A 144,179-nucleotide genomic window follows, 5' to 3' on the forward strand; every position below is an offset into this window, starting at 1 on the left:
TTAGCGGGTGAAGCTGCCGCCACTACAACATGAAAGGACCTTCATAGGGCGGCATGTGGGGTGCTACATGATAGTGGACTAAGCGAAATAGCAAAAGCAATTTCGATTGACGCCAACGTACAGTAACAGTACGAGGCAAACCTGGCCATAATTTGTAGGTGTGTGGCTGTGACAGAATTGCGGGCGGCGTAATACGAATGAACGAGACAAAAGTGCCGTAGTTATGAACCCACAATGGCGGGGCCGCAAAATACAAACTGTTCGGAGGCGCTGCTCGCGAAGACTGGGAAACCTATTCTATCGCAGGCCTTCACATTGACTTGAGGGACGCTGCAAAGACTTCATGCCCACTCCTGCATAAACAAGTCCAAGCATACATTCCACCGCCAGCGTGATGACATCGACACATAAAGATGAAACTAAACATTTTGGGAAATCTAATAAACCTGTGGAACGTGGTACCGCGACCATTCACAGGTCAATGTTTCAAGGTTTCTCTGGGCATTTTATATAGAAATGCCAGGCGTCAACGAAACTAGATCGTCAGTCAATGCCCAATCTGTACTACGCTATTATAAGACCGCGACCCGTCGACTGACGTAGTCATTACAAAGAAACAAGAATAAAAATAAAAAAACACGTGAAGTCTTGAAGAAAGTGACCACTTAAAAGGAGGAAAAAGCATGACTTCAGATACCGGGTGCACCTGAACGGCAGATTGACTACTTATTATCGCCCTAGGACTCGGACATTCAAAATGACAATATTCTCTAATAATGGTTCGTAGTAACTTTATTGATTTAGGTATTTATGATTACGAAAATTATTGTCGGCGGGAGAATGTCGGAACTTTCGAAGAAGACGAGGAGCAACCGTGCACCGATCTCAGCGGTAGCATATATGGAGGAACACTTGGAAAGAGATGACGACTATGTAAGGAGAGAAAATGGCGGCTCAGAATACGGATGTGTACATATTGTAACTACAAGGTGGTGCGACGATAAATGGAACAGTTTAAAAAAATTTCCTGAGCGAACCGCCGCGCTGTTTGCGCTAAAACTTCACACAAAGGTCGTATTTTGTGGTCCATTTGGTTTGACACCAGGAACAAAGCCGGTACTCACCTGTTTATTCTGGAAATAAAAAAAACGATTTTCGCATATGAAAAAATGGTGGCTGGTTGGGCGAGCCAGCGGAAGCTGATCTTGGAAGTACGACGCCAACTGGGGTATGCCGAGCGAACCGCAGGTTTCGGATTCATGGTAGGAAGGAGCGAAATTGTGTAGCGGATCATCCAAAAATCTCTTTCGTTCCTTGTTGACGAGGACCACAAATATTTGGAAAGCAGTTTATACTAATCATAAAAGAATATTCCCAAGGTTCATAGTTGCAATAAATGTTGGATGTGTTTGCTCACCTGCGGTTACCGTTTATGTTCATCGGCTACCTCTTTTGGCCCCTTCATACCGTGACTCCCAAACGCGCGTTTCCCTCTTCATACCCCAAGTGGCGCCGTCGTTACAAGATCGTCTATTGCATGCTCGCACGTCTGCATCGGCCACCATTTTCGCATAGGCGAAAATCATTTTTATTTATTTCCAAAGTAAACACGTAAGTATCGTAAAGGCCGCTTATATGAAACAGTGCAAGAATTTTAAAATAGTTCGATATAACAAATAATTCGATACAGAAAGAGAAGTAAAACAGTCTTAGAAGAGAGCAATCTTGCGCACCGTCATTCGATTTGAGCCGCGAGTTGCACTTTGAATATTCACCAAATGAAACTGCAATTCACACTGAAATTGAATTTCTGTTGATTTTAGCCTGATGGTAGTGTGCGCACAGATGGACACGGACGTACATTGGGAGGCCCCAAGGTACCCTGCATAGTTACAGGCGAGGGAGTAAGCCGTTTGACTCTCTGGTACTAAGTTTCGGTCGTTGCTCAATGAGTAAGACGACTGACACTAACTCTGTATGGTCTACCGGACACATTCTCTAATCCTGCCGGTGCATTTGCAATTTTTCGCGATTGTAAATGCTATGCGCACGGACGCGGACGGACATTGTGCGGTTCTAAGGTACAGCGCCCCTAAAAAAACTTACGCGAGAGCAATCCTGCCGGCGGAGTCACGAGCTAACCCTGAGCTCTTACCACTCTCCAGTTCACTATTGATGGACACTTTCTCGGAAAGAAAACAATCATTTATTTGAGCGGAAGAACTACGTGAGTGTAGCCTGCTTTTTGGAGCGCGACGCGTTGCTGCTGACTGCCTGCTCCACGGTATCTAAACAGTCGACAAGCGCAACACCGCTGCCCTCAATGACACTGCAGTATCGCCGTAGCACGGCCACGGCAGCAACGGCTTCGCTCGGGCTCACAAGCGGTACGAAGTCTTCGGCATCTTCGACAGAGTGGCGACAAACATGGAAAGAAGAGAATAACGGCGAACCCAGCTAACCGAGGAAGTGCGGGCAGCGAGTGGAGCGGACTTGAAGATTAGTGACATCGCAGCACGCAGCGCCCAATGTTGTGCTTTAGGCGCCAACGGCATGCATTCGCGAAGCTGGTCGACTCTGCCACGGCCGGTTTGGCCGCTGTCGAGTTTGCGCCACCGCTGTGCGCTGATGATTTATTGCGGGAAAGCCTGTCGCATGCCTAAGGAAAGCGAAAAATACGGTGCGGTAGAGTTCGTTATACCCGTTGTGAGCCAAATTGCGTTCGATGTAAAAAGTTTAAAATGCATGTAATTTTTATCAGAATTTTACAAGGGGTGGATATAGGCAATATTTCGATATATCGGTGTTCGATGTACGAGTTTGAAACCGGTAACACCCGTTACCGCCTTTGACACCAGGAAAAACGATAATGCAGTAAAATTTTGTAGTTGCTGGTGCCAAAAAAACACTCCAGAAAATGAGATCTTCGTGCAAAGTTTGAACGCCGCCAAAGCAGCGGTTCATTCAGGAAAAAACATCAAATTGTTCCATTTAACGTTGCACCAACCGCTATATTTGCATTTTATCGACGCAGGCCTCCCTTCTGGCCTTCTACGACTTTCTTTCATACCCTCCAGTATAAACATACGTTTTCAAGGCGGCCAGGCATTTGACATGGTGAATGGAAGAAAAGACAATTCGTAAGGTAGCGCGCCCATAATATCCCAAAGCATAATCTTTGTCTTTGTTTTCGCCTGTTGGTCGTCTTGTAGCGACGATCGAATTTCTATAAACACTGGTCACTCTTGATGGCAAGAATCTTCATTGTGTTTTTTTAAATGGTAGGTAATGAAAAACATTTATACACCTGCATACAAAATACTCGCACAGCCGCGCATCTAATAAATGAAACTTACCGTATGTCCGCAGGTGTTCTTATTGTTTTATTAACATACAGAAAGTGCTTCTCTCTCCTCTACACGGTGTGAAGTATCCCAATCGATGGAGAAGTATAGACCCAAGAATGATAACCAATTTCTAAATTCAGTTTTATGAAGAAATATTTCCAGCTACAAGGCACGTATCGTGCAAAGAGGAACCTTGCTGGAACATCTTCTGAGAAGACGACATGCAAGCTCGCACGACTACATTGTCAGGAAAAATTGTTCAGCTATCTGACAGTAGAAGACTTTGTGTGCTCGATGCGGATTAATGTGGATGCAATTTGGATCCCTTTCTGCGAAATAGCTTGGTGCAAGGTAATGCAGCTCGTGATTGTTGTGAAGCCGGAGAAGGGTATATGAGGGCTATTCAATTTTTATCAAGTTTGCGATTACAAGAGCAGAGTGTATTTCTGCATTCAGTAATTCTGCATTCTGCTTCTGAATGCATATGTACAGATTGTAGCGATGCAATAGTAGGAAAAGTGTCTCGCCGTAACAGCAAACATTGCCACATCTTTGGATAGAATGCGTCCACAAAGCCTTTGATACCGTCTCATATATTTAACCAAGATTTAAAGCCGTTGCTTGAGTGTAGGCGCGTTATGAATAGTTCATCTGCGTTAGAAAAGATTTTCTTCCACTTGCAAAGGATACCCCCAAAAAATGGCTTAGAGGAAACAAAAAAAGCCTTAATGTTGTTTTTATTACGCAGACCGAATAAAAATCAATTAGATATGTGCATCTGCGGACTAGGCTGAACATACAGATCTGTAGGCAACATTTCTGGCGGAGCTTGGCGACGAAATAGAAGAAATTCTAAGGTATCGTAAATATGTGGCTCTAATTTTTATACTATACAAACATCGAATCTCGAAACCTTAGTGGAGACTTGGAATATCTCACAATGAAAACAAGATGCATTCCAGCACAATACAAAGAAATTAACACGCACGCAATTCTTTATGACTGACTTTATACGCACGACGTCGTGTAGTCTGGCGGAAGCCATTATACGCACGACGCGACTATGGCGCCAACGCGGCAGTTGCTGAAAACTGAAAGCGCCATCACACGGGTTGGCGGGTTCCCCAAGCCCCTTGGCGGCTTCGACGCAGGCGGCAATCCATTCGAAGTTGGGGCAAGATTTAGTTGCTTTAGCGATTTCGATCCCGGCTTTGATAATTGCAGGTCTGGAACAACGCCTTTTTCGTAGTGAAAGCTACAAAAACAGTGGACGTCGTCCATTCGCGGCTAAGTGTACGACTTGAACGACTGCAAAAGAAACTGAAGTACACAAACACGACAACAGACTCGGACATCACGATAACAGAATCGGACAATAGACTCGGAAATCGCCGTGAGTGTTAATTAAAGCGCCCTATTATTTTCGGAACGATCGGTGCAGTTTGTTGTTGAGTGTCGCGGTTGCTCGCATGGCTGTTATGTTACACGCTGATACTTTTATGCATGCCGTTTTGTTTTATTGTCGGAATAAACTGCTTCTTTCTGTTTCTTGCGTGCCGGCGTCATATCGTCGAGGGGGGTCAGGCTCGGGAACCCTTCGCACATGAAGGAAGTTCCTTCACGACGTATACATAAACCAAGCAGTTCTTGGCGTTCAGTCTTTTAGTGTACGTAAATGGCTAATGACCAAAGCAAACATGAAAGCTGTTAGCTTTGCTCGACACATGTGGATGTGCTTGAAATGAAATGTCGTGGGTATTCATTTCTAAATGGTGAAAATTGGCTTGCATGTGGTCACTGAAATCCGTTTAAGAATAAAATAAAACGGGGCTGCATCTGACTTCGTTTTTTAATAATTTGTTGCAACTGAACTTGAACCTGTAACTTTTTTAACGCGCATGAGTAGAACAATTTGCCGCATTGTTTAAGCTATTGGTCAACGTAATCCTCTATATACGTGTTAATTCTAAATATAGGACAGGTGCTTCCACCCCGCAGTATTAATTCGGAGGCTGGATAAGAGCACCGCCATCCGTTAGGGTTCGATGCGATCGCAACCCGAGACTATGCAGATTTTCAGCCGAGATAAAAAATGAGTGAAAGTTATAACCTAGGTTATTTTTAGGGAGCTGAACGTTATTTAAGAGCCCCAAATTCCCCATCGGTAATGGGGAATGTGGTCGCTCTCTCAACGACGTAATGTGGCACAGAGCATGTTAAATAAGTCGCATAGCTGCAATCGTAGGTGAAATAAATGCATTATCCGGTTCTATGTCGTGCTTTGCATGCATACCATCAGCTGTGCTTTTTTTTATTGCGATACGGAGCGCAAAAGCTAAACGAAAAACCATTTCGAGGAGCGTTGTACGGTTGTCATTTGAACCATCGGCTTCGCGACCCGTGGTGCGAAGGAAAAGGGCGGTAGAGCCGCTTGGAAACAGCGCGGCGCCGGTTGCTTTGGCTGCCGCGTTGGCGCGTCACTCACGTCGTGCGTATAGTGGCTTCCGCCAGACCACACGACGTCGTGCGTATAAAGTCAGTCAGTCTTTATTGGTGTTGGTGAACCGAACTACATAATGACGGCATGACGGTAATAATCCGCCTACGATGCATAACCTCTAGTATGCGACTGGGGAGTGTTATACTCTCCTAAAATGCAACTATACTGTTTCAAAGAAAAGCTGTAGACATTTTCAAAAACTTACCTCTTGGAAAAAACGTGTTCCCGTCTGTAGTTTCAAGGAAATATTGGGGACCCAATTAAAAGTGTGAATAACAACACCGCAATCTATTGTTAGAGAATTCTTACGTTTTCATATCGTCTCTCTTTATAATAATGAATTCCCATATGCAACGCAGTCTCTAGAGTGGAGTGCAACGCGCTCTAGCTCAGCACTGCAGCCATGGCTGGTGCACAGTCCGAAGACGTATTAATTCTTAGTATTACGCTGGAACTCAAAAAAGCGTCTGTCTCTGTTTTGCAGAGGTTTTGTTTTAGCTTCCTGTAGCCAAGGGAGTAATGTGAGCCCAAATCACTCATCCTGATATTGTATCATTACATTTATATATACCTTTCTTTGAATAGGTAAGTTCATGGCGCCATAAATGGCTAATTACGGTTAGGTTAGGCTAGGTTAGATGAGGTTCGATTACGTCACCTGAAGGTGTGTTAGGAAGAGCGATGCAGTGCCAGATGCCATCTTTTTCTTACAACACACCCGCGAAATGTGGCATCTAGAGTGCTATAGTACAGTCAGACGGAACGCAAGACAGAGTCAACATGTAATAATCTAACTGGCAATCAATACATATTACTCTTTTGTGGACATTCTGGGGCTCTGATCAGGCCCAAAGACCTCGCGGGTATAATACAGGTATAAACCTTTCTTCAATAAATGAAGGGCACCAAACTTAATTCAGGCTACAATCATTTGGCTTCAACAACACTACGGCGACGGGATGGGACACCTCTTCGCGCTTTCAATGAAATAAATGGGGGTGTTTTTGCAATTGTGGACCTCGCTCTCCTACTATCACTTAATATCGGGAAAATAGCGTGCAAACATTTCGCTCACACAATAAAATAACGACTAACTTACCCATAAAAGAGGTCTTCTAATTCGACTTCTTCTTTTGAAGCCTGTAGGCGCTTCCTCTTCTTTCACTTCAACCGCATACCATAATATCGACACAATTGTGGCGTGTAATTTCTTTTTCTACATGGAACACGTCATTTTTCCTTAAACGACTTTATTATGGTATTACGACGGAGTAAAAAAGTTATCTCAAGATTACAAATTTCGTAAATTTACTTATACAGAGCAAAACATAAATAATACAGCCGAGGAGCCCAGTAGTGTCAAAGGTTCAAAACATTTAAACGTGAGGGGTGTGAAACCATTTTACGCCGTAGGTTAAGAGCGCAGGGATATTGTATTTTAGACCCCACACAGAAAAATATAAACGTACTATGTGCTGATACATAAATAGGTGCAAATTTTAACGAAGGGTAATATTGCACAACAAAAGATGTAGAAATCTCGTCGTAACAGTTTGTCATAACGAAAATAATTGGTCGAGGAAACAACCGTACTTTTACGACAACGGTATGGGAACGAAACAGAAACTGCACCCCCTCCGGCCTTCCGCGGCCCCCCCCCCCCAAAAAAAAAAACACTGCACTTTTGGCGGAACAAAAATAAAAACGTCAGATGATTTATCGCTTCGTTCAGGAGAGAAACGAGAATAGTTTCGTTCAGGTTTTCGTTTTGAGCGGTAGGTTCAGGTATTTGACGATTACTTTGGATTTCCATCCAGTGAGGTGGGACATTGCCGTCGATTCGCTTGCATAGAATCACCTTTATTCCCCCTTCGGTAGGTTGCTGCAGCAACGCTCTTAGTAATACTGCATGTTACAGCGACTCCGGCTATTCAGTGGTCATAACCGGTGTGTCCGGCTGGGTTCAGCATCAAGAATGCTCCCATCGAGTACGGTAACAATGCTTGTGTCATTCCACATCTGCAAGTGATGTCTTGATTTTGCCCAACCAGTCAAACCGCATCCGCTCACTGTTTAACCGGAGTCACTTTTAATAATTAACGCATACCCTGGCTAGTGAGTTGACGGAAGCGGTTTTGCCGTTTGGGTCAAATCAACACAGACTGCTCTCGTAGCTGCCATCACACAACACTCTTTAGACCATTGCCGCTGCCTGCTGCCATACGACCTCCGTCTCTGTCGACAAAAACACTGCTCAGCTTCCAGCATGATCTCCACGTGCATCAGTTTGCGATGCAGACGTCGCGACCTTATTTAGTCACTTATTATTCAAAATCGTCTTCTCAGTGGCGTCATCTTCCATCGCTAGCCTTGCTGCGAGATGTTAAACTTTCCCTGTCTGTGTCGATAGGCACTGTGTTGAGATAAGCGTGATCACAGCGTGGATTTGGGAGCGATGCAGACATCTCGGCCTCATTTATTTGTTTGTTTATTAAAACACTAACATTGTTCCTACGGCATTGATGTAGGGTGTGTGTCATACATGCATGAACACGAATAGCAGTAGTAGGAGAGAGAGAGAGAGAGAGATAGAGAGAGAGAACATTTATTGAAACAACAGGTGTGGGGTAGGAAAGAAAAAAATTTAGGAGCTGTGGGCGGCCATTCTACTCCGGTAGGCCGAGTAGGAGTAATAGTAGTAGGAGGAGGAGCCTTGCTGCGAGCTGTCAAACTTTCCCCGTCGTTGCCGCTAGGCACAGTGCTGAGCTATCAGCGTGATCTGCGCGTGCATTTAGCCGCAAATGCAGACGTCCCGGCCTGATTTATTTGTTTGTTTATTAAAACACCCACACTGGGCCTACGGCAATGATGTAGCGTGAGTGTCATACTTGAATGAACACAAATAGTAGTACTACGAGTAATATAGTAGGAGGAGGAGGAGCCGCAGAAGTACGAAACTCTATTGACCTTAGAAATAGGAGTGTTTCCCTAAGGCATGCCAATCCAGTTCATGAGCGGTCGACCGATGCGCTAGATGCAAGAAGTTGTGGTCGTCCAGACGGTCGCTAGTAATTTCCTACAGTGCAGGGAAGGGAAGGGGGAGGAAAAGGGGAGAGATCGGGTTCTATGCAGTATAATATAAAATGCTGGCTAGTGTGCCAGGCTCATAGCAGGAAGTGCATTGGCCGGAAATTGAGTGTGAATAATTTGGCATGAAACACAACATAAGAATAAAGAACACAAAATACAGTGTGTGGTGTGGAAACCAGCGTTCACAACTACCAGCGAAAACAGCAGAAAACGCCTCACACTCAAAGGCAACCGCTACAAATTGTGTTGACTTGTACGCAAGTGCTGACAGAGTGCAGCGAAAAACATTTTATACGCGGAGGAAGCAAGAGTGTCTGGAATGGAATTCTTTCATGGTTTCTGGAGAAAGACGCTTTGAATGCAGAGGAGCGTCATGAATAGTCACCAATAATGTTGCTCTTATCCCTTCGTGTGAATGAATACGTGGGGAGCTGTAGCTAGCGACTGTGATTATATTATTGTCTAGTTGTGGGAACTCGCTTTCCAGAGATGAGACAGGTGCTTGGGAAGAACGTAGAAGGCAGAGATAAGCAATCATATAAACGAAGCGAGTAACGATTTAACAAAACAGACGTTCCAGTGAAAAGCCCAATGTGCTAATCAACTCTAATCTAACGATACAATGTTCAGCGAAGGCGACCAAAAATAACAGCAGCTCCCAGTTCAGCTTAGGAGCTTACCCGTTCTAGAAAAAACTTCTCATGCAGTATGGCGCAGTCGATGAGGTTGGCTATGCGGTTGTCGCCGGCTGTGGTTGTCGGCCTTGGAAAACCACGTCGCTTAGTCGGTATCGGCGATTAAATGCTAGTTTGAGTAACAGTGGTAACACACTTGATCTGTAGCCTGGCTCAGATTCTGAGCGTCCTCACGACCGTGCCGGGAGAGCACGGCTACGGCATAGTGGGGATCTTGCAGGCAGCCTTCAGAAGCCTTGCTCTATCGGTTCCACTTTTTTTCTTCGCCCGATATTGAATGCCCCTCCCCTACCGGTTCTGCCGTTACATTTACGCTTGCAGCTACTCTTACGGCTATTCTACCGCTTCACTTGGCGTATTTCCAGGCGCTTCGCTGCAGAGCGTCTCACACGACAATTCTCTTCGTGCCTTACAGAGCATATTTTAAACGTTGTCATAGTCTGCGCCCCATACCTGAAGCGGTGTAAAACATATAAAATCACCATATTAAGAAAAATAACTCGCAGAATTCAGCTCTTCAAGAAAACAAATCAATGGAGTTAAGGAAAAAGTATTGGCAATAAAAAAAATTAACGGACTCGCTGAAAATTAACGAAGGCCGCGAGTTCAAGTTGAAGAACCATATTTCGAGGCCACAAATGCTGAATGCCAGTATCGCTCTAGTGGCAGCTGAGTAGAATAGCACGCGTTGTGATACAAATACATGTGAGGTGAGGCGATGTGCAATGAATCGCATGGAAACACCCGGTCGCATGAGGCGAGGTCTTTCTTGGACATACAATCGCAAGGGTGATTGTGGACCTTCCGTGATGTCATTACACTGATGTTAGTCCTTTGCTTCCTCCCCTTGGATAGCCTGTTTGACGATAAAACACAGGCGTTTTAGACTTACGTGAGACTGAGCATGTTAAACTTGTGACGACATTATCCCAAGTGTAATGGTTAGTAAGAAAGCACACTGACAGATTTTTAATTGCCTTCAATTTATTCGTCAGATATTTAGTGGTCTGGTCCCAGACCAAGGTAACATACTCAAGAGGTAAGCGAACGCACGAAGCAAGCTAATTTCTATAATCTTGGAATGTTCATACCTAGCAATTACATGCTTCAGCTGCAATGAAGCGCCACAAACAAACACACCTCGAGCATTTCTCATCTACTGCAGCGTCTGTATCAAACCTGGGTGCAGTTTGATGACGCCTGGTATGTAATTTCTGGAGACCACGGTTGAAAAGTGGACCGTCATTTGCATCTCTGCTATCAAAAGCTATATGACAAAGGATGTTTAATTTTCCTCGCATTTTTTGTGTAGTTGAGAGAAATAACGATACTTTTTACCACACACGAGTAAACCTTACATATTCTTTCTTACATAATTTCACAGCACTTATTGTATTATCGCATAGTTTCGTAAGCAGTAATTTGTGTTGCACGCAAACGCGATGCGCTATGAATGGTTACGAACCATTCTTTTTTTTTTTCCGGAGCTGACCCAGAGCGTAACTTTTATTAATGGAATGAAACAGGGGCCAGAACAAAAAGACTTGTCGCTTTGAAACGCTGTGTTCTACTGCACTCCTGAAAGGAATCTCCCAGCCAATAACTTTTGATCTTTGTTTCAGGGGTAATGCCTTTGAAATCAGTTTTACGAGTGGATCTTGCCCATACAGGATTATAAGCAAAACGATGCACGGCTACTTTGTTCGTTTTTGCTCCTCAAAGGCAAAGGGTACTTTGTTCGTTTTTGTTCAAAGGCAAACAATGGGGGAATGGGTCGGGACTTATGCATCGTCCTGTTTTTTAGGTGTAAATACATGTTTTGATGTTTAGGTTGGTGACACGCACGCCCGCAGTTTCCTCAACAAAGAGTTGGACGTCGTTTTGCATGTCCTTGGTATAAACGTAAACTGTGCACAGCCATAATAATATTACAATCGCACAGTAAAAGTACATTGGCTTCCATAAGTGTGTTGGCCAAGGCTGAAGCTAGTCAGTTTTGGATTTACGTAAGCCCCCGCGCGGGGCACCTTGATAAATCTTGGTGACGGTGTTGGCGACACCGCGGACCCCGAGCACCTATACGCACGCTGTAACCGACCGCGGTAATGAGTTTTAAGGTGAAATGTAGAAACCTCAAATGGTGGCCGTCGGAGCCGAGGTCAAGCTCCGTCGGATGGGCTCCCTGTCTGTTTACTAGGCAGGGAGCTCCGGGACCTCTTCAGTTATCAGAGTAAGGCTGACAAAGAAAGTACCCCCGTCCCCTGCTTCTATACTATGATATATGGCATTTTCTAAACCTCACCCCAAACGCGATCGGTCCCTGAAAAGGGGCCGCACCGAAGTATCCTTTCCTTCTTTGTCTTCGATCTCTATTCCAAAGCCCGATAATTTGTCGCGATTTTTGAGAATGGAATCCTGAAGGAGATCAGAACCCATCACTTCCCAGTCTGTCTTTCTCATTTCCAAGTTTCTTGAAGGCCTTGAAGGCAAATCGTACAAGGCTAAAAAGCTCACAACCGGAGAAGTCCTAATTGAAGTCCAAAACAAACATGAATCCTGTACTTCTTGAAGCAAACGCGCACGGTTGATGTTGACATATGATCACACCCCATCATAGCCTTAATAGTTGCCAGGGTGTGATCTCTGATAGAGATGTAATAAATGAGACTGAAGCAGATCTGCTCGACGGCCTTCGCGATCAGGGCGTCACAGCAGTGGGGGGAATCACGATACGCCGAAATGACCAAATATTAGCTACTAAGCACATAATCTTGACGTTTGACCGTAAAACACTTCCAAGTCCGTCAACGGAGACTTCATAAGATGTGCAGTCTGACCCTACGTGCCAAACCCACGCTGCTGCTTCAAGTGTCAGCGGTTTGGGTGAGGCACAACCTCTTGCCGCGGTAAACGGACGTGCGCAAAATGTGCAGCACCTGGTCACCTAACCGACAAATGCGAATCCGAGAGCTTCACCTGTGCGAATTGCCAGGGACCTCACGCTGCCTATTCTAGGAGCTGTGAAAAGTTCACACAACAAAAACAGATCATTGCCTTCAAAGTAAACAAGAACATCACGTTCCCAGAGCCGCGAAAAAGGTTCGCGTCTTTCCCCCTGGGTAGGTATGCCGACACGGCTCGCCGGGGAGCGGAGCGGCGTCTGGTCTCGGCGGGGACCTAGTACCGCGAGTCGGACCTGATCCCACCCCCGGCCCCCATCGGGTTGCCTCTGGGTGCCCAACCCGCCACCACACTGCCTGCTCAGGCAGCAGTGGCTGTGGTGGCAACCACGCCCGTTGAGGATGCTGCTGCATCCAGTGGTTCCTCTCCACCGGCCCGAAGCACATGCGAGGGCACAGTGGAGATGGAGACAGAGGAAAACGCAGTAGTTCCCACCCCCGCAGCACCACCTGTGCCACCAGGGGAGCTCCTGATGCCCTCTCCAGTCGCGGCTCAAGCGAAGGGCACCAGAAAGGGTGCCAAGTCCGGGGGATGTAGTACTCCAGGTACCCCTTAATCTTGACGACGTGTATGAGATTCTGCATGTCAATCAGCCAAGTTTATCGTGCGTCCAGGAAACACATCTGGATTCCAAACTCACAAATTTCTTGAATAGTTACCTGGTATGCAGAAAGGACAGGGTAGGCTGCACACACTCTTCTGGCGGTGTGGCCATAATTGCCCGCAAATCCTTAGCATACCACCCTATCTCCTTGTACATCATGCTTGAGCTTGTAGCCATTCACATAATAATATTTATTAGGTAGAAAGCGGTATGCTTCAATTACATACCTCCCGATCTTGCACTTTCGAGCTCTGACTTTGAGGTGCTGCTCGACCAGCTGCCCGAACCATACCTCTTAACAGCCTACCTTCATGCACACAATTCTCTTTGAGGCTCGTCTCGCACGGATGCCCGAGGTCGCCTGATAGAAAAGTATTTAACATCCTCTGGAGCATGCCTTTTCAACAAATAACATCCTACATACAATAACACAGGACACTACACATACTCATAACTCGTGTGGCTATTGGATCCGCAGTTCTATTTCTTGTCTCGAGTGGGGCGTGGATACGTACCCATATGATAGTGACCACTACCCCACCTCACTAGCATATATAGATGAAGGCGCATGCAGTTCATCTTCCAAAAACAGATTCAATCAAGAAAGAGCTAACTGGAAAACATTTATAGAGACATCCAAAGTACACTACACATCTATTGGACACCTACACATTGAAGAAGCTACCCAGCTCCTCACGGCGCACATCCTCGACGCCGCCGAAATGACCATTCCCCACGCTTCTAGTGCTCCGTGCAACCAGAGGAGGCCGCGGGGAGAATGAGACTGTAGGCGGGCGCGAGAGGCTCAGAAGAAGGCGTGGGGTATCCTTCGTCGGTACCCCACGTTGGGTAACCTTATTTTGTTCAAACGGGCCGAGGCGTTAGGAAAACGTGTGCGCCGTAAGTGAAAACGAGAGAGTTAACACACCTTCGTGACATCCATAAACTCGTACACAGACACACACAATGTCTGGACACAAATACGAAAACTAAAAGGACAACATACACACAGCCTGCCCTTGGCTAGTACAACAGGGGACACTGGAAGACCAGGCAAACACACTTGCACAACACTTCGAACACGTTCCCAGATCTGCCCACTACACAAACATTTTCCTGAAACATAAAACCGCTTGTTAAAAGATGTCCCTACATGACAATAACACGTCAAATTCTGGTTAGAATTTTGAATTTTCACTCTATGAGTTGAGGGCTGCCCTGAGCACGTGCAAACCTTCAGCTCTAGGCGCAGATAAGATTACATACACCATGATACAGCACCTACATCCAGACACTCTTGAAACACTCTTACGCCTATACAATAAAATATGGGTTTCGGGGCACATTCCACGTGCTTGGAGGGAGGCCTAGTGGTTTTTCTAAAGGAAGGGAAGGACCCTTCTTCTCCCGCAAGTTATCGTCCCATTGACCTTACAAGCTGCCTGTGTGAGCTCTTCGAGAAGATGATAAACACTAGACTCGTGTACTTCTTAGAGTACAACGGTCTCCTCGAGAGCTGCCGGGCAGGCTTTAGGGAGGGGCGGTCTACCAGCGATGAACTCGTTGAGTTAGAGTCATATATTAGAGATGCTTTCCTCCACAAGCAGTACTGTATGACAGTACTCTATGATCTTGAAAAGGCATACTATATTGCTTGGCGGTACGGCATCCTCAGCGATTTGAAGTTCTTTGGCATGAACAGGCTTGCCAGTTACCTGTCTAAAAGAACGTTTTACGTGCGAGTTCGAAATGCACTCTCTAGTGTTCATGCGGCTCAAAACAAGGTGCTGCAACGTGGAGTTTTGAGTTGCACTTTGTTTATTGTAGAAATGAAATCTCTTCGGAAGGCACTGCCACCACCGACTTCCTGTTCAATCTACGTAGAAGACATTCAACTCTTCTCCTTCAAATCGTGTAACTTGTCTATCAGCGAGCGCCAAGTCCAGCTTGGTGTGAACAAGCTAGCCTGCTGGGAAGATACCAATGGTTTTAAATTTAGTCCAGCAAAGTGCGCTTGTGTTTTGTTTTCCAAGAGGCGTGGAAGTTTGCCAGATCCAGACATTCAACTGCATAGTGTCTCTATTCCTGCCAAAAAGGAACACAAGTTTTTAGGGATAATCTTTGACGAAAAGCTCACATTCATCCTACACATAGCACAACTAAAACATAAATGCTTAGAAACTGACTATCCTGAAGGTTCTCTCGCATATTTCTTTTATTGCTGACAAACAACTTCTTTTACGTGTTTTTACCAGCCTAATAGGTTCATGATTCGACTATGGTAGCGTTGACTATGGATCAATTACTAAAACATCCCTCAGAATGCTGGACCCAGAGCTCCATCTGGGGCTCCGCCTGGCGTGTGGCGCCTTCTGGACTAGTCCAGTTGAAAGCCTGTATGTAGACTGCAACAAAAGGAACCTACAACGTAAGCGAGCATACACAGATCTCCTTTGCGCTTTTAAAATTTCAGCCATGCCTCACGATCCTTTGGAATCAGTTTTTAGTATACGTCAATGACTGAACTCTTTTTAAATCTACCATCGTTCTCTGCGCCCATCTCTTACAGGGTTAAAAAGGAAGCGTCAGAGCTTTCTGTCTTTTGTTTAGACACCATCCAAACTTCTGTAACAGATTTTATAGCACCATGGCATCGCCGCCCCATATCATGCGACACATCTTTCACGCATGTAGATAAAAACTGAGCTCCCACATGTGCAATTCTGCAGCACTTCTTGTATTTGCAGCAGAAGTATCAATGGTCTGAATTTCATACGGACGCCTCCAAAACTGCCACCTCTGTGTTCTGCGCGGCGCATGGGCGCGGCCTTAATGTCACTAGAACTCTCAATAGCAATACTAGTATCTTTACGACAGAGGCTTACGGTGTACTTCTTGTTGTTATTCATATACTTCAAAGGCACAACCCACAGTCTATTATATATAGATTCCCTCAGGGTTGTTCGGGCATTGTCGTCAAGAAATTCGTACAAAAATTATGTTGTCAATCTTATACTCAAGGATATAATGACTGTTTAATGTCCCCAAATTTGAACTGGTCTTTTGCTGGGTGCCTGGCCACTGTGGTATAGCCGGGAACGAAGCAGCGGATTGAATGGCTGCTGGTGCTACACTCGTGAATACAGTAGACATAACCACATTGCCCTACACCGACGTGAAACCACACATCAGACAGCTACTTCGCAAAACATGGCAAACGCACTGGAGTGAACAAACAGACAAGCTACACGTAATAAAACCACACCCGGGACCATACACCACCGACACACGCAATAGATACACTGAAGTCGCCTTGGCTAGATTACGTATAGGGCACACACATGTAACGCACTCGCCCCTTTTCACTGGATCTCGAAGACCTTTGTGCAGCAGGTGCAGAGAGGCCCTATCCGTGATCCACATCCTCATACAATGTAAGACACTCGACATTACACGACGCAAACACTTCCAACAACTACATACACGACATATTCCATCACACCCGTCAAACTTCTCAGAAGACGATGCCATGTTTTCTGTTCAGCGCACCTTTAAGTTGCTATGAGAAGTTCACTTCTTACAACTCATCTCATACCACCCATAGTTTAACTCTGGTTCTATACACCACCCGCCGTATGTATCTTTTAACCACTCTTGCTCTTGACCATGGCCCTGTACACCAGCCGTGGTCATAGTCTTTAACTGATTATTTTTCGTGTACCCTCCTCATTAAATAACTTTGTGTTTGCCGCTCTTTGCCCATGTCGGCCTTGCGCCACTAAACTCAAACCATCATAATCATTTCCGTAAGCCTAGCGCGAGCTGTCACTAGACAAATGACGATGATGATGATTGCTATTGGTTTCCCCTTTCTTGCGGGGTGATGACGTGTTATCTTAACACAGCCAAGATGGAGATCGTGCCATTTGGTGCAAAGTCTAAACATGTATGCATGTGGTCTGTTTGAGAGGCTATGTTTCAACGGCGTAGACTGCTTGATCTCGTGGTGCAGTAGTTCCGCGGCTGTATAGCCTGTTTGCGAAAACTAGGTTTGAATTCACGACGCACACTTCTTTTAAAATATTTGTTATACTTTGACAATATTATTTTATCACGCCGGTTATCTCTTTGTGGCACTTTTGCGCGCTAAAAATGAAAGTTTGCGTAGTTATGCTTCCTTTAGGCCTGGTTCGTGTACTGTTTTCTCTTGCTTTTTCGTGTTGTTCCCTCCGGTAAGTCGGTTGCAGCTACTTTGACTTTTTTTCCCCCGTGGTTGTTACCGTGTTCTGGAGCACTTCGACACATTCTTCAGAGTTTTGGTTGGTTTTGTTTGACAGCATATCCACAAACCACTGGCTGATCTAGCAGCGGTAAGCCTATATGAGCGTTGTGTTGCAGTTACGTTGTTTTGACCACTTATGTTTCTTTGAGGTGGTATTTATTTCAGTTCGGGTGGTTTGGCGGGCTTTAGTTAGGTTTGTGGTGTGATAAACCCCTAGAGAACTCAAAAGACGGCTCCCTGTGTGACTTCGAAATGCATAAAATTCATCCCCGTTTCCCCTGTATTGTTTGGCATGCCATGAGAGCCTTAAGTGCCTTAAGTGCAAAAACCTTGGGATTTTATTGTTGGTCCACTCAAGATTATTGCCACCACGCTAAAGAGAAATAATACGCCTATTCTATTCGATGGAATGTAAACCCAAGTCTTCACAGTAGACGCTCGATGCGCTGTTCTGGGTGGTGGGGGTGATGGCCCGAAAAATGGCGCATACCCACTTAAGGGGATTGCCCAAGAAGAGTTATGTTTTGATTACAATCAATCATGGGAGGCCAAATAATGGAGCAGAAGAAAGAATTTGGTCTAGGTTAACGAGAGAGAGAGAGAGAAAACACGACAAAAACAACAGAAAGAAGAGTAGGAAAACTATATTAAAAGTCAGCCTAATCGGAATTTTTAACACTGCAGACGAGCTGTCTCCGAAATGAAGGAGTGGATTGCGTTGCACACGTCCCTATGGCATCCGCCCAGCCTAGTCGCTCCAAACGACAAAAGCACCGGTACAGTTAAAAGGCAGTCCAAGAGGTAGCAGGGGAATCTCCAGCAGCCTTCTCTGATGGTTACAAAACCGGCGGCAAAAAAGAAAGAAATGCTCTTCAGATTCAATTTCTTGGCAAAAGTTGCACAAAGGGGAGGTTATCAGATTTGCCGTGTATAAGTATTGATTAAGTGGTGGCACACCACAACGAAAACAAGTTAGCAATACTTACACAAGCGAGTTTGGCATTAACTTCTCTCCCAGCGGTACCTGAGGTGTTCAAGTTCCGGAGAAGTGGTTTGACCATGGTCAGATGCATCTTGAGTTAACAGGTATTTGGGATAACGTGCCAACAACACGCAAGAAAACGGGGGAAGAACCTCGACGATCGGTAAAGTCAAAGCTGTTTTAGCTAATATGTCAGCGGTTTCATTTGAGGATTAACCCACAGTTGCCGTGCAGCCAAACGAGCTGAATCTCCCGCACGTGAGTGGGGACGCAGGAATAAAAAGTTTTGGCAATAGGATGTAAAGTTTTTGAGGAGATAGCCATGCACACAGACAAGGAGTCGGTGAGTAACATCACAGAAGAATTCGCCGGATCAAGTTTCAGGATTGCAAGGTGTAGAACAGGAAATTTTGCATAAAAATGGGGATAAGATGTGGCAATCGCTATGAAAAAGAAAAGTTCAACGTCGGAGAGAAAATGCCCACCCCAGCCTTTTCGTCTTTTTTTGAAGCGTCCGTTGCAATGACCACGTGTGATGGGTAATCGGACTGGTGAGCCAGGAGAATGTTATTGACTATGTTAGGTGGGAGAAGCTTTTCGTTTTGGCGGAAAATATTATCAAACGAAATCCTCACTACTGTGGATGGTAACTGCAAGGCGGGATCTGAAAGGAGGGTGGTGTTTAATGGAGTAAGCAACGAATTGGCAAAAATGTCCTGTGGTTGTTGGAGACGAGACAAATATATACCAAAAAACGACCTTGCATGCTGGAGGAAAACAACCTGTGGTCTCGCCAGCGGGGACTTAAAGAACTTTTCGAATGCATTAACGATTCGATATTTGAACCTAGAGTTCAGCGTTAGGACTCCGGCTTCCAAGCCGGATCACACGTATCACACACACGTAACACGTATATCACACGTATCACGCATATCGGTGATACGTGTGATATAGAACCACGTTCCCCATCTTTAAACTCTTAACCTCTGTGGAATGTCAAAGTGAACATTTCGCGTGTGTATGTCTTCATCATGGCTGCAATAGTAACGCTGAATGTGCCGCGTTCCCGTGAGACTACTCCGTGATCGAAGAACTCTGTTCAACCTGAAGCGAGCATTTCCTCGAGTATACTTCAACATTTTCTTTATTATCAAAATCCTGAACTTGCTTGCGACTCCAATTGTCACGATACTTTTTCTTTTTCTGATTGTTCTTCATTGTATCTTCATTTCTTGCTTTTATTTTTCTTTTCTTGTTTTTTTTATTTTCTCAATCGTTTCATTTTTCTCCTGACGTAGCATGTTAGGCTCTTTTCTGGACAAACCTCGTCAGTATCATTAAACCATTCTCTCTCTCTCGGCTTCTAAGTACAACACTCTAATCGGGACGTAAGCGGGCAGGCCTAAGCAGCAGCGCAATGCTTGACGTTCAAGCTTCACCAAAGGCAAAAGCTTATAGGTCGCAGAGCCAGAGAACAAAACGCACCCAAATTCTTAGACTGGGCGAACATACATGCGGTAGATCATCAAGAGTGTATCTGCTCTCAGAACTGATCGCTTGTGGCTAAGACGCCTCAAAAGAACGGTTTTCTTGTTGTTGTAATATGTATTTATTAATCCTATATACACTCCCTGCCTTGACCTTTGTCATTGCCAGAGGGGTAATGGGGTAAGGGAGTTGGAGGAAGGGGGAGGGGTGAGTGTCCCGAGTAAATGTGGTCGTGTACGGTGGCTTCTCGAACATATACGAGAAGAGAGTCGAGGACCATCTTCCTATGTTCTGTAGACCCTTCGGGATGGGTCCACTCCCGCAGCGTGTGTCACCTGACTTGAGGAGGAATGAGCGCATGTGCGCGGTTCCTCTGGTCCTTCAAGGCAGGGCATCTGCATAGAACATGGTCAAGGTCAGCGACTTGTGGGCTGTCAGGTGATTCGGAAAGTTTGCAGATACCGTTGCCGGGGTGTAGGCGAAAGCGTGCCATGATGTGCGGTGTTTCGGCAGTGTTCGTCCGAATGCGTCGGAGTGTGACCGTTGCCCATCGGTTGTAGCCAGATGGGATAGGGTCATGCTCTTCGGGTAGACGAAGCAGAAGCGCAGCACGTCGCTCAGCACGTGCTTTGGCGATGGCTTCCTCGTAGTCATACCCTTCCTCTTCCGACTCGTCGGGCAGCAGCTCTAAAGATGGACGAGTCGACGCTTGGAGAGCAGGGAAGTCGTTCGTCGGTCGCGACGGAGGTTTCTGGCAATTATGGCGGTTGGAAAGCATCTTCCGTGCTGCCTTGTGTGTCTCCTCGTTGCCCGGAATCCCGTTATGGCCAGGGACCCAGCTAATTGTAATTATGCGGCCGAGTTGTCGAAGGTCTCTTGCGACCGTGCGACTGCGCGTGTTATTTTAAATGCGGAGCATTTCTTAGGCTCGCCTGGTCCTGCGTCGTTGATGGTGGCGCCGTCCACACGCTCACTGCGCATGCGCAACTCTCCTGCTTACACCCACTGCTCCGCGATACTACACTATAAAGAAAGAAGTAGTTAGCGGCGCCCGGTTTCGATCCCACGACTTTCTGGCCGCAACGGGAGGTACGCGGTGCTCTTCCCACTACGCCACAAATCCGGGACAGGAGTAAGTGCTACGAACGCGCCTTATGTCCTTGACTCATTGAAACTACGTCAAGAAGCTACTGATACAACGAAGGCACGCGAAGCTGAACGTCAACGGAAACGACGAACTGTAAACTTTAGAGGGGGATGCTGAATTTCCCGTGGGAAAGCTGTGGCGGGAAGCGCCACGCGCCTTGCAGCTCAACCAGCCCCGTCCGCAGCGCCTCTGATGCTGATTGGGGCGGGATGCCCCTAGGGATTGGCCAACCAAACAATCCATCACGAGATAGGTTCGCGTTCAACCACCGTCGCATCTTCCCGTAGAGGAACCGCCGAAGAAGCAGAAGAACGAGAAGACAAAGCTGCGAAGAGGAGGGCGTGTACATTGCTTTCAGCTGGTGCACCAATGTCAACAACCTTTACCACACCAAAGCTGACAGAGACTAGCGATTCTACCACAGAGACAACATTGACAAGAACATGATGGACGAGTTTCGGCGCCTCGAGAACCACCGCCTACTCACCGTAGCACAACAGCACTTGCGTGCCTTTGCCACCGGTGTGGACCCGGACGCGGAATTCTCTCTGGCGGTTTTAAAAACCAGATCACTCAACATAACGGCAACACAACGGAACCACACGGAACTGCCACGATGCTTCGCATCCTCATCAGGGTTCCCCACGGGAAGATGGTGTAATTTTTTTCCGCATTCTCTCATGGTTTCCTTGGAGTCCGTGTGGAGAAGGAAAGTGGTTGGTGCCTCAGTCGGGCTTGTGGCGGCAATTCTGTGCGCTTCTTCCGTCGCTAGTAGTAAGGCCCTCAGTTGCGCTTCCTTCACAGATGGGGTACCACGGAGAGCCTTGGCACCTTTATTTTGGTCTTGTCGCAGTACCACGCTATGGCGACCTGATCGTCTTGAAGAGTTGCGTTAGTGTAAATCCTGCGCTCCCCTTCGTCGTCGTCGGTACGCTGGAGCTCTTTCATGTGTGTCGTTGCTGCTCGTTGGCGACGTGTCGGATGTGCTGCGGTTGTGTTTCTGGGCATGGGCCGGTGATCAACGATGGCTACTTGTTTCCATGGTTCAGGCGGTTGGTAGATCGGAGGTTTCTTGTCCAGTGAGTGACCAAGGTGACGAAGAATGGCCCTGCCGGCTTGAGTGCTTTCGAGTCGTAGTAGTTGTGAAGCTCCTAAGCTTTCAGCTCTGTCTTCAATGGTGTTCATTCCTGAGTGAAGGTGGAGGTTATAAACCATTGCGAAGCGAGGAAAACCAGAGACAACCCGCATGGCTTTGTGGTTAAGGTATTCTACAGACTCTCGTTGTTTTTTTGTGAGTCTATAGAAGTTATACCCGTACGTAGCTTTTGGAACCAACAGGCCGTTTACCAAAATGCGAAGAACGCGTTCATCGGCGCCCCACTTCTTTGAAGTAATCCGACGGATCAGGAAAAGGGTGCTTTTCCACGTAGCGGTCAATTTCTTGAGCCACGTGGTGGCTCCCCCCTCCTCGTCTATGTCAAGACCGAGAATGCGTAGAGTAGGTTGTTCTTGGATTGGTACTCCATTCATGGTGAGTTTAAACTGGCTCTTTATGTTTTGTTTGTGTCGCTGTTTGTTTGCCACAACTACAAAACTAGTCTTCTCGGGAGATGGAGCGAGTCCTACCTCTGTTAAGGAAGAAGAGATTGTGTTCAGACCTTGCTGTATTGCCCGTTCTTGATCGCCTGTAGAGCCTCCCTTTGTCCAAAGCGTGATGTCATCTGCATAGATCGTGAAACGCAAGCCTTCAATCTCATCCAGGAGTGGGGGAAGGTCAGCCATGACGATATTAAATAGCGTTGGCGATAAGACTGAACCTTGAGGTACTCCGACGCAGTTTGCTGTTTGGGGCCGAGTGTGTCACCAACCCCTACTCGATAGTGGCGGTCTCGCAGAAAATCTTGTACAAAGGCGAATGGCTTTCCGTCCAGTCCTCGGTTGCGTGCGCCTTGGATAACTGCCTTATGAAGTACCGAGACGAATGCTTTTCTTACGTTGATGGCTACCACTAGACGGGGACCACATGATGAGGTGTTAGCTATAACATCCTCTGACATCAATTTTAAGCTGTCTAGAGTAGAAAGGTGCCTCAGTAACCCCGTTTGACGTGGGTGAAGTTGGCCTGTTGTTTCTAAATGCCACTGAATTCTTGCGAGAACCACCCTCTCCATAAGTTTCGTAACATTAGAAATCAAAGAAATGGGTCTCAGATTCTCTATTTGCGTGAGAGGCTTGCCAGGCTTTGGAATGGGTAGCACCCACGATTCCTTCCACTCATTAGGCAGCACAGAAGATTCCCAGATAGTATTGAGCCTGTCAAGGAGTTGCTCCTTGTGGGCCTCAGGCAAGTTGCGAAGGGCCGCGTAAGTGATCCCATCTGGACCACGTGCACTGGTTATTTTGGTTTCGTGAAGAGCTGATAGAAGTGCGGCCATTGTAAAGGGGTCATTTAAACTGGTGTTCAGTTCGGGAGGCGTCGTGCGTGGGAGAAACCCCGCTCTTGGCTTCACCCCAAGCGAGGGTTGTGGGAAGAAAAGTTGGCCTGCCTAGATTGCAATATCAGTATCTGTGATGCCCTGCCGAAGAGCTATGTTCTGGCCCGCCGTTTTGTTCTTTCTTTAGTCCTGCATGTGACGAAGGGTTGTCCACACTTTGCGGAGCCCGGCCTGCGCATTGAAGGCGGCGCAGTGCCGATTCCAGTTATCCCGGAGAGCTACAAGGAGTACTGGCGTGCCTTCGCAGTTGCTTGGTTAAGGCGTGATCGAAGCAGAGGTCTCCTCCCTCCTTTGCGAAATTGCTGGAACGCTTGCAGACGGCTAGCCCATAGATTTAGAAAATGTAGGTCGGGGGTAGGCGCACCGTCTTTGACTAAAACCGATATTGTGGCTTCCCGCAGAGCAGTACCAATGCGTGTGTAGATAGGATCTACAGGATCGGTTTCATTTAGGATGGTACGAAATGTATCCCATTTTACGAAAGTGGTCTGTCGTTTCTCTGGTATCGCTTGCAATGCTTGAAGTGTTATCCATATCGGCAGATGGTCACTTTCGAGTGTGTCTGGTCTGGTCTGCCAAATGCCTCGAAGGTTGGGAGAAGCCCAAGTAAGGTCCGGTGTCGTGTCTCGCTGCGACGCAAACGCTGCTATACGCGTAGGAACTTCAGGGACGTTGAGGAGTTGTAAGCGTGTATGCCGCATAGCAACAAGCAGCTGGGTTCCTCTGCTGTTGTTTCGGGGATATATCCAAGTGGAGTGCCAAGCGTTAAAGTCCCCACCAATAAGTACTGAGTGACCTTGTAGGGTCTGCATGAGGGCGGTGACCCATGTTGCGTCTTGTTTGCTGCGCCCCATGTGTCTCCAGTATACGGAAACAAAGGTCCTCACCGCTACGACTTCCCGATTCGGGTCACACAGATGGATGGTGTCCAGCTGAGTTTGCGGCAGTAACTTGGCGACAAGAACGGAAGCTTGACCGTTGCACACATCTGGCTCCGATGTGTCACCGTTGTTTCGCCCTCTGTGACTTTGTCGAATAACAGGGGTTGTATACAGATTGAATCCCCTCAGATTAATATTAGGAGTGTTTGTTTCCTGTAGAAGCAGGATTGTTGGCCTCTCGTTTTTTGCGAAGCGTTGGTTTAGCTCAGCGGATCGTGTGGTCAGCCCGCGGCAGTTCCACTGCGTCACTGTCACAGGGTGACCCGAACCATGGCGCTTACTTGTCGGACGCAGCATTACGGTGCACAGTACTGGCGCCTTCGAGGACCTCAGTGGTGATGCTTTGGGTTGCGAAAGCAGCCTGAGAATCGAAACACATGCCCGCGACAAGGTGGGATTGGCCTGATAGGGCTTCGAGGACGAGTTGATGCAAAAGTTCCAGAAGGGCCTTCGGTATTGCTTCCGCAATAATGGTTTTAATGGTGGTTTGTATCTCAAAAGAGATTATGGCTCTAACTTCCTTCAGTATTGATTGGCGTAAGAGCGATTGTTGGTGGCTGAAGTCCACCCGAAGCTGTTGAATCTCACTGCGAGGTTCGGCCTGTGAGATCTGTTCCACCGGTGGAGGCACCGAAGAAATTGTAGTTGAACGTGATCCTTGCGGTGACGATTGCGGTTCTTGGACCTGACGTATGCCCTTTGCGTTGCTATGGTCATTTACCAACTGTGGCGCGAAGTAAGCACAGGATCCTCAGCTGAGGTGACACTGACGCCGAAGGGTTTGGTTTTAACGGCGGATAGTAACCGATGAGTATCGTGGTGGCGGTTCATTGCGCCCCTTCCAGCGTGAAGTGACGTTCGACGGTTGTTTTAGTGCCGGAGGCGGATCTGTGCTTTGTGGTTGTGACGACAATGAGCTGGGCATTAACCGTCCTCATTCTTAGTTCTTTGTTTGTGGCCCATACCCACCCAAGAGATTGCCCAATATTAGGAAGCTTTGAAGTGTTAATGTGCCAGTATAAAAACAAAACATAGATTGGCAATGTAAAAGCAGTGGAGTAGCGGGAGGCGTTTCACTCGACAACATGATTACTCGTTAGCAAAACAGGTTCACACGAGCCGTGCCGAACCGTATTTTTTGTTGAAACCTAAGGATTCAGTTGTTTGTATAATGTTGCAAGGCCAACAGCAAGCTAAGTGCGCGAAAATAAGATTAGTTAATAAAAACAGTGAGACAAATGTGGAATCCGGAAAAAATCAGAGAGTAACAGGGAAATCGAATGGGAAATAGAAATCAAAAAAATGTACTCCTGGTGGTTGGTTTTATACCACAAGGCAAGCAGGGGTAAAGAGCGCCAAGAAGAAGTGAATAACCAATACGGGTGAAAAAGCAACTTCTAACCGGTAGATGGAATAAGTGTAAATTATATAACGGTGACAAACAGGCAAGTGTAAAAGCACGTTGGTGATATGCTTGCTGTGAAATCCGATCTAAAACTTTGGTCACGGAGAAATGCTTAGAAAGCCACATGAACACTATCATGAGATTGTCACAAAAACACAGTACTGGGTGAAGTGGGATATGTTGTCTGCAAAGTTGGGCCAATGATTTAGGTATGTTGTGTCAAGTGCTTTACATACATTGAAACAAAATGTACATTACATAGTTCTACACACCAGCTGTATGATGGGGGTAAAGAACCAGTCAGGCGGTTTGAGTGTGTAAAGTGCCTGACCTATCCGTTACCTTGCTAATAGAACTTCTGTGTATCTGCTTTGTGAGTCCGTTATGTAAAGTCCCAAGTGTGGGATTACTATTTCTAACTTGTTCTTTCTGTATGTACTTGTTCTATTGATTTGTGCTTTTGAGGCTTCTGTATAATACTATGAACCCAAGTGTAAAGCGCTGCCAGTACATTCATTCCCGGACACACAAAAAAGCCAAAAGTACGCAGGGATAATGAAGGCAACAAACACCAGCACTGACCAACCTGGAGGTTTATTTGAAACATTGAAAACGAAGTTAGAATTTCTTTCTTTTTATTCCAATAGTACCGATACTTTGAACCGATATTTTTTGGCTAGCTAGTAAGTCTCGCAGTCTGTCCATGGTTCCATGCCCTTAATGTCCCGGCAATGAACGCACTGCCCGAAGAGACATACCTGGAAAGAGAAAATATTGATGTTAATAAATTTACCCTAACATTTGGCAGAAAATATTCACCGCCTCGAAAATTTTAACCTGTTGCAAATCTCGGAACATTGGCTGTTTCACTTTTTCACCGACATAAGATAAGCAGCCAGGGTGGCCATGATTGAACCCGCGTCCCCTGGCTCCGAAAAATAACACTTTGTCAGCCTAGCCCTCCTGGTGGTTTTCATTTTAACAACTCGAAGGGCTGACTATTGCTGGTAAAAAAACCTAGAAATTAGGTTTGATGAGGGTTTGAAAGGTTTTTGTTGTTTAAAGGTTGACAGAGTTTACCTGCTATTGAAAAATAACCAAATGCTGTGCAGATATGTTTTTCTTGCCACTACAATAAGAACCGGACGGGGATATAAAGACCGCTAGGGGAGTGCCCTTAGCCCTGCCCATGGGCGAATTATGATGACGATTACTGCAATAAAGAGCTGGTTCAGTGGATTCCTACCGCGTTCATGCAAGCTTAAATCTACCACACCCCATTTTAATGCTTACTTGGACGTTTCTACTACTGCCTTTTTCACAAGAATAAAACAGTTTAAACGATCGTTGTGGCGAAAAGAAAAGCCATTCCCGGAATCAGCGGAAGAGAACGGGCTTTCACGCAAATCAAGGTAAAGAGCAGAGAAATTTTGCGCAATACCAGCATGTAAACACTGCAGCAATTGTGGTGCAAAACATCAAACTGCCACAATTCGTTTCCTAACACAGCTACCTCTTAAACCTTTCCGCCAATATCGGTTTAACACAAGGATGAAGGAAACCTAACCTAACCTAACCAAATAACTTAACCTACCTTCCTAACCTTGGATCTTAACCTAACTTTCTATAATATTTGTAGAATACTGATTTGTGTTTCAACTTGATGATTTATTGTCATCCATCAAAATAATATAGAATCCTGTAGCGAAACAACTTGGTTTCATGTACAACCATGACTACTATATATAGATGTGGAAAGAATACTCACGAGAAGCCCTGCTATCTTTCTCTGAAGCTGCTTCTACTATGTTATGCCTGCATAAAATCTATTTTCTTCTTCTGTTTCCCCCCTCCAGCCCGCCATTTCCGTCCCAATTCCGTTCATATTTCAGCACGTGCGACTCAACTGGACACTGAAACGCCATAGAAACCTTCTGGAGCCGCGACTTCAGTTTGAAATCAGCCAAAATCGCATTCTTAATGCAACTTTGTTGGCACCAATGCTAGCCGAAGCGCAGTATAAATGATCCATGGCTTTTACACAAATATGATGACTCAAGCAAAAAAAAAAAAAATAAATGCCTAATGTGGACCCTCTCAAATCACGTCACATGTGCACATTTCTGTTGGAGTATTGCATACCAGGGCGTCGCCAAAGTTTTTCCACCATGTTATATATATTTCATGTAGTACTTGACAACGAGTTCAGAATTCGATGCAATTGAAGGGAAAATGCTCGATTGTACCAGCACAATAGCTCATCTGAATGCCGAGATGATGGTTTAGTATTTGGTGTTACCAAGCTCGGAATTCCACAAGGGGAGAGAAATTGTTCACAGATGGTTTCCACGGGTGCAAAATCGGGCCTATAGAAAAACTTTCCAGGAAAAAAGCCCCGGTCGACTGCTGTTACGCAGCAGCGCACATCTGTAAAAGACCATGTGAAACACAGAAGGAACCCGGTGTTGTATCAGTGAGTAGTGCGTGTGTGATGAGCCTTGGTTTTTTTAACGAGGTAGCGTTTTCAGGCTCATTTTTAGATTCCCCAGGGCTCCTAGCCGTCCGCTATCAGCCGTGCTCATAAAGCGTCCACGGAAATATGTCACCGCTGCCACCCGGAAGCTGGGACTGAGGCCGAGAGATTCAAGGGCTCCACTGAATCTGTAACGCGGTGCAACGACAACTGAAGTTTGAAATGGATAACAATAATGCAACGTCGGACACCAAAAAAAGGACACGCGTCATCAGCCGGTGCCGCGCCTGCATGGTAAAGTTTGTTCTACGCCATATCGGCGGTAGCATGCTTGAAAAACAGGATCGTCAGCTGTGCCCGCAACTTACGCCATCACACCAAAGCGTGTTTCCTCCAGACATTTCCGGTAACTTCTGCATCAAAGCTACACGTGGGCTACGAGGTACGCCGTAGTGGAAGTCTCCAGAAGAATTAAGACCACCTCAGGATCCTTTACGCGCGCCGAAGTCTCGCCACACTCGTGTTTTTTTTCTGCTTCCATTGGGTGAACGGTTGCAACAGCGGGGAATCCAGCCCGCGTCCTTGGGATACGCAGCGCTACGCCTGGGCCACTTAGGCACCACGGAGTGTTTTCCACGGGGACTTATCCCGGCGCCAGCATTCTGTGACCTAATTTACACCGGGGGCAAATGATTAACACCAGGCTCTCAGAAAACAAGGAAGGCATCGATTATGAGCTGACAAAAACTAAAATAAAGCCAGCTATACCGCGTTTAACGACATAAAGTTTCAAAATACCTTTCAGTATTCCCACGGTGACGCCTCAGCTACAAGCTCAGTTTGGCGAACGAGAGACGGCGCCACGCGGCATACTTAAATATCGCCCTAAAAATAGATACAGAGGTCCTTCCAGAGAGCAGTACCATAAGAATGCTCGGCGTGGCTCTAGCGACAAGCGGTAGTGCCAAACACACACTCCCCAAAAACACATCTCTTTAGGCAATCGGAAACAACCAAAACTACCGACCAAAAGCACAGCAATAAAAAGAACAAAAGAAAGAATAAGACTCATGCAACTAGTGGTCTTGGCCCCAATATTGCATTGCTTACCATACAACAATGTTAGCCGCACCAAAGAAAGTAAAAAAAACACTATCGTCAGTGCAGCATATAAGGCAGTCCCCAACCTGGAAGTTTTGAACATGAGACCAACCAACAAAGGGTTGGCCACCAGGCTAACGGTATGGACATGCAAAGACGGGTCTAGAAGAAGGGGAAGACCATTTGCTCGATGGAAGGATGAAATAACCTAATTCGGAGCAAAGAATGAAGTCGTGAAGCGCAGGACAACCGCGGGTGGAGATCAATAGAGAGCCCTTCAGTGATTCCTGCTGTCTACCTAAATATGATGTTTGTTATAATGAATAGGTCCTCAACCTGCGTCTTCCGAGGGATTTCAAAAAATATGAGAAACTAGTGCCCAGCACCAAGAAAGCGGAAGGGAAAACGAAAGCGGGAGAAGCCATCGTATACAAGGCAGAGAGACCCTTTCAAAACAAACGCACACCATAATAAATGGGCCGGTTCAGGGACTCCGCATAAAAACTCTCCTGTAACAAAAATATTGATTCAACCTTACAGAATAAGAGGCAATATGGCAGGATCAACTTCATTTAGGGAAATGTCCAATAAGATGAGACCACAGTACACAGACTTGGAATGTGCGAAAGCACGAGGCCTTAATTGTTGTAGTTGCGTAATCTGAAACTGCTTGTGGCTGCATGACCCTCCAACATACAGTAACAAAGAATTGGAAGTTGGAGCCATCTTCTTGCAATTCTAATAGCGGAAGTACCAAATAAACGTGTACCATCATTACAGACTCTGAAAGGACATTAAACTGTTATCTTTAGGCAGAATACCCGGGCGTTTTGATAACGTAATCCCAACCACAATGGAAAAAATTAGAACCTCGACTGGACAGCCTGACCCAGAATCTGGAAGAGAGCGACGCAGTGGCCAAGAGGAATACGAAGACACTTACCGCACTCCTTCTGAACCCGACTACAACACTGCTGTCAAGTTTAACAAAACATACATTTATTCTACACTCTTAAAAAACTCTAATGTAAAGCACTGAAGAATACATTCTGCACAAAAAATAAACAAATCGAACACAAAGCACTCAAGAATCAATTCTTCACAAATGATAAAAAAACTCCTAACTAAAAATCTCAAAGATACATTGCAAACCAAAGCCAAAAGACAATACCATCAGATTTATAGAGAATCAGTTAAAAGACACTCATTAGTAAACAATCAAAGTCTCCCCATCAAGCCTGCCTCTGCCTCCTACAACATGTGTCAATAGTGAACTGGGCTATCCCGGTCGTCGGCGCTGAGCTGTTGTTCCTGTTGCGTGGCCGCTACTCGGTGGCTATACCCGTTCTCGTCTCGCTTCGGTGCCGGCGTTCTAGGCACACGGTCGTTCTTTGGACGGCGTTGCCTCCGCGCATCCCGAAGTGTTTCCTCGGTGGCTGCCCCTGCTGGCCGCTGCCGCTGGTGGTCCCAGGTAAGTATCGGCACGAACGTAGGCCTTTAGGGCCGTGGAAGCAAATGCCGATGAAGCCTAGACGTTGGCCGCAGGTACACGACCACGGCCTCTAGAGCCACGTAGACAGGTTCGTGGCGCGCCTCGTATACTGCAGCCGATGCGAAGACGCCCCGCTCCCGCTTAGGCATGGTAGGCATAGTCGGTGGCCTAGCCGCGTCCCCTGCCTGGTTCCCTGGAGCTCACGTGCTCCTTCCGCCCTCTGGTCTCTTGCCTGCGCCATTCTACTAGTTAGCCCTGCTTTTAATCCCTCTGGGCGTTATCGCGGCATACTCTGATTGGCTTCTTTCCTTTTCGTGTTTATATTTGGTAATAACGCCTCTTGTGTCCTGCGTGGCGTTCTCTGTTTGGCTGACCAGTGCGCTACCATATTTCGCGATGTGGGGTCATTGTTAGGCGAGGCGTTCGTTCATTGGTGCGTTCCCGAACGCACTTTAAAGTTATGTTCCTTTGTTCTGTTTTTTGTTTTCTTTCTGGGAGGGTTTTGATACCTTCCCTGTCTCGGAGCGAACTTGACAGATGTCAACTGTCTTCCTTGGAAAGCCTGAAGTACCAATTTTCATGTAATGTCTAAGAACGCGATTATTCTCCTTGCTACAACGAGGCCTTAATGCCAAATGATCACAAGCTCTGTTCAATAAAAACCAAGAGAACTATCCGAAAATCCATCAGACATTTCCTTAACATCAGACATGAGACCTTCATCAGACATGAGACCTTAACTTAAATCTCTGCTTTAAGTTGGGAAATATCCACCATCGTGCACGCAACCTAGTCATGTCCAAGGGTAAGTTAAAGGAGAGAACTACTGAAAGGTAGCATATTCAACCCCTTTGAGAAAATAAAGGTAGCTTTGTAGAGCTCGTCACTTCAATATTACCCCGAGATGATTCAGGGGGCAACGGAAGGAGCTGGTGCATTAGTGGTGCAGGAGCTGGTCCATCCCTGGGGCCGTAGGCTCAGGATTCACCTCTGAGCTCCGTGCCAGCTCTTTACCCTAATTTCCTAAATTACAACTATTTATTCCTGAACAACGATCTCTTTCGTTTGTTTAACAAAGCCAACTTGTTCAGCCCGGCCTAGGCATCCCGCAATAAACATTTTGATACTCTGACACTGACCCCTCCTGGCTCAAACTGATCAAAATCTCACATCCGCAATCTTGTATGCCTACATTTTAAGCCACAGAACCACATAGAGCATATGTTTCTCCTTGGTCAGGGCGATTAAAATCCGTTGTGGCTAGTCATTCCATGTTGATGAGCTTGACTGCACGTGGTGCACATATCAGAAATGCTGCAACGGCATACAAAAACGCTGCGTGGGAATCGAATTATGGCTCTCATGCCTTACATCTTAGGATCCAAACGTATAAGGCTCTTCAATGTTTTTCTCCTTTTCGTTGTATATAAACCCATTAAACACCATCTTAACCTCTACGGGGAAACAAAACCAACCCAATATAAACACTGAAATATGCATAAACACTTCAGATTGTAGTATTATGTCCAAGCAACACTTTTTGATTGGGTTCTAAGCTCCCGCCAAGGATGAAATGTAACTGCGCAGCTCTATTTCTAAATACTCTTTTCTTTTTTCAGGCTCGGGTGTAAATACTGTAGTTTAGTCCAGAAACAATTACCGTATTCACTGAGTACAAGAGCAAAAGAAGAGTCAAGATTTTTTGTTATTGATTGATTGGTTGGTTTAACGCACAAAACCTGCGCTTTGCTCTTAAGCTCGATGCACTAGACAGTTCCTAAGTAATTTCACCTACCTGGAGTCTGTACTGTGCCCAGAAATATGATAACATGGGCGTTTCCACTTTTCACCTACATCACTAAAGCGCCCTGCGCTGAGCAAATCTAACCCGAGTATCGGGGATCAGCAGCCAAAATATTCAGCCACTGAACCGTAGGGGTGATTAACTGCGGATCTATTATTGGAGCAACATAAGAACATAGACAACATCTGAACGTCTGCTCATAAAGGAATAATTTTCCTCATTCTCCCAAAATTTGGCTGAAACAATACGTACTTTTCCTGGTCCACACCAAAAGCCGTAAGGTGCTGCTCGTATTTTTATCTTTTTACCAGTACTGTGGAGGACGTAGCAATGAATCTTACAATCCTTGATTTCCTGAAACAGTTCAAGTACGAACAGAAGAAAACTGAATATACTCACTGTAAAAAAACGGCTTTAAATATGCCTCCAAAACCGTATTTAGGGTTACCTGCTTGATGACAGGCTAATACCATCTAAACAACCTCCGATTGGGAAAAACCTCGTATCAGCTGGTCTCATCCCTCGCGGGTTTTCACTTCAAAAATGAACTTCGTCATTTATCTCTCGGCTGCCCAAAGCATCTGACGCAAATAATGATTTCACACTCGAAATAACTGAAACCTACTCTATTTCTCCCACACTACCGCACTCTCCCTTTCCTTCTGCCCTCTTTTGTCGGGTTCTCTCTCTCTCATCCGCCATTTATTTCCCTCTCTCTCTCACTCTCTCTCTCTCTCTATATATATACATACATATATATATATATATATACCAGCCTCCTTTGGCGTTGCAGACTGCCGACCTATCTTTCTGTATATATATATATATATATATATATATATATATATATATATATATATATATATATATATATATATATATATATATATATATATATATATATATATATATATATATATATATATATATATATATTGTGACGTGGCAATGAAGGCACTGCTCGTAATAAACTGTATTTACAGGCAAATACATGCCGGTAGGTAAAGCAGCTAAAATGTTCAAGGAACAGCGCGCGTGTCTCCAAGGCTCTCAGCGTCCTCGTCGTCTCTCTCTGAAGGCTGTGTACCAGCTTGGCACTGGCCCATATCCGTGGAGGAGAGGTTGGCCATAACTGAACACCTGGATTGCCAATGTGCAAGAGCCCGTGACAATATATATGTATATATATATATATATATATATATATATATATATATATATATATATATATATATATATATGTATATATATACACACATATATATATATATATATATATATATATATATATATATATATATATATATATATATATATATATATATATAGACACAGAAAGATAGGTCAGCAGTCTACATTGCCAAAGGAGGCATTGGGGTGTGGTTAGGCTCTTTTCTTTTTCACTACGGTTAATGAAGTACACATTTTTTTAAAATATACAGTAGAAAGAAAGAAAGAAAAACACGCGCCCAGAGTGGGGACCGAACCCACGCCTTTGGGTTCGGTCCCCACTCTGGGCGCGTGTTTTTCTTTCTTTCTTTCTACTGTATATTTTAAAAAAATGTGTACTTCATTAACCGTAGTGAAAAAGAAAAGAGCCTAACCACACCCCTATGCCTCCTTTGGCGTTGTAGACTGCTGACCTATCTTTCTGTATTTCCTCAACGAGCCCCTCATTTCCTTACTATATATATATATATATATATATATATATATATATATATATATATATATATATATATGTGTGGGCATACTTTACATCGGGGTAAAGTAAAGTATGCCCACACATGACCACTACAGAGCGCGCCACCAGCACGGCTTCAGACTACTACGTAAATATAAAAGGTAACTTTAACTGTGACTCCGCTAATGTCGTAAATCTTCTAGAGTGCACTGTTTGTAGGCAACAATATATCGGCCAAACTGAAACGCCCTTCCGAATACGGTTCAATATTCACCGCTCTCATGCAAAAAGCTGCCCTTATTTGCCCCTGTCAAGACATGTGAACAGTCCCGGGCATGCATTTGAACTTCTTAAAGCAACGATTTTAGAATCCGCCTTCAAAACGCACCACGACCGCGAGGTTCGGGAATCTTATCTCATTTATAAGTTTGGGTCAGCCACGCTTGGAATTAATGAAAGTTACGGAAAACTAACGTACTTATCCCTCGATTAAAATTAGCGGCTTCATAATTTTTATAACTATGTTCATTATTCCTACCCTCGAGTTTGCCATCAGAATTCGCAGAAACTCTGCTAAATACAGCCGCTTTATTAGCCTAATGCGGCTCAACAATGCCATTTGTCCTGGGGAGGGAGGCGTCGTTCCCACCACCACTTAAGAGTGTTTAACTCTTTGTGATCTATTCATGTTTAACCTTTTGTGACCCCACCTATTTCCTGTTCAATTGCTAGCTTCCGTGAAATGCTCTTTTGTGCCCCCTATCTATTCTCTTGACCCGCGGGAGGCACACCCATCTTCGCTTCCCCCGAACCAGTCTCCGCAGTGACTGAATACCTTGCTGTATACTCTTCCCTTTCTTTTCAAACCGCGGTTGTTCAGTTTCCCCCATTGTCTGAACTTGCAGCCCGCGCGGCATACGTTGACCCGTCATGGTGCAACCTTGAACGCTGCATTGTTAACACGACCCCTTTTTCTCTCTCTCCCTTTCCCCCCCCCTCTTTTTATTTTTCTTGTTTGTTTGTTGATGTTGTAACATAGCCGTAGCCTGACTGTATGCACACTCCCCATTTCCGAAACATTTTCCACTCTTTCTCACAGTTTTATGCAAACCTATATAAGAAATGTGTTCAAAATGTTTGCGACAGTAAAATCATGTAAATTTACTCTGATGAAGGCAAGTCCCGTTGCCGCTACGTAAGTAAACATTGTTTGTTATTGTTCTTGCTGTGTATCCGACTCTTTACTTATAATATATATATATATATATATATATATATATATATATATTGTCACGTAGCCAAGGACGAAGCAGTTGTTTGGAAAAGAAACAAGTTTATTGGAGCGAACTTGTGCTCCCCTAACAACTGAAAAGAATACAGAGGCGGCGAAGCAGTGGTCAACAAAGTGACGTTACGTGCGTCGGAGAGCGTCGCAGAATCGAATGCCCCGGCGTCCGCACTGCAGGCGTTTTATCTTTTGGCGCGCGTGGTTCTCGAAACGTCGATTCGCATCGAGAACATAGTAGATCCAAGAAGATTATTCTGGGCTGTTCACGTTAGATCGGAATGCTCTCCCTATCACAACAGATAACACATGCGGCACAGAAAGAAAGAATGGAACACGCGCTTCCCTTGGCGCAGAGATAACACAGACCGGCGCAGCCGGCGGTAAAAGCAAAACACAAATAAACAAACCCAATGTATGGTTCGCGGCATTACCCCCCCTCTAAGAGTGCATCGACCCGATGCTAACATAAGCGACAGTCCGAACAAATGAAAATAAAAGTTCGTCATCGTCGGTAGAAAGGTTTTAAGCGAACCACGTGGACGACTTCAGGCCGCGTGCGTTGTCGTGATGTGCCGGAGTCACCATCGGGGATCACTTCGTAGGAAAGTTGGCCAACACGTCGTAGAATCTGGTAGGGTCCGAAATACCGTCGCAGGAGCTTCTCACTGAGTCCGCGTCGTCGGATGGGAGTCCAAACCCACACACGATCCCCTGGTTGGTACTCGGCGTCTCGGCGTCGGAGGTTGTAGCGGCCCGCATCCACCAGCTGCTGGTTCGTTATACGAACTCGAGCGAGCTGGCGGGCCTCCTCCGCACGTTGAAGATATCCGTGGACGTCGGCGTTGAGGTCGTCGTCTTCTACGTGCGGAAGCATGGCGTCCAGCATCGTAGTCGGCCTTCTACCGTAGACAAGCTCGAACGGCGTCAGCTGCGTCGTCTCCTGGATAGCCGTGTTGTACGCAAACGTGACATACGGGAGCACTTCGTCCCAAGTCTTATGTTCAACGTCAACGTACATTGACAGCATATCTGCGATTGTCTTGTTCAGACGTTCTGTTAGTCCGTTCGTTTGGGGGTGGTATGCCGTCGTTCTTCGGTGATCCGTGTTGCTGTAGCGTAATACTCCTTGCATCAGCTCCGCAGTAAATGCCGTTCCACGGTCTGTGATTAGGACTTCCGGGGCTCCATGCCGCAGCACAACTTGGCTTACAAAGAACTTCGCCACTTCTTGTGCAGTCCCCCTCGGAAGAGCGGCGGTCTCTGCGTAGCGCGTCATGTAGTCTGTCGCTACGACAATCCACTTGTTCTGTGATCGTGACGTAGGGAACGGGCCTAAAAGGTCCATTCCAATCTGTTGAAATGGTCTCGATGGGACGGCGATCGGTTGCAGAAGTCCGGCGGGTCTTGTCGGCGGCGTTTTTCGTCGCTGGCAGTCACGGCAGCTCCGGACGTAGTGGGTGACGTCAGAGGTAAGGCCGGGCCAGTAGTACCTCGCCTTGATTTTTCCAATAGTGCGGGCTGTGCCCAGATGTCCGGAAGACGGGTCGTCGTGGCACGCTTCCAAAATTTCGTCACGAAGGTCCGCGGGGATGACGAGAAGGTAATTTGCTCTTGTTCCGGGGCTGAAATTCTTCTTCACAAGGACGGAGTTTCTCAGGCTGAATGCTGGTAAGCTGCGTTTGAAGGTCCTAGGAACGGCAACGTTGCATCCCTCGAGGTACTCGATTATGACGCGTAAGTCGGGGTCAGCACGCTGCTGGGCGGCTAGGTCGCTCTCCGTCACAATCCCGAAGAACGCGCTGTCTTCATCAGAGTCTTGTGGTGGTGGGTCGACGGGGGCGCGGGACAGGCAGTCGGCGTCGGAGTGTTTCCTGCCGGATTTATAAACGACTGTAACGTCGAACTCCTGCAGGCGCAAGCTCCACCGCCCAAGACGGCCAGAGGGGTCCTTCAAATTGGCGAGCCAACACAGCGCATGGTGGTCTGTTACAACCTTGAATGGCCTTCCATACACGTATGGGCGAAATTTTGAAATCGCCCATATAATAGCCAGGCACTCTTTCTCAGAGGCAGAATAGTTTTTCTCCTCCTTCGACAGACCACGGCTGGCATAGGCGATTACCCTTTCGCAGCCGCTTTGCTTTTGGACAAGGACGGCACCCAAGCCTATATCACTGGCGTCGGTGTGCATTTCCGTTTCGGCATTTTCGTCGAAATGAGCGAGCACGGGCGGGCTTTGCAGGCGTTTTTGCAGCTCGCCGAATGCTTTTTCTTGGTCGTTTTCCCAGCTGAAAGGGGTGCTATCTTTCGTCAAGCGCGTGAGTGGCTCTGCAATTCGTGCGAAGTTTGCGACGAAGCGCCGGTAGTATGCGCACAGCCCGAGAAATCTTCGCACGCCCTTCTTGTCTTTCGGCCTTGGGAAGTTCGCAATGGCTGATGTTTTTGCCGGGTCAGGTAGGACTCCCGCGGCGTTGACGACGTGGCCCAAGAACTTGAGTTCCCCGTATGCGAAACGGCACTTTTCAGGCTTCAGCGTCAACCCCGACGTACGAATGGCCTCGAGTACAGACTCCAACCTTGCAAGGTGTTCGTCGAAAGTCCGGGCGAATACCACTACGTCGTCGAGGTATACGAGGCAGGTGTGCCACTTAAGGCCAGCTAGCACAGTGTCCATGACTCTTTGAAACGTCGCTGGTGCTGTGCACAGCCCAAACGGCATCACCTTGAACTCGTATAGGCCGTCTGGGGTTATAAATGCAGTCTTCTCTCGGTCTCTCTCGTCCACTTCAATTTGCCAGTAGCCGGTCTTCAGGTCCATCGATGAGAAGTACTTCGCGTGGCAGAGGTGGTCGAGGGCGTCGTCGATTCGGGGGAGGGGGTACACGTCCTTTTTCGTGATTTTGTTGAGTCGCCGGTAGTCAACACAAAACCTTAATGTGCCGTCTTTTTTCTTTACGAGTACGACGGGCGCAGCCCAGGGGCTTTTCGATGGCTGTATAATGTCGTCGCTGAGCATGTCGTCGACTTGAGTCCGGATGGCTTCCCGTTCGTGTGAAGAGACGCGGTACGGTGACTGTCGGGTAGGTCGGGCTCCGTCTTCGATTATTATTCGGTGCTTCGCTAGAGGGGTCTGACGTAGTTTTGCGCTCGACGAAAAACATTCGCTATAGCGACGCAGCAAAGCCAATAATTTTTTCCGTTGTTCTTGCGGTAGCGCCGGATTCACGTCGAATGGCTGCGGGAGCTTGAAGGTTTCTACGGGTGTGCGTTCAAAGTCGGCGACCGCGATCACATCACTTGCTTCTTGCGTTTCTTCGAGGAACGCAACTGCAGCTCCCTTGTTTAAATGCTGGTACTCTTCGGTGAAATTAGTGACCAAAACGTGAGATTGGCGTTGCTTAAAGTGCGCAATGCCTCTTGCGACGGAGACACCGCGGTCGAGAAGCAACTTTCGATCACTCTCTACGATAGCGTCGATGTCAGAAGCAGCATCCTCACAGTAGACGGCGATCATCAAGCTTGCGCGGGGTGGCAGGGTGATGTGATCGTCGGCGATCCTGACAGCAGCACGGTGATCGGGGTTCGGCTGCGGCGTCGTGGAGTGATCGGAGGAAAATGTTATCGACTTGGTCTGCAGGTCAATTATTGCGCCGTTGTCCGTCAAAAAGTCCATTCCGAGAATCACGTCGCGGGAGCAGTTAGGCAGAACGACGAACGCCGCAGGGTACGTTGTGCCGTCTATGGTGACGCGCGATGTGCACGTTCCACTTGGCGTCACGAGGTGGCCTCCTGCTGTGCGTATGTGCGGACCGTCCCATCTGGTCATAACTTTCTTCAGCTTAGACGCAAATGGTCCGCTCATTACGGAGTAGTCGGCTCCCGTGTCTACGAGGGCGACTACATCAAAACCGTCGATGGACACCTTGACGTCGGATGCCGCCTTCCTCGAGTTCCGGGTGCGTCGGGGCGTCGCATCTCGGCTTGTGCGTGTTGACGGTCGGGCACTGTGCGTCGTCGTTGTCCACGTCTTCTCAGCGGACGTCTCGGTCAGGTCGGGTAAGCGTCGCGGCGTATAGCTGTCGTTGTGTTCGGGAGTCTCGTCAGGGTTAATTCGGGTCGTTGGGATGAAGGCATGTCGTGAATCACTGTCTTCGGCGAGTCCTTGCGTCGTTGGAGGGTTTTCATTTTTCCGCCGTTGTGCAACTTTACCTCCCGAAGTTGCTGCTTTTAGTTTCCCCCGCGTGGGCTGGGGGACCTTCCACGTGAGAAGTCAGCAGTGCTGCGGCGGTTCGGTGACTGATACGGGTAGGGCGACGGTGAACGGTTGAAGCGGGCTGGTCCTCGGTTGGTGTTGGAGAGGTATTCTTCGATCTCAGCAGGGCGCTGGCCGTATCGGGGGCGTGGGGCGTCGACGGAGAACCCTCGCAAACCGAGCCTCTTGTATGGGCAGCGACGGTAAATGTGGTCGGCCTCTCCGCAGTGGTAGCACAGAGGACGGTTATCGGGAGTTCGCCATACGTCCGTCTTCCTCGGCGTCTGGTTTCGGGCTACCGGGGGTCGGGCGGGTGACAGTGGGCGGCGGTACGGCGGGGCCTCTTGACGGCGTGTTGGAGCAGGGCGGGGTCGACGAACAGCCGCGGAGTATATCATAGCTTGTAGCTCTTGGGGTACCTCGGATGGCGTAGAGGTTCCCAACGCTTGTTGTACTTCTTCTCTAATGACGTCGGTGAGAGAAGCGACTTGGGCCTGCGGCGGCGTTGGGAGAAGTTTCCGCAGCTCCTCTCTCACTATTGCGCGGATAGTCTCGCGTAGGCTGTCGGCCGGGATCCGCGTGCTGCCAAAGTCGTTCGCATTGGCCGCGCCAACAAAGTTGCGGTCATACTGCTTAGCACGCATTTCGAGGGCTTTCTCAATGGTGCTGGCTTCGGTCACGAATTCGGCGACGGTTTTGGGCGGATTTCGGACAAGTCCGGCAAACAGTTCCTCCTTCACTCCGCGCATTAAGAAGCGCAACTTCTTTTCTTCCGTCATTTCGGGATCCGCGCGGCGAAATAGCTGCTTCATCTCCTCAACGAAGATCAAGACGCCTTCATTGGGGTGTTGCGTGCGCGTTTCCAACAAAAGGGCGGCTCTTTCTTTCCGCACGACGGTAGTGAAGGTCTTAGTGAACTCGCTTTTGAACTGAGCCCAGTTTGTCAAGGAGCTCTCGTGGTTCTCGAACCAAGTGCGAGCCGAATCTTCCAAGTAAAAGAAAACCTGCCGGAACGTTTCTGCGTCGTCCCACCTGTTGAACTTCCGGACGCGCTCCAGTTTCTCCAACCATTCTTCTGGGTCTTCTGCGGGGGCTCCTCGGAATGATGGCGGTTCCCGTGGCTGCTGCAGAACGACAGGAGGATTGGCTTGGTTGAGCATGGTGCTGGTTGCGACGTTTTTCTTCTTCGTCTTCTCCGGCAGTAGACCGAACTCGGGTGGTAAATCTTGCACGCGGAGGCTGGCTCTTGTTGGACTGGCTTGGCGGCTTCCAGAGGTTGTAGTGGGCATGAAGGGTGCGTACCCCGCACCTCCACCAGATGTCACGTAGCCAAGGACGAAGCAGTTGTTTGGAAAAGAAACAAGTTTATTGGAGCGAACTTGTGCTCCCCTAACAACTGAAAAGAATACAGAGGCGGCGAAGCAGTGGTCAACAAAGTGACGTTACGTGCGTCGGAGAGCGTCGCAGAATCGAATGCCCCGGCGTCCGCACTGCAGGCGTTTTATCTTTTGGCGCGCGTGGTTCTCGAAACGTCGATTCGCATCGAGAACATAGTAGATCCAAGAAGATTATTCTGGGCTGTTCACGTTAGATCGGAATGCTCTCCCTATCACAACAGATAACACATGCGGCACAGAAAGAAAGAATGGAACACGCGCTTCCCTTGGCGCAGAGATAACACAGACCGGCGCAGCCGGCGGTAAAAGCAAAACACAAATAAACAAACCCAATGTATGGTTCGCGGCAATATATATATATATATATATATATATATATATATATATATATATACATATATATATGGAATCAGAATGGGAAATGAGGGGCTCGTGAAAATAGTAGTGAACTAAGGATTGGTAGTCAAGAATGCGTAGGAGAGCAAATGGGAGGATGAGGTTGGTCATTGAAACAGATAAAGAATTTTTTGAAGAAAGAAAGAAAGTGAAAACAAAATGCCGGAAACGTGGAATCAGAACCCACGACCTCTATAAAACGCGTCTGGTACGACCACCAGACGTGTATCCTGGTGGTCGTTGGTTCCGATTCCGCTAGGCGGGTATTTTTTCTTCTTTTCTTTCTACCAAAAATTCTTTATCTGTTTCTATGACCTACCTCATTATCCCATTTGCTTTTCTAAGCATTCTTGACTGCCAATTCCTACGTCCGTACTATTTTTCCCTCATTTCCCATTGAACACAGGTGTGAGTATTGTCACCGGACTACGCAAGCGAGAAGTGAATAGTACGAAAGGGCTGGGCCGAGAGGAACAGGGAGGACAAGATTAGGCTGTGCTGTGGTGGCGCTTAGGTATCTTAAAACAGCGTTCTGAAAAGTCGGAGTGAAATATATATATCTATAGTGCTTTGAAGATGGTCACCAGATAGAAATAATACTTTGGAGAAGGTAGCGGCCTCAGACCTCTGCCAACGTTTCGACAAGGAGACTTGTCTTTTTCAAGGCATCAGGGTTCATCTCTGGCACACTGTTTTATAGATACACATTGAGTTGGTGAGAAAGAGGGGAGGTTGTTAAAAGCGAGGCTGGCAGGAGGACAGCAGGTTGGGTCAACGGTCGGTTGAAAGGAGAGAAATAGTGAGAGAGAAAGGGACGTGTGGTTCTTGTGAGAGGACCCTGCAGTAGAGAAAGAGTGAAGATTACACGAGAGTCGGATAAAACAGGGGGGAACGGCTTAAGCTGGGCTGCGGTGGTGCCGGGCGAACTCAAAGGAGGCTTCCGTGAAGATCGGGGAAGTGAGGGGCGTCTGGGGGGTGCAATTGCACTGAACTTGCACTGAACTGTGTGCAAGAAAGAAAACTCGTAAACAGCAACAGCCCGTATAGTTTGACGAATTCCGACTGCGGAGGTCAGTGTTCCCAGAAGAACAGAAGACGTATGCGCGGGTACAACTCACGCGGAGCTTTGCGGTACATTTAAGGACTTCTTTTTTGTTTTCTTTCTTTCTTTTTTTTTCCTTTTTGCGTGTGTGCATAAAGCAGGTAGTAAGACAAAATTCCGAAGGTCGAGGACGGCGCGTGCGCGTGGTATGTCGAAATCGGCTTGGAGCAACACAGAAGAAACAAACAGGGGGGGATAAAAGCACAGAAATTCTATTCAAGTATCAGCATTGGGGATGGCCAGGCAGGAATATTGCTAATGGAGATGCCCACTTTTTGTAAGAGCATTATTTTTCTGTTCGATTCAGATACCGTATGGTTTCTAAGCTGCCTTTCGAAGCGTTGATTCCAGCCGTCTCCTGGCAGTTGAATTTATGGAATAAGTACGATTCTCTGTATTTCCGGTCCCTTGGAGACTTAATGTTTGACTGCAGAATATAGAGCTTGAGATCATCAAAATTGTGGTTCGGCTGGTTGAAGTGTTGCGCGACTGCTATGGAGGCACTGTTATGAGTGTCGGCCCGATGTCCATTCAGGCGTAAGTTCATGGGTTGACTCGTTTCTCCAATGTACTGCTTTTGACAGAATAAGCATTCTAGCATATACACAATGTTAGAAGAATTGCAAGTGAAGCTTGAAATAATCTTGTGAACGTATTGGCTGGCAGTGCTATTGACAATGCAATCCGTCTGCAGATGTTTGCAGGTCTTGCATCTAGGGCGGAGGCAAGGGCTGATGACTGGTTGCAGGGAAGCGCTAATTTTGGCATGCACTTAAATGTCTTTAAGGTTCTTGTTTCTTCTGTAGGTAACTCTTGGGGCTTCTGGAAACGTCTTTTTAAGTGGGTCATTACTGGCTACAATAGGGTAGTATTTCCGCAGGATGTTGTTTATGTTAGGGAGCGCGTTTGAGAATTTGGTTATTAGGGCTGGTGGTCGGGAGCTTTCGTTTCAACGTTGTTGCTTGAGCACTTCGTCCCTCTCTACATTGGATGGTCTTTCGTAAGTCATATCCAGGGAGCTGACCGGCTGATTCCTGCTTGCAAGGGTGGACTTTAGTTCATTAAGGTGTTTTATATAGTCTGTGTTATCACTGCATACTCTTCTTAGTCTGGTAGCCTGTCCTACAAAGATACCTTGTTTGCAGTGTCGTGGGTGATGACTAGTGCAGTATAGGCACTGTTGCCTGTCCGTTGGTTTCCTATAAAGTGTGGTGTTCAGGTTACCATTGTGAAGAATGATAGTGGTGTCTAGGAAGATCACTTGTTTATCCGAGTACTGGTATGAGAACCTAATGGTCGGATGCGAAGAATTAAGATGCGAAATTAAACGTTCTAGGGCTGTGCGGCCGTGCTCCCAAATTATGGAGATGCCATCTATGTATCAAAGATAAACCATCGGCTTGAGGGGGAAAAAGTCTAAGATGGAAGCTTCAAGTTGTCCCATAAAAATGTTGGTGTAGGTGGGTGCGAAAGGGGCGCCCATGCTGGTTCCAAAAACTTGCAAGTAGTAAGATGAGTCGAACTCGAAATAGTTGAGAGTTAGAACTAATTTAAGTAAGATAATGTAGACTTCCAACGCATGTTGGTGCCGGTTTTCTGCTAGGGCCTTTGATGCAGCTTCTATTCCTTCGGTGATGGGGATGTTCTTATAGAGGGTGGAGACGTCGAGCGTGACCAGAAGGGCGTCATTGGGTATTTGCCCACCGTCGTTTATTGCCTCGATTATGCGGAGGAAGTGTGGGGTGTCCTTAACAAATGAAGGAAGAGAAGTCGGAATGTCTGCCAAATGGTGAATCAGAAACACAGACGTTTCCGTGGGGGTGGTGTTAAAAACTCTGGGCCTTCCCGCAATGTCAGCTGAGAACAATGGTTCTGTGGGGACTTTATGGATTTTGGGGAGGAGGTAGAAACGTCCTGCTTGCTTGTTCGTCGGTCTCATGAAGTTTAGTTCTGTTGTGGTTAGTAATTCTACTGCCAGCAGATCTGTGAGAGTGCGAAGGATCGTTTGGGAGGATCATGGTCTAAAGGCTGGTAGTTACCATGGTTGTTAAGCTGCCTATAGGCCTCATTATATTTTTCCATTGGTAATATTGCAACGCTACCTCCTTTGTCTGGAGGTTTAATGATTATGTCCGTTCTGGCTGCTAGGTTATTTAGAGTGACTTCTTCTGAGGGGGTCAAGTTCTTGCGCTTATTTGATTTCTTGGGTGATATTAATATTTCTTTTGATACTGATTTTATATACAAATCGAGTTCTGGAGATCCCTCGGCATCTGGTGTCCATGTGCTTGGGGCACGGAGTGCGCGGTCATTGATTTCACTGTTGTCTTGCTTATCGGAAAACAATTCCTTCAGCCTCATTCTGCGGGAAAATTCGGTTAGATCCTTGTGTAACTCGTTTTCATTCACGTGGTTGTTGGTAGGGCAGAAAGTGTGGCCTCGCTCTAGGATAAGTTTTTCTGTTCCCAATAATGTTTCTGAAATATCTATAACGTTGCGGTTACACGTGAAGGGGGTGGCGGAAACAACATTTTGTTCATGAACAGGTGTCAGGTTGCTGTTACTCCTACTGTGGGAGCTACATTCAAGATTTTGATTATTAGCGGGAGGGAAACATTCAACCGTAGCAGATTCTGATGTGTCTGCGGGGGACGTCAGATGATTTAGTGCCACTTCTTCAGGCTTAGCGAGGACAGGAGGTTCATTGGTGCAATGTGTGTCAGGCAAAAGGAGCTGTTCACGTTCAAATTTATTTCTTTGTTTCTTGCACAGCTCGTGTTCCTTACGGTCTCTAAAGGCATCAAGATCAATTTTCTCTTGCTCAGTGAGTGAAATGATTTCAATCTGCTCATTTAAAACACTAAGTTGTTTGTCACAGTGCTCTCTGAGAATTTCTAGAAGGGGAAGCGATGCATAAGTCAAAGTGTCCTGCCATTTAGCTTCTAGTTGAGGGGGGAGACTCCAAGGGAACACATAGCTTTAAGGCGGAGGCCTCTGGGGATTTTTTTGGTTTGGAGGTAGGAGGAATAGATGTTGAGGTGAAATCTGTAGTGTGTTTGTTTGCCGGCGAGTTTTAGAACCCTAAGAAAAGCGCGGGATTTGAGGGGCAAGACGTCGGGTCCGTTGGTGCAAGTCATTTTCGTTTGTTTCGAGTGCACATACGGGATGGTTATTTCTTGTTCGGAGTCAGTTGTTTAGGGAGTCTGTTAGGGGTGGTGTCAACGTCGAAGCCTGTTTGGGTGCTTGTTTGCGTTTTAGTGGGTGTTAGTGTCGGCGTGAACATTGAGCGTGATGTCCTTGGTAGGTCGGGAAGTTGTTATCCTTCGTGCTGTTCAGCTGGTGTTGTGGCTGCATCAGCCATTTGTGTTCTGGCGTCGCATGTGGGGTTCTTGGGTGGACAGGGTGGTTCGCTACTGTTGCGAATGTCAGGTTCGGTCTGCTGCTCGGTGCTGGTCACTGACAGGCCTGTGGGGCCGGTAGTGGAGAGCGTCACCTCAAACGACTTGCTGAGCCAGTACTTGATCTTATTTGCCATTATCCAAACCCCTCGGAAGTTAGGGTGTAAACCGTCTTTCGCCAGATGTCCATGGTGGTCATGATAGATTTCTGTATGGTAGATGATGTCCACATTTTGTTGGGTGAGTTCTAGGTCAAGGAGGGCGTCGCTGAGCTTAACTGTTCGCTCGTAGTGAGCCATGAGTCTGTGTACCTGAGGTGTGAGCGGCTAGTGATTGTTTTCAATTCTGGGAAGCACTGTTGTCAGGGTTATCTCCACGTTGGGTCGTTTGGTCTGAACATCTCGTACGAGAGGTTGATGGCTTCGAAAGTGTTTTCAGCGCTGTTGTATTTTAAATCATTAGTTCCGAAATGCAGTATAAAGTGCGTGATGTTGCCTGGGGCGGAATCTATGAGCTTCTTAATGTCCTGCGTTGTGGCGGCACTCTGGAATCTAATGTATGGTGGATGTTGTCCGGTGATGTTGCCTTGGGCGGAATCTATGAGCTTCTTAATGTCCTGCGTTGCGGCGGCACTCTGGAATCTAATGTATGGTGGATGTTGTCCGGGCGGAAAATGTCTTGAATGTATTTGAAGTGGCTGTCTCCAATTACAGCTAGTTGTGCCAGAGAGAGGAGAGGTTGCTTACCTTGTCCCATCATCTTCGTAGATGAAATCCAGGGAACTTGAGGGCTTTGAAGATGGTCACCAGATAGAAATAATACTTTGGAGAAGGTAGCTGCCTCAGACCTCTGCCAATGTTTCGACAAGGAGACTTGTCTTTTTCAAATCATCAGGGTTCATCTCTGGCACACTGTTTTATAGATACGGATTGAGTTGGAGAGAAAGAGGGGGGGTTGTTAAAAGCGGGGCCGGAAGGAGGACAGTAGAGTGGGTCAACGGTCGGTTGAAAGAAGAGAAATAGCGAGAGAGATAGGGAGCTGTGGTTCTTGTGACAGGACCCCGCAGTAGAGAAAGAGGGAAGACTACGCGAGAGTCGGAGAAAACAGGGGGAACGGCTTAAGCTGGGCTGCGGTGGTGCCGGGCGACCTCAAAGGAGGATTCCGGGAAGATCGGGGACGAGACGGGCGTCTTGGGGGTGCAATAACAAGGTTACTGAGCTATGTGCAAGAGAGAAAACTCGTAAACAGCAACAGCCCGTATATATTAAAGACTTCCGACTGCGGAGATCAGTGTTCACAGAAGAATAGAAGGGGCATGGGTGGAAAGCCCTAGAAAGTTTAATTTCGCATCTGAATTCTTCGCATCCGACCAATAAATTCTCTTGCCAGTACTCGAATAAACAAGTGAACTTCCTTGACACCACTTTTGTTCTTGAAATGGTAAACTGAAAACCACACTTTATAGGTAACCAACGGACAGGCAACAGTACCTAGACTACACTGGTCATTACCCACGACACTACAAAAAAGGTATCTTTGTAGGACAGGCTACAAGACTAAAAAGAGTATGCAGTGATAACACAGACTATACAAAACACCTTAATGAGCTATATTCCACCCTGGCAAGCAGGAATCAACCGGTCAGCTCGCTGCATATGGCTTACGAAAGAGCATCCAAGCTAGAAAGGGGCGAAGTGCTCCAGCCATAACGTCGAAACGAGAGCGCCCGACCACCAGCCCTAACAACCAAACAACCAAATTCTCAAACGCACTCCCTAACATAAACAACATCCTGCAGAAATTCTACCTCATTCTAGCCAGTAATGACCGATTTAAAAAGACTTTTCGGGAAGCCCCAACAGTTACCTACAGAAGAAACAAAAACCTTAAAGACATTTTAGTGCATGCCAAAATTAGCGCTTCCCAGGAACCAGTCATCAATGCTTGCCTCCGCCGTAGATGCAAGACCTGCAAACATCTGCTGACGGATTGCATTGTCAATAGCACTGCCAGCCAATGCGTTCACACGATTAATTGAAGCTTCACTTGCAATTCTTCTAACATTGTGTATATTCTAGAATGCTCATTCTGTCAAAAGCAGTATATTGGAAAAACGAGTCAACCTATGAACTTACGCCTGAATGGACATCGGGCCGACACTCATAACAGTGCCTCCCTAGCAGTCGCGCAACACTTCACCCAGTCGAACCACAATTTCGATGATCTCAAGCTCTATATTTTGCAGTCAAACTTTAAGTCTCCAAGGGACCGGTAATACAGATAATCGTACTTAATCCATAATTTGAACTGCCTGGAGCCGGCTCGGTACAATGCTTCGAAAGCAGCTTAGAAACCATACGGTATCTGAATCGAACAGAAAAATAATGCTCTTACAAAAAGTGGGCATCTCCATTCGCAAAATTCCTGCCTGGCCATCCCCAATGCTGATACTTGAATACAATTTGTGAGCTTTTCATCTCCCCCCCCCTTTTTTTTCTTCTGTGTTGCTCCAAGCCAATTTCAACATACCACGCGCACGCGCCTCCCTCTACCTTCGGCGTTTCGTCTTACTACCGTCTTTACACACACGCAAAAAGGGGGAAAAAGAAAGAAAACAGTAAAGAAGTCTTTGAATATACCGCAAAGCTCCGCCTGAGTTGCACCCGCGCATACCCCTTCTATTCTTCTGTGAACACTGACCTACGCAGACGGAATTCTTCAAACTATACGGGATGTTGCTGTTTACGAGTTTTCTTTCTTGCACACAGTTCAGTGCAAGTTCAGTGCAATTGCACCCCCAAGACGCCGCTCTCGTCCCCGATATTCCCGGAAGCATCCTTTGAGGTCGCCCGGCCCCACCGCAGCCCAGCTTAGGGCGTTCCCCCCTGTTTTCTCCGACTCTCGCGTAGTCTTCCCTCTTTCTCTACTGCGGGGTCCTGTCACAAGAACCACAGCTCCCTTTCTCTCTCACTATTTCTCTCCTTTCAACCGACCGTTGACCCACTCTGCTGTCCTACTTCCGGCCCCGCTTTTAACAACCTCCCCTCTTTCTCTCCAACTGAATCTGTATCTATAAAACAGTGTGCTAGAGACGAACCCTGATGCCTTGCAAAAGACAAGTCTCCTTGTAGAAACGTTGGCAGAGGTCTGAAGCCGCTACCTTCTCCAAAGTATTTTTTCTATCTGGTGACCATCTTCAAAGCCCTCTCGTTCACTGGATTTCATCTACGAAGATGACGGGACAAGGTAAGCCACCTCTCCTTTATCTGGCACACGTAGCTTAATTGGAGACAGCCACTACAAATACATTCAATATCACTTTCTGTCCGGACAACATGCACCATACATTAGATTCCAAAGCGGCGCCACAACGCAGGACATTAAGAAGCTCATAGATTCCGCCCCAAGCAACATCACGCACATTATACTGCATTTCGGAACTAGTGATCTAAAATACAGCAGCGCTGAAAACGCTTTCCAAGCCATCAAATCTCTCGTACGAGATGTTCAGACCAAACGACCCAACCTGGAGATAACCCTGACAACAGTGCTTCCCAGAATCGAAAACAATCACAAGCCACTCACACCTCAGGTACAGAGACTCATAGCTCACTACGTTGGGAACAGTTAAGCTCAACGACGCCCTCCTTGACCTAGAACTCACCCAACAAAATGTGAACATCATTTACCGAATAGAAATCTATCATGACCGCTAGGGACATCTGGCCAAAGACGGTTTACACCCTAACTTCCGAGGGGTTTGGATAATGGCAAATAACATCAAGTACAGGCTCAGCAAGTCGTTTGAGGTGACGCTCTCCACTACCGGCCCCACAGGCCCGTCAGTGACCAGTACCGAGCAGCAGACCGAACCTGACATTCGCAACAGTAGCGAACAACACTATCCCCCCAAGAACCCCACATTCGATCCGAGCACACAAACGGTAGATGCAGCCACAGCACCAGCTGAACAGCACGAAGGAGAACAACATCCCGACCCACCAAGGACATCACGCTCAATGTTCACGCAGACACTAACAAGCACTAAAACGCAAACAAGCACCCAAAAAGGCATCGACGTTGACACCACCCCTAACAGCCTCCCTAAACAACTGACTCCGAACAAAAAAGAACCATCCGTGGGTCCACTCGGAACAAACGAAAATGACTTGCACCAAGCGGACCCGACGCCTTGCCCCTCAGATCCCGCGCTTTCCTTAGGGTTCGAAAATTCGCTGGCAAACAGACACACTACAGACTTCACCTCAACATCTATTCCTCCTACCTCCAAACCAGAAAAATTCCCAGAGGCCTCCGCCTTAAAGCTATTTGTTCCCTTGGAGCTCTCCCCCCTCAACTAGAAGCTAAATGGCAGGACACTTTGACGCATGCATCGCTTTCCCTTGTAGAAATTCTCAGAGAGCACTGTGGCAAACAAGTCAGTGTTTTAAATGAGCAGATTGAAATCATTCCACTCACTGAGCAAGAGAAAATTGATCTTGATGCCTTTACAGACTGCAAGGAACACGAGCTGTGCAAGAAACAAAGAAATCAATTTGAACGTGACCAGCTCCTTTTGCCTCACACACATTGCACCAATGAACCTCCTGTCCTCGCTAAGCCTGAAGACGTGGCACTAAATCATCTCACGTCCCCCGCAGACAAATCAGAATCTGCTACGGTGGAATTTTTACCTCCCGCTAATAACCAAAATCTTGAATGTAGCTCCCACAGAAGGTGTAACAGCAACCTGACACCTGTTCCCGAACAGAATGTTGTATCCGCCTCCCCCGTCACGTGTAACAGCAACGTTATAGATATTTCAGAAACATTATCGGGAACAGAAAAAATAATCCTAGAACGAGGCCTCACTTTCTACCCTACCAACAACCACGTGAATGAATACGAGTTAAACAAGGATCTCACCGAATGTTCCCCCAGAATGAGGCTGAAGGAATTGTTTTCCGATAAGTAAGACAACAGTGAAATCAATGACCGCACACTCCGTGCCCCAAGCACTTGGACGCCAGATACCGAGGAATCTCCAGAACTCAATTTTTATGAAAAATCAGTATCAAAGGAAATTTTATTATCAACCATGAAATCAAATAAACGCAAGAACTTGACCTCCTCAGAAGACGTCACTCTAAATAACCTAGCAGGCAGAACGGACATAATCAATAAACGTGCAGACAAAAGAGGTAGCGATGTATTCTTACCATTTAAAAAATATAAAGATGAGACCTATAGGCAGCTTAACAACCATGCTCACTACCAGCCTTTCGACCATGATCCTACCAACGAATACAGTCAAACGATCCTTCGTACTCTCACAGATCTGCTGGCCGGAGAATTAATGACCACAACAGAACTAAACTTCATAAGAACGACGAACAAGCAAGCAGGACGTTTCTACCTCCTCCCCAAAATCCATAAAGTCCTCACAGAAGCATTGTTCTCGGCAGACATTCCCGAAAGGCCTATAGTTTCTAACAACAACACCCCCACCGAAACATTGTCTATGTTTCTGAATCACCATTTGGCAGACATTCCGACTTTTCTTCCTTCATTTGTTAAGGACACCCCACACTTCCTCCGCATAATGGAAGCCATAAACGATAGTGGGGAAATACCCAATGACACCCTTCTGGTCACGCTCGACGTCTCCGCCCTGTATACGAACATCCCCATCACCGAAGGAGTAAAAGCTACATCAAAGGCCTTAGCAGAAAACCGTCACCAACATGCATTGGAAGTCTACATTACCTTACTAAAATTAGTTCTAACTCTCAACTATTTCGAGTTCAACTCATCTTACTACTTGCAAGTTTTTGGAACCAGCATGGGCACCCCTTTCGCACCCACCTACGCCAACATTTTTATGGGACAACTTGAAGCTCCTCCCTTAGACTCTTTCCCCCTCAAGCCGAAGGTTTATCTTCGATACATAGATGACATCTTCATAATTTGGGAGCACGGCCGCACCGCCCTAGAAAGTTTCATTTCGCATCTTAATTCTTCGCATCGGACCATTAAATTATCATGCCAGTACTCGGATAAACATGTGAACTTCCCAGACACCACTGTTGTTCTTGACAATGGTAAACTGAAAACCACACTTTATAGGAAACCAACGGACAGGCAACAGTAACTAGACTACACTGGTCATCACCCACGGCACTGCAAACAAGGTATCTTTGTAGGACAGGCTACAAGACTAAGAAGAGTATGCAGTGATAACACAGACTATACAAAACACCTTAATGAACTAAAGTCCACCCTGGCAAGCAGGAATCAACCGGTCAGCTCACTGGATATGGCTTACGAAAGAGCATCCAAGTTAGAAAGGGACGAAGTGCTCAAGCAACAACGTCGAAACGAAAGCGCCCGACCACCAGCCCTAACAACCAAATTCTCAGACGCACTCCCTAACATAAACAACATCCTGCGGAAATACTACCGGAAATACTATACGACACCAGAATCAACATCCTGCGCGTATAGCTGCAGCTATACGCGCAGCGATCACCTAACCAGATATGCCGCCTCCCACTGTTGCAAAACGAAATGAAGACTCCGGAAGTGAGTGGTCGAAACTTCAATCAAACTGGACACACATGGAGACCGGACTTATTTCAGGCGTAAGGAAAATGAGAAAACATAATTGCAAGCCAAATAAAAAGAAGGGGCCCTCCCCGACTAGCCCTTAGAGCCTTCCTGTTCAGCAAAACTCCAAACGCCTCTCCAAGAAGTTAAGCTTACCTTTTTGCTTGAAGCAAAGGCTACTCAAGCGCAAAGCTGGTATGCTGAAGCGGGGGAAGGCTTCCTCAGTAGTTGTAAAGGAGCGCCCGATTCTGAGACAACAGACATCTAAGGGACGCCTGACTAGATGTTTTATGCTATCTTATATTCAATTGCTTTTGAATTGAAAGAATTGAAGGGACCCGAACTAGAGAAATTTTATGATGACCGAAATTGTATCTGACCAACCCACAGTACCAAGAGACCGATTGGTTACGAATGCGTTCGTGACGTATGAAGCTTCTTTGTCAGCTTCTTTGGAAGGACCGAAGAAAGGAGCATGTGAAGATACAATCGGCCATCTCCTTTCATGAAGCCTGGCTTTAACGTTCTGAGGTAATATTTTGCTTTGGAATCCAGAACTGGGATTTTTATTACGATATATTTTACAGTTCTGTTGGTTTTTTTTGTTGGAAGATTTTTTCAGATAAACCCACGGCAATGTCCGTTCTAGGAAGACGAGCCTGACTCATTCTTGGGCCCAGACCCTCAGCGTTGTTATGACATGCGCCAGCTTCCGTAACCGAAGGTGCCTTAGCCTCTCTTCGCTTCCGCAAGTTCTCCAGAAGTGCTAACTCATGGTTCAGATCTCCAAGCTTCTTTTTATGGGCATCCCTTAAAGCCTCCTGTTCTGCCTAGCGCTGTGCTTCAATTATCTCTCTTTATGCGTCATGCTGCGCTTTCAAACTCGCCCGCTAGCTGTCTAGCCACTTGCGATGTTCGGGCCCTTTCAGTCCCGATTGGATACTCTAGGCAATAAGTTTTTCGAATTCTTTGACTCTCATGTCTTTGCTTCCCACTCTTAGATCTGCCCTCACCGCTCAGCTCCAACTCTTCTGGTTGTTAACAAAGAATCCTGCCATCCTGTTGCGGACTCTAGTTGTTATGTTATCGGTAGGATTGTGGGACCATCAGGGAGTCATGAGATCTTCCAAACGAGACAGAGCAAGGGGGTACGCGTCAAATGGTTTATACGACACCAGAATCATGGAAGACTAAAACACAACATTCTCACAGTTCTGCCGAAAGGGCCCGGACTTCACGGGAGACCGCAGCAGCGACCGAGGTCAGGCCGCAAAACTGCGGCGGAACAGCACCAGCCGGTGGCAGCGACGGTGCTTCATCCGCGCCTGACATCGAGACACGGAGGACGTTGTTGGTACCCCATTGGCGCAGGCTCTACCTGGTTAAGGGCAGTGGCAGCGGCCTTGTACACTGGCCGTCCAGTCGACTGCCGCAGTGGTTTCGTCCTTCGAACCAGGCGTCCGAGGGGGAGCGGAATTCCACTTTCGTTCTTTTTCCTCCCTTCTCGAGCCTCCGACCTCTTATCATTATCCTCTTTCCACGTTCTGCAACGGCTGTCTTCTTTCTCATCTTCAGCGTTTTGCCCCATGGCCTATGTCCTAATATCTTTATCTCCATCTTGATCTCTCTGTTACAAAAGCGTCTTTTTCCTGTCGCCACTGCTCCTTCCTATTCTCGGCGCCATAAACAACGGTTTCATCACACGGAGTAATACATTTCTCCGGTGAAGACTGATCCGACATCTGATGCGATAATAAAACTTTTGTATTTATTTTTTTTAGACGCCTGTCGGACTTTACTTTTGATATATATATATATATATATATATATATATAGTAAAAAATGGGTATAGCTTCTAACAAAACTGTTTATTGGTCGACGTTTCGATCGGATGCCGATCTTTCTCAAGACGGCATCCTATATATATATATATATATAATCGTTGGAAATGAGGGGCTCGTTGAAATAAGTCAGAAATAACAGTTGGCAGTCAAGAAAACCTTGGAAAGCAAAGGGGAGTATTTGGTAAGTCACTGAAACCGATACAGAATTTGGAAGGAAAGAAGAAAGTATAGAAAAAATGCCCCATAGGTGGGATCTGAACCCAGGACCACCAGAATACCAGTCTGGTTCGACGACCACTAAGCTACCGGCGGGGCGATTTTCCCGTCCAGTTTCTGGGGTATTTTTGTTGTGTTTTTGTTTCCTGTGCTTGGGGGTGGTAGCCAGCGCCACTCGGAGTATTCGGGGTGAAGGGGACCTTCTCTTTAATCACCGGGCCATGACTCGAGTGTCTACGACATGTCCAGAGCGGTCGACCAGCGTTGAACACTATTAAGCTTCCTATGGCACCAAGACTGCCAGAACAGAGGCCCTCCCTATGCATGAAGCGAATCAGAATTGGAAATGTGGGGCTCGTTGAAATAAAACAGAAATAACAGTTGGCAGTCAGGAAAACCTCGGAAGGCAAACGGGAGGATATGGAAGGTCACTGAAACAGAGAAAGAATTTGGGAAGCGGAGAAAAATGACCGCCTGGTGGGATCCGAACCCACGACATCCGGAATACCAGTCTGGTGCGATGACCACTACGATACCGGTGGGGCAACTTTCCCCTCCACTTTCTGGGGTATATATGTTAAGGTATTTTTGTTTCCTGCGCTTGGGGGTGGTAGCCAGCGCCACTTGGACCACTCGGGGTGAAGGGGACCTTCTTTTTATTCCCCTGGCCGTGACTTGAGTGTCTACGACATGTCGAGAGTGGTCGACCAGCGTTGAACCCTCTTAAGCTCCCTATGGCGCCAAGACTGCCAGAACAGAGGCCCTCGCTATGCATGTAGCGAATCAGAATTGGAAATGAGAGGCTCGTTGAAATAAGAAAGAAATAACAGTTGGCAGTCAGGAAAACGTTGCAAAGCAAAGGGGAGGATGTGGTAGATCACTGACACGGATAAAAAATTTTGAAAGAAAGAAAGTTGAGAAAAAATGCCCGCCAGGTGGGATCCAAACCCATGATCTACGGAATACAGGTCTGGTGCGATGACCACTAGGCTCCCGGGTGGCTCTGGCTACCACCCCCAAGCACAGAAAACAAAAATACCTTGAAATAAATACCCCAGAAAGTGAAGGGGAAAATCGCCCCCATGGTAGCGTAGTGGTCATCGTACCAGACCGGTATTCTAGATGTCGTGGGTACGGATCCTACCTGATGGGCATTTTTCCGGAATTTTCTTTTTTTCTTTCCAAATTTTTAAACTGTTTCAGTGACTTACCACATCCTCCCTTGTGCTTACCGAGGTTTTCTGGACTGCCTACTGGTGTATATATATATATATATATATATATATATATATATATATATATATATATATATATATATATGTATATATATATATATATATATATATATATGTATATATATATATATATATATATATATATATATTTATTTATATAATTTTTATATATACTGCAGAAATTCTGTTATTTGGTTTTTACTTACCGCCGTCATTACATCGTCGCCCTCAACCTTGCGGCAAAACATCAATGGTGATATACTTGGGGCTATATGCCGTTGAACTCTAAGGAAATCCTGGCCTTCGTTGACACGTATGCATTTGCAGTATTCTTCGTCGCTCAATGTACTGAAATCAAGATTTGAATGCATGTGCTGAGCCGCAATTTAGCACACTTGCGGCACGCCTTTGAGGTTTTTATCGTTTTTAACCAAACTAATGTGAAAAATATTGCCATTACCTTGTCAAAAAACGTAATTTACGTACGTTTGTCAGTTGGTTTGTACTCCTGAATGGAATTAGCAATTTTTTGTCCAACAACCCAGGTGTTCAAAAACGAAAGCTTCAAGTTTTCTTAAAAAACTGCTTGCAGATTTGGTTTTATATATACAAACAAGTGAAGCAAATTAGCACCGCTAAAATAAAAGATTTGTCATACAGCTGAAATGAAAAATATCCCCTTTTTTTGTTGACTGAGGATACACAAATGATGCTATTTTTAAACGGTGCAATCCGCTATCCTGCTTTCAGGCCTTACATTTCAGACGTTCAATTTAATAATGTACAAACCTATATTATGTGTGATTGCCTTACGCTGATAATTGCAGAGAAGAGTTCGAACGGTTCCTTGTGTGAAAGGTTGTTCATTCGATAAACATTGTAATATTTGTAGTATATATCTTCTGTAAAAATGAGCATTGGTGCGTGGAACGGACGCTGCTCTACGTCTGATGCCTGTATGATCTCTTTTTCTAAACGTTTACTTAGCGGCTGAACCTTTTCAAAAGGAATTTATTCCAGCTGGTCCAGAAATACATCTTAGTAGTGTAGTTCAGGATTCGCAAGCTTTATATTCTTTTTCATATACAGGACCAATTTTAGGACGCAAAAGTGCGTGAAAACCATGGTGGTGTTTTTACTGAAGAGATATTGTAATTTGTGCCATGAATTTCTTTGTCGTAATAACAATTGTTTTATACTCTATCAATGGTGGTATTGTGACCTCCCGCGGAATAAAGCACCCCCGCTTTATTGACTCAGGTTGTCTTGCCAGAGCCTGTGCCCACTCCACAGGAGATTCCCGGAGAAGGCCAGTAACCAAATTAGCCTGAACCTAACCGTCACAACAACGATATCAGCACCGAGCTAGTTCGCACCTTCAGCCCTTCGTTTGTCAAGGGTCACATTCCCCAAGTTTTATGAAGGCACATCAAGGCACATTGCACACTAATAACAAAAACCTAATTAGCGTTCGCCTCTTCCCTTGTCAACATTTCCTCAGTTCGTTTAGTGGCTGTGCCGCTAAATCTTTCGTTGGCATGCCGACCACATTTCACAACCCAAAACGTTGATGAACGTTTATCGCATAAACCATATTCGCGCTTAAAAGCATTCATCTTAAAGTAGCGTTAAAAATGAGTTGGCAAAGAAAAGCTATACCCGATGACGAACCCCAAATGTTGTAAGGCGTACGTTTGGTTAATGATGATTTGGAAAGTAATAGTTAAAATATGAGATACATCGTAGGCACGCCCTCAATATTGATGTGCTAAAAGTGTTCAATAAAGCGTTCTATTGTTTGCCGTACACATATTGTGGAATAACCTCGGTGAAATTCTCACGAAAGCCGTATAAGAAGGTGATCTCATTTCGCTATGCTGCTACAGCCCCGATTGCAAAACTACAAATGCACATTACCACTTCATCACATATCTTGCTGAGAAGCCGGGGTTAGGGCTATCCTGCACTTTTTGGCTGAGGGTATAAGATTACATTCAACGGCTTTCTACACTCCTGCACTACCCGATCGCAAAACCCACCATAAATTCTGCTGGTAAATCAGGTGGGCATCCTGGGAAATAAGGTGGGCATGGTGATTAATACTGGAAACTTACCTTGGCATCGTTTTTAAAGCTGGGAGTTGGTGGGAATAATGGCGGTAGGTTAGGTGGGCACCTCGGCTATCTTGGGCAATACTGGTGGCCTTACTGGTCAACGTGACCCACCACAACCAGGCTGGCGTTAATAGTGTTGACTGATCGTCTGCGATGAGGACACCCTTTTTTCTCCTCGGCAACGCCCACCGTCATTTGCCGTTAAAATGCGCTAACAGTGCGCTAATCTGTTGTGAGCGGAGCATGTTTATATTCGCGCGTAAAGTATTTGGAAGCTTAGCCAGTGATATACCTCCAGGCCTAGAAACGAAGCTTCACTTGAGTGGGCCGGCCTGCCTGCGCACAGGCGTGCATAACGCGAACTTATCTAATATATGAACTACAAGATGATATGCCAGGCTCTGCATATATATGAAAAGATGCAACACTACGAAGCCAGCGAGAGAACCACCACCGTCGTTCCTCGCAGTTGTCGCCTGCAGCCCCCGTCGCGCCATAAAATAGCTCATGGAACACGTGCTGTTTGCTTACAGATCAGGCTCTCAACTCCTGCTGGATGTAAGTGGCACCTGACCTTACCGTTCACCGACAGCTTAGGCGTCCATGACAATGCTACAGTTTTATTTATTTTTAACGCGTTTTGAACGGCGCGCGTCAATCGACTCAGTTGGCCGCTGGCAGGGGGGCAGCGGGACACAAGACGACGGCGGCGACGTTTCGGCGGCTCGCTCGGCTCCCACCGTCATGGCTGCCTGCAGTGGTTCTACGATTCGGTAAATGCTCAGCGGCGTGAAATTTCTGGTTGCGTGATGACTATGGATTTATCTACTGGACGGACAAGTACGGCTGCGCAGTAAAGGTAAGTGAAGCGTCGTTTAATAGTCCTGTGTATTTAATGGACCACTGTTGTCGAGCCAATACGTTGCACACACAGGAGTGACGTTCTATGTGTGCAACGTATCGCTCGCGTTGGTGTGCGACATCTGCCATATCGGCGTTACCCAGATTTGGCATTTGACAAGCGACCTTTTCCGTCTTGTCACGTGTGTAAGCAGCTCTTGCTCCAAAGTTTGCGCCTTGGGTTGTGTGAAGTAGAATCATGTGTCATTAGTCAAACTAACCGCACCGAAAACACTACCGCCTTGTTCTTCGCTATGAGCCACCCAAAACATACCACTTCCCTCCAGCCTCCAGGTTATAAAAATAATGCGCAGCTGTGTAATCGGCTGAGCACTCTCTTTAGGGGAATTGTACACTAACCAAAAAAAAAAAGTAAAAACGCTCGGTGTGCCTTGAGTTCAGTCTAGAGCAGGGTATCTATGTATATTTAGGGCCCCGTAGCACGCTCTGCACTATGAATGTTTCAGTATTAATGTGTTCAATTATGAGCGTGAATAATGTTGTGCGTCCGTCAGCCGCCTCGAAAATATGCATTTATACAAATTTTTATGCGAACACGTTGAAACATTGCGCGTATCGTGCCTCGTCTAGACGTTGGCGTGCTACGGACGGATAAGCAGCGTTGTTGTAACCACGTGGCCGCTGCCTTGCGCGCGCTGTAAAGGTCGAAACTTTTTGTAAATCGCAATAAAATGTGCGTTGAGAAACTCCATGTAAAAAAGGGGTTTGCCTTCTGGTTCTCCCATGCCCATCCAAAGTATCATATTCCCCGCGAGGCACTCCTTTCATTTGATTCCTGATTGTGAAAATTTACCTTGCAGAAGCGCAAGTGCTTCAAACGAGCATGCCGGTTTTATGTGCGCTGGCGTTTTCGGTAGTGATCCGCGGCCATTGCAGTTCTTCTGATAGATACAAAAAAAGAAAAACAGTAGTGTCGATATTTCAGTGCATTTTACGAAACCAGGGTGGTTTAAATTGGGAGGATCCCTCAAATTCGGGCATCCCGTAGTCTAGGTGCAGATTCAGTGCGTGGAGCCCCCAAACTAAAAAAGGGGTTCTCAGTTCTTTTTCATGTAAATAAATGAGCAGCTGCTAATTGTCTTGTGCATTCCATCTGGGAACGTTTCACCTTCAGACAAACATCCCTGATATGTAAAGCCCAAGTTTTGCACCCCTGTTTACAACACTTGTGTGAACAGACCTTATTCCCGCATGCCTCTACACATCTTTCGAGTGGCGTACCTTCTGAATGCGCGAAGCGTGTATATTTCAAAATAAATATTTGCCTTATCATTTTATTTTTTGTGCTACCATTACGGTAAATGTTACTGTTCTTACCAATAATTCTCAGAGAAAAATTAGAAGGATTATTTGAAATATTGATTGCTGATAATCATAACCCGTTGTTTTTGTCGGTTACGGCATGTTTACGCTCAGCCTAATGTTATATAGGAGTGATTTTCATAATCTACCCTACAGTGGGCAAGGCAGCCTGGTGATCTCTGTGATTCTGCATTTTGGGTGCACCAGGTTCGAGGAAAAATGACTGCTTCTGGCATGTTGGTTGATAATAATCTGCATTTTGCAGGCCATTGACTCTTGCAGGCAGAGGAGCTGCTTTGAAGATAAAGAACGGGCACGACGTACTCCCAGTCCATGGACGAGACTTCTCGTGGGAGATCGAGTGTGTTCGGGCCTAGTAAAAAAATGGTGACCAGATTGCTTTTCCGCAGTTCTGAATTGCCTTGCATTATGTGCCTTGTTCAATTTCAGTAAGCTGAATTTGCCTATTTGAGTTTAAGGATTGTTTTAAAAAGCATTTGAACCTTGGCAGTGTTACTACTTCGCTTATAATATTTTGACACAGATAAGGTTGACCAATCAGATGGCTAGGTAACATAATGAAGTCTAATTTCCAAACTTGCACCATCTTTGCACGCATCTAGACATGTTATCACTGCTTTCATCATATTGCTGCCTAGAACTGTTTCAGTTTGTAATTAAACGTAACGAGGCTTGGTGTTGGCTTTCGGCTAGCGTGATGGTGTCTGCTTATTTACTTCGCGGTTTGTTCTTATGTTTTGGCACATCTTAGAGCTTTTTAAACCCGCAACACTGGTTGAGCAAAATAGTGAGGTTGATGTCCTCAATTTATTGTTAGTTTTCTTACCCTGTGAACAGTTTTGTTTCATGCACCATGAACATGCACATAATTGAACCGCATTTTGAAGCAGAAATATAAGATGTTACACGTGTCAAGTAAAAAAAGATGGAAGTAGTCTTATAATAGCTGGCTTTATCCAAAAAACGAGGAGGAGAGCCGTCATGATACCACTGCCCGAATTGGGAGGCTAAGAGGTGTTGACGTACCTAACTAGCTTGTAATTATTATGGCGCTATAACTGCAAAATAGTTTTATGTTTGACTAGGAGGGCATGCACTTAATGACAGCTAAACGAAGTTATCTTTAACCTTTTTCTTCATGTGAGTGATCGCAAGCCTTTGAACTATAGAGAACAATTTGCCAGTGGGTATTCAGGATTAAGTGTTGCAGGTTTCAGGTTTCACATTTCAGCTGATGGGAAATGAGGGGCTCTTGGCATTGGAACGTTTTCTTATTTTTTTCAAAACAAGGCTTCTTTGGGCTTCAAAATCACCCACGGCAACTTAAATTACTAATGTGGATGTGTGCCCCCTCTCATTGAATGGTTAATCTAGCAGCAGACATCACACCTGGAAGTGCGGTGAAGCATGGTGATGGGTATGAACAGTAGAAAAGGAAAAAAAGAACATCAGATGGCCCACCTTATTTTCTTTTTTCTACCGGGCCTCTCTTCATTAATGATCTCCACGTGTGCTCTGCTGGTTCATTTTTTTTGGCAGATTAGAATTTATTTTGAGAAGCAGATTTGGTTGTTGCAGATGCGGACATTATTGTGTACGCGTAGGCCCGGCCAGAACTGGGAGCGCTGAAGACCAGCCGCCCAGGTGGGCAGTCGTGTTTGATCAGCGATTTCATTCTCGTGGTGATGATGGCACTGATGATGATCATGATGGTGCTGGTACAAGACTTCCCCCCTGGTGCGCAGTGTGATAAATAGAAATGAAAGCACGTTATGGTCAATCTGCCAGTATATACTCATAGACACTGGAATGCTGGACTACGGACTGGCTTTCATACAGCATTTTTCTCTCATCTCTCATGCCTGCTGTTTTAACAGTGCAACTGTTGTAGCTGGCTGTAATGTGTGGCGCTAATACGTTTAAAATACCCAAAAAATGCCGAGTGCACATAAGCGTGTGCCTCGAGCAACCGCCAACCGGCCCCCGCATGCACAGTGCCTTTAGCAAAAAAAAAGAGGCAAAATGTTGGAGGAGCGCCTCGGGTTGCCTAGCGAACAGAAACGGCACAGTTGCTAAACACTTGCTCCATGGAACCTCGACGCAAATCGAGGAAAGCAGCGCATGTGTTGTGCATGTAAGCGCACCACTGCGCCCCAGCTGTCGTCAAGTGGCGCATGCAGTGCTCGTCAAAAGGACCACGACGATATTGTTGCATATAATGACTACTACTACCACAGTGTAAAGCATCGACGGAACATGTAAGCCGACAATTTCAAACTCGTACAAACTTGTGCTGCTGGGTTCTTCAGCAATCGCGTAGAAAGAAATCCTGCAGCTTTACTATGGCTCAATCCTTGCTTGACTTAGTGCAGTGAAAGAAGCTAAATGTCGGTAAAACATTAGCATTATTCAACTTAATTAGCATCCCAAACACCAGACCACACAGCCAAATGGTTGAGAGCAAAGGAGTTGAAAAAGTTTTTAGCAAACGATTGTCCCACTGTGCTCTCCATTACCCTTCGAGCGGCTTTAATTTATTTATTTATTTATTTATTTCAAGTACTTTACAGGCCCCTGACAGGGCATTGAGTACTGAGGGTACATATGAAATGTGCGACATTTACAAGATTTTCAAAAATCAACTGCAAAGAACCACTGTCCAAGAAAACATTATACAAGAAATTAGCCTAAATACATATCTAGAGAAACGGAAAATACAAAGATAACGTGTGCTATATCTTGCACGAACTAAGGCTAAAATTCCGCACATTCAAGATTAAAAGCACGCGAGGGTAAACAGACACCTAATCCAAAAAAATGAAACAAAAGTTCACATGAAACAGTGATAACAGATTGATACTGTATTAGGAAAAAAAGTGAGCATGAAGAAGGTTACGGAATGCGTCGCCCTTAGATTCGGCCGCAATCTTATCAGGAAGACCGTTCCAAAGCCTGATGGCCATGGGAAGTGCGGACAAGTTAAATGCACTAGTTTTACCGTACTGGCGGGAAAAACTATGTTGGTTATTTACTCTGCGTGAAATGTTAGTCGGAACTTTAAGATGTATCTTTGAGTGTGCTGAATTGTAAACATATTTGTGAAAAAGGCATAAAAGAGAAATGTTGCGTCGAAGATCAAGCGGGTGAAGTGAAAGATTTAGTTTAATCTCTGATACACTTGAGGGGTATTTGTAATTGCGTGAAATATACCTTGCAGCTCTATTCTGTATTGCTTCAATCTTGTTAATCAGATATTGATGGTATGGGTACCAGATGGCTGACGCAAACTCGAGCTGTGATCGAACGTATGTTGTGTAAGCTAGTTTGCGAATGTCAGATGGAGCATGACGCAAATTTCGACGCAAGAAACCTAATGACCTGGAAGCCTTGGCGGAGATGACGTCGATGTGGTTACTCCAGGAAAGGCCTTCTGTGAATGTAACACCTAAGTATTTGCAGGATGAAACGTGGTTAAGGTGGCTGCTATTAATGTGATAGTTGAAAATTGATTTTGCACGCTTACGGGTAAATGAGACAACATTGCACTTTGAGATGTTTAGTGACATAACCATGTGTTACACCAATTAGAAATTATGTTCAGGTCATTTTGAAGGGACAGGTGATCATTGGTACTGCAGATTGATTGGTAGATAATGCAGTCATCGGCAAAAATACGCATGCGAGATGATATATAAACCGGCAAGTCATTTATGTATATTAGAAAAAGCAAAGGGCCAAGAACGCTTCCCTGTGGTACACCGGAGGTAACGTAACATGTGGGAGAAATTAAATTATTAACAGCTGTAAACTGTTGTCTTAGTGAAAGAAAGTTGCGAATCCATGAAAGGGTTAGTGAATCTAATCGAAGAGCAGAGAATTTAGAAATTAAGCGGCAATGAGGCACACGGTCAAATGTTTTCGAAAAATCTAAAAATATACAGTCAGTTTGCTGCTTATTGTCCATATTATTATGCAAGTCAGTCGTAAATTCAAACAACTATGTCTCACACGAGAGGCCTTTCCTGAATCTATGTTGGTTAGAAAAAAAGAAGCCGTTAGACTCGAGGTGATTGTACACGTGTGAAGCGATAATGTGCTCAAGCATTTTGCAACAAATGCACGTGAGTGATATCGGGCGGTAGTTCTCTGGGTAATGCTTATTTCCTGCTTTGAATATGGGTATGACCTTAGCGAGTTTCCAATCGTATGGTAGCAGTCCAGATGATAATGAATGACTAAAGATGTGATAAAGAATTTTGCTAGAAACGAAGAGGGTGTTTTTTAGTATTTTAGAATTAATGTTATCTGCACCAGAAGATGTAGAAATTTTTAGGTTATTGATCAGTGAGGGGACACCTTCCTCAGTAATTTCAATGGGTTCCATGTATGGCCAGGCATAGTCAGGAAAATGAAGCAATTTAGAATAATCTTCCTGCGTAAACACAGATGAAAAGAATGAATTAAAGGTTGAGGGACAATCGTTTTCAGGTTGTGGGATGTGGTTATCGTCATGCAGAGTTATTGTGTTATTATCATGGTCAGGTGATATTACTCGCCAGAACTTTTTTGGATTTGATATCAGCAGTGATGGGAGGTCATGGGAAAAGTACCTTTTCTTTGCTGAGTCTAATGCGCGGCAGTAAGTATCAAGATAATCCCGGTAGTTTTGCCAAGCAGCTGGTGTATGGGTGAGCTTCGCGCGTTTATAGAGGCGTTTGTTTTTGTTCCTCATTCTTTTTAGTGTTTTAGTAAACCAGGGATTAGATTTATCATTACTTATTGAGATCAGGGGGACATACTGGTTGATAAGGGTAGACATCTTGTTTTTAAATTTCAGCCAGTTATCTTGAACCGTTCTGCTATAAAAAGATGGGAGTAATATTTGGTTAAAAAATATACCCAGCTCTTCATTAATTTTAGTGAAGTCTTCTCTGTTATAGTAACGAATTTGTTTTGTTTCAACAACGGAAAACGGCACTGGAAGTTGAATTGATGCCTGCAGTAATTGGTGGTCACTAAATCCGTCGATGTGCAATACAGTGTGAAGGGATTCCGGTGCATTGGTTAGTATTAGATCTAATATGTTGTTTCCGCGAGTCGGCTGGTTAATGACCTGCGAGAAGTTGAAATCAAGAGTTAAAGTAATGAACTGTTCGGAGATGCCACAAGGAGAGGATAATTGTTCCCAGTTGATTAGCGGAAAGTTAAAGTCACCAAAGAGGTAAATTGTGTTTGTACCACAGGTTTGAATTGCTTCGGGGATGCTGTCTTGCAGTTGGGAAACAAAAGAACTGCATGAGTCAGGTAGTCTGTAGCAAACTCCGGTTAGTATTTTGACGGAATTCACCACTACGACAACCCATACAATTTCCAAAGCGGATGGAGAGCTGATTTATTACGAAGTTAATGTTTTTTAACACCAAGAAGGACGCCACCACCTCTTCTGTCATTGCGATCTTTACGGTAAATATTGTAAGAATTGAGATCAGGAAGAATTTCAATACCGTTAACATCGGGATGCAACCAAGTTTCAGTAAAGGCGAGAAGATCAGAGTTATTATCATCTATGAAGGAACCAAGCAGGTCGCGTTTAGGTATTGTGCTTTGTATGTTACTGAAAGATAATGATAACATGGACGGGGGGGTGAGAGGTAGCTTAGTTGCCTGGCGCACGCTCAGTGTACGTCACTTAGCTTTGACCTATCTTTTCGACAAAACGACGGTGCTGCTGATAGGGTCATAAATGTAAGTCTTGTCATCGATTAGAAGCTTGTCTACTGCAAGTTTGAAAGACACGTTTAGTGGCTTAGCGAAGTCCAATGACTTTTAACGGATTAGTCGTGTAGCTGGCGAGAAATCTTCTCCAATTGATTGCTGTGTACCCTTTAGCTTGTGCGCCAATGAGAGTATAGTTTGCTTGTTTTTAAAAAATGTTAGTTTCGGAAGAATGGGTCTGTTCTTCCCTTCCACGTACTTGCCCAGCCTGTGTACTCTCTCAAACTGTGCACTGTTGGTTGAAATTTGTAGCTTCTCTGAGCAGAATTTAATTACTTTAGGTTCAGATGCTGCCCACTTTTCTTTTTGGTCGTCTTCAATCCCAAAGAACAAAAGATTTGATCTCCGGAGTCTATTTTCGGCGTCCTCACACCTGGACGTAATGGCTGCAAGTTGTTGTGAAATGTCGCTCGAGGGAGCTACTGCGTTGCCTGGCTCAGCTGCACTTCTCGAGGCGATGCTTGACTCCAACGCCGCTACCTTCGTTGTCAAGTCGCATAAGGCAGTGTTGGGCACGTTCGTCTCGGGCACAATTACCAATAGATGTGTCGGAGGCTGCTTGTTTTTCTTTAGGAATTTTTAGGTCAGCCAACAGAACTGCCTGAGTCGTCTCTAGCGCTTGAATTGCTTCAAGCGCTGAAACGAGTGTGTGTGATGATTCAGCCCCCGACCTTGTTGTCGGTGGCCCCGGGTTTGACTCAACGTCACCAGAAACCATGAGTAGCAAACTGAATAAACGCGAACACAAGGAATGACGACGCGCCAAGGATCGCTTCAGCACTTCAATCCACTCAGTTGGGCACGACACCGCTATCACACAGCGACTACTACTACTAAAGCATGAAGTACCACGGAGGTAACTAACCTGCAAGAGCAGTGGGTAAGTCGCGTGCATACTGGATGCGGTGCCGTGCCCGAGGCGGACGATGCGTCGGTCGGTTATATGCCCCGCGCCGGTCGTGTTGAGCGCTGTGGTCATCCATCCGGATTGCCAGCTGCGGAATGGCGTTGCGTCCAATCTCGGCGATTGTATGGTGTATTCGCCGACGATACAAAGGCGACGAGGCACGCTGTAGTGTAGCGCTCAAGATTAATTTTGACCACCTGGGGATCTTTAATGTGTGCCGAAATCTTGAACATGCACGCACCTATGCTTTTCACCTCCAATTAAAAAGTGGCCACCGCACAAATTGGGCTTCATTGAAGAGTTGGTTGGCACGAATACGTTGTACATCCTTTCATCACTGAGTGGTCATTGCTCTTTTGGGGTCTAACGACGACACCAAGCAAAAAAAATTGGTTCCAATCGACGCTTTAAAGCTGGTTCGACAGCAAAGCTGTAAATGACACCCACAGCAATTGCCCATGCCGTCACTTGAATTCACAAACGAGGGCAGTGCAAATAGTGAAACCATATATTCTGCCAGCCGTTATCTGGAATTCACGGGGGCGGCGTCCCCATTGCAGCAGTGTTGGCCACGGCCGGGCTAGAGCGCCGGACGCCGCCGCTGTATCCCGGCCGTGCGTCAGCAGAAAGACAACGGTGATGAGCGTCTTTCTAAGGGTGAGGCAGCGGAACCTCGTCATCCTGATGAGCTAGATAGGGGCTACACCACCGCACGACACAAGCGCAGACACCGAAGCAACTCGGCATGTGAGCTTAGTGATTCCCATTTATACCGACAATAGTTAGCTTAGTAACGTTGAGAATTGCAAGAAAGCTGAGGGAACTTTTATAATCGCTACTTATCAGTTCCTGTTGATTCTTTGCCTTGTGTAATCCCTGTTAAAAAAACAACCAAATTTGTATTCAGTAATTTAGATAACCGAGTCCCATTCGTGGCAAGCACTGCGCAAAAGGTAGCGTTTCTCTAGTGACCAGATGTTTGTAAAGGGGTCTGTACATTTTGTTTTCCTGCCCTCCAAACCAATCCTTAACGTATCTTTGGTGTATGACCACTTTATTCTGTCGGGTGTGGGTTACCCAGGAGGGGCTGTCGAGCAAGTTAAAAAAGTCGTGTGAAGGAAGCGCGAAATGTGCGCGAAGCTGCACAAGAACAGGCCCAAACAACCGTCGCTTAAGCAGATGACAAAGCCAACGGAATGGTCCTACCAACGTGCCCGCCGGGGCACACAGCTCCGAAAGCAACTCTGGCGTTCGGGCAACGCTGGGTAATAGCGCCCTTCGCTGCTCCATCTACACAGTGCTCAGTGAGTGAAAAGGGCCCTCCTTCTCCTCAGCCACTTTGGGAGTTTCTTGTTGCGCACTCCACGAAGAAACCGTTGTCTGGTAAAGGCAGAAAGCTTTACACCTTGAAAAACAGCGCAAAAACACACGGACGTAGAGAGGTTACACAGGCACGAGCGCTGACGAACAACTGGTGAAATTTTATTAAAGTTGGCAATAAATAGAGGAAAGAAAGCAATCATACGCCAGTACAAACGAGATAAATAACCAGCTTAAAAGCGGAGTCGGGAGTAAAAGTTGATAAAACACACACAAATTTCCTTTTATCCGGCCAGATAAGCAATCTCGCGCTCAAACAGTGCCACGGATGGCGAACTCACGCAATCCTCCCCCTTAGTGGCTATGACTGAAGCCTCAAAGATTTCGCGGGATCGGGCATCACGATACCGTTTTAAGATGCGGGTTTCGTTGAGCTTGGGGTAGCAATCTTTGCAATTCTTGCAGTGTAAGGCCAGATTGCTACCAGTTCCTGTGCGCATGTTATTTGCATGCTCACGAAGACGGTCGTTTACGCACCTTCCACTCTGGCCCACGTATACTCGCCCGCACTTCAGTGGGATCTCGTATACTATGCATTCCACGCATTTGACATACTGTTTTTCATGTTTCTTCCCACAAGCAGCCCTGGGAGCCTTTTTGTCATTCACCATGGCACACAATGTGGCTAGTTTGTTGGGCGCTGAAAAAACTGTCCGCACTCCTGCCTTGTCTCCTATCTTCTTCATGGGGTGCGACACGGCGTGGACGTATGGGATGACGTTAAGGCGGCCCCTGGCATTCTCTTGCGACCTTATCGCAGCCCCGCTGGTGTTCACCCGTTTCAAAACGGTTTCCGCCGAGCTGCGCAGCAATGGCGTAGGATACCCTGCCAAATTGAGTCTGCTGACCTGATGGTCCAAGCTCCGCATCATCATGTGACGGCAGGACCTAGTCACTGCGTTTTGGATGGCTGCCACGGCTATCCCACGTTTTACAATCTTCGAGTGTGCCGAACTGAACGGTAGGAGTCCCTTTTGTGAACGCGGGGAATATTGCCAGCACACATGACTGCCGAAGGTCAATTCCATGTCAAGGAAACGCAGCTTCTTGTCTTCTGGCCTCTCGCTCGTTAATGTGAATGTCGTCATAACAGATGAAAATGCCTCCAAAAGCTTGTCCCCTTGGCTTAGCGGGTTTCCACGAACCTTGAACAGCACGAGGTAGTCGTCGACGTACCGAAACGTTCTCACGACTGCATGGTCAGGAAGGACGTTTTGCAGACGCCTGTCAAACACGGCAAGTAGAAGGTCGCTGAGCACAGGTGCAATCGAGGAGCCTATGCACACTCCCTCTCGCTGGAGGAACAGCTTGTTGTGCATTACGAAAGTCGACTTAAGGTAAAATGCTAGCCCCTCAAGGAAGGCTTCCGTCCCGATGCCGCACTCACTTTGGAATCTTGTGTTCCCGAACACGTCGATGGCCTCACTCACCGCTTCCAAAACCAAGGAATGAGGGAGCGAGTAGTACATGTCTTTCAGGTCCACCGACAAGCCACTCAATAGGTCGGACGGCTGCGTCTCCAAGAACTCTGAGACCGCTCGGGGGTTCCGCACCAAGAAGGGGTCGTCTATCGGCAGTTTTGACAGATGGTTCTGGAGGAAGCGCCCAAAGGCGTTCTGCCATGTGCCTCTTTCCGTGACGATCACCCTAAATGGGCACAACTCCTTGTGGGTCTTGGCACTGAAGAAGCTCTTCAAGTGCAGACCTTTTGCCATCTTGATTGAGATGGCTAGTTTTGGCAATTCGTGCGACTCACAGAAGTGGACGGCATCCTTTTTCGCCTTTTCAGGTTTCTTTCCTGTCAAGCCTCAGAAGTTGGCATCAATTGCCTCATCGGCCCTCCTCTCATACTCTTCTGTGGTAGCAACCATAAAACCGCCTTCCTTGTCAGCAAGAAGTAGTTTCAAACCTGCTTGCTGCAAGCTTTTCGATACGTCACGCTTGCTGTTACGCTGGCGGTTGCTTATTGACGGCAGCACGCTGACTCCTTCCAAGATGCATCGGTCTTGCTCCTCACGTTTTGCCTTCTCGGCTGTGCCTCGCACCAAGGAGAGCAGCTCAGGCTTTTCCAGTTGCGGTTGTAGGCAAAACTTCGGCCCAAGTTCCAGCACCTTTTCCACGCCGTTTGGTAGAGCGTCGACCCCCAGCAGGTGGATCTTCTGTTTTTGCTTCTTTCCGCGTTCCTTTCTAGGAAGCTTGGACAGCATCCCTTTCTATACAACCTCGGTTACTGTTGACGCTACCCGCAGATCCGAACGCACCCGTCCTGGAACTTGGCTGGTCGGTGAAACCTGCGAGTGTGCCACTTGAAGGCAAGACCGAAGGAAGCGGACTTGCCAATGAGCTTCTGAGCGGAGGATACGGCAAATCCTGGGGCTGTGGCTCGCCGACGGCGGTAGAAGTCCTGTCAAGGTGGCGACAACCGGTGGGACATAAGAATTCCGGATGGCGAATGCAAGCAGACGTGCACGGCAAGTCGCTTGGACGATGAGGGTGACACACGCAGATGGGTTTTGCAGGATAGAGGAAGAAACATACGAAAAGAAGGCCGATGTACTAGAAATGTAAAACCGTAAAACCGCCTTCCTTGTCAGCAAGAAGTACATGTCAGCAAGAAGTACAAGTAGTACAAGTCAGAAAGACATGTACTACTCGCTCCCTCATTCCTTGGTTTTGGAAGCGGTGAATGAGGCCATCGACGTGTTCGGGAACACAAGATTCCAAAGTGAGTGCGGCATCGGGACGGAAGCCTTCCTTGAGGGGCTAGCATTTTACCTTCAGTCGAATTTCGTAATGCACAACAACAAGCTGTTCCTCCAGCGAGAGGGAGTGTGCATAGGCTCCTCGATTGCACCTGTGCTCAGCGACCTTCTACTTGCCGTGTTTGACAGGCGTCTGCAAAACGTCCTTCCTGACCATGCAGTCGTGAGAACGTTTCGGTACGTCGACGACTACCTCGTGCTGTTCAAGGTTCGTGGAAACCCGCTAAGCCAAGGGGACAAGCTTTTGGAGGCATTTTCATCTGTTATGACGACATTCACATTAACGAGCGAGAGGCCAGAAGACAAGAAGCTGCATTTCCTTGACATGGAATTGACCTTCGGCAGTCATGTGTGCTGGCAATATTCCCCGCGTTCACAAAAAGGACTCCTACCGTTCAGTTCGGCACACTCGAAGATTGTAAAACGTGGGATAGCCGTGGCAGCCATCCAAAACTCAGTGACTAGGTCCTGCCGTCACATGATGATGCGGAGCTTGGACCATCAGGTCAGCAGACTCAATTTGGCAGGGTATCCTACGCCATTGCTGCGCAGCTCGGCGGAAACCGTTTTGAAACGGGTGAACACCAGCGGGGCTACGATAAGGTCGCAAGAGAATGCCAGGGGCCGCCTTAACGTCATCCCATACGTCCACGCCGTGTCGCACCCCCTGAAGAAGATAGGAGACAAGGCAGGAGTGCGGACAGTTTTTTCAGCGCCCAACAAACTAGCCACATTGTGTGCCATGGTGAATGACAAAAAGGCTCCCAGGGCTGCTTGTGGGAAGAAACATGAAAAACAGTATGTCAAATGCGTGGAATGCATAGTATACGAGATCCCACTGAAGTGCGGGCGAGTATACGTGGGCCAGAGTGGAAGGTGCGTAAACGACCGTCTTCGTGAGCATGCAAATAACATGCGCACAGGAACTGGTAGCAATCTGGCCTTACACTGCAAGAATTGCAAAGATTGCTACCCCAAGCTCAACGAAACCCGCATCTTAAAACGGTATCGTGATGCCCGATCCCGCGAAATCTTTGAGGCTTCAGTCATAGCCACTAAGGGGGAGGATTGCGTGAGTTCGCCATCCGTGGCACTGTTTGAGCGCGAGATTGCTTATCTGGCCTGATAAAAGGAAATTTGTGTGTGTTTTATCAACTTTTACTCCCGACTCCGCTTTTAAGCTGTTTATTTATCTCGTTTGTACTGGCGTATGATTGCTTTCTTTCCTCTATTTATTGCCAACTTTAATAAAATTTCACCAGTTGTTCGTCAGAGCTCGTGCCTGTGTAACCTCTCTACGTCCGTGTGTTTTTGCGCTGTTTTTCAAGGTGTCATGCATACCCAACTATCCCAAAGTCAAGCCTTATTGCGTTACATTTCTAGTACATCGGGCTTCTTTTCGTATGTTTCTTCCTCTATCCTGCAAAACCCATCTGCGTGTGTCACCCTCATCGTCCAAGCGACTTGCCGTGCACGTCTGCTTGCATTCGCCATCCGGAATTCTTATGTCCCACCGGTTGTCGCCACCTTGACAGGACTTCTACCGCCGTCGGCGAGCCACAGCGCCAGGATTTGCCGTATCCTCCCCTCAGAAGCTCATTGGCAAGTCCGCTTCCTTCGGTCTTGCCTTCAAGTGGCACACTCGCAGGTTTCACCGACCAGCAAGTTCCAGGACGGGTGCGTTCGGATCTGCGGGTAGCGTCAACAGTAACCGAGGTTGTATAGAAAGGGATGCTGTCCAAGCTTCCTAGAAAGGAACGCGGAAAGAAGCAAAAACAGAAGATCCACCTGCTGGGGGTCGACGCTCTACCAAACGGCGTGGAAAAGGTGCTGGAACTTGGGCCGAAGTTTTGCCTACAACCGCAACTGGAAAAGCCTGAGCTGCTCTCCTTGGTGCGAGGCACAGCCCAGAAGGCCAAACGTGAGGAGCAAGACCGATGCATCTTGGAAGGAGTCAGCGTGCTGCCGTCAATAAGCAACCGCCAGCGTAACAGCAAGCGTGACGTATCGAAAAGCTTGCAGCAAGCAGGTTTGAAACTACTTCTTGCTGACAAGGCAGGCGGTTTTACGGTTGCTACCACAGAAGAGTATGAGAGGAGGGCCGATGAGGCAATTGATGCCAACTTCCGAGGCTTGACAGGAAAGAAACCTGAAAAGGCGAAAAAGGATGCCGTCCACTTCTATGAGTCGCACGAATTGCCAAAACTAGCCACCTCAATCAAGATGGCAAAAGGTCTGCACTTGAAGAGCTTCTTCAGTGCCAAGACCCACAAGGAGTTGTGCCCATTTTGGGTGATCGTCACGGAAAGAGGCACTTGGCAGAACGCCTTTGGGCGCTTCCTCCAGAACAATCTGTCAAAACTGCCGATAGACGACCCCTTCTTGGTGCGGAACCCCCGAGCGGTCTCAGAGTTCTTGGAGACGCAGCCGTCCGACCTTTTGAGTGGCTTGTCGGTGGACCTGAAAGACATGTACTACTCGCTCCCTCATTCCTTGGTTTTGGAAGCGGTGAGTGAGGCTATCGACGTGTTCGGGAACACAAGATTCCAAAGTGAGTGCGGCATCGGGACGGAAGCCTTCCTTGAGGGGCTAGCATTTTACCTTAAGTCGACTTTCGTAATGCACAACAACAAGCTGTTCCTCCAGCGAGAGGGACTGTGCATAGGCTCCTCGATTGCACCTGTGCTCAGCGACCTTCTACTTGCCGTGTTTGACAGGCGTCTGCAACACGTCCTTCCTGACCATGCAGTCGTGAGAACGTTTCGGTACGTCGACGACTACCTCGTGCTGTTCAAGGTTCGTGGAAACCCGCTAAGCCAAGGGGACAAGCTTTTGGAGGCATTTTCATCTGTTATGACGACATTCACATTAACGAGCGAGAGGCCAGAAGACAAGAAGCTGCGTTTCCTTGACATGGAATTGACCTTCGGCAGTCATGTGTGCTGGCAATATTCCCCGCGTTCACAAAAAGGACTCCTACCGTTCAGTTCGGCACACTCGAAGATTGTAAAACGTGGGATAGCCGTGGCAGCCATCCAAAACGCAGTGACTAGGTCCTGCCGTCACATGATGATGCGGAGCTTGGACCATCAGGTCAGCAGACTCAATTTGGCAGGGTATCCTACGCCATTGCTGCGCAGCTCGGCGGAAACCGTTTTGAAACGGGTGAACACCAGCGGGGCTACGATAAGGTCGCAAGAGAATGCCAGGGGCCGCCTTAACGTCATCCCATACGTCCACGCCGTGTCGCACCCCCTGAAGAAGATAGGAGACAAGGCAGGAGTGCGGACAGTTTTTTCAGCGCCCAACAAACTAGCCACATTGTGTGCCATGGTGAATGAAAAAAGGCTCCCAGGGCTGCTTGTGGGAAGAAACATGAAAAAACAGTATGTCAAATGCGTGGAATGCATAGTATACGAGATCCCACTGAAGTGCGGGCGAGTATACGTGGGCCAGAGTGGAAGGTGCGTAAACGACCGTCTTCGTGAGCATGCAAATAACATGCGCACAGGAACTGGTAGCAATCTGGCCTTACACTGCAAGAATTGCAAAGATTGCTACCCCAAGCTCAACGAAACCCGCATCTTAAAACGGTATCGTGATGCCCGATCCCGCGAAATCTTTGAGGCTTCAGTCATAGCCACTAAGGGGGAGGATTGCGTGAGTTCGCCATCCGTGGCACTGTTTGAGCGCGAGATTGCTTATCTGGCCGGATAAAAGGAAATTTGTGTGTGTTTTATCAACTTTTACTCCCGACTCCGCTTTTAAGCTGTTTATTTATCTCGTTTGTACTGGCGTATGATTGCTTTCTTTCCTCTATTTATTGCCAACTTTAATAAAATTTCACTAGTTGTTCGTCAGCGCTCGTGCCTGTGTAACCTCTCTACGTCCATGTGTTTTTGCGCTGTTTTTCAAGGTGTCATGCATACCCAACTAGCCCAAAATCAAGCCTTATTGCAGAAAGCTTTCTTTAAAACTTGTCCGCATTTAAAACAACTGCACATAATACTTGGCCGAGTTTCCAAGCATAACCAGGCATAATCTTAGTTGAACCAAAAATAAGCTAGGTGGGGCGGCCAGCTTTGCTCTTTTTGCCCATCTACGCGCCACTAGGGTAAAATTGCCCTGGATTCCAACCCGTGCCGTTGTGCTCGGCAGCGCAACGCCTTTGCCACTGAGCCACTGCGGCTTGTGTGTGTAATCTTTTGGCGTACCAAAACTTCAGTAGTATAGCAGCGCAGTGGTTCGCAGCCATGACTGCCCCAGCGACCCCTTCTTGGCTTGCGAAACAGTGGGGACCCCACGATTGAGCTTATATTGATCGGTGTCATTATGTCAAACAATTTGTACTTGTATCTACAAGTCTTTGAACACTTATGTGCTACCTTAGGTAGGCCTTTTTATCTCTTGTCATAGCTGGCATGTTGTGCGGAAAGAAGGTGCTAAAATATGGACTATGCAGAGAAACTAAACATACATGTAATGCAGTGAGGCCACCTTTTTGCATAGCAAGAAAGTTCGGGCAAAATCGAGAAAACAATGGCAGGGGAAAAGTGTTGAAACAGGCTTCACGGACCCTTCAAGTGCTCTCGCGGACACCCTTTGACCAGTCGCATAGCATGTTGCAGAGCACGACAACACCTATTTGATGAAATCTTTGGATTTATTTGACCAGTAAAGTTTGGTTACATGATTTAGCTTTCTAATAAAGTAAGCTACAACCTCAACACAGGATATAGGACTTATACCTGATTCAAAAAGCGCAAGTTGATCAGTTGGGAGTTTAAAATTAATTTCTTTGTTTTCTAACTGCAAGTGCAGATTGGTCCAAATGTGAAAGTGCCTGACGCAAAATGGACGTGGCTGATGCGGAACACATCCTATGGAGAATTCTGCCTGGACCCTGGCAACCCTACAGAAGCGGCGGTACAGGATGTGACGGGGCAGACCTTCTAGAGCATGGCACGGGCGATAGAGAAGACAGCATCTTTCGTCTATGTGGAACTTGAAAAAGTATGTAAACATCTATATTGTTAGCGTGCGCTTTATAAAAAAATAAGTCAAGATTATATTGTCGATTCATGTAATATTTAGAGCATAAGATGTTTCCAACTGGCTGACACGCATGTTTTGAGTTGGTATTTTTACTGGGGAATAAGTATTAATTACAGAAAAAAAACGTTCCCAGCTCTGCAACCTGAGTTCAGGCTGAGGGGTAGTTTCTAGTTAAAAAATGGGAGGGGACTTAAGACATTTATGATTGTGAGAAAGAACACGCTGGAAAAAAGCAGGACAACGAAAAGGGGCACAACACTAGTCCTGACTCGTACTAGTGTTTATTAGGCAACAGAAAGAATGCGCGTATACATGCAACTACCACCTGCAAAGAGGGAGAAGAAAAGACGGATGCAGCTTTGCATAGGATAATGCGCTAAAAAGACAAGAAGTTGGAAGAAAAGGGGTGTGGAGAGGGGCTGACAAGTCACGTGAGCATATGGCCAACTAGCTTGGCTTTTTTTGTGGGACGTAATCAAGGTCTGGCTTACGCAGTCACCTTTATAGACCATAATTCCCTGGCTCTCCCTGGGCGCTGTCATTTTTCCGTGATCAGTCTGCTGCCATGCATGCGCTTTGTGGGGGAATGTGGGCACGCCAGCTGCCGCCCCCGCAGCTTGCCAACGCTCGTATCGTGGACTGCATATCGTGCGTCTCGTGTGGCTTGAAAATTGGTAAGTGGCTTCCTATTTGATGTATCATGCCACAGTTAGCTTGTTCACCAGAGAGCACATTTAGGGAAAACGAGAACTAATTCTTATGCGAGGCTTGACCATGCTGCACAGATTGTGACTGCAGCGTGTGGCACGTTCGTTTCGACAAAATTATGACTTGTGTGACTCTATTTTGTAGTGCCAGACTTTTTGATGCCTACTGTTGTACCCGGGTTATGACAGCCGCTCGCTTTCTTTTTAAATCCCACCTCTACGTCACCATGCCGTCCATGAAATTCACTATGTATGGAAGCTACCCGTTCAAGCATGACTGCGCTGCTTTTGACTGCACTAACGACCAACACAACTGCAAAGTCTTCACGCAAGAACTAACCCACAGAAATAGGCGTATAGATATCGTACCATGGTGCAAACACACAGAAGCATAAGGAAGAAAAGACACAGAGCTTGCATGTTTTTCCTTCCTTCTGTGTGTGAGTTTGCACTGTTGTACGAAATGAACTTACACCAACTCGCCTAATTTACTACTTTACCCGGGCGTATACATGTGTGGAGTCTATACATTTTCTGGAGGCTTGCCGCGCTGCGCAAATGGGTCTTCATGTTGAACCGAAAGTCTTTCCTATCCAGCAGCTTGACACGAGCAGCAAAAAGGAAAAAGAAAAGGTGTGGCACGGCAGTTTAGAAAGCCTCTTTATTGGCCTCCATGACACTTGCAGTCAGAAACTCCGGTTTTCTAGAAGTTAGCTGTGTTTATTTCACGAGGCCAGGGTCTGCGAAAATCAACCATTCGCTTGCGTTGCAGCACGGGTATGTGAGAAGGGCGAGTGTGCAGGTAATCCCTCGGGTATGGGAAAGTCACCTACAGCAATTGATCACAAAAGGGTAGTGCAGCAAAATAGATCCTCACAGGCCACAATCTGGGCGAGAATGATTGACAGCACGCTTGTAAATACCCAAAGTCGGCAATGGACGTCAAGGGGGTCAGTAACAGGTTTCTAGAAGAAACATGCAACCACACTTTTTCGCTGTTTGTGCCAAACTGCTTGTTTCAGTGTTTTCAGTTCAGTGTGATGACCTATTTGCGGAGCACCGTGAGCCCCAGCAAAATTTATAGGGTGATTAGACTTCAGATAGGAGTAAAGTAGGAGTTACACACTTGGAGTGAAGTAAGGAAAAATACGCAAGCAATGTGTGTCTTTCTATTCTTATGGTTCTGTGTGTTTGCGTCATTGTATATCTATACGCTTATTTCTTCAGGATATTTTTGCACTAATATTTTGCGCTTGCGTTGCTTGTTAGTGCAGTCAAAAGCGGCGCTGTCACGCTCGAACGGATGGCCTCTGTGCATGTGAATTTCTCTCTGAGCACGGGAATTGAACGTGGGAATTAAAAAGACTGCAAGTAGCTGTAAACACCTAAGTATAACAATGCACATTAGAAAGACTGGCACTGCAAATTGTGGGCTAACGTACGGGATAGCAGAGCACCTCGGCTAGCTTAGCAGCGAAAGTGCTACTCGCCGTACACTAGCACTGAGGAATCCGAAGACTCGCGCACGGGTTCGGGGTCTCAGAGGCTTTATTGCCTGGCAGATACAGGGCATATACTAGACAACATGTCTATCGCTTGTGGGGAGACAGTGGCTCCGTTCGCTCGCTCAAGCCGCGGGACCCAGACCTAGATAACCGTCATCACGGCATCTGTGCGACCGATCAGGGCAGAATCTCAGTAGAGTCCGTGGAACAAACTGGGTTCCCGTCATCGGGGCATGCCAAACAATTCCGACCAAATCGCCCAATCGACTCCCGGCGGAGCGCTCGTTCGTCCTGCAGGTCAGCATGGTGGGGAGGGCAGGTCTTCCCCTGGTCGAGGAGAGGGTGGCGCGAGGGAAGGCGACAAACTGGTCCTTCTTCCGCCGCGCCCTCGCGCACAGATTCACAGCGAGCCGGTTCGGCGCGTCGCATGGGGTCACGAAGAGGTCATGGCTCACGCGATGCTCCGGCTGCCCAAAACGGCGGCTCCCGGTTCGCGAAAGCATGTGCAGGCGAGGCGTAGGCAAACACAGGTCCCCACAAAATCGAACCACACAGTTCATGATTTTGACGAGAACACGCAACACCCTTCATTCACGACATGCGACACGCTGTGACACACTGCATTTGTGCGCAGCGTGGTCAAGCCTGGCACAAGAATTAGTTCTCGTTTTCCTTGAATGTGCTTTCAGGCAGTAAGCTGTGGCATGATGAAACATCAAATGAAAAGGCATTTACACATTTATACGCCTAATGAGACGCACAAAATGCATTCCAACGTGAGCGATGGCATTCGGCTGGGGCAGCGGCTGGTCTGCCCGCAGTACCCACAGGAAGCAGCCGGACGGTGCAGCCGAAGGAGTGCCGGAATATTTTGAATTATAAAGGGTAATGTTGAAGGCTACTACTATATTCCTAAGTATCCTATTTCTATGCTCGAAGAGCCTCTCGTTATCACCGAATCGAGGTTTGCATGCGCACTTTTCTTCACTGTGCGGGTAAACCTGCATACGTGTGATGTTTTATCGTCTGTTGGCGCTCTTCTTTTCAGCAACTCCCATCTGCCCCACGTACACTGTTATTCTAGAGAGCAGTATCTGGTAAACGACACGCATTTTACAAGGCACAAAAACACGCATGTGCTTGACTTTGGAAGTTGTAAAACTGGCATCATGCGGACGCTTTTTGTTCACCAACAAACAAAGCCTGCCTATTTTGTTCTTAGCTGAGAAAAGGATTTGCACACCATATTGAGACCCCGCATTTTTCAGCCCATGTGCAATCTTGTGCATGAAGGGCATGACCGCACAATCACGAGTTCCTTTGCTGAGTTGTCTTGCCGTACATGCACAAAACGGCACGCAGGCAAAAAATGTGGGGTCCCTATATGGTATGCAAGCCTTTTCCTCGGCTAAGAACAAAATAGGCCGGCTTTATTTTTTTCATTAGTGAACAACAAAAAACGTTCACATGGTGTAAACACGTGTGCTTTTTGCCTTGTAAAATGTGTGCTGTTCAGCCAATACCGCTGTCATGTGAAGAAGAGTACATGGGGCAGATGGGGCCCTTCCTAAATGTAAGACTAGAAGCGCACTCAGGGACGATAAAAGATCGCACGTACGCAATTTTACCCGCGACTTCCAAAAAGTGTGGGTGAAAAGCCTTTTTGGATGATAGCAAGGGGCACTTCGAGCATAGAAATGGAATGGTTAGGGAGATACTATAAGCCTTTTACGTGAACATTTAAAAAGCTGACTGCGTAAGCCACACCTTGATTATGCTCCACAAAAAAGAAGCCAAGATTGTCGGCCATACGCTCAAGTGATTTGCCAGCCTCCTCTACACACGCTTTATCCTGTGTTTTCTTGTTTTTCTTCGCAATATTGTTTGCAGAGATGCATCGATATTTTCTTCTCGCTCTGCGCATGCGCGCAGCTGCGTGTTTTCCTATTTTGCTAATACCGGTTGCGGGTCAACGCTTGTGTTAGGCCTCTTACTGTTATCCCATTCCTTTTCATGCCCTGTGGTTTCAGTATGTTAATGAAAGGCAGAAAATAGTTTGGGTGAGAACCATATTTGCCAGTAGTTATTGTTTTTTTTTCATGTCAATGGTTTTCACTCGTTCATCCTTAGACCAGGCTGATTTCATATATCAGAAATAGAAGGTGACTTAAAATGTTAATAAGAAGGAGAGGAAACGTTTTATTGAGAACAAAAAATGGAAGGTCTGTGTGACTTTCCTTGACCAGACATGTGGCCTGCCTTCTACTTTCAGAATCCCCTGGTGAAATGTGCGTCAACTATGCCCTCAAATACTTGTGGAGGTTATTTACACAGGCGAGCCACCGTGAAAAGAGGGTCTGTGCACAATAAATTGAAGCTGTGGTGTCAGCACACGGTTTCACATTACGTCATCCATATTAAGCAGCAAAAGTGTCCCGGCAGCCACGCATACATCTATGCATATTCTGTCAAGACGGCTGCCATTCCAGAAAAATTCACGACCCACTATTCTCCCTGTGACGCCTATGCCCGCTAGACGGGTATGCCGCCATCTGTACCACCATGCCCCCCAATAGCGGCGTGCCCGATAGTGCCCGCCATTTGGCATGGCGGTGTCTCCACTACAATAATCCACTATTTAGACTGGCAGCAGCTTCCGCTATGCCCGGCGTGGCGGGATTTCGGACAGGGAAATATACATTATACAGGCTCAGGTTACGCACTTCCAGATCGATGCTTACACAAAACTATGGGTGGCACTGTCCGCAAAATTAAGAAGCTCATAGGCGGCTTGCGACTGCGCGGAAAGTACATTTTTATGAGATTGGCCCTTAGACAAAAACAATTCAACACAACCTGCAGTGCAATTCAACACAATATCGCAGTGGCAGAATTTATCTTCACCCCGGGGCCGCTGTGCATTACACACTGTTGCAGGTGGTGAGGTGCCCATCGATGCAGAAAACAGCATTGCATTGACGAATGCCGCCTCGGAAGTCATGCAACAAAACAAACCACATCAATATAGGGTCATTATTCCTCGGAATAATAGCTGCTTCGGTATTTCTAAAGCTATGGTGCGAAAATTCACATTTTACTTTTTTGGTGGATTCAGTGTTCACTGCGTAACAAGAATGAATCTGCTAGTAAATGTGTACCCTAATAGCCAGAAATGATTTTGACCCCACCATATCCGTGTTTTATCAGGAGCCTTTTGAACCATTTGAGCGGTTTTGTTGTATAATTGAATCGCGGTAATAAATCTACAGGTTTTCCTTCTAATTTATTTTAATATAATCCATGCGCCAGCCAATTTATTTGAAGGGCCATCTATTTTATTCTAATGCACTTTTTTTATTAATGTGCCAAAATATACTGAAATGCCAACCAATTTATTGCCAACCAATTATCAAGTGCCAAACAAGATTTTTCATGGGCCTTTTGCGCGCAATCAGGTGCAGCTGTGCGAACTTGGTTTCGCGTGGCGTGCTGAAAATGAAATGTTTTTTGGTCTATTATGTGCAAAATATCTCGTCCGCACAGCTAATGAACATTTACTAGCACGTGCTGACCAAGAGAGTGGTCGGTTTAGATCGGGTGGTACCGCGTGCTGAGAGCATATTGGCAGCAAGCGCGCCGGTAGCAACTCACGTCGGAAGCATCGTCTGCTCTGCGCAAAAGAATGCCGTCAGAAGTTCCTTTGAACAAAACATGGATTAATGCACTTGGCGTTTTAATATTCAATTAATGAATGCGTCTGGCGTGTTCAGCCTAATTTCAAAATTATAATATTGTCTGCTCACGGAAAAAAATATCGCCTGCTCGCATCAGAAGTATCGTCTGCTCGCGTAAGCAAGCTTTGGCAAATTTGCTGGCGTAACAATACGCGAGAAGACGACGTTTTTGGCGATCTTTCCGAGGACTAGCACGGGGCATCAACAAACAAGACGGCTCTCCTGGTCTACGAGTGTTTGTAAATGTTCATTAGGCTGTGCGCATAAGATATTTAGCACGTACTGGATGAAGAAAAACCAGGGTTTCGGCAACAAAGTCCGCAAAGCGGCGCCAAAGTTCACGCAAAAAACTCCTGACCAACCTTCTCAGCTGGAGAAATTTTGTTGGGGCGCGAAATTTAATGGTTGGCATTTGGAATAAATTCACGGGCACCTAGAATAAAGGAGGCGGCGTTTGGAATAAATTTGATGGCACCCCGAATAAATTGGCTCAAGCCTGGAATAAACTGTATGGCGATTGGATTAAAGCCAGCGGGAAAACCTCTAGTAATAAATGGGGTGAACACAGCATTCTGTATGAAATAACGTTTTGCAATAGCAGTTGAAGTTTGTTCGAAGCGATACAGTGGACTGTTTTATAAGCCTGGTCAGTATTCGGTGCTTTTGCAACTTCCCGAATTGAAAAACACAAAGTAATTTTATAAGTACAAACCCTTCTCTTAAATTCTCTTTATGCTTCAAGGAAGACACCTGTAGAGATACGTCGCCCAATCTTTTGGTATTTGTTTAGTTAGAAAGACTACTCATCAATAAACTAGCAAAACACCTTGTGAATCCTACCTTAAGTACTCCTCAATGTTCTTCTCAGAGCACTTGGAAAAACTGTGTGCGCTGTCGGCGTTCTCATTTGGCGCCATAATGTGTCCGTACAGTGGGCAATCGGGATATTTGTTGCCTGGTCCGTCATGTTGAGCCCCCAACCTACAAGTTTTAGAGAAATGAAGACGTAAATGTTCGTTTGCTGCGCAGACAGCTGTCATATCCCGTGCTTTTATACTTCTTTGGTTCGGTACATGCTTCTGTACATGCACAGAGTCCAGAGAAGTGTTCTGACAAAATGTATAACTGCTATAGAAAATGCTTTAATGAGCACAAAATGTGGAGTACCACATTATTTTTTTCTTGTGACAGACCATACTGTTTCTTGTGAAGTTATTTTTACTGTTATCTGCCGCGTACGGCGTGTATAGTTAAGCTAATTTATACTTGAGTATTCTTTTTACCTACTAACTGGCATGCTTTACAACAGAAAAATATTTTTTCGCACTGTCCTGAAACTGGTGTACCTGTTCATTCTCCTCATTTGTTTACTCCGCTTGAGCTATATCCTACTGCTTTCATTGCTTTCATTCCGTTGCACATCCTATATTGCGTATCCCGATCTTTTGTGTACAACCGCTCATGTAGAACCTCTTCCTATAGGAACCCTCTAGGAAAATCAAATAAACAATGAATACATCAAAATATGAAAATATTTTCAAAATAAACAGGTTTTTAAAACTTTGAGTATTAAGCCAGGTACTTGCTTAAGGTATACCACACAAAATTTTATTGTATCATTTACTGTGCAGGCCTGTTTTGTTCGAACACATTTGCTGGATTAAGCAGAGAAAAAAATTTGAAGCGCACAAAGGAATATTTCCGAGTATTCTAAACCAGCCCTAGTTACGCTTCGAATATCAGCTAAGCTAGTTAAGCCTTGAATATCATTACCCGAACGTGTCTTCTTCAAACGAGCTTTATTCTTTTTATTTGCGCTTGTTATTCCCCTCATACCCGTGCCTGTCCGAAAATTTTTTGTTTTAACACTATGCTAAAGAACATAGAGGAAACTCCTAGATTTGTACCATCTGGAGCAGCTGCCTTTACATCACCTTACTGTAGAGATCGCCAAAGCCCAGATCTTTGTTGTGCAGCCACCAGTGTGTAGCGCACATGAATGTATGTTGTTTATATCTACTGCCTTCAATAAAGGAGAGCACAGTTTTTTTCGGATTTGCAACCACCGGCGTCTGCCAACTCTTTCTGCAGTCTCGGGCCGCTCGTGCTCCCGGACGCTCCCACGGCACCAGCCGCGTAAGTGGCCGCGAAACGCCTCCCTCCAAAGTGTCAACCGCGACAGCAGGACGATGTCCCACTAGGATGAAGCGCTGCCAAAATTGTTTTGTCAAACCCTTGAGCCGCCCGCAGAATTCGACTTTAAGAACCCCGGAACATGGTCGGAATGGCCGCTGCCTGCCCGATACTAAGTGTATGCCGTCGTTTCAGGCCCGCCTCGAGCGTCCGGGGACGTGAAGGTATGCTCATTGTTGTACTCTATAAGGTTCAAATTCCGCCCACTCCTCGAAACGTTTTGGCTCGAAGCCTTGTCACTAGCCTCACTGATGTAGCCACTGACTACACTGCCCGCTTTGTGCATCCGGCGAAAAAACTGCACGAGTGGCGGCGTTTCCACCAGCGTCTTCAGTTTCCAAGTGAACCCGTTGACGCCTATTACGCCGAACTGTGTAAAAGTGTGATACGGTGCAACTATCTCTCAGCCGAAGTAGAGAAAAGGCTCGAGCGGGACCGATTTGTCTTTGGCCTTCTCGACTCGAGTCTTTTGGGCCAACTTTGACGGAGGACGAAGTTGACGCTCAAGCAATCATTGGTGCAGGCTTGTCAATGCGCCGACGCTGACAAAGAAAAAGTGTTGCCCCAAAACCGCGCAGAGCACTTTCGCGAGCACACATCGACGCCGCTCGCCATAACAAGGTCAAATCTCGCCCTGGCAACTACGATAAGCCGTGTTTGCCTTAGACGACAGTAGTGCACTTCTGCGAGCCGTAAACATGTAAATTCTTCAGCCGCGGGTCTCATCCACATTGCAACTGCCCAGCACAAAACTCTGCGTCCAGCTACTGCAAAAAGAACGCCCACCTAACTGAAGTGTATCGCACATGGTAGTCAAAGCTCTAGCTCAGTTCCAATCGCCTGCGCGTTGTCGGGACTCCCGCCGCACAAACTTCGTCGACGTCACCGTTGACAACTACAGGGCGAAATTTAGGCTTCGCTCCTGAGCCGAGGGTCAGCCATTCTTAGCTACATTCCTTCGTCGCCCGTCAAACTTGACCACGTCGACAACTTGCTCACCGTACCCTGCGGTTAGCCGCTGCGTGTGCTGGGCTCGTAAATTGCACGACTTCGGTGGCAAGAGAAATTGACCCCTTAGTGCTTGTAGGTGAACCAGGCCTGCACAGTGTCTCTTCTGGGAGGGCCAGCCCTAAAAGCGCTGCAGGTTGGGAAGTTCCTCGGCGAACTACAGTCTCCGGAAGCAGTGTAGCGGGCCGAGCTCTTCCAGGGACTCCACACCCTCAAGGATGAGTTTACTATCCTCCTGAAACTTGGTACCGCACCCTTCTTACAAAATATGCCTCGCAGGATGCCGATGCCGCTTCTCGACGTTGTCCTCCAATGCCTTGACATATTAGAAAGCAGCGGTGTTTAGAATCGACAAACCAACGGCGTGGTGCGCTATTGTCGTTGCAGTCCAAGATAGTATGGTTCCCACAGGCTGTGCGACGACTTCACTCAGCTAAACAAGATCGTCTCATTATCCCCAACCGTGGAGATTTTCTTGTCCGCATTGGCGACATAAAAGCTTTCTCAAAGCTGGATGCAACAGCAAGTTTCTATTAAGTGAAGCTCTCTGGGGACTCCCAAGAGCTACCAACCATCATGACCCCATTTCGCGCATATTGCTTTTCCCTGGTGCCCTGTGGCATTTCCTCTTCGCCTGAGTACTTGCAATAACACTTGGCTAGTGTTCTGCAGGCCCAAGAAGGAGTCGCCACCATGATTAACAATATTGTGTTCTTTGGACGCACCCGCAAGGAGCATCACGCCTGAATCACCCAGGAACTGTCACACCCCGCAAACGCAGGCATCATGGTGAAGCAGGACAACTGTCTTTTTGGTGTCTCAAAGTCTCCTTTTTCAGAGTCGTCATTTCAGCACAAGGTATGAGGCCAAGTGGCTACAATTTAGCAGTTAAATCTATGGGAGCTCCAACCAACCTCGCGGGTGTCCGACGACTGCTCAGAATGGTAGGACATCTCGCCAGGTTTCTCTGAGACATCTCGGATATCCCAGTTCCCTTCTGAGCAGTCCTCAGAAAGTCTTATACTTGAGTGTGGCAGCACGAGCAAAATGCTGCATTGTAAAATATAAAAGAACTCTTGACATCAGACCGGTGCTGCATGGCCAAGAACCATCCCTCGGACGCCTACACAGTGTCTGCAGACGCAAGCTCATTCAAAGTAGGCGCAGACTTGCTACAGACGCAACCCTCTGGAGAACGCCACCCTGTTGTATTCGCTTCAAGGTCAATGACCGAGATCGAGTAGAAAAACAGTCAGACTGAAAAGAAACATTTGGCTACGACATGGGTGGTACAGCGGTTTGATGCATTCGTCGGTTTGATGAACTAGTCGGTGATACAGCGGTTTCATGAACCACTTTACGTCGATGAAGACAACTTGACACTCATTCCCCTCTTCGGCAAGATGAAGCTTGACTTGTTGCCACCCCTTATACAGAAGCTGCGGCTAAAGACCATGCAGTTCCAGTTCCTGATGCTGCAATTGCAAGGAAATGTGCCAGCTATGGCAAATACCTTGTCATGCATCACCCTAACAGCAGTCGGCCTTCTGGACATCAAGAAATATTTTGCAGATAAAGTGGCAGAAGTCTTGCCGCTAAATCCACAGGAAGTACAACAGACCTAAGACTCGGATGACGAAAGAGCGTCCTCATCTCTTTCTGCCAGCATTGTTGGTTACAGAAGCAAACAATGCTATTGCACCTCTCTGTATCCTCGGCAGCAGACAAGGTTTCTGGTTTCTATCTGTGAAGGTGTTCTGCTCGAAGGTACCCAGATAGTTCTCCCACATTTATTTCTTCAGGCTGCCTTGGAAGTGTTGCATGGAGGACAGCAAGGTATCAACAGGATAAATCATCCTTCCGAACAGTCTGTTCGGTGGCCTGGTATTTCAGTAGAAATTACTTCTCTGGTAACCAACTGCAAACAGTGAACCTACAAGCGTGAGCCTTGATAGCCCCTGAACATCCATGGTAGTTGGTCGGCACAGGCCCTTTCCATCACTGCGGCCGGTCGTGTATCGCGGTTGTTGAACGCGGCTCCAGGTATTCGAAGGTCGTTTCCTAGAGGAGTACGATGGCTCACGCCATTGTCGACGTCTTTCAAAGCACTGTGTCCACTAACAGATTCCTCTGCAAGTAAGGTCAGACTACGGGCCACCATTCTCTTCACAAAAGTTTGAAGTTCGTGCAGCTTCATACGGTTTTTATGACGTCATCAGCAGCCCCGGTATGTTCATTTGAACGGACAGGCTAAGGGAATGGTGATGATTTCAAGCAATTGTTCCGCAAAATAACAAATCCTTATCGGGCCTTGGTGAGCCACCGGTGCACCCCAGGAGTCGATGCCCTGAGCTCGGTGCAGCTCTTCATCATCTTCATGACCATCATGATCAGCATATCTACGCCCATTGCAAGGAAATTCCTCTTTCATTGATCTCTGTTTATCGCGGTCCTGTGCTAACTGTGACCAATTTATCCCCTAAAACATCTTGATCTCGTCTGCTTATGTAACTTTCTGCCGCCGCCTGCCATGCTTTTCTGCTCTGGTGATCCACTCTCTAACCCTTAGTGACCAATGGCTATCTTGCCTTCACATTGCATGCCGGGCCTACACCCATTTCCTCTTATTTTTACTAATATGTCCTTAACAAGCATTTGTTAACTGACCCACTTCGTCGCTTCTTGTCCCTATTGTTACACCTATCATCTAGTGCTCCATTGCCCGCTGAGTCTTTCTCAATTTAAGTTGAACCTTATCAGTGACCCTCCATGACTCTACCCCGTAGGTGAGTAATGGTACTATGCAGCTGTCCCAAACTTTCTTCCCCAGAGACAATGGTAGGCTGCAATTCATTATCTGAGAAGTCCTGCCGAATGCACTCCACCACATTCTTTTCTTTACAATTACCTATGCCTTATGGTTGGGATCCGGGGACACTACTTGGCCTAAGTAGACATATTCGCTTACTACTTGAACGGCCTCGCAACCTATCCCAAAACGTTATGGGAGACTGAGGACCGAAGCACCTCGGCCCAGCTCTACTTTGTTAGACAACTCCTAACCAACGTTCCGAAGCAGGACTCCCAGTTACGACCTCTCTGGCCATCAAGGAAAGACCTGAAGGGCAAAGACGCATCCTACAAGCGGAAGCAGACCATGGACTTCAACTGGCGTCACAGAGCTCGAGACCCGCAATTGCTCCGAATAGGCCAGTGCGTCGGGTGTGACCCGACCAAGCCATGCTACAGTAGTGAGCCCAGCACGACGACTCTGAAGCTATGTCGTGGAATCTTAGCAAGGTGGTGTCCTTCAACACAACCGGAGTCATAATGTGCCTTTTGCACCTCCTGCGACAAATGGTGGAACGATTGCCATCTGTGGAGCACGAGTGATTGCATCCAGCTGCCCTTCGTCGACTTCAGCTTAACACTGCAGTGAAACCCTCCAGTTGCCTCGGTCTGCCCCTTGAAGGTGGGGAGCGCAAGGATGGTGTGACACGAACACTTAGTGGCCGGCGGGTTCTGCCTCCGAACCGCCTCAACTTGCGATGTGAACTTGTTACGTGAAGTGTCGGGCGTCCTCCATCTTCAGTTCAGTCTTCAAGGGGGGCAAAGTAGACAACACTAAAGCCGCCCAGCCCTTTGTTAGGCAGCCACCAGTGTGTGGCTCCACTTGATGTCGGTAAGTTGTTTATTTATAGCGCCCCAAATGAGCGCTGGCGCCTTCTTTTTCGGATTGGCAACCACTGGCGTTCCTCGTCTCTTTCCGCGTGCTTGGTGCAATCGTGCTCCAGCTCGGTCCCGCGGCAACAGCTACGCGACACTTACTTGAAATGTTTGAAATTTTTCAATTCCAGTATTTAGTACACCAGATTACAACTCAATCGTTCGCAATATTCTCACCTGCAATGCCCTCCTATTGAACTCGCATACGTAATGCAAGAAACATTTTTAAGAAATTGGTCTACTCGAAACCATTCCTATCGCGTTCTCTAATCCAATCCAGCAGCTAGGTTAGGTGCAACGTTCTGTACCTGGCCCTCAAAGCCACGGTGGACGTAATACTGAACGTCGTAATGGGTAGAATCAAGAAGGCTGTTCGCAACCAAGAACGTAACATACCCTATTCTGGGAACTTTTACTGAGTGTAATAACAATCGGGGTTCATTTCCTCCTCTCTTAGGATAAATATTCGCAGACAATGGCTTTTGCATCAGGAGATGCCCAGCTAAGTCATATGAGCTGCAGGTAGACCAACGTATACAGGATAACAATGCCTGAGCTAAAAGCGTAACGTTATTTTTAACGCCATGCGGGCACGTATCCGTCTGCACTACTCGTTGGCGATATTTTAGCAAAACACTGCATAATTTAGGAATTTAGGGAGTGTTAGGTTATAGCGGAATTGCAACGCGACCAGCCGATCAAACATTTGGAATTACCGTACTTTGAACTATACAGAGTGCCTGTTTACGTATGACCCTGACGGGTGAGCTCATATACCGGACCTTATATGTTCTTAACACGTGTTTTATAATTAGGGTAAAGTATTTTCTGGGGATATTTCTTTTATAACCACTGTGCGTCGCAGTGTTCGGAGTTTGTGCATCAGTTTTTGAGGCCACCAGGTCAACTCCCGATAGGTTGGAACTTTAAAAGTTACCAAATTAGCTTCCTACTGTTTGAAATAAATTTGTATATATGCTTTTCTTCAAAATGTATCACAAGTGTGAGCATTCGCCTACCTATGTCTGGTGGTCTACGCTTTTGAGAGGTTCACGGGCCGTCTACTGGTCATGATTGCAACGCTGCGTTGCAGAGTCCCGCTATGCTACCCGAATATCATATCTGAGCAATGCAACAAGTACCCATTTTTTGTCCAAATGCTTCAAAATATTCCAGAATTTATTCGCGACTATTTTAGAAAATAGCATATTGAAAATTAAGAATATAAAAACCTTGAAACATGCTTTCTTTCTATGAGGCCACCGCTTTCCGGCGGACTTGGGTGCGAAAACAAGCCTGCTCATTGAATACTCAGTGTTCCTTTTTCCGGGTAAAGTATTGATTTTCTAATTGCGGCCGAACGACAATTACAAAAATTTATAAAATATCGGAGTTCCAGAATAAAGGTGTTTTAATTACGTCAAAGGGTGAAGCCGGCCACCCAATGAGTGCTTTGTTGAAATCGTTTGGTTTCGTCAGGTGAACAATTATTATAATTACTGTCTATTTTAGGCATTGGTTCTGAACAAATCGGGGAAGCATTTACTGTTCGTACTATGTCCAAACTAAACATTAGATAATATGTCCACTACACGAGCCGATATGAGTATTTACGTACACGCCTAACAAGCGTACATGCCTTACAAGCGGATGATCTTGAGGTAGAATAGTGCAAAGTTTTTTGTCTTTTATCAAGAGTCTGTTCATGAAAATGCCTCTGTTAATATTTTTTTCCTTATACGCCTTTCCCTGCCCCTGCCACATGCTTTCTCTGAAAGGCGCATTTTACCGTATCATCGCGCAGTGGGAGGCACTGACCGTGATGGCAGTAATTGATAATATTACGAAATTTTGGGTATGAAATGTAGATGTGTACTAGCAAAGCACAGTAAAAATTTTGCAGAATTTTTTCTAGCCGGTGCCGACAACACAAATGCCGTCGTTCGGTGAGTCACTACCTTCAACTGATTGCTCAGCAGCAAAATACTTTAAGTGTATCCAGATTTCAAAGACCACGCATATTGTTAAGCAACAATACAACTTCGTTAGGCATAACCTCATCAAAATATTGTAGACTTTATTCCACATGTTGTAAAAACCGAGTTGGAAAAGAAGACGCAATGAATGCCTTTTATTTTAGTCGTAGAGCCTCAGAATCGAGGCCGGCTTGCCGGACGGCCGAACCAAACTCGCTTAGATGAAACAAGTGATCTGCATCTGCTCGCATTCGAGAATTCGAGAAAGACATTGAGCGAGGAAGAGTTAGCGCCGCACAACCATCCGTCACTTCTGGCCGAAAACTACCCCTTCTCCAAAAGCGAACAGCGTAGATGGTGTCAACGCGGCTGTTTCGAGCGATTTCCTTGGCTGTCCAGCGAAAGCAAGAGCGGCTTAATCTTCTCTCACGAGTGCCGTCGACATTTAAAAAACTGAACATCACTCGTAATATGAAACCAGCTTTTGTTAATTTTGGTTTTTCAATTGAAAAAAAAAGGATGCAAAAAATTTGGAACAACAAGAAAAGAGCCAATTTCACGATGACGTTACTTGTTACACCAGGGCGCATTCGTATTGTGCGTCTCCTTTCGCAGCAATGCAAACAAAATATCAAAGCGGAGCGCAGGGCCGTACTTCTAATCTTTTTGACCTTCGTGCTGCGTATCTGCCCCACAGAGCAAGCTCTAAGTAGACAACGTTGACTGGCTAAAAATTTCTTTATTTGCTTCATGAGAAGTCTGAGGATGTCCTTGTCCTTACAGCGTGGGTGACTTAGACAGATAAATAGGTGAGTGGGGACATGCAGGATGAATTTGTAGAAGTAATGGCGCATAACACGCTACGAGAGATTGTGGAGGGCATGAAGTCTCTGGTTTTGTACCGTATCATGGCTGATAAAAAAGCGGATATGATAGGTGACAAGCAGTTCACCTTTTGGGTGCACTGGGTGCAGAGGAAGACCCTTAGGTTTCGCGAAGAGCATCTCCGCATGTATAACGAGCCCGACAGACGAGCTGAGACCCCATACTTTGCTATGAAGGACATGATATTGCGCCGCAGCCAAAATTTCTACTGCGGTTGTGGCTACTGCCGTGATAGAGCGGCAAATATGACTAGTCATTTTCCGGATGTACGAAAATGAACTTGCGATTGTGAGCATCGTTCTTTGTATATCGACTCCAGTAATCAGTGCTTAGACCTTGCACTGCATGAGGCTAGCAGGAGTCGTGCTATTGATTGAGGCGCTCTTCTTACGCTTGAAAATATTTCTAATGTAATCTTTGACTACAAAAATCACAAACGTCCTTACGCGAACATTATAGTTTCTAAAGTGTGCGACGACAGGAGACCGGGTTCAGTCCAAAAAATATACTACCACGTTCCCCTACTCGATGAACCATTAGAGAGAGGTCTATTCAAAGCTTTGGTCACAACTCATCCAGCTTTGAGTAGCCGCTTAAGAAGCTTTCGGAGATACCAGGTTAGGTGACAGAAGGCAGCATGACCATCCTCAGGTGGTAACACAGCGTCTTGCAGAAATATGAAGCGTTCTTATTTATATAAATTTCCGTAGATTTGTTCGGGCGTTCCTAAGAACTTAGAAGGGCACTCCATTGTCCAACCTTGCAATCGGCGGTTGCGAAAAAGGCGGCAGAGATTCTCCTGGAGGCGATCAAACGTCTGCACTTTGATACCACGTTTGATGCGCTTTTGCAGCACACGAGCACAACCGAAGCGGGCACAGACCCCAAGGAGCATCCACAGGCAAGACCGGCTAAATCGCCAAGTCGGTAAGAGGTGAGTGAATGGCCCTTTCAGCCAGTTACACGTGGCGTTAAAGGAGCACAGCGCCAGGAGTGTTTTGCTGCAGCCGACCGGATAATAAATAACATGCAACGTCATTTTAACTATCCGGGAATGCAATATCTTGAAAAATTTGAAGGTACCTCAGCCAACGTAGCGGGGGGTAATCAGTTTACTGTTGAAAGACAAAAGCTGGCCTTTGAAGTGCATGCAGTACATTTTGACCTAGGCAGGCTCTGGACAGAGCTTCTACTTCTACCATCTCTTTTGCATGGTGCTTATGACATCACAACCCTAGGCATTTTGAAGATGCTACAAAATAAAGGGGAACACTTTCGTGAGGTCACAGATAACGTCGTGACGTATGTTCAGATTTATTTGTCTATACTTTGTTCTGTCGCTTCTGTGCAGCGATTTTGTGCGCTGCGCCGAGTGAAGACATGATTGGGGAACCGAAAGACTTCGGAGAGGTTGTCGCAATTTCAGATTGAAAAAAGCACAGTAAAAGAATTGATGCAGAAACTTTTGATGACATTACATAAGAATTCGTGAGAAGAACAGGGGAGTAGGCACCCACCTTTCGGTCCGTCTCGCTATCCAAAATGCCTGCTGCATGTGTTTAGCATTGGCAATCATGTACTGTCATGGGCACTATAAAACCAAAATAAAACATACCGTTCTCGAGGCCCAGATAATGGTGCTGTTTATATATTTCTCAGGCAATATTTTCAAACTGTTTTCTGGTATTAGTCCCCGCATTCAATACACTTGCAAGGATACAAAAAGAACTATTTCAGTGTTCTCGTCCATTGTTTCATGATCGCAATTGCTTTGTCCCTGATTGCTCATTTATTACAGCGTGCTTGTTCGTATTGTTGTAATTATGATTTTTTATGTTGTGCTTCTTTGTGCCTCAATATACAAACAGAGAAACAGACCTTAGTCTAGAGGATGACATCAGAGGACAGTGGAGATATCAGCAACCTATCATTCAACGAGATTCCTTGGATGCTTTGAAGGACTCTGTTCCACATTATTCCCAATAGGAATTACAGCACTGTGTGAGAGCTCTTCTGCTTCTGTGTATTATTTCCTGTTGTACATATGCATTACAGTGTGGCTGTTTTTACGGTGTTGTTGCAATTGTTGTCTTGAGGTACCGCTTCTTTTCTATGGGAATGGGCAGACTTACACAATATAGTGTGGCCTAAATAACGTCAAATGCGAATAAGAAAGTGCACAATGAAAACTTTCTCAATTTTATCAAAACTCTGTTATTCCCGGACACACCAAGATTTCGATGACGTCATATCCATCAAGAAAATGACGCCAGCACAAAGAACACAGAGGAAATGCCAGAGAAAGTTTCATAGCCGGATTTTGCTGCCTTATAAGAGAGAGGCGAAGCAAAGTAGTGCATCATGAAGCGGACAAGCGCCGACAGTTGCTGTAAGCTGCGTCGTAGTGACACCAGTGGGTGAATGATGCGAACGCCGACTGATTTGATGCGAAGAGAAATGCCAGCCGGCAGCGCAACTCGTTCGTGTGTGCACGGTTCAAGTTAAAAAATTCTACCTGTCATGTTCCATAAGCCCAGCTCGTCGCAACGCAACCGTCTGCCATATACACCACGGAGCAGGACCGAAGTGGTCGCGCCTTTCATGAAGCGGCTCGCTAGCAGGACGTCGCTGCAGATTTTACGGCATATTTGGCACCACGTCTCACTTTCGTGATTTACCGATTCCTATGACAGAGAATTCAACCACAGTTTTTTTAATGCCCACCCACAGCTCATTCTCTTCGTTCCCACATTCCTATTTCCGTTATTTTAAGAAACGTTCTTTCCCATGATTGTGTAAATACATTCTGAGTGATTGTATAATATACGTCATTTAGAGTTAAGAAGCAGCATTGATGGTCAAAAAATCTTTTACACATTGTTAACAGAAAAAAACGCCGAATTTTTTTTCTCAAGAAGAACTGGAATTTTAACAGTGTGAAAGGTTTTGGGTACATCAAAATATAAAAAAAAACTGCCTGCTCTCTGTCCACTAAAAATATAGAGACGGCGTTATTGATTCCACCGACCTGTCTTTTTACGGACCTGAATAAATTTTTTTCCGGTGATTTTAAAAAATATGCCCTCTCGCCCAGGCATATTGAGAAGCATGAGAAGTACTTACACGTGTGCCATTTCATGTGGTATTAGGTTGGAGGCTGCATATATTCCACCGAAATCCTCCACGACCGCTATTTTAAAATCAGGGTCACATACAGCTTCATCAAAAGCCATGCCTGGAAAATTGGCAGTTCATAAATGTAACACAAAAGAACATTCTTAAGTATATTAGCACCAAGGTGATAACATGTTATGTGTTTTCGTGTAAAGTAGGCCCCAGTGAAATGAATTTCGTGCAATAAGACACGTCTCGCTGTACGCTACAGCAACGAAAGCAACAAGGATTACTTGGTGTTTAGTTGTAATCAAACTGTCACCCCTGTGTGATTGGTGTTTTTATGGTAAGTTGGTGTCCCTACAAAAAGTATTCAGGTACTGAAACGACTATATGTGCCAAAAAACTGGGCGACACCATTAAAACCCTCGCAGGTCACTGGTGTTTTCTATTGCTTAAGTTTGAGGCAAAATGCTTTGCACCTGCTATTGCGAAATGCCTGAATGGTTGTTATTGTTGTGCCGTAAATAAATAGCCGCTGCTGTAAAGAGCTAAAATAAAATAAACGGGGAAATAATATCTGCCTTTCGCACTGGGAGGCGGGAGCGTTATGGCTATCTGAAGAAAGATAAGTATCTTCTTCAAAAGTACATTGTGTTTCCGTTCTTTTTTTCGTTAGTTTGTGTGACGCTGAGTAAGAACTCCTATTCCAATGTTAACGTATACGGCCCGTTTCAAATCAGATGTAAAGAAATCAAATGAAACTTGTTTTTTTTTCTGCAAAAGAATACAGGAAGTTATGTTTTGCCCACTAGTGTCCATGGGCTGCGACGGGACCTCCATAAGTAAATGCCACAAATGTAGTCAATATTCATGGTAGCAGAAGATGTGAATGCAGAAAATAAAAACACTGTTCATTTGTAGTTCAGCAATATGGCGCAAGAATTTACAATGAAGACGCCAGTAAAATATACAAGAAAAACTTTGAAGTGTACGGATGTTCAGTCAATGCTAGCTTAACAAACAAAAAACAATGTTCATCGGCCGGCATGAAGCATAAAAAAAAACCCAAGGCATAAACAAAAAAAAAGCAATCATCGGTCGCACAGTCGAAAACAAAAAAACCAGCAATACAACAAAAAAAACGAACAGAAGCATAAATGGATCCACCCATATACACTGCTGCGGCGAGGGTGGTGAAAGAATTAGAACAATGCAAAATAAAGAAATACCAATATTTACAACAGGGCCCAAAATACAGAGCAACACGCTTGTATGTAAATATCGTAGTTACGTTAAAAGAAACTTATTTAAAGCTGTTCTGGAAGAATTCAGGTATGTAGCGTATTTAGCAGTTGATGATCAAGAATTCTGGAATACAGCAGCAGCGAAGTATGATGTTTGCTTTCCGTAAATTCATAAATAAAAAGCTGGTGGTACTGCGATTAAGCAGAAAGGGTGAATCAATAAAGCAAACCGGCAATTGAGATAGACTTCAAGATGGATCTTTTCTATCAAAGCGAAACACTTCTGTTTTTGTACCAATGTAACTATATATTTGCGTTCGAGGTCCTGCGACCAGAGGACCGAAAGACGACCAGTTTAACGTGAACGAGCCGAGGAATTATATTCGTGTCTCCTGATCCCGCTCAGGTATTTCTGGTGTCCCTCAGTGGTCAATAAGAACGCCGGGATTAGAAGGTCGGTGAACGACATCGAACGGCAAATAGGTGTTTGTTACATTGGTCGCAACCGTAGGAGGAAACATTTTGTGTACTCATTGCGAGGATACTAAAACGGAGTCGTATATGAGATAAAGGCAACTTACTTCGACGGTTTCCCTTGCCGTACCGAAAGAATTGGGTGATGGTTTTAGTAGTTCGACGATATACATGACGGGTGTGTAAACGAGAATTTGGTAGGCACCGAGATATTTTCAAGCATTCCCTTCACAGAACTCTGCGAACACCCAAATGATTTATTTAACGTCGTTTATTCCACCCTCTCAATGTATTACGGGATTAGGTACGCTTACATGTATTTACAGAGCCTTCATTTTTACACGTAGGATATATATCGAAAATGTGTTGGGAAGAGTCATTTTCGTGATTAACAGAATCGTCGCTGATTCGTGCATGGGAGCACTTGTTGGTGCAGTAATATACACAGCGCAATTGGCATGCAGTAGGCTCCGTATTCCCCAAATTAAATATATTCACTTACCTCCCACCAAGTGCTTTTCTTCCCCGTACCAAATCGCTGTATGTCTCCTGATAAAATAAAAGCAGCATATCAACGCAAGGTTATTGTTTAGGCTGCACTAGAAAAACGTTCCGGAAAATTTACACAAGAAATAATTCACATTTTTTCTACAATTGGAGAGAACATCGTATAAGTAAGATTAGGGACATGCACAATGAAGACAAATAAAAACAAAGGTAACGTAAAAATTCGGTGTGTTTCAAAAATGAGATTCCAACGGAAATAGATAACTTTGGCTCACTCGCTCACAGCTTTACGCACGCGCCCGATTATCTTAATATTTGAGGATCAAAGATTAGATAAATTTTGCCTCTTACAGAACATATACATATATATATATATATATATATATATATATAAATATATATATATATATATATATATATATATATATATATATATATATATATATATATAAATATAGTATGGAAACATAAAAACTCACACAGACCGCGAAAAAATAAGGTAAGTAGAGAGACAAACGGGAAAGACGTTAAAAATAAGAATAAAAGTTTTCTGACGTTTCAGAAAGAGGCCTTTCTGTCTTGTAACTTTATGTAATCATGTAACTTTACTCTGATGAAGGCAAGTCCCGTTGCCGCTAAGTAAGTAAACCTTGGTTGTTATTGTTCTTGCGGTGTATCCTACTCTATATAAATCTATATATATATATATATATATATATATATATATAGATAGATACATATATATATATATTCAAGTGAGCAATAAAACGTTGAAGATGGTAGTGAACACAAGAAAAGAAAACTTCGAACATGGTAGAAACAATGACTGTCTGTTGCCAACGTTTCAGCAAAGAGGCTTGCCTTTGTCAGGGCAAACCCTCGCCTGGCTGGCACGTTTTATATAGGGAGGTCATTAGGTGATAGGAGAGAAGAAGCGAAATTCAGAAAGCTGATTGGTTTGGGAATATGTAGGCGGAGATATTGAGGGGGGAAGAAGGTTGTATAGTTTGAGCAGCGAAGTGGGTAAGAGGGAAGTCAGCCGGGGGTTGATATTCCAGGAAATTCTTGGAGAGAAAGGATGAGAGGGGTTCGTTTGCCCACCGCGCGCACTATGGAAAGGTTCTCAGAAACGCCGGAAGCAGAACAGGTGGGGCGGGGAATCCTTGTTATAAGCTATCTCCAAGCCCCAGGTGAAAATAAAAGGTAAAGAAGGGGCAAAAAAACTAGGTAAAATAAAACAGAAAAAAGAAGAAAAACCACACACACACACACACAAAAAGCAATAAACGACCAACTGAAATGGCAAGTTTCGCCAACAGCAACATTTTTGGAACAGGCTTTTCCTGAAACTAAAAAATGAAAATTTATTAGTGAGATGTACGGGGCACAAGACAAAGCGGAGCAAAAACGACAGAAAAAAATGAAAGTTAAATGTAATTCCACGAAAACGTTTGTAGGGATGCCGGCGCGTACTAAACTGGAAGCTAGGGAATGAAACCAAAATGAATTAGGTGGCCACATAAGGAGGAGAGGGAGGGGTCATATTCTTTGCATAATGTACAAGGAAGACAGTGTCTAATGCTGTATTTAATTAGGTATCGCAAGGATTATGGGTTGCCCCTAGGCGCACTATTCCAGCAGGTTGAATTTGGAGTTGAATTTCCATGGAGTTGAATTTGTGAATAAATAGAACTATCAGTATTTTATGTTCCTAGGAGACCTAAAGTTTGACTAAAGTATATACAACTTAATGTCATCAAAATTATGGCCTATTTGATTGAAATGCTGCGATACAGCTATGGAGATCGTACAGCTATGGAGGATCTCCCGGTGACCTTTAAGGCGTAGGCTCATAGGTTGACGTGTTTAGGCCTATATACTTTTTTGACGCATTAACCATTCTACCATATACACAATGATGCATGAAATGCAAGTAAAACATGAAATATTCTTGTGAATATATTTACTGCCTGTGCTTTTTAAGTCGGTCGTTACTTGCCAAAATGGAACAGTATTACCGGAGGATATTGTTTGCGTTACGGAGGGTGTTTAAAATTTTATTAGGGTAGGTGGCCCGGCTATTTCATTTTGTCGCTGTTTGTTGAGCACGTCATCCCTTTTGTGATTAGAAGCAGTTTGATATGATACGCCTGATCAAGCAAGCGTTTGGCGTGGTTCCTGTTCATAAGGGTGGACTTGAGTTCGTCTAGATGCTTTACGTAGTCGCTGTCATCACTGCATACTCTTCTAAGTCTCATGGGTTTTCCTACAACAATCCCGTGTTTGCAGTGTCTCGAGTGATGGCTTTTGTCATCTAGATACTGCCGCCTGTTTGCTGGTTTTCTAAAAAGCGTGGTTTTATGTTTACCATTGTCTAGAATGATGGTAGTATCCAGGAAGTTCACTTCTGTTTCAGAATGCTGAAGCACAATTTATTAGTCAGATGCGATGAATTGAGATAAGATATAAACGTTTCTAGAGTCGCGCGACCGTGTTCCCAAATTATAAAGATGTCGTCTGTGTAGCCAAAGTAAACCTGATGTTTCTGCGGAAAAGTGTGTAACAGGGTGGCCTCAAGTTGCCCCATAAAATTGTCGGTGCGACTGGATACTCATGCTGGATCCAAAAACTTGCAAGAAGTAAGACGAGTCAAATTAAAAATATTTGAGAGTTAAAACTAGTTTTAACAAATTTATGTACACTTCTGCCGCATGTTGGTGCGGGTTCTCTGATAAAGCTTTTGAAATAGCTTCGATTCTTTCGACAAAAGGGATGTTTGCATACAATCCGGCAACGTCAAGAGAAACAAGGAAAGTTCAACTGGGTAGGCGCCCACCCTTATTCATCTCTTCTGTTATGCGGAAGAAGGGGGGTGTCCTCAACGAAAGAAGAAAGAGCTGGAATGTCGGATAGGTAATGATTCAGAAACGGAGATATTGCTTTGGTTGGGGTATTGTTTTTTTTGAAACTATGGGTCTGCCAGGAATGTTGGCAGTAAAGAATGATTCTACGGGGACTTTCTGGAGTTTTGCGAGGAGATAAAAACATCTTGAGCTCTTAATATTCTGTTTCATGAAGTTTAGGTCAGTGGTCGAAAATATTCTCTAGACTGCCGATCTTTGAAGATCTGAAGAATTATTAGGCTGTACTCCTGGCTCGAATAGTTATCTAAGGGATTTTAGTGGCAAGGGTTGGTGAGCCGCCTATCAGCTTCATCTTTCTATTTTCCCATAGGCAAAACAACTACGCTACCACCTTTGTAGGCTGCCTTTATGACTATGTCGGTTCTGGGCGATAAGCTATTCAGGGTAACTTCTTCCGGAGGAGTTAGGTTCTTGCGCTTGTTTGATTGCTTGATAATTGTCAATATTTATCTTGATACTGACTTTAGGTACAGATGTAATTCGGGAGATATATCTACATCTGGAGTCCAAGTGCTAGGTGGGTGGAGGGTGCACTTGTTAATATTAGGTTGGTCCTGTTTATCCGAAAAAAACTCTTTTTGTCTCATTCTCCGAGAAACTTTAGTCTTATCTATATGTACCGCGCATTCATACACAGAGTTATTTGTGGGACATAAAGTTAGACCTCATTCTAGGATGCCTTTTTCAGCGGCCGGTAGTGTTTTATAAATGTCAATAACGTTGCTGGGGCAGGTATCGAAGCAGGTCGTTTCTTCACTAGGGTTATTTTTTGGGGGAGGAGATTATACTACAGCAATTTCTATATCGAGGGGGGTGGTTACGTGACCTAGTACTCCATAGTCCGGAATATTGAGACGCTGATGTTCTACAGCGCAAGCTGTATTTCGCGAGGAAAGCTGGTCACGTTGAAACTTAACCGTTTGCTTATGGCTAATATCATTTTTCTTGCGATTTATAAAAATATTAAGATCTAGTTTCTCCGGCTCAGTTAGCGGAAGAGCTCCTATCTGGTAATTGAAGAGGCTGAGTTGACTGGTAAAATGGTCTCTAAGAATTTTAAAGAGGGAAAGTTAGTTTTTAGTCAGTTGTCCCCTTGGTGTGCTCCCTCCTGAACTAGCTGGCAGGTCTCAAGGTATTCTAAATAATGCTTCGCTTTCCCTCCTAGAAATTCTTCGAGACCGAGGAACATTCAGCCTATCAATCATCCGGATTTTGGAGTAATAAGTAATGTAATGCCCCCCTCGATACAGAAATTACTGTAGTAGAACCTCCTAGCGTCACGGAGTGCTTACATTGCATTTTTGCCTATAATAAAATTCCGTCTAGTCGCTTTCAATTTTCCGCCATGCTTCAAAGTTGCTTCAACTTCTGCAACATTGTAAGCCTGGTTATAAACACTCTTGCTTTCGGTGATCAATTTGGAGAGCTCTGCCATTTATCTTTGGTGTCGCGGAGTGCGGACTAAGATAATCCGGCGCTGATCAATAGGTCCTTAGTTTTCTAGAATACCTTCGATTCGAATGCAGCCTGTTTTTCTCCTACGGCTAGTGCTTACTGCATGACCATATGTGTGAAAGGATAAGTGAGACAGTTCAACTCATTGCTGTCATTAGACAACACAGAGGCTTTTTCCAGGTAACAATCAAAATTCTTCCACATTCCCTCCAACAGATTCCCTCCCTTGCACCTCTCTGGTGAGATAACCACTGGTGCGAGACCGGTATTCTGGAGGTCGTGGGTTCGGATCCCACCTGGCGGGCATTTTTTCTTCACTTTCTTTCCAAATTCTTTATCTGTTTCAATGACCTACAACAACCTCCCCTTTGCTTTCCGAGGTTTTAGACTGCCCACTCTTATTTCTGTGATATATATATATATATATATATATATATATATATATATATATATATATAAATATATATATATAAATATAAATATACACGTATATATATTTAACATAAGGGTTGGCTATCAAGAAAACCTCGGAAAGCAAAGGGAGGAATGCGGTAGGTCATAGAAACAGATGAATTTGTTGAGTCAGAAAGACAGTGGTGGAGGTCGTGGGTTCGGATCCCACCCGGCGGGCATTTTTTCACCGCTTTCTTTCTGACTCAAACAATTCTTCATTTGTTTCTATGGCATACCGCATTCCCCCTTTACTTTCCGAGGTTTTCTTGACTGCCAATCCTTATTGTGTCCAAATTCACCGAGCCCCTTATTTTCCCATTTCTGAATATATATATATATATATATATATATATATATATATATATATATATATATATATATATATATATATATATATATATATATATATTTTAGAACAGAGATGTACGGGACGAGGGATTCCGTAAGGACACATATCAAAGTTGCAGTCCTTATTGCCAGTGCTGTTTGGCGGTTTTTTTAACAGTGTTTTATGGTGCCGAATAAGGTATGTTCGCAATTTTTTTTTTGCAGGAATAAATAATTGAAAATTAAAGTCGAGAAAAAATGCGCCGTTTTTTCCGGAAGCGGAAAAAACGGTTCCCGCTTCCGGAAAAAACGGCGCATTTTTTCTCGACTTGAATTTTCAATTATTTATTCCTGGAAAAAAAATGCAATCATACGTTATTCGGCACCATAAAACACTGTTAAAAAAACCGCCAAACAGCACTGGCAATAAGGACTGCAACTTTGATATATATATAAATATATATATATATGTGTGTGTGTGTGTGTGTGTGTGTGTGTGTGTGTGTGTGTGTGTGTGTGTGTGTGTGTGTGTGTGTGTGTGTGTGTGTGTGTGTGTGTGTGTGTGTGTGTGTGTGTGTGTGTGTGTAGCGGATGGTCGCGTGTGGTGAACCAGGCTCGTATATTTACAGTAAGACCCAGTGGTTTGCCATCGCATAGACGCTGTTTATTGCGTTAGAAGAATTAGTGCAAGTCGTAGGTAAGGTTGCAGGTCAGTGACTGAGCAAAGAGGCTCCGCCTGCACTAGTAGTTGAAACCATTTTGGAAGTTACAAGGACCAGCCATTACACTTTCATGGAGCCTGAGCGGAAAGACTGCGGCGGCTAAATGTTTCTCCTGTCAATGCCACTTTGAGTGGACCGAACCTTAGACTCTTTACTTTGGTTCCACGGTACTGCGTAAAGTTTTACAAACAGCTTGGAGTGTATGTTGATTGTATAAACAGAAATGTTATCTAATGAGTCCTTCTTATTAGCGAAAGGGGGAATTGTTTGAGTGAAAGGGGCACGTTGTTTGTAGTGTAAAACACTGCTATTTCAGCCTCGGCGCAAATGTTGTGCTATCCCTGGCATCACACGACACTGGTAACAAGTCATGCTAATATAGACACTGTCTGCATGTCCTGTGGAAATATGAACATGGTTTATCATTGCATTGTCGTTCCCTATGAAGTAAGCTGTGTATTGGGAGTGACAACTATCGTGCTCCATCGTTCAGTGATACTGTGCGGGCGCAAGGTGCCCCTCTTCGATGAAGACATGACAAGTTCAGTGCCTTTGTTAGGCAATAGCGCTGATTAGTCGGTGTGCTCTTCCGCAGTACTAGGAGTGGTTACCAATGATAAATCCGTCTCTTTTCTGTAGTAGCCATTCGCCTTGCTTACCGCGATTTCGAAGAAAGCATCAATACACAAATTCTCAGGGAGATAAAAACACTCTTGTTTTCACCCTCACGTCTCTCCATCAACATAGGAAGTGAAAACTAATTCGACAGAAGCCGTTCAGAAAGTCGCTACCCCGGGGCCAGCCGATCAAGAAAGCATCGCTGGCCATATATGCATTACACACATAATAGCGTAAAATATTAACTGGTCAACCAACACAGAACAAGTGACTTCAGTACGGGGAACGAAATGCAGAGGAGCATTGCAAAAATGCACTCAACAGCCAGCCTGCTCAGATTTAGTTCACGTGGAAGCGCTACCATACTGAATATTAGCTCCGGATCTGCTTTTTTGGTAGCTTCCAGTATTGTTGGCATTGAGCCCGAATTTGCTTCGGACACAAACTCTTATCACCCAATACTACCCTGCATGCTTCGTTCTCTGCTCTCCTTATCTTCTGTCTTATTCAAGTGTCTGTGAATGCATTCTCTTCTGCCTTCCTCGAGTGTCTGTGAATTCAATTTACCTTTCCCCACATATACTCTCATCTCTAGTTCTTATCTTTATCCACCAATACCTATGTGTTTTTATTAAGGTTTCTCTAGCTTGCAATACCATTTAAAAGGAGAGTTATACATCATCATGCTAAACTTGCTAAAACCTGCGAATGACATCGTATTTTGCGAATTATTGTAGTTGACAGTTTAAACTGAACTCAAACAAAACAGCTTCTAAAAAATGCTTCTACGAATGATTCCAATACAGCTTATTATGGTCTGGCTCAGCTGACCTAAAAACGCTTTACATTCTTTGAGCTGGTAATGGGTTCTGCACAATATTTTTTTTGCTTAGAATGCGGCGTTTAATCTATTCGTAATACTTGCCGCAAAAGTTTCCATATAAGAATAGCGTGACTAACATAAAACCAGGTGTTTTGTGCGTCACTCCTCTGCTCTATCTTGATTTAAAACTTTGGGTTTCAACATTTGGAATAGGCTCTTTTTATTCATGAAACAAAATTATGTATATGCCTGATGTATCCACAAACGAATATAAGTACTCTTTTTGCGATAATCACCAATATTCCTATTTGTGTCCTTTTCAGAATTTTTTTTATCCTTTTTATAAACATTTTGGAACCACATACGGTAGTTCACGCGTACTCAAGGTTCTAAAAGACAATGTTAAAAACCGTAACACAAACCCTGTCATTAAAACCACAATGTCTGCTTGGCTCAAAACTGGATCGTGGCTCGTATATTTTGCAAAAGCAATGGTGGTGGCATCGACATCGACATAGCCTTCCCTTTTGATGACGACGCCCTCTTCTTTTTGTTCCTCCTGGGAGTAAATTCGTAAATAAACACAGCAGATTTAAATTCAGCGCACTGATGTAACACAACTGAATCTTAAGCAATCGTGCTGGCCTTGGGTATTCTCACTCAAAAAAATGCAAGATTTCATTAAGGCGTTGCTAGAAATGAAGGAGTGTACACCTAATCAATCACTTATATTCACGTTTAGTGGACGATTGTTGCAGTGTGTATATTCACAGTAGATATATGTTAGATACGCCTTATGTGAGTTTAAACTTGCAAGCTCCACCTTACGCTGTGTGTTCTTGCATGAACGCCACCACGGCGCATATATAAGTTGAGTACACCAAGTGAAGCAAGAATCGTAACAACCAATACTATCGAGCGTTGCTCCCAGATCCAGGCGTCACTACTCATGTCCGCGTAGCGAGGCCCCGTCCGTATCGCCAATATTGGGGGCAGTGGCAGCGAAACGTAATTATTGACGCGAAGCCCTTTAGGGGCTCTGGCTATTGGCTCCTTCTGTCGTTGCGGTATCATTCAGTCACGGATTTAAAAAACTTTGACACCCGTTTTACAAAGCCTCGCGCTAGACCAGTTAGTGCTTCGAGGATAAGAGAGTTCTGCAGCAAATCTGTATACCTCTACACGCTGTTTCGCCTTCGTGGGCAAAAACACCAAGATGCCAAGACTACACTTACACATTGCATGCTGCGCCCCTCATTCATCTGGTTTCCCGTTAGTGAAGATGGCACGGCATTTTACGCACTGAAAACTCACGTACATTTTTTCTTACATTCCCATCACGCGTAGTATGGAAGTGGCAGCACGATTGCAAGATTTTGCAGAGGAGTCCATACACATTTGCTCGAAAAAAAACTCTCTAGGAGTGGTTGTTTGCTTTTTTCTGCCTCCAAAAGTTTCACATTTTCAACAAAAAACGACGTGAATGCGTGTACCAGCTTACGCCTGTGCAGTGTGGGCGCGTAATTTCAGTAGAATTCTTCGCTTGGGCGCAAGTGCGAGCCTTCGTCTTTCAAATCTTTTTCTTTCTTTTGAACGTCATTTGATGGCTTCTATGTTGCATTAGAAAAAGGTGGTTAACGGGTTATTATTAACTGAATCTATGCCAATGCATTTAGGTATGCGGATTGAAGTTGAGGTTATGAAGTTTTCGCGGTGCTTCAGTAAGCTCACATCCGTGACGGCGGTTACGAGTTCTACTACCTATTATTGGCCTGCGAAATTATAAGTCGTTTCATTCATTTTATGAGACATCCCCTATTTTACCGTATTAGCTTGTTACTTTGGTTTAAATGACGCCAAAGAAGTGGGTTGGAGAACGCAAAGGGTTTCGCAAGGGTCAGCTCTGTAAATCTAGAATTAAACAGAAACATTGTGTTGTAGGTTACTTGAATGCGTTTATGTAATAATTTGATGAAGTGCCTCAGCAAAAGAATTGAGTCCTGTAAGTATGGTTTTCGCACGAAAACGAAGTCCTACGTGGTAAGACCAGGACAATACTTGTTATGGCAGCAACGTGAAACTCGGCCTGTTGTAGAAGTAACTTTCACCATAGTGTCTCATTCTGTAAATAGTGAGGGTACCTTATAGCCCTATCGCACGAAGGTGCACTATTGAGAGTTTCAGTTGTTACTGTATTGAGAATGCTTTACCAAACATTTTATTATGTAAATACAAATAAATAAACTCCGCGAATGCAAAATTTAGTCAGTCCTGCGAGCGACGTTTTACATTGAGGCATAAAGCTAGCAATGCACAATACTTTTTAAAGGTTTGGCGTTTATCTGTGCCAAAATACGTTTTTTATTGCTGCTATGGAGAATGTGAGACTGTCAATTATATTGTTTCTTTTTAAAGATATAAACAAAGTATTTGGTTCAACTTCACGCCAAACATTCGCTCTTCTCTAACAGGCCTAAAGGTTTATGAAAGTTTCACAGAAAGAAAATTATTCGCTCTCAACACACGGCAAACAAATGAAAAGCACGCATCGAGAACCTACGCCTTTTTGAAATTTCATTGGTATTTAAATGTAGAGAATCGTATCAAAAGAGCTCTTTGTCTTGCCTCACTTTTTCGATGCTGCCCAATAAATTAACAACCATTATACTTTAAAAAGTAAACAAACAGTTTTACACCTAAAACAAGACAATGTCGCATGGTAGTTACTGTTCCAGACACGAGAATTTTCTCACCTGCATAAACAATCAACGATGCATATATTTTGAAAATTTGGGGAACTTACACGAAATCTTCTCAATCCAACTACCCTCAAGCTGAAATGATGGGTTTTCATTGATTCTATTTTCATTTTGACCTAGTGAAAAAAATCGTGATATCAACGGTTGCCTAGTTTTTACCCAATAATACTGTACTTCATGCACTCATTGAAGCATAAAAAAACAGAGAAGTCAAAAATATTGCACAGCCGCCTTTTGTTCTTTTTTACCCTTTGGAAAAGAAGGCCTAACCTGCACACAGGCCGTGAGGCAAAAACTGTCATTAACCAGCATAAAAAACGCAAAGTATGTGCACGTAAGCTTTTATCCATTATTACTTTTAAAACTTAATGTAACACTTGTACGAACGCACGTAGTATTTACTTATGTTTAGGTGAAATGCACAGAGCCCAATTCTTGTCGAGGTAGATTTTTGGCTGTAAAACCAAATGCAGAATAAAAGAAGCGATATCTTCATCGGCTATTACGCGCGCACCGTCTAGTTTAAGTTCTAACCGACCATACCAGTTAAGCTTATGCATGGACACAAAAGTTTGAAAATGTCCGCAGAGGCCGCGGGGATTAGGTATTGAAAAGTACATTTACAAAGGCACCACAGGCAATGGGAACAGCGGTGGCGGGGTGTCGTACGGCTTGTATAGCTGATCTCTGACTGATGTCTTTATTTTTTTTTATATAGGCTTCCCCTCAGCGTAGGGAGCGCAGTGGCACGTAACAACAGAGGGAACGATTAGCCACTGCTCATTTGACGCAAAATAACTTCCTTACCCTCTTGCGGGGGCAGCAGCACATACGTGATATTACCCACCCACCAAAGACACAAGCACAGTCTGGGTGCTTCTGATGAAAAAGAATGTGACTTGCAAATGAATGACCTGTCTGATAGGGGTGAAGCATGCTGCATGAACAAGCTTAGGAGTCGGTGCTGTGGTGTGGGGCGGTATATTCATAAGAACGATTTTGTAGATGATGGTGGCGACGCATGCTTTATGCGATAAGGGACTCTGAAGAGGGAACTGAGAATCTCTCAGTGCCAAATGGTGGCGAGAAGCAGAGGCACGGCGCACGAAAACCAAAGAACGGAGTTAAGAAGTATACACTAACAAAAAGGAGGCCAAGGCAACTTCCGCACTGTTGTGGCGTTTTTAAAAACGGGTCTTTTGAGTTGTGTGAGAGTCTGTGTGCCTTTGGGTGCCATCTAACAAGCCAAATGAGCCAACATTAGGTGTCCCGAGCATATTCCGAGGTTCGTTCGCCTGAAACAGGCAGCATGGTGTACGAGGGTGAGGCAGGGTAAGGACGAAGGAAAGAGATATCCGGTGGTGCCGCGTCTTTATATTACCAAGTGAATCTTACGTAGGGGAGAGTATCATTGCAATCCTGGTGATCTTGGGATACCGACATTGCAAGCATATGGTCGACCGTATTCTTGAGTCCCTTAGTAAGGTCATTTTTCTAGGTTGGTATTCGGCCTTAAGATTGTGCTTTGTTTAGCAGGAACAAAGATTGTAGTTGACAGCATAGGACAGAAAGCAGCGGCCATGGTTTTTATGCACGAACTACCACAGAGCACCGTCCTAGTGTTCTTTAAGAATGCAATATACACCTGTTCATGATGCGCTATTACAGTTAGATTCATAGCCGCTTATTATTACAAAAATTGTTAGTGCACCCCTGTTTGCAACATGACTTACAAATATGACGAAGTGGCCAAGGCGCAATAATAATATTTGACGGTAAACAAGCTCAATATATTTCTTAAAGCAAATATATTTCGAAGGAGGCACATCCGATCTTACTACTCCTCGGGCGCACTAACAGAACATCTTAATAATACTCCCACTTCATGCTTGCTTTCAGATAATTTAGAATCCGCTAACCGGTGTTCATGTTCATACAGTTTTACAACTTCAGTGCGTATAAGGCTTAAGAGTTTTCTTATAAGACTCCTCTGAAAAATAAACTTTAAAAGCTGCACATGTGTAGAAAAAATACTTACAATGTTGAAAGTAATAGCCATATACATTGCAAGATTTTTTTCAAAATTAAATAGGGCGTTCAAAGTGTAGTCTGCTACGGCGTGGACTTCGATTTCAAAATATTGGTTTCGGGCCACTTTGTTGATAGAGGCTTCATCTGATAAAAAAGCATCGTCGCATTATTACCAGGTTTGCAATGCTATAGAAAGCTAGGTATTTATGTTTTCAATCATGCTTTAAAAAGAAGTGGATGACCCGCTGACAGCTTTCGAATGTTTGAAATTCGGAAGTGGACAAGTGCACAGGTGAAATATGTATTCCTCGTGTTGATCAATAATTTAATTACACCTCGACAGATGTTTCAGTCCATTAAAGCCGGCCAGATATAGTAAATAAGCAGAGAACGGTGGTCATCATGTTGACAGAAATAACTCCTAAATCTAAACAATGCTTCTTTCACGAGACACATCCTTCCAACTTTTGCAACACCTCCACCTCATCTGTGCATTCAATCGTAAAAACACAAACACCCTACCGCACTACATGTCTTAAAGATCAAAAGCAACTCCAAATATGCGTTTACGTGCCAGTAGCCACAAAGTGACAGCGAGCAAGCATTACTTCCGCGTAAATGCAAAGGCTTTTTAACAAGTGCCCATTAAATAAGCTTTCAGTTGCGCGTATATGCTTCCTTAAAGCAACCATAATACTGCGACATCAAGCAATTGAATTGAATAAACGTTATAGCCGCCGTCGCATCCCCGTAGCGCGCCTTCTGGCCCGTTATACGCAGGCTTGGAACAACACAGCTGCAGTATGAAGCCAACTGTGAAGAGCATAAACAAGTAGGACACACCACAAAGATTTAGGCATTATGATTAGTTTTTCTTTACATAATTACTACCCTCAATTGTTGAAGTTATTACCTCTCTTATAGAGGGCTGGTGTCGATGGAAAGCTATCTGTAGAAATATTTTTTGCCTTAGAGGTGGGGCGATTATGGCACAAATATTTGAAGGCCTTCACGATGAGAAACGAACAAATTCATTCGGTAACTTATGTAACTAATCTTGGCCTGTGAGCATAATCTGGCAAATCAGCCCACTCTAGTGGGCCATTTGACAGGATTAGAATAAATATTCTTTGGGGCGAACTGCATGCACACTTCAGCCTTGCATTTTGAATAATTGATTTATTGACATTAGGGACAAAGTTAAATGATATAGTTGATAAGGTATTCCATAAAGCATAGTCCAGTTGTCTCGGGAAGTACTTGCTTTTGGAACGCAGGCTGAATGTTATTCTCCGAAGGGACTCTCTACCTTTGCAATGTCGAAAACAAAGCCATTTTCTTTCTCTATTTATGTTCATTTATGAACGGGGTCAATGTTAAGCGGAAGGGAGATTGGCAGCGTCTGTACCCACGCCTGCGGTTCAGAGAACATATCCAATGCGCTGCTGATAATAAGCCTTCTTGCGCACTGGCGCAATTTTTAATTATTACGCTTCGTTTCCCAGGGATATATGTTCAACGTACGGGCAGGTTATGGTATTTAGCTTTTCTAGTTGAACTGACGAGCCATCCAATGTAAAACACATCGTAATAGGGTGCTTCCCCGGTCGTCCCTAAAGCCTCAACCGATAAAGAAATTAGAATGGTGTAAGTATCGGTTTACCATGCAGCCCAGGGAAGTGGGCCCTAATTGCTAAGTGTTTCGATTGGTACAACGTAGTTAGCGCTATTGTAGGAGAAACAAAATGCCACAAAAGTACTCTGTAAAACCAATCCGTAATTTTACGGACAAATTACGGACGAGATGGCCGTAATAAAACACAGCCGTGTTCCGCTTGATGCAGAACAAAGAAAACACCCTTAATTTAACGGAAGTGCGCTCCGTCCCTCAGTATACGGATGCTCTCTCCGTTACACGTCAAACGGAATCTTTTTCTGCTTTGCAAAATACGGGCGTTTTCTCTGTATGAGGCAGAACAGACACCGACCAGTTTATTAAAAATTACGCCCACCTCCCCTCGAGAGAACCCTGGTGTGATGCGACGCTGACGGGGGTTCAAACGCAAGCGGAGAGCAACCGTCGACCGAAAGGCCGCCTGAGAGCGGCACACCGGTTATATGCACAGCGCGCCCGAAGGAGAGGAGACCGCGGTGAGAGAGAGTACTGCACATGCGCAGCACCGCGCGCAAGGCCGCCCACCGGCGGAGTGAGAGCGCGCTGGTCCGCACACCCGCAGATGTTGAGAGAGAGTGTTCGCTCTCTCCTGGTTCGCTCACGCAACACAATCCAACACAACCCACTTTAATCCAATCCAATTCAAATTCAATCTAATCCAATCCAAATCAAGCCAAGCCAAGCCACGCCATGCCAAGCCAAGCCAATCGAATCCAATTCAATGCGCCTAGCGAGAGAGTGTTCGCTATCGGAGAGGAGAGGGGGAGAGTGGAGGATAGACGCAGCCTTGCGGACAACAATAACGAACGCACGCAGGAACTCAGCGGTACGGACAACATCAACGGACGCACGCAGTGTTCGCTATCGGTGAGGAGAGGGGGAGAGTGGAGGATAGACGCAGCCTTGCGAACAACAACGGACGCACGCAGGAAGGCAGCGGTGCGGACAACAACAACGGATGCACGAAGGAAGGCAGCGGTGCGGACAACAACAACGGACGCACGCAGGAAGGACAGGGCCGCCGACAAGAGATGCTCTCAGCGTCGCATCTAATAACTGCAAGAAATATATTGTCGTGTCGATCGTCCGGAATCAATCGAGAAGCGAAAACTGCCAACCGTCAACATTCTTGGCGTAATGAATGCGGTCCTGTTTCGTTAGTGTCTAAAGTGCAGTGAACTTAGTGAGGATCATTAGGCCCATACCGCTAAACACGAACGCTGTATCTTGTCTTTACGACGCTCCAGTGACGTCGCTGCCCCGGACGTGCAAACTGCACATGCGTTTGTCACCGGCACGCTTGTAGAAATTATGAGGTATTTTGCGTGCAGAAGCAGAGTTGCGGATGGTAATTTAGTTCTTAAAGAATCAATATCGCTCGAAGTATTTAAAACCAAGTCACAGCAAGCACTATTTATGCAGTGCGAAATCCCAGTCGCAGCCAGTCACACATTTTGGCCAGCGCTTTCACGAAACAGCGGAATTAATGGCGACCAACTATTGTGGGGGCTTCCCGGAACCCTACCGCGTAAGCGCTATTTAAGACATCGCACTTTATCGGCCAGGAAATCTGTAAGCCAGCTAGTAAACACCGACGTATGGCACACGAAGGGTGGGCATCCATGTAGTATACAGGTTGTTCGGTACAAGTGCAGCGTTCGTGCGGTCTTGCAGTGGTCTCGAGCGTCGTGCCCATTCCTCCACGTTGCCGGTTCGATTCCTCGTCGAAGTATTTTTTTTCTTTTCTGAAGGTTCTATTAATTACGAAAAGACGTGCTTTTTGAAGGAGTGTTTGTTTTGTCACGGCCTTTTCGTACTACGGAATTTACGTTCTTAAAATTCTTTCCGCTGTCTAAAGTACGTAAATGTGTCCAGCAGCACTTTACCACGAGCTTTCTCCGTAAAAGGGGCCATTTTTTACAGTGTAATATGTATTGCTTGACTTCCAGCTGCTGCCTTAAGGAGAAATTTTCCTTATAAATCGGTGCAAAAGCGTTCAACTACAAGCATACCGCCACCTGGTGTATTAAAAAACGTCGGACAAAAACATGCAGGTATATTCCAGCAGCATAGAAATCTTCGCTGCTCTCAAGTGGCAAAATAAGACACAATCTACTAAACGCATGCGAACCGGGCAATAATACATTACCACGTTGTTCAGGGCGATTCCTCATAAGTGGTGTTTTTTGTTTCCTTCTTTTTATTTTCCAATCACTTCCTATAGCACTCGTGCGTCCATCTGAAAAAGCTAATGCAGAACTAACATTGGGATATTTGAAACGCGTTTTCAAGAAACCAACATTGTCCAACCAACATTTGGTGCGCTTGCTATGCTTTGCATTTGGTTGTGCAGGTCGTCTTTGAGCGTTTTATGCAATTATGCCAATTTTGCGTTGACGACGGGTTCAAGACTATATAGCCCTAATGCATGATCCAAAAATAAACAGCACCCAATAATGGTTTAAAACACACAATTGTTCAAACAATTGTTCAATAAATTCATAAAAACCACAAATAATACAAAAGAGAACACAAACACAAAATGCAAAAACCTTACCCTAAACCGGACACTTACGATTTGCAACGGAAACAACTCACCTCAGAGTTGTTTCTTACACGGCTTCTGGTTACATTTCGATCAAAGAACTCGTGGGAATGCTGCATAAAAAATTTAGATCCTTTCGTTTGATAGGATCTGGATATAAGGCAATTACTATTAATAGTAATTGTGGCAGTGGTTGTAGTAGTAGTAGTAGTAGCAGTACTAGTAGTAGAAGTATTATTAGTAGTACTAGTAGTAGTGGTAGTAGTAGTAGTATTAGTATTATTAGAAGTAGTAGTAGTAGTGATAGTAGTAGTAGTAGTTGTTGTTGTTGTTGATTGATAAATTTATTGTAGGGTTTCGCGCACCGACGCAACGCAGACGATGCGGCACGCCGTATTGCAGAGCCCTGGCATAATTTGCACCACCTGGGGATCTTTAACGAGCCCCGAAATCTCGAACACACGGCCGTTTTTGCTTTTCGCCTCTATCAGAAAAGGGGCCGCCGCGGGTGGTTCTCGAACCCGAGTCCTCGTTCTCAGCAGCGCAACGCCTAAGCCACTAAGCCACCGTGGCGCGTGTTTAGTAGTAGCACTACTAGTTGTAGTAGCAGCTGCAGTAGTAGTAGTTGTTGTAGTAGTAGTAGTAGTGCTAATCGTGGTGGTGGTAGTAGTATAGCACTAGCAGTAGCAGTAGTAGCAGTAGTAGTAGTAGCTGTAGTAGCAGTAGTTGTAGTAGTAGCAGTAGTAGTAGTGGTCACAGTAGTAGTACTTGTTATAAGAAACCTTTTATTAATCAATGAAGTGGCATTGCCCCCGGGTCCGGCATTTTAAGGGAAATCCAGGCGAGGTCTGCACTTGAGTCTAAATGTGGCCCAACATACAGGTGGCCAATGGATGTCAGGTTTTCTACAGCTGAGGGAGTGAAAGGGCAAGGGACGGGTGCGCCATAAATCGAACGCGGCTTAGCCTCTTTGGCATAGAGAAAAAGTGCACTTGTCTGCAATCGATTGGAAAACGTTTCGTGTGAGTGGGGCCGACAGGGCTTTTCTATTAAACGAGTGGTCGACGCTGGATTAACGACCATGCCCAGGCATTCTCCGGTCGCTTCAACCTCAGATGGTCATAAGGGCCTCGACTTGAGGAAGGTGGCACTACCGGAATCAACCGAACGCTGACATGTGCACGAGGAAAAGTGCCTTCTCTTTGTGTGTGTGGAGAACTATTTAAGTGCAACGGGTTTTCGCGATTGCTGCGTTCCTGGAAGCAGCGGGAGAAAGGGTGAAAGTGGGTGGCCCAACCAGGTTATTTATTTTCGCGCGCTCATGAGCGCAGGCACCGTTTTCACTCAGTCAAACGCTATGTAAATATCTGTACATAACGTTTTTTTTTTCGTCCTACTTAGCCCAAATGTTTGGCCCAGCTTCGGACCAACGCACGCCATTACTGGTCACACTACCAGATACGCAACACTGGTTGACAGAAAGTGGGATCATCTCCACTGCGGACGGGATCACCTCATAAGGAATGAGTCGCTCCAGTGCATCGGAACCTACATCATGGAGGCATAACTGCAAACTTTGCTGAGTGCGAGGTGATTGTGTTTGGTGGATTACCAGGCGCTACTTGCAAAGTGTAGTGAGGTAGGTAAGTGTAGTACTTTTTTGGCGTGACGTTGCTTTGTTGCGTCGGAGTAAATTATTTTTTGTAGTGACAGTTGGCAGCACTCGAGACAGACATGAAGTCGAAGTCGCTACGAAAGCCGCTACTCGTAGAGTCGGCAAAAATGTCGGTGTTAAGATTGGGCGATGAGAACGGGAAGCTGGAAATCGAAGCAATTGGGGCTGACGCCGATGAGCTCCTAATGAGTGTCTGGAGCTTGCAAAATAGTGGGAGAAAGATGAGAAAAAGAAAGCAGAGGATAAGCTACAGAAAAAAAAACGGCAGCATCTCTACTCCGTGGGGGATGGCGAGGGTGCGGAGCACGGGGACTCGAAATGACCCCCGAGTTGCTCCCCTGTGACATCCGATTTGCACCCCGACCGTCACTCGATTTGAGCAGCGAGTTGCACCTTGATTATTCCCTGAATAAAACTGCAACTCACGGCGTAAATCGAATTTCGCTTGATTTTCGCTTGACGGTGGTGTGCGCACGGATGTACGCCGATGGACATTGGGAGGTCCTATGGCACTACGCACTGTTACAAGCGAGGAAGTAAGCCGTTTCACTCTCGCATACTAACTCATGAACGTAGCCCAATGGGTAAGACCACTGACATTAAATATGTTTGGTTTACCTGACACAGGCTGGATTACTGCCGGTGTTTGTGTGTTTTTTTGCGAGAGTAAATGCTATGCGCATGAACGCGGACGGACATTGTGGGGGCTCAGGTACCTCAAAGAACTCAGAACATTGCTGGCGCTGGGGGAGACAAGGACGAAAATTTACACACAAAAGTGAAGCGCACACTACCAATTGATTTATTAATCACAACAGACACAACTTATAAAAAATCAGATAATTGACAGTAAGGGTTAATCAATGTCGATTAAAATATATACACTAATTTTCATCCGCATGCGTTTGCCTACGAACTGTCGAGTAGTTCCATCTCTGTTGTCGACAATGCACTTGATGGCGAACTGATAGTCTTTTTCTTTTCGAATGCCATAGGCTTTCCATATCTTGTGGGGAGATCGTGTCTGTATATTTAAAGAGAACTGTGGTGCGGTCAAATTGCGCAGGGCACCCATGTCTGGCGCAGTGGACAGCCAAGTGCCCTTGTGCTGAAACTTGCTTGCACATATTTTTATGTAGTCTGAGTCGTTTTTTAACGCAGCGTCCAGGTTGGCCTGTGTAAGCTTTCCTGCAATAAATAGGTATCCCATAGACAATCCCGAAGCAGCATGCGGCAAGCTCGTTCGTGTTCTTAACGCCACATCATGTGTGTTAGCATCTCTGGTTTTGGTAGTCGTCTTGCACTGCATTTCTTGTTTTTTCAGAGCAGAAAAAACAACCGGGACATCATGCCTCGTGCCAACCTTCTTTAACTTGTGGGAAACTGTGGATGTACTTCCGAACGATCGGCCGCGTATTTGGTTTTTGCTGTCTTTCTCTTCGTTAATCTCCTTTACCACTGTTCTGAACACTTTTTCTCCAACAAATACAAGTACTTGATTAGTGCACCCGCTTTTTCTCAGGTGATCAATTTGAAAAGACATACTTTCAGTGACTCTGTGTTCCCAAGCTTTCTTGATGGCTCGCGACATGCAAGAAGTGGCTATGGCTCTCATAAACAACTTTGAGTGTGCCGAGTGGTATGGCAGCAGTGCCGTCTCTCCTCTCGCGCGATAGCACCAACACTTGTGTGACAGTCCCGTCTGCAGGTTAATGTCAAGGAATTGAATGGCATTATTAGCAGAATTTTCATATTTCAAATAAAGGCCCTTGTCCGCAGACTCCAGTGCTGCAATAATTGGTGGGGTGCTACTTTCAAAGTCAGTGCCTGGCTTTAGGCAAAACAAAAAAAATCATTCAGATACCAGAAGCCTTTGTGCACATGCAAATCTGGTAATAATTTTTGCAAAATGCAGTTGGCTAGTGGCAAAAATATGCCAGAAAGCACTGCAAGATATGAAAAGCCTATGATATTCGAAAGAAAAAGACTGTATCAGTTCGACATCAATTGCATTGTCGACAACAGAGATTGAACTACTCCGCAGTTCGTAGGCAAACGCATGCGTATGAAAAATTTTGTATAAATTTTCATCGACGTTGATGAACCCTTCACGTCGTCGGAATTTTTTCTAAAGTTGTGTTTGGTGTGATTAATAAATCAGTTTGTCGTGTGCGGTTCACTTGAGTGTGTGTAAATCTTGGTCCTTGTTCCGCCTCCGCCAGCATTGCTCGGAATAACAAACGAACTAGCCCCATTTCAGGCTGTGGTTCACAGAAAAAGAAACTCGAAGCGGAAGCACAGCGTCGTGCAGATGAGGTAGAGATGAAGCGGCTGGAACTTGAAATACTGGAGTCTCGAAGCGATAGTGGTGTTGGCGAGGCCTCTGGCGGTGGAGGAATAATGCTGACGTTGAAAATGGAGGACCTCAATGCAACCGTTAGAAGAGGAAGAAGACATTGGTGTATTTTTGGTTAATTTTGAACGCACACGCAAGAAAGTGGATTTCCCTAGAGACACGTGGCCGCACCGCCTACTTACTTTGTTACCGTGTGAAGCCACCGACGTGGTAGTCCGCTTGACTAGGCAAGAGCCTAAGATTACGACATGGTAAAAGCGTGTATTCTAAAAGAAGCACAGGTTGTTAGCGGAGGCCTACAGAAAGCAGTTTCAGGAAAGTGAAAGAGGGAGAAATGAGTGATACTCTAAGTTCGCGTTTAAACTCATTGCGAATTTCTAAGAGAAGCGAAACGAGGAGGGCATTTCTCGCGACGACCACAATAAAGTGGTGCAACGTCTAGGTTTGGAGCAGTTCTACCACCGGCTTTCCGCAGGCATGCGTGGCTGGGTAATAGACAAATAAGATGTCACAGCGGAGACACGTGCCGCCGAGCTTGCTAACGAGTTCATGTCGCGTAATGCTAGTGGAATGAGGGAGGGTTCGAAGCGGGAGTTCATACCCAAAAGGGAAAAAGACAGCGTCTAGCGATAACCGAGGGCGCTCGTGATAAATAGTTGAAGAACAGTAATGGTGAGAAAGCGGAGACTACAGAGGACCAGGAAAACCACCAGAAAAAGGCTTTCGAGAAGAGGCTGCCACGGACTTTCTTTAGTTGTTACCAGCAGGGTCACGTGACAGCCGCGTGACGGAATCACAGGGTAGCATTTCTGGCGGCCGGTAAAGGCGATGTGAATAGGAAGCTGCTGGAACCGTACATTCAAGAGGCGACGGTAATCGGTGACTGCTGCCGAATACTCCGTGATTCGGGGTCAACGATGGATGTGGTGCATCCATCTTATGTAACACCAGAGCAGTTTTAAGGCATGTGCATGGATCGGGCCGCTGTTTGAGGCAAACCGTGTGTGTCTTCTCATCGCGCAAATACGTATCGAGGGCCCATTAGGGTCACTTGACAAGAAACCAGCTGCGTCCCGCAGTTTGCTACTCAAATATCCCTACCTATCTTGGAACCGTTCGGATGAAATATTGCGTCAAAAAGGGTTGAAATTCGGAGTAGTAGTTCAAACGCAGACATGCTCAGAAAATTTGGAGTAGTAGTTCAAATGCTGACATGCTCAAAAGCTCGGGAGTTGGCGGCGAGAGCGCACAGTAAAGAGGAGGTGGCACCCTACAGTCAGTGCGTGGGAGAGAGCAGCACTCCGACCGAAGAGGCGCCCCCACCTGCCACGGGAAGGCATGTTACAATGCAAAACTCTAACCTCGCGGAAAACCCATGAGACAAGGAAGAGTTTTCCAACTTAGGTGAGGTGTTTGTCCCAAAGGGTATGAGAAGAAGGAGCAGGCTTTCGATGATTCGAAAAAAAACGCTGACAAGCCAGGCAGAGCATGCGGCCGCTGACTACAACAAACCTTTTGTCATTCAGTGCGAGGCTTGTGATCGAGGCATGGGGGTGGTATTGTGCCAAAAAAAGGGAGACAGGTGACGAGCACCCCGTGTTTTACGCCAATAGGATGCTGACAGTGCCCGAGAGAACGGAGTGTGTCTGCCTCGTGCGGGCAGTTCAAAAGCTAGCATGCTACATAACGGGCTCGCATTTCGTTATTGAAACTGCCCACTGTCCCCTCACATGGTTGCAATATCGGCTAAGAACGGCCGCCTCCTGCGTTGGAGCCTCGCTTTGCAGCAGTACTTCTTTGAGGTCCATTACAAAAAGGGGAAGCTAAATGGCAATGTTTACGGCCTAAACCGCTGCCCCTAGTGCAGAGATGGCCTCAAAAAATATGGTTTAATTTTTTTCCTCAAATATTTTTATTACCAATATTTATCACTGCGGTTTGTATTATTGTGAGTGCCTTTGTTGACGCGTTTTGCGTAACAGATTTATTTTTATTCAGTTCATATCATCGTGTTGAGTGTTGCCATATTGGATGGGTTTTAGTCAGTGTGTTTGTTTAACTTTCGAGGCATCCTGGTGGTCTTTCAGGAAATTGTACTTGTACCCGCTTACTTTGTAGATGTGTTTTTTGGTATTTTTCGGAACTGGCAAAGGCACGTGAGAGAGTCATGAAGCCCTCCGCGACATGGAAAGCCAGAGGTATTCCCGCAAGTACCTGGACATACTTCTGGCCGCTTCGTCATGTTAAAACAATGAGTTACCCTCTGGAAGGACTGATCGAGGTGTCTGTGTGAAGGCCCGAAGTCTGTACTTGGGAAAAGACTCCCTCCTACACTGGTGGAAACCAAGCTCATCGGGAGCTTCCCGCCTGCCGGAGATGCTGTTACAATCGGCGTATGGGCATTGCAAAGACTGTCTGCAATATTATCGGGTTCAATCACCCAATCCTCCGGTCGTTCGGCTCTCGGCAGTCCCCCCTTTCCTCAACTACGGGGAGCGACAAGGCTTTGTGCACAAGGACGCGGGGCAACTGAATCTGCTCCTGGACACGAGCCGCTTTCTGAGGCTTCACAGTAACCCAAGGGCCTGCCGGCAAGGCAAGTCAAAATGAGCGAGGATGTTGCAGGGAGGGATGGACAAAGCGTGCAGCATTGCTGCTCTGTCGGGGAGAATCTTCAGCTGCAAGCCCCGCATCGTGGGGTCCCTTTGTTGTGGGTTAAAAACGGCGCTATTGAACGAGGGTTTGGCGCCGGATTACCGACCTAGCCCAGGCATCCTCGGGTAGCTTTAACTTCGGATGGTCCGAAGTGTTTCGACTTTAAGAACGTTGCACTACCGGAGTCAACCGGACGCTGAACTGTGCGAGAAGAAAACTGCCTTTTCTTTGTGAGTGCGTGGACGTCAATTTCAGTGCACAGATTTTTGCGACTGGTGCGTTCCTGAAAGCAGAAGGAGAAAGTGTGAAAGGGGGTGAACCCAACCTGGTTATTTATTGTCGCACGCGCAGTAGCGCAACCACCCTGTTACCTCAGTCAAACGCTATGTAAATATCTGTACATTATCTTTCCTTCTTTAGCCTACTCGCCCCCAATGTTTGCCCCAACTGCGGAGCAACTGCCATCACCGGGAACGCTAGCAGATACCCAACAGTAGCGGTTCATGGTGCTGGTACTGCTTTTGTTTACCTCGTTAACACTCTGGTGCAATAGCATCCAAATATCCGTTATTTGGCCAGCCTCCCACTATGGTAGGCTACGAAACGCACAAACAAAAACAATCGTTGGAGAAGGCTGCTGAAGACTCACCTCCGACGCCTAGTACTGCCACTTACACTTTCCCTGGTTTTGTTATTAAGGGGCCCAAAGAAGCTGCGCTACTTCCGCAGGAATGTATGTCCCGCCGTCCACCCATTCATTGGAGATATGCCTCGTGTGCCGTGCTAGAACTATACTTGTGACGTTGGTGTTTATTTTATCAATCGTGTTCTTTTTGACTGCAAAGCAGTAAATGCCTTGTTTTCATTTCTGTGAATCCGCTTTACTCGACGCCGTTCCGGCGTTCCTTTACAGCACCGCCGCATGCTCGTTCACAGCTGTTCTTTTCCTATTTCGTTCATGCTGAAGGACGTGAAAATAAGATCCTTCCTATGGTTGTTTCTCCTTTAATTGTGGCGCCTACCCACTTGGGGGATTGGTCAGTGTCGGGGGCTTGTTTAGGGCTACTGTGTCCGCTTTAAGAAACGAAGAGTTGTAGAAACGCTTGTGTGAGCAATAAGCGCACAACAAGGTTGGTCGAAGAAAAGTGCGCAGTGTGCGGGTTGGAAAACGAACTCTTTTGTTTGTGACAGCTCGAATACACTCGCGAAGAATTGATAGCAGGGTAGGCGCCTGGTCTCAAAAGAGTTAGGTAATAATCGCTGTAACAAAAGTTTTGTGAGTGAACCCGAGAGAAATTACACCAAGCGAAAGTAAGACCGGCACGGAAGGGTAAGTCATAGTCGTTTCTTCGCTCAGCGAGGTACCTTCTTCTCATGATTGATAACCGCCATGTTGTAAAAAAAATGCTCTATGGTTTCACGTTTATCGCGAAGAGCATAACGACTGCAGGAGTTGAAAGCAGCCCGGTGCGTATCGAAGGTGTGCTGTGGAACTTTACAACCTAAGCTAGGTAGAGTAACCTCGCACAGTCCAGATTCGCAAACGCGGGAGTTCCACGTATGTTAAAAAGGGCATAATCGTCAAAGGAAGAGACACACCTCTCTAGCAACTTATCCGGAGGTTGATATTGACGTATCTGTGTACATGAACATGGACAGAAGTGAATTAGGAGCCGTCTTTTGGCGACACCGCTTAAGCATCTGCTTCTTCATTCAGAAATAATTTCTTATAACGACGGACGATTCACCCTTGAGTTGAGTGGCAAGGAACCATAAAACCACTTTTGCGAACAAGAGCTGAATATTGGGTGGATAATAAAGCGGAGCAAAAAGCTAATGAATCCTGGGCAAAAAGGGCGTTTAGAATTTAAGAGGTACGTTTTTCAATTGTACGACTATTGGAGAAACTCAGAATGGAAAATGAAAGTGAAATTCGGTAGGTGAACTGAAAGCGACCAGTTGAGTTGCGGACAGAAAACCAACCCACCTGCTCCCTGCTACATTAAGATGCATGAGTCGATACTACCAGTTGTGAATTCAAGCTAGTCAGATATTCGTACAGCAAACGTGTTAGTAACCATGTAGGCAGCATTTTTGCCCAGGTATGAACAATCTGGTTAAAGGTTATGGGAACAGGGTGGACTTCCCAGGACATCAGCACAATGGACGGAATGCTAATGTTAAAAGGGAAAGTACTGTTTGGTCATACACACTTTGAAGGCGGTATTCTTGGGACCACGGCGAGGTAAAAAATAAAGCCGTTCATGCCACCATCCGCGATAAATGTCTACTCATGGGAGATTTGAAAATCCCAAACACAGTCAGAAAAGTTAAAAGCTCTAGCCGAAACTCAAGCGCAGGGAGCAGGAAACAAAACACACGATGTTACTAGCAACGTGTTTCGCAAGGACGAGACACACTCTCGGAACAGCAGGGCACTAATTTTTATTTCGCTTGAGCCCCCTCACTAAATCTTTTTCTCCCCTCCTCTGATTTGTCTTATATAATTGGTTTCCGCTAATAAAAATTAATTGCGGCCTATTATAAACAATGATCTCATACGGGCGCCGAAGCGCCTTTTTGCTTTCTACAAACATCCATGGTAGGTGTGACTTTTAGTTGTGAAATTCTTTTTTCCGATTCCCCTTAATGGGTATACTTCAAATACCTTCTGTGACGGCGAAAGAAGTTGAGCGAACGACATCCTAGCACCTAAAGTACTTCCCACTAGAAAACCAATTGCAAATTTAAAAGACTTGCTATCAGGCCGCATCCGCCTGCCTGACGATGAAGACTTAAGGATGCGCCATGCGAACGAACCCACAGGGAAGCACATGCCAACGCAACAGTCAGCGCCACGCCAACTGCAGAAAGAGAGCGTGGTTGGCATTGTTAAAGGTAGGGGTGCTGCATTTCAAGGCCTGGGCATTTGAGGTGGAAGAGATTTCACAAAGAATTGGTTTACAGTCTAAAAGGGTCAGACAAGCTTTATGTCCACTCTAATTTAGATATGGGAGGATAATTTTTATTTCCGCACCTTCGCCTAAGATGACGTTTCTACATAGTCGTTTTGCAACTGGATAAATTTATGTTTAATTTATTCGTTGTTTCAAATTGTACACAAAGAATCACTCGCTACAACAGGTTGATTATTTTAAGGTGTGCGTGTGTGTATGAAGAGTAATTTTACTACCTGTCTTTACCATCCTCAGAGTTTTTTGGTGAAGCGTGCGAATGCTAAAAAGCTTATGTGGTATCCCTCGTGCGGTTTTAGCCTTCATATCTATGGGTGTGATGGCATGTGTGGAGTTAACGAGGCCCTCCTGCAAAAAACGGTTCCATGTGCTGCGTAAGTAATCCTAGTTATTTACATTTGCGTACAGCAAAAAAATGTTCTTCCTAAGTAAGCACAAATACATGTTTCATTATTAAAAACGAAAGGGCAGATGGTAATTTACAATCACATGCAGATTAAGTGTTAACGTACAATGTATTTACAGGTCAGAATTGAATTTTTGGTTTTTATAACACCCTTCTTTTTTTTTCACGCCAGAATAAAATAGAAAATTTAGCAGGAGTTTTTGTGGCGATTTCAGTGTCGCCTCTCTCACAAATCGTTTAAAAAAATTAGTCTTTTTATTAGCACAATCTTTTGAAACGTTCATAAAAAGACTCGCGAGGACACCACAATTGAGTTCATAAAAGATGTGGCATCGTTAGTTCTACCTCCTTGTATATTGCGTATGTTCCAAATTTAGTGCCAATATCTGCAGCGTAATACTTTAACGTCCAATTTCCGGGGGATACCAGGGGAATCGCTGAGAACTCACAGAGATGAAAAGCGGAGTACGGCTATCGCGTACCTTAGAGCAATCGCACGGTTAAATCAGTGAGCCTCAGACGGCGTCCTAACTTTCCCTTGAAGCCTTCTGCTTTTGTCTCGCTGGAAAAAAGACGCTTTCATTTAGCTATGAAATTCGTCTTGGTATTTTCTCACAAAATAAAGAGCCATTTGTTAAGTGTTCTATGTAAACTGGTTGCCTATATGCCTGTTTTGCTGCAAATCAAGGTAGGGGCTGTAACCTATTTGCTACTTAGGCTGTGAATCGCCCATGCCCTTTCCTTGCCATTTTCTTTTTCACTTTTGCCTCTGTAATTCCGCTCTGCCCCCTTTTTACACCCCTTGCACAAGTCTGCATTTCTCATCTATGCTCCCTTCTTAATTTGCTATGCTACAGTTTCTCTTACATTAACAGACCCTTAAATACTTCGTGTGACCCCTCCCTTTCCGCTTTCCCTTTTCTCCGATTTGCGCTAATGTCTCTGAAACTCCATTTACCTACTTTACCTTAAAGTCTTTCATCCGTTTGTCCACCTGCGGCCTTCCTAATCTCTTTTTTTGCTTCATTATCATTTTCCGCTTTTTTTCTTCTACATTTGCCCTCAGTTGTACTTTTGTCTTCCATCCCATCATGTGTTATCCTTCCTACGGCATCCAATCCCTTCTGGCTGCTCAAATCTCCCTTTTAGAACTATTTCTTCTGTTTTTGCAAATAATTTAGAGCCCCAATAGAACGCATTCACTAATGGGGTAAGAAAGTGACAAGGAGTCTAACTACAGTATGACTACCGAGGAGTTTGACCTAGCACCAAACTTGCACTAAAGAACGGCGATCCAACTACACGGAAGGATTCGCCGCTAGGGGGTACAGACGAGTGCGACGGCCTTGTGTGGGCCCCCACTTCTTAACTCAAAATCAGCGGAACGCCTCAATCTACCCCTCCACCTGTACCACCATCGGATTCCTAACGTCCAGCGGCATCGCATAATATTTCGCCGACCGAGCAGGGCCGTCTGCACCTAAAAAAGCCAGACCTCGAGTTTTCAACACCCGCACCAGCGCTAGGCCTAGCGCAGCAAACTTTCACCACATCGCAGACACCAGCCATGCCGGCAGGCGCGCAACCCCAACTCCCAGCACTTGCTCCCACGGCGGATGCATATACTTTTACCAGCACAGCGGCCACACCATCTCCCCAGAAAACAGCTGGGTCGACGTTTTTCCCTCCCGACGAAAGAACATGGCATCGACGTCTCAGCAGCAAGCCACGACAGCATCCACCCAACCACCGGCAAAGCCAGTCACAGTTCTGAGAACTGACTCTCCACTCAACCCACCACCACGACTCCCAAAAGACAACTACACGATCGTATATCGGCCGCGATCTGAACTCAATGTTGCTACCTGGGCTCCTCGCAATCTTCCTCACGGCATCGCCACCGCCAGCAACATCCCTCTGCAAAACGTTTACCACCAGGAAATGTTTTTGTGCGAGAAATACGACTTTCTAGGAAAAGTGTGTATAAAAAACGTGCACAAGGAATGGAACTTGCCTAATTGCGAAGAAAATGTCCTTTCTTTAAATTTCGCCTTACCCTGTGCCCTTAAATGAACTTACCACAAACATTTGGCCAGAAATACGTTGTACTTTAAATGTCGCCATGTGAAGGCGGCATTGATACAAATTTTGTTGGAGATACGTGGAGTCCAGCTGGTAATAGAAAAAAGTAACGGTAGCTAAGAAACAAGTTGTTGTAATAGTCAAGTTGTACACCACACAATAGGTTTATGCTATACATAACGGCAGACAAACAAATCAGTGTAAGAGTACTCTAGCTTTTACCTTTAGAGTAATACTGTTTCGTTAGTTTCATTTCCGGCACACTTTCGGCACCAATTCAAAGAGACACGAAACTCACAAATCAAAGCACCCGTTCTATGTCAGGCACGCTAAAAATCCTTGAAAGTAATACTTATTTCCGATGAATTATACTAGTCACTGCTCAACTGAAAATAAAAAAGTGGTAGTTTTAATGTTTGAATTCATACCGATGTCCGTCTAAAGGTACCTAGTGTACTTCGAACGCCATAAATTGAAAGCATCGACAAACTCGTTTATTTTGTTTGCAGTTGCTAGCCTTACAAAAAACCGTTTCCGCAAAAAACAAATAAAGGTATAATTGAGTAAAAAGACTTTCCGCCGGCAACACCTTTGTCCTAGTAATTTTGAAACACGAAATGGTTATTCTTTTTTTTCTGTGTACGTTCGTTTATCTACCTGCGTGCGAACAGTTGCATTATAAAACAGGATTCAAGTTAATGTAAATACCCCCACCTCAATAAACGTAGTACCAGAAGCTAGAATTTATCTGAACGAAAGATCCTGCTGTAATATTCGGACTTAAGGGTTTCCTTCCACTGCCCTTGAAAGCCTAAACGTTTGTGCACATCGGGCGCATTCTAGTGTTTTCTGACACCGATTTCTTGGATCGATTGTACCGCAAAGAACCATTTCTATATCTGTTTTGACTAAAACTGATACGTTACAGGTCGGCAGTTTTCAGGCAACGACGTAAAACAGAAATGGAAGATAATTAACAATTTCCTCAACAATAACGCGAAGCACTGTCATGTATCGAAATTAATATCCTCCGACCACACGTAAAGTGACCCATTCGACATTGCAAATATATTTAATGAACAATTTTGTGGGAGCCAACTCAACACGCCACGAACTGAACCTCAACCATTGCAACGACTTCCCCAGTCCTTTTTCCTTTTCCCGACTACCCCGGATGAAATCACTGCCATAATAAAAGACATCAAAGTAACTAGGGCGGGCCTTCACCATATTTATCCCAGTACTAATAAATTAATACCGTATGACATAGGAACCCCCTTGAGCCATGTAATTAACTTGATGTTTTCAACCGGAGTATTTCCCCAACAGCTTAAAAAAGCAAGAGTAATTCCAGTCTTTAAAAAGGAAACAGATAATGGGCTGCCAATTACCGTCCGATCGCCATCTTGCATTCTTCAGCAAAGTTGTTGAAAATTGTTTTGTAAATCGCTTGATGAAATATCTATCAAAATTTAACATCCTCTCACCTCATCAATATGGCTTTTGGGTTGGTTTGTCGACTGACTGCACCGTGCTTTCTTTCACAGATAAATTTAAAACTGCAGTACACTCGGGATGCTATGCTGGTGCGTTATTTGTAGACCTTAGCAAAGCATTTGATTCCATTAATCACAGTATCTTGTTAGCTAAACTCGGAGCCATAGGAGTAGTTGGTCCAGGTCTAACTTTTATTAGTAGTTATTTGTCAAATAGGAAGCAGGCGTATTTATATCTAGCCTAACATCAAGTTTCAAAGCACAAATAAAGGCGTCCCACAAGGATCAATCACGGCCCTTCTTATTTTTAATCTACATCAATGATCTTCCCGCCTGTCTTACAAGCTGTGAACCATTTCTTTATGCAGATGACACGACCATATTATCATCTAGTACATCAGTTACCTCCGTTATGTCTAGCCTCAGCAATGATTTAAGCAATATTTTGCTTTGGTGTCGTAATAACTGTCTAGACTATATTGCAAATAAGCCAACATTTATCGTTTTTCATTCACACCAAAAGCCACTCATCTGCAATCCAGTTATCTTGTCGAACAATTATTCAATACCTATGGTTAACCAATGTTCATTCCTGGGTGTTGTTCTCGATACTAATTTGAAGTACCCTGACCATATTGCCTATGTAAAACGGAAAGCCGCCTTCGGCATTCGCATCCTATTAAAGGCCAGCCCATTGTTTAAAACGCTCACACTAATCTCACTTTACTTTGCTTTTGTTCACAGTCATTTCTTGTACTGCGCCTCATCTTGGGGCAACAGATACCCGACCCACTTAATTCCTTTACAACACATTCAGAACCAAGCTATTCGGATCATCACTTTCCGTCCATACCGAACCAACGCTTCATTGTTACTCAAGAATATCGTATACTCACGGTCTCAAATCTCGTGAAATTCAGCCTCCTTGTTTACCTGTTCAAATCTGTGCATGACCTGTGTTCATTTAGCATATTCAACCGCGATTCACTAAAAAATTTGAATTCCACTAGGTTCACTTCGACTGGCAACCTACTCCTACCTAAAATACGCACCAATTATGGCAAGCTGAATACTACTTTTGTGGCTGTAAATAACTGGAATTCTCTCCCGACAGAAACAAAACAATCGCTATCTTTAACAAGCTTTAAGAAAAATCTCCGTGCACATTTACTCAACCTCAATGAATAATTTGCTTTACTGGTTGGACACTATGTTGTTACGCTACGCTATATTTTCATTGCACTCCTGACCTGTTTATTACTTTACTATATTTGCGACATTGTTTACAATGAACTTTGTTCAAATTTCGTACAGTTCACATATAACATCCATAAAAACCTCTTTGAGTTGTATTTGGCACTAACGCATTATATCTTCTTTTCACTGCTGACTTTGCTGCAGAATTGAACTTTTTATTTTCCATCTGTAATAGAAGGTCCCCCTCCAGCCTCGTGCTCTGGGACCTCCTTCTGTATATTTTGTTATGTAAATAGGTTTACGGCAAATAAATTTCTTCTTCTTCTATACCTGTCTTATAATCCAAACTGTTTGCAGAAAGAAGCTACCCTATGAAACCGCAGCACTGAACTACCTACCATCCCCAATCTCGCCTGTCTTTATAGTCGTCATGGATTACTTCACACAACCGGTCGTATTAGTGTTCCTATTTCAACATTTATTCAAACACTCATTACACGGGTCCGACCTTTGGTGCTCATTCTCAAGCAATGCGCGGAAAGTCTGAATCTTACAAAATAGTCTACAATAATGAATTAAGAAAAAAGTTTCCATTTTTTACTTCCCGCATTAGTTGCGCAAAAAGTTATATGTGGAACACATGGAGCAGTCAGATTTATTCAAGGAATCTGTGTGCATGTGTGTCACTTTTCAGGCATTTTATAGCGGCAAAATAATGTGCAACTGAAGTCACCAGACTACGCTTAAAAAAGCATGTAGTCTCTGAAACTGGTGGCAGTTGTCGAGTTGGCGCAAAGCCAGAGATGGTCGTTGGCGTCATCACTGCCAAGCCCATCTGAAAGGATTTGTAGAATTTTGGTTGCTTATGTGTATGTCGCAGCTAAGAGGGAAGGCGGAAACGCCATTGCGCTTTTCTGGCAGGTGACATAGTTTCTAGCCAATCAATTTTACAGTTGTGTTTTTATTCAGCGTCACGAAGTGGGTGGCGTAAAGATTAGCCTAATAGGTCCGGATCGACATCTAATAACATAATTTTTGAGGCGTGTATAGGATGTAGATATTCTGCTGGTCAAAAGCAAGGCTCATGGGTGAGCTCGACCTTCATACAGATATGTAGGTCGGTCCTCAGTAGCGTCAGTATTTCGCCCTGGAAGCCGATTTTAGATTCCCTTTGTTCAATACACAGGCCGCCAAAACTTTCATTGATTTTTTTTTTCAACTTCCTTAGTCTTATTTTATGTTTCGTAGTGCCATCGGAATTTTAAGAGCCACTTATTGCTATTGAATGTGACAGCAGCTTTTTTTATGTTTGTTTTTCATGCGTCTGCCATTAATGAAGCTGGCTTTTAAAAATAATTGCCGTGTAGGTATGGGCCATAAACATGGCAGGATACGAATGCCCTAATACACCATGCTAGCAGAAGTAGGACACGAATAGCTATCACTCAGCAACGTATAAGAAGGGGCAAGATCATTGCTGGCTTACCCTTACGTCCATTGGTGTTCCGTTAATATTTACAGTTTCTATATAGGTCTCTCCAAAGATAGAAACTTTTTCCATGTCCAAATAATGGTTGTGGCTTATAGCTAGCTTTTTGTTATTTCCGGTGACTCCTCGCTCCGTAATTATTTTCGGGTATACAATGATACCTAGGTGGCACATAAAGTGAAGAAACATAGGTGTGGCACATTTGGGCTTATGAATAGCAAAATTTGGACACACCCATAAAATACTGATAATAAAAATCTGAAGCGGGCTTTCAATCAAATAAAGACATGCTATTTTTACACAAAGTGATATAGTTTTTTTTCTGTACCAGTGGTTATTGCGTAATGAAAGCTACACTGTCATTCGCTAGTTAAAAATACAGCTGGGTTTTTGAATATTACAGCTGTTTTAAAAGGCTCACTATGGTTCGAAGTATTTTTTCTGTGGTTCTTTTCTATGTTTTGGTGTTAAAACAAACAGAATTGGTAATTTTGTCGCCAAACGAACTCAGCAATTTCCAGGCTTTGGGATCCATGACATAGCTCCACAGCACTACGTTTTGACCGGGGCGCTTTTCCTGAGAACGGCCAAGCTAACTGAATTAGTCCTTTACCATTACGAGATTGCTTCATCGGCAAACAAAAGATATATAAATTTTTGAGGTAATTTATGTGCAGGCATGGCGGCGTCGAGTGTATAACGCTGGGGAAGCGAGGGCCACTGGGAAAAGGCGGTTTAGGTCGCGGATGTGTCTTTCGAGAAGATTTCTGTGCGGCAATATCAGAATAAGTTCATAGCACTGGCACGGACCATGCATAGGGTTTGTTGTTTTTTTGCCATCTGCCCGCGCCTAGCTTTGTTATCTGTTTGCGAAGCGAAGCGCATGTTCTATTTTTTAATGTTTCATGCCACACCCGCTGTCTCATTTAATATAAAAAGTGTTTCGCCCTAACGTCACTAGCCTAGAATAATCTTGATATACAGTGTTCTCGATGTTATTCGACTGCTCTAGAAACACGTGTGCCTAAAAGTAAATGCCCGCAGAGTGGAAGTCACACAGTCCAATTCGCCGACACTCGCCTACGCACGTCACTTTGTTGACTGCTGCTTCGCCACCTGAGTATTCATTGAGTTGCTACTGAAGCGCACGTTTGCTCCAAAAAACTAGTTTTACCATCAAGGCAGCTGCGTGGTCTTTGGCTAGGTGATATCTGGAGAAGGTGCGGCGTACGCCCCCTGTATGCTCCTTACGCCCTCTGAAACCGACAAGCCAGCCCAAGCCGAGGGTGTCGTTGACTTGAAGGTTTGTCGCCCGAGTATGGTCTCCTATCAGACAGACACAAGAGTAAGAAAGGCGCTACTAGCATGGTACATGAAGCTACTCCCTCCTCGTCCGGCAATAGCTCTAAGAACCACCACCGTTCTGCGGATCTGCCGGTTAAGAGCCTGAGGAATGGTTGGATAAATTGGAGCGATTCCGGATCATTAACAGGTTGGATGACAAAGAATCCTTTCGGCGTCTTTTCTTAAATTTGGATGATGCAGCTCGTACTTGGTTCAAGAGCCATAAAATTCCCTGACTGACTAGAGTCCCTTCAAAAGCAAGGTTTTTAAGCATTTGTCATCTTCATTCAAAAAGAACGAGGAACACTTTTTGCTGGAAACGAGCACGCAATGCCCCTACTAGAGTCAATGATCTTCGTAGAGGAAGTGCAGAGGATGTTTCACCGCTCAGACCTCGCAATGACACAAGAAAAGAAACTAAGGTTTCAGATCCCAGGGGTAAAGCAGGAGCTTTTTGCTTGGCTTGTCCGTAACCCTGATAAGACGGTGGCCGTAGTCATGTCTGAGGTGGCCGCGATGGAGAAGGCGCTTGAAGTTTGAACGATGCAGTATAACCGTCAAGTCAATGCGCTGGCTTCGGAGACGATCGGTGACAGGGCTATAAGCTCCGACGCACTACGCGGGACCACTTCTTCAGTGGTGAGGGAGGAACTGCGGAAACTTTTCCCGACGACGACACAAATACATGCCACTTCTCTGAGTGGCATGATCAGGGAAGAAGTTCAAAACGCTTTGGGGATTTTTATGGTGACCAAGGCAACGATCGAGCCACCTACTCCGCAGCTGTTGGTCAACCACCCGCGCCTTTACCTCGACGTCAAGAGGCCCCGCTGCACCGCCGCCAATTCTCGCCCACCGGACCCCCACAGTTCAAAACCACACGCCGAGGAAGACGGGCATAAGGCGAACTCCCCATAATCGCCCGTGATAACAGGGTGGTGAGACCAACCACAGTCGTTTCTGCCCATACAAGAGAATAGTACGGTTTCCCCATTGATGCTGTTACCCTCTCCCTTGCCAACGGCCACGCGAGATCCCCGAGTATCTATCTCTAACCAGCCGTAGAACAGCCCGTTTCAAACGTTATCCGTCGCCCTACACATAGCAATCGCCGTGCCACCGTACCATTGTACCCTTCGCACGTGGAAGGTCACCAAGCCCTCGCAGGGAAGAATAAATGCACCAACTTTTTGAGGTGAAGATGCAGAATGGTAGAAAAACGAAAACCATCAATTGACGCAACGAGTTACCTCAGACCGCAATTCACGTCACGCCCATAGATATATTACCCATCTACCACTGCCGTGACTCCGCATATCAGCGACAGGCACACGGCGCGACATATACCTAACATGAGCTAGCTTGCCGTTTAGAAGCCGACGACAACGACGACCGTCATTGACGACCGGCTCGGCATTGTGTCCGAACCGTCAACATGAACAAGCCGATCAGGACGCCCCGGCGCATTGAAATTTTATATAGGGCGGCATCCGACGTCCAGTTGTCCGTGTACGTACTTTATGTATTCTCCCTCATAGACACAGCAGCCAAATACTCAATATTAAGCCGATTGTTCGCGTCTAAGCTGGATAACGTTACGACCGGAGGGCACGGTACTTACGCACCGCACGAGGCCATCTCGTAAAGCTAAGTGGAGCGTGCATATCGCGCATCACCATAAACGGCACCACAAACCCGGCTTAGTCTATTACTTTGCCGAACTGCTCCAGTGACGTAGCTCTCGAAAAGGACACTTTGACAAATAACAATGAACCAATTGATGTGCGAACAGAGTAGAACCGTGGGCCTGAAAATTAATATGCAGAAAACTAAAGTAATGATCAATAACCTCGGGACAGCACAGCAGTTTGGGATAGGTGACGAGGCAGTGGAAGTGGTAAGCGAATATATCTACTTAGGCCAAGTTGTGACCCCAGATGCCAACCATGAGGCAGAGATAATTAGAAGGATCAGAATGGGGTGGGGTGCATATGGCAGACATTCTCAGATAATGAATAGCAGCCTACCATTGTCGCTGAAGAAGAAAGTATATGACAGCTGCATCTTACCGGTTCTCACCTACGGGGCAGAAACCTGGAGGCTCACTAAGAGGGTTCAACTTAAATTGAGAACGACTCAGCGGGCAATGGAGCGGAAAATGATAGGTGTAACATTAAGGGACAAGAAGAGAGCGGAGTGGGTCAGGGAGCAAACTGGTGTTAAAGACATATTAGTAGAAATTAAGAAGAAGAAATGGACGTGGGCAGGGCATGTAATGCGAAGGCAAGATAACCGCTGGTCATTAAGGGTAACAGAGTGGATCCCTAGAGAAGGCAAGCGTTGCAGGGGGCGGCAGAAAGTTAGATGGGCAGATGAGATCAAGAAGTTTGCGGGGATAAATTGGTCACAGTTGGCACAGGACCGAGGTAATTGGAGAATAATGGGAGAGGCCTTTGCCCTGCAGTGGGCGTAGATAGGCTGGTGATTATGATGATGATGATGAATTAATGTGCACACCAAGTCCACAATGTTTTTATCCGGTCTGTCCATGACGCCAGAACAAAATTCCAAACACCGTGCTGCTGTAAGGTTTGTCGATGATAATGTCACACTGCCATCCTGCGCAAGCTTGATAATCACCGTCTACTGTGAACTGGCAAGATGCTGGCTGGGAAGAGTGACCAACTGGGAAGAATGACCAAAGGTTGCTTCGCGAGTACGGTGCATCCGTCGCAAGACGCATTGCCTACTTTGAGCAAAACAATTCCATGTTCTGGTCACAAATTTTACTGAGGAGTATCAGCATTCAAACAAAGGCTCTACAAATATTTTCCTAGGAAAAATGCACGATGCAAGCGAAGTGATCGTAGACGCCGACTTTGGAAGCGCAACTGAACATGCGTTCAGGCTTCCGTATCCCTTCGACAGAACACGGCGCCACCGCAAGAAAAACGGAACAAATTTTTGGATTTGCTGCGCTGCTCCAGCGAGGGTTTTTTATTGCAGTCAAAAGTCCGTCTGACACTAGCAAAGCAATGAATAATAGTAGTCGACAGAGCCCTACCTACACGACAGTCACTACACTACCCGCTCGTGTGAAGACACGACCCCGTGTCTTCACACGAGCGGAAAGCCTGCCGGACAATACTCGAAGACATGCTCAGCGGCGACAAAATACAGCACCCGAAAATCTCCTGGGCTAACCCTGTTATAGTAAAGAAAGAAAAAAAGACGGTCAAAATTAGTTCTGCGTTGATTACTGGTGTCTGAACAAAATCACCAAAAAGGGCCGTACCCGCTGCTACGAATAGACGACGCCCTCGAACACCCCTGCCACGCGGATAACTTTCATGCATGCATCTGTAGACAGGCTACTAGCAAATTAAAATGGCGAAGAGAGAACGAGAGGTGCTTGCATTTAAAATGCGTGGCAGCGCATTCCACTTCAAAGTGATGCCGTTATGAATGTGCAGGGCACCAGCAACGTTTATAAGAGGCCTGGACACTGTGCTAGCTGACCTGAATTGGCACACCTGCCTCGTATAACTCGATGAGGTCGTGGTTTTCGCCCAAACTTTCGACGAACACCTTGCAATGTTGGAGTCTGTGCTAAAAGCGATTCGTACGTCGGGGTTAACGCTGAAACCTATAAAGTGCCGCTTCGTGTGCTAGAAACTGAAGTTTCCGGCCACCTGTTCAGCACCACGGTTGTCCTGCCTCATTCGGCGTAAGCTCCCGCCATATCGAATTTCCCCAAACTTAAAAGCAAGAAGGTTGTGCGATGACTTCTCGAACTGTGCGCGTGCTACCATACTAAAATTCCCAAGCATTGTAAAGCCACTCACGTGCGTAACGAAAGCACCCCTTTCAGCTGGGAAAACACCAAAGAGGAAACATTCCGCGAGCTGCAACAACGCTAGCAAAGCCCGCCCCTGCTGGTTTATTTGGACGAAATCGCCGAAGCAAAAATGCAGACGGACGCTATGGATGTAGGCTTGAGTGCCGTCCTACTCCAAAAGCAGAGCCCTTGCGAAAACGTAATCGCCTATGCCAGCCGTGGAATGTCAAATCAAAGTAATAACTATTCAGCCTCTGAGGGAGAGTGTTTCGCACTCTTCCTCCGCTACCGACTGCCCCCGTCGTCTCCTACGCCGACTGCCTGCCTTTCCAAGACAAGCAGTCAGCGTCCGAAGAAACACTCGGACCCCGACTGCCTCTCTTCAGCCCCCGTTGACCCGCCACCCCAATATTCCGATGAAGACAGTGCCTTCTTCGAAGTCATGACGAAGAGTGACGTAGCCGCCAAGCAGCGTGCCCACTAGAAATGGCGCTAATGATCGCCTACCTCGAAAGACCCAACTTCGCTTTGCAAGGGCTTTCAAACACATCATAGCAGCTTTCTGCCTAAAAAACTTCGTCCTCTTGTAGAAAAGTTTCAAACGCAAAATTATTACAAATTATCGTCTTCTCAACCCTGCAGACATTCGTGACGACATTTTCGAAGCGTGCCACGGCGACCCGTCTTCGAGACATCTCCGCACAGCTCGAACTATTAGAAAAATCAAAGTGAAGTAACACTGGCCTCGCCTACAACCGATGTGTCCCACAGCGTCCGAAGCTGCCGTGACGACCAGCGACAAAAAATGCCGCTGATGAGACCCGCCTGACTTTTGCGGCCTTTCGCCATCCCACCGAGGCCCTTCAAGCAGTTTGCAATGAACCTTCGTGGCATGTTTTCTACGTACCAATACGAGATTTGTATTGTCGTAGCGACAGACTACATGACGCGCTACGCATAGACCGCCACTCTTCCGGGAGGAACTGCACAAGGAGTTGCGAAGTTCTTCATATTCCAAGTTTTGCTGCGACATGGATCCATGAATTTCTCATCACGAACCGCGCAATGGGTTATACTGCGGAGCTTATGCAAGAAATCACTCTACAGCAACACGGATCACCCAAGAGCGAAAACGTACCACCCCCAAACGAACGGACTCACCGAATGCCTTCAGAATATAAACGCGAATATGCTTTCTTTGTACGTCGACCTTGAACATAAAACATGTGAAGAAGTCCTTCCCTATGTCACGTTTGCGTACAACACGGCGGTCCCTACAAATACGCACATGACATGGTCCCAGGTTGTATACGTAAGACAATATAAACGGAAGATGTTTGATGCACTGCTTCCGCACCTAGAAGAGGCTGAACGCAACACTGACATCCAAGGGAACCTCCAGCTTGTGGAGGTACCCACTAGCACGCTCGAGTTCTTAGAACGGGACAGGAGCTGGTGGATGAGGAATACTACAACCTCCGACGCTGAGACGCCCAGCACCACCCAAGAGATCGTGTGATGAGTTAGGCTCCCGTATGACGACGCCGACTCATTGAGAAGCTTCTGCGATGCTATCTAGGACCCGTTCTACGGCGTGTTGGCCAACTTCCCTTCGAGGTGATCCCCGATGGCGATTCCAAAACATTACGCCAGCGCACGCGGCACGATGTCGTCCATGTGATTTGCCTGAAACCTTACTCCGAAAGATGACTGACTTTGTTCTGTTTGTGTTGAGTGTCATTTTATTTCTTCATCATGTGTATGCACTTTTAGAGGGAAGGAGGGGGGTTATGGCACGAACCATGCATTGGGATTGTTTACGTTTTGTTTTTACCACCCGGTCGCGCAGAGCTTTTTTTTGCTGTGCTCCAAGTAAAGCGTGTTATCCATTCTCTGTTTTTGTACCGAACGGGTTACATCATTTGATATGGAGAGGTGTCCGCCACCCTAACATCACTTACCTACCATATTCTTTTTTTATCTACAGTGTTCTCGGTGCTATTCGACCGTTCGAGAAACAAAGAAGCCCCGGCATGACAATTGTTGACATTCTCCTGCGCATGTCGATTCGTAACTGCTGCTTCACCGTTTGTGTATTCATTGAGTTGATAGGGCAGCACTAGTTCTATCCAACAAACTTGCTTTTCTTTCAAGACAGCTGTGTCGTCTTTGCCCACGTCACAATGCAGCCTCTTCCAGCGGGATTAGGAAAGCACTTGATCAAAGGTTTACATTGTAACGACGGTGACGCGGCCTTGTAGATAAAAGCAGAAAGTAGGCTTAATAACCTAGGAGGGACCACTTTATTAATGCAAATGTACAGGTACTTATTAGTAGTCCTAAAACCGCCATGTCTATAATTTTAAAAACTGACAAAAAGGGCAGAGTGATTCGAAGCAGCGGGTTTTAGTTACTCAGTTACAGAGAACCGCTCCCTCTGTTTTCGGAAAGGAAATTTTAAGTGACCTTGCAACCTTCCTCATACAACCATTTTCATTACCATAGATAGTATGTCAATTGAAATCGTCGTAGTAATACCGATGCTCATTTTTTAACTGAAACTACCTGCCCCACATTGTTTTCACGACTGTTTGTTTGAACCCTGCCGGGAATATCAGAGAGCGAACAATAAATGCCAGTAAAAAGAAAGGGGTTTCCCGGCATCGTTATCCGGCTACGGTAACAAGCAGATAGCATGCTACCATTTTTTCCAGAAGATTTGTAGCCAGTGGCGGAAGAATTTGTGTGGCTTCAACCTAGATAAAACTTTCCTGAATATAAATGTAGTAAGTTAGAGAGAAATATGAGATAATTTACATGAGACGCTAAAGGTGCTTTTAAGATGTGTGAGCAAAGAAAACTACTTCTAGCAAAGACATTCAGTTGCTCAGCACGAGGACGCTGGTTCGATTCCCGGCCAAGGCGGCCGCTTATTTGATGGAGGCGAAAAGCAACAAACGCCCGTATGTACGACATTTTGGCGCACGGTAAAGATCCCGAGGTGCTAAAAATGAATCCGGAACCCTCCAACACGGCGTGCCTTATCGCCCGCGTTGCATCGGCACGTTAAACCCTACAATCACACAAAGAAACCGTCATCAAGGTCGCTGACAATGGTTGGAAGGTCGACGGGACGAAATATAGCTTTCGCTTATACTAAGTTTCCACAGCGGAAACAATTGCAAGCAGACAGACCTTTATCAAATTGGCGCAGGGGGTCAAGGTTTCGTTAACTGGATTTTCACAATCCATAAAAACAAAACAAGTCTGCCAGTTTAAAGAAAAGTTCAGAGCCGCGAAAGAAGGCGTCGGATTTACCATTGATACCGTCATCACTACAAAAAGCAAGCGAGTGTTCCTTCTGGATATTTTATTGCAAAGTGCGTAATATGCACCGATGCGCCATGTGTAGTCTTGCTCTCTGAGTAGCACTACGGGTGACGCACACAAGCTAGGGCATGCTTATGTAACTTTGTTCTTCTTAATAAATAATGTCTCCTTTTGTTAGAGCACACAGTGTAAGAATCGCGCAAAGGTTTCGCATAGCGAGTGTTGTTGGCTTGAGTGACCTTCGAAGTCTGGCAAAGAGGCTGTCTAAAAAAATGTAGCAACTGTAGAAAAAACGATGACACGTCCTCACAGGGTGACGTTGGGAATACAAGGCCATGAACAAATAAGTTTACTGTTACTCAGCAAAATGTGCCCTAATGGGTCTAGTCCTCCCAGCCAGCTAACTTAAAAGAAAAGAGAACATTTTCTGCGAAAATAAACAAACGACCATGGATATTTTTTGTACGTACTAGGTGAAGAAACGACAGTTGGGAAAGCTTTTCTTGGACATCATCTTCTACGTCCTTGTGTATATTTCCGGTTATTCTGTCTCAAACAAATATTTCTCAGTATCGTAAAAATCTTCGCTTTTAAACTCGCCCTTGGCATGCATGAATAGGTTTCCAGTCGGCAAAAGTTGCAAGACAGTGTAGGAACTCTCTAGGCTAGCCTCGGGAGGATAGCGCCTGCTCTAGGGTACGGCCCGTGCAGACAACACCGGTGCAAAAGAAAGACAGGGGAACCCTGGCGCTCTCGATATCGCTTATATTGAAATTTATCGCTGCAGAGAAAGCTCTTCAACGCTTTTCCCGATGGCAACACCAGGACTAAGGGTCCCTTAAAATCAGGACTATGATGAGGTTTAACATGACCAGGGAGCACTACGAGCGTGATATACTATAGGAGTTACGCCGCTTCCTATGTCGTAACCGTCCACCTGTGCAATACCTTATGCTAGTCCTGAAATGGAATGTTATGGTTAAACTTACCCCTTTTGTGACATTTCAGTAAACTGCTACTTAAAGTTTAAGGTGAATATGCAATGGGGAATATGCCGACGCGTGGGCGCTGGGATCAAAAATTACGCCTGCATATTGCATTAAAGTGTTGTGTAAAAGTATCCACAAGTCAAGTACGGCGAGCACGACGTTGCTTGGTGGGCCGCAAGCTCAACTTTAAGATTACCTAATGCTCGGCGCCAACATACACGTTAGCCATAGATTAACGTATACTTGCCTCCCATGGTTGTGACTTGGTGAAAAAGAGGTTAGGTATGGAACTCTGCAACGCATGATATTGCAAGCTGCGGCATCAAGGCTTTACATGAAGGGTGAAACCAAAAACGGCCGTATGACGAGACTTAAGCAGATGTTCAAGTTCCCCGGGTGTTACGAGTTTTTTCAGCGCCTTCAACTACAAAGCGACTTATATCTCAGATATATCTCGTAGCGTAGACTTACAAAAAAGAAATTCCATTAGTGTCTGACAATAATCGAGCATGTTGGTGAACTTTTCGCGTCTATCTGCGCAGCTTTGAAACCGAGCGAATGACCGAAATCCCAAACCACAGGAAGTACGGAGGACACGGTCATCATGCCGCTTCGATTGTTAGAAAATGTACTTTTGTTTCGCTGGCGTCGCTTTAAGCAGAAAATGGTTGCTCCTCAGCGCCATGTGGCTGTACCGGTAGCGTCACGCAAACCATCACTTGCACACGTTTTTGGATGGATTTTGCAAAATGAGGTTGACGGCGAAAAAGTAGCGATAGTGGTAGGCGACATAAAATACAAAAGATAATAATTACACTGCCAAAGAGAGCAAACGTGACAATTGAGATGGTTGTAGCCTGGAGTACATAAGATGGTCTAGAAGTGCGCCATGCAGATTTCGGAAGCCCGAGTAAAGGGTGCCCCAATCTAACTGTTAGGTTCAAGAAATTGGGTGTGATGCCCATGCATTTTTAAAATCAAGCTTTTAATATTCGTATGTGTTATATTTTTTGGGTCGTCACCAACTGGTACATTTAAAAATATTACTTATTTACCCAACCAATTTCAGCCAAAGGCGCAGGTTGTTAGACCTAAGTACGAAAAATGATTCCGATGATCTTGCGAAGCAGTTGCCACACAACAGTTGTGGCGTTACTGTAGCAAATTGTAAATGCATACAGTTTAGCACGGGCGTAGTTGGCTCTGCGGAACACTATCTAAACAAGTGTATTTGAGGCTTATGCGTCAGGATTCGAAAAGCAGTAAATTTATCAATCAACTGAGTATTTGTAGATCAACTACTGGACAAGTCCATACAAGGAACATGTTCACATAACAATGACCGAATATCCGCACACACAAGCCTAACAAGCCTACAAAAGTTGTACATGTAACTCCATGCTACCTGTACGGAGTGTTAGGTAGCTCTTGTTAATCACAAGAGTCTGCTGCTTTTTCCCGAAATAATGAGGTTCGATTAGTAAAACCTTCATATTTAGGCTATTAAAAAAAACATCGCAGGCAGCTGAGTGTGATGCCATTTAAGACAGCCAACTCCAGCTATAAGTTTTTTATTTTGTAATCTAGCGAAGCTAGCTCGTTTTTCAATACTGCGTTGAGGCACAAGGTGACCTTGAGCAAGAACCTGAGTAACAGTTATAGACTTGATGTAAAAGTATTGTTATTCTTTTTCAGTCGCTAGCCGCGTCTTTTAACGTATATTTTTTATCTTCAGTTTAAAAATGGGAAGGTTGTTGCTTTGAAGGGTCTAATTTATTGCTCCTTCAATATTTGTCATGTGGTGTTCGCGTGTATTACTACCGTACTTCCTTTAAGCAGTTTCAAAACGCCACATCCTTGTTTACTTTACGGGTATTCAGAACAATATATACTTAAGTTCTCAGGAACCGCCAAAGGCTTCGACATAATTTGCTAATTTATTTTCCAGGTTCTCTAATTCTAATATCTCATAATGGCGGCATCTATATTCTATCAAGGCTGTGATTGATTGCGTCTAAATATCCATGGACATTCTTCTATAAGTATCCAAATTTTTCCGCACACCCGAAAGCTAAGCGGAGTTCTTCTGAAGTTTTGCGACTTCTGCGACTTCTGAAGTTTTTCTTGTAGTATATTATTTTTGTTTTCCTGCTGTAGGTTCTGGACTTTGCATTACCGGTATAAAAGCACGGCTTTGTTCATCTGCTAGTATCTCAATAACCTGGCCAATTCTGTACTGGTTATAACAAGGAAATCATTTTTCCTCCTTAGTAGCTGGTGGTTTTGTGATCATAATGCTATTTGTAGTTTCCCGAAAGCTTGTCCTCGGGTTTTATTGTTGATTAAGAATCCAGAGTATGGCCTTGTATATTCGGGGTACCGATTTTAAAGTTTTGCAGCACACTCTCATCCACGTGCTACTTTCTCACTTGCATTCTTTTATCTGTTCTCAAGGAGGTACATGGATGGTTTGGCAAATCGTTTGTACATTGTACATCACAGGACAAGTTGCAACACCCCGAGCTTCCCACTTACGTCATCGTGCGTTTTCCTGAAATACTAGCTTATAGTTCGCAAATACATCTATTGTGATGGAAAGCATAATATTCTCACATTGTGCTATCTTTTTTGTTAATTTGGAACCCTGCCTAGGCAAGCACTGTTTTTGTATGGTGTATGTTGTAACTCACTATATTGCTGATATTCAACATTACACAGCCCTTACACTTTTTGGGAATCGCTTATATTTAATTTGTTCCAGACATTGTTTCAAATATAGGTTTAAATATGGTCAAAACACTCTCAAGCAGTCATCGGCCAACGTAGTAGCGGTGCTCATAGACTGCAAGCCAGTTTTAATCAGGCAGTTTTCTCCTTAGAGTCGTTGGCTAGAGCTACCTAGTACGGGATTTCAGACCTGATGAACGATTCGGTTGTGTTCCCTACAGCTGCCCACTTCTAAATGGTTTGGATTGAGTATATACTTCGTAGAGATAGGTGGAAAGGGAAGTCATTTCTAAGCTCGTTTTATATTACGAGAAATGCTAATAGTGCGTTTTTAGGACTTGGGTTCCGCACTGTGTAGAACAAGACTTCTACGAACACAATCAAGCAGTGTAAACCTGATTTTCACAAGAGGCTCACGACAGAACACACCATTTATCAGATCTCTATGGGATCACGTAGTCATCCCGTACGTTTAGCCCATCTGAAACTCAATGCTGACTAGGCGATAATCGCTTTGCCGTGAATCGCTTTTCCTTTGCAAAAAGACACAGCTGCAACTAAATAAAATTTCGCAGCCTGCACTACTGCCGCCAGGGTAGAGAAACAGCAGAGCTAGCGGGGGTTCTTCCTTTATCGAAGAACCAGGATGTTGCACCTCACATGGATTCCAGAACTTGCCCCTTAAAGGCGTTCCCCAGCCTTTCCCTACCCCCCAATCTGCACCACGTTAACAGGGCTACACCGGGTGGCTCCAGGCTTCGTAAAATGACATCTGTAGCACCAGCTGTTCTGCGCTTCTAATCTAAGGAACCAACGTACGTTAACTGGCGTGTAGAGTCAAAAACGCTGGCCGCAATGTTCTCAGAGTTCGATCTGGACAACTCCAGCCGCTCATGATAAATAGCACGCCCTTGAGGGCTCAAAGTTAGTTCTTGGTATGCTTTGAGAGCCCCTCATGTGGCGCAAGCCCATATACAACCATCGACCGCGTTTCCTGAGGTGCTCCTCAGGAAACGCGGGCTCAAGTGTTGCTGGGAATTTTGTCTTGGTATGTTTTGCGAACGACGCTGGATCGAGATCACGCGTAACCCTTTCAGCCCAAATTTCTTTTTCAATCACAGAAATGTTTCCTCTGTGTTCTACTAAATTCTACGGCTGCCCGAAGCCCGCAAAACGAACAGAGAGCTGGTAGTTCAAGCAGTTACTGATTTATTATGGAGACAAATAACTATGACATTTGGCAATTAAAAATCTCACATTGAGCGGAAAATACTTTTTCTCTGTTTTTCTAACTTTTATGACCACATTAGCCTAGAAGCAAAAAATGGGGCCCGCTGTGCATACAAATATAGATTTGAAAGTTTCTGAATACAACTACGGCTTCAAGTTTTGTTAGCCTCGAGGTCGTAATTTCGCGTTCAATAGAGTTTTTTTTTATCACGTCCCCCACTGCGAAAACGCTACAGTAGTGATGTATATCGCAAAAGTCTTCTTTGGAAGACAATTTCCCAACAAACTAGCAGTTTTGGTTCTGTTCTCTATGTGCTACTGGGATTAAAGCGATGTCATTCCGTTTGAAATCACCGGTAGAGAAATGTTCAAGTAGCTCTGCTGTTTATAAGCAGGAATTCGAGCACGCGCGAATAATTCAAGTGCTGATACTCGTACGGTCACATATTATTCTTACACACTATTTCATAAATGACACACATGTCGTTATCCGAGGCCTTTAGATTGAGTTCTTAGGACT

The 144,179-nt window shown here is 45.5% G+C and overlaps 1 protein-coding gene across 1 annotated transcript; it reads right to left on the minus strand.

Annotated features, from left to right (window-relative positions):
- Positions 1–26,583: 26,583 nt before the first annotated feature.
- LOC144139433 (A disintegrin and metalloproteinase with thrombospondin motifs like) lies at positions 26,584–109,789 on the minus strand. Its single transcript, XM_077671765.1, has 9 exons — positions 109,658–109,789; positions 107,664–107,735; positions 105,283–105,419; positions 97,534–97,580; positions 95,320–95,431; positions 83,249–83,389; positions 56,432–56,573; positions 33,060–33,161; positions 26,584–26,695 (listed from the first exon to the last, which is right to left on the minus strand). Exons 1-9 carry the CDS (start codon positions 109,682–109,684, stop codon positions 26,618–26,620), a joined length of 858 nt encoding a protein of 285 aa, XP_077527891.1. The 5' UTR covers positions 109,685–109,789; the 3' UTR covers positions 26,584–26,617.
- Between the last annotated feature and the right edge of the window lie 34,390 nt (positions 109,790–144,179).

The sequence above is a fragment of the Haemaphysalis longicornis genome, unplaced genomic scaffold (genome assembly GCF_048455015.1).
Source record: "Haemaphysalis longicornis isolate Haplotype H1 unplaced genomic scaffold, Haemaphysalis longicornis Haplotype H1 scaffold_5, whole genome shotgun sequence".
Lineage (NCBI taxonomy): Eukaryota > Metazoa > Arthropoda > Arachnida > Ixodida > Ixodidae > Haemaphysalis > Haemaphysalis longicornis.

Excerpts from the sequence above, each read along its gene's own strand:
- LOC144139433 (XM_077671765.1), bottom strand. The coding sequence starts at position 109,684 with ATGTATATGGCTATTACTTTCAACATT. Across the intron at positions 107,736-109,657 it reads TGGCTATTACTTTCAACATT|GTCAAAATGAAAATAGAATC; the intron begins GTAAGTATTTTT and ends TTTTTTCACTAG. Across the intron at positions 56,574-83,248 it reads AACATTGAGGAGTACTTAAG|TACATTGAGCGACGAAGAAT; the intron begins GTAGGATTCACA and ends TCTTGATTTCAG.